We start from the raw sequence: 121,896 nt of genomic DNA on the forward strand, positions 1-121,896 counted from the left end.
ATGTTGTAAAACAGTTGATTAAAGCTTTGTTTAACGCTTAGACCAAGTGCCTAGTAGTTTTCTTACGTCAGTCAGAACAATCCCTGAACTGGTCACAGTTCTGGCCATGGCATCGATATGGGTTGTTATGGTTGTGAGCCAGAGGGCAAGGTATCTTATCCTGGGAGGCCTATTATAAGGACCGTGTATGGAAGACGTTGTATGGTGATTAAGACGGAGCAAGCAAAACTTAAAAACTGAAAAACCTCACAAATCTTATAAATCTGGTCCAACTATTTAGTCAAAGAAACGCAGGGAAAGACCTGGATGAGAAATGGCCACCAGAGATGGGATGTCTGGAGAGGGAACCAGGAATGGGCCTTTCCCCGGCTACTCCCAGGAGGGAAAGGAAAGGATTGGGGGAGTGGATTGGAATAGTTGCCACTGCTGGAACTGCAGTTTGGCACCGGATAAATAATGAATCCTTAAGATGAGGCCATGGGATAACAGTTAAAGGGGTTGTTGTTGGGAGTTAATTGACAGGGTGGAGACCTGATCCATGAACAGAACCAGGCACTTGTTTCCACAATGGAAACAGCAGGAAAGATGACACAATGATCAAGAAGGTCAATGAGATAATAACCAATATAAATCAGGAACACTGGGACCAAGGCCTTTCCAGGGTGATAACCTGCGGTATGTATGGAGGACTCATAGTGAATCAACTCCAAAATGGGTTGACTGATATTGAATTAACCAAATCCTGAATTTTATTATTGAAGATCTGGTTAGCGAGTGGTACAATGAGTTGGAAACCTCAAAGCAGGATCACTGCAGAGCATGCCGATACGGGTCAGTGTACAATGCCAGAAAGGGCTGTACTGACCAACAAGCGAAATGGGGAATGATCCCTGTAGTTGTGGCCCCTCCCCTGTTAAATAATCAGTCCATCAGCTGATAAGTATTTAAGGTCGAATCAATTGGTATCTTGGAAAAAGTACAAGGCAATAAGGTCCATACAGAATTTGTTAATTCTCCCAAGACCCCTGTGACGGGGCCTGAGTGGGGATGGAAAGCCCGGACACTTGTTGTTCAAAACGAAAGGGGGCTTGGATCTGTAGCCGTGACGTGCTGCAGAACCCCTCGCCCGCCTGTGGGTTTATCCTCAATGAGGACTCGCCAAACTCTACCATATGAGTTATGAAATGGGGATCCGTAAAAACAGCCTCAGCTTATCTGGAAAGGGGTAAATACTGTGTCACCACCACAGCCACTCATTCCTTGCACAGCCAGGCTGAATGCCTGGTCGTTGAACCCACTCAGGCCCCGATTTTAACTCCAGGTGGATTCCCTGCCCAAGCCTGAGTTAAAATTACAGTCGGGTCTCCATGATGTCATTGGGCCACAACATGCATGTGTAAAGAAGGACCCTGTTGGGTCCGGGCGTGTGTCCTTGCTGCCTGCTCAGGAGAGCAGGTTTCAATTGCAGATGTTGTGATCGTGGTGGCTTTCGAACAGGTAAGAGCCAGGGTGATTTTAACAGCCCACCCGCCAGGTTTCTGCTGAGTAGGGTTAAAATTGCCTTACCCCAACGGAAATGACAAAGGTGGGCGAAATCATCCTGAGCCCGACATACCTTTACAGGCCGAGACCTTAAGAGCAGTGGCCCAGTTTGGACACCCAATTCCCCCCCCCCCCGCCAAATTACCCTTAACCCAACATCTGTTGTTGACTGGACAATCACTTCTCAGATAAGACAGCAAAATGTTGAGATAGAGAGAGGAATACAAACGCTGGGAGATCATGAATGGTGGGAAGTCGCATACAATGTTGGGCCGCACCCATGGGTTAGGATTATGTCAATGTTGTTTGTGGTTATCCAGTTTATTATGATTGTCATTTTGATTATTTGACTTTGTGTAAAAGACGAACCTTTAGAGGGTACGTCAAAGACTGACGCACTCGGCCCCACTGAAAGCTGTTACGCAAGCAGGGCTTTGAATTTCTTTAAATTGTAAATATATGAGAAATGGTATGAAGAGTAGCCCAAGGCGATGGGTGTAAGCGATGCATAAAAGTGGACGTCCATTATAATCAGCACGCCCACTTGAGGGGCAACTGAAGGAATATGGACCTTTTTAATACCAGTTTTAAGGAAAGTAAAAAGAAACCCTGGATTGCTCAAAAGCAGAATTTGGCTAAAAGTATTAACACAAAGGCTTAGAACACAGAATTATTAACCTAACTGCTTAGAAGGGTAAATGAGACAATGTACTTTCACGGAGGTAAGGGATGAGGTTGAAGAAGCCAGCTGCCCAGCTAGACCTTGAGAAACTGTGGAACACAAGAAAACTGCTTTAATAAAAGCAGAAAATGCTGGAAATACTCAGCAAGTCAGGCAGCATCTGTGGAGAGAGAAACAGAGTTACCGTTTCAGGTCGATGACCCGTCGTCAGATTTGGAGATGTAACAGGTTTTTAAGTAAGGAAAGGGGGCAAGGAAAGGGGGGACGGGAGGAAAGAAAACAAAGGAAATGTCTGATAGGATGGAAGGCAGGAGAGATTAAGAGACAAAAGCAGATGATAATGAGACAAGTTAAGAAACAAAAGATGGCTCTAGATGAAGTGTAAATGGCAACGGCAGGATGATCAACAGCTGCCATGTGAGAGAGAGAAAAAATAAATGGAAAAAAAAGATAGGGGCAGAGGTTATGGTCTGAAATTGTTGAACTCTATTACGATAGCAAAATACTGCAGATGTTGGAAATCCAAAATAACAACAGAAAATGCTGGAAAAACTCAGCAGGTCAGGCTGAACTCTATGTTGAGTCCAGAAGGCTGTAAAGAAAACTGCTTTTGCATGAGAGAGAGGGAGGGAGGATGGAAAGTTACTGAGGAGTTTGGCTCACCAGCAGCCAGGGTATAAAGAAGGACTGCTTCACCCTCTAAGAGAAAAAGGCTGCAGTCGGCGGGGTAGGAATCCACTGTCCAGGAAGAAAGAACGTCAAACGTGTATCCTCAAACAAGGGGGTGATGAACCCTTAGTTTTGGCCATTATATAGACTCTCCTTTAAGACTGTATTATTGTTAACTGTTTATTGAATAATTGGTAGAAGTAATAAAGCATTGTTGATTTTACCAATACGTTGACTTATGTCTGTGACTCATCTTCCCATGGGTTTGAACTTAAAATCTATAGGCATTAGAATGAAATCCTACAAAGTGATTACATTTCTACACCAATACCACCAAAAAATAGATTAACTGGTCATTTAACTTATTTGTGGTTTTTAGGACCTTGCTGTGTGCAAATTGGTTGCTGCATTGGCAACGGAACAACAGTGACTGCTCTTCAATAAGAAATCAATTGCGTTTTGTAATATCCTGAGGATGTGCTACGGCACTAATAAAATGCAAATTTTACATTTAATGGTTTAGTTACACTGTTGTGACTCTCGGTATTTTTTGCTTCCACGTCTCCGACTACCCTTGTCGGTGAGCTCTATGTCCCAGAGAGAGTGTTTTAATCTGCCCAGATATCGAGATAAATTCATAGTGTGCCCCAGGTGCAAACATTTCAGCTACTGGTTTGAACCCAAGCATTCACATGACCCTCCTTGTTTTGGGAAGGTGGCAGGTTAGCACCACATTAGACTTTGATTTGGGCTTTAACTGTCACCAGATTTATTAAACAGTAAAATAACAAGTGAATACAACAATGATTTTCACAGTAGTTGTTAAGCTTCGCTCATTGTGAAGTAAAAAAGGAATAGTTTGCAACTGTTGTGTTAAACTGTGGTATTTTCCCACATTACAACAGTGACTACACTTCAAAAGTGTTTCATTGGCTGTAAAGCGCTTTGAGACATCCGGTGGTTGTGAAAGGCGCTATATAAATTCAAGTCTTTCTTTTATAAATAATTTTCTTATGTAACAGTTGCCTTCCTTTTCTCGCCATCTATGAAAGCAATCTAACATTATCATCTCACTTTGCAAACTACAGATTCCCCCATTTGAAAAAGACAGGCTAATAAATACCTTCAGAAAAGTGATCTGCACCAAATTTAAATAACTGTCTGTTAAACTCAAATAACTCTTATCTGATAAAAAAATATTGTATTTGAATTGAGTTGCCTGGCCTCTCCCTTTGACATCTGCCTCAGGGACAGATGCGATATTGGATTCTGAAGTTCTTTTGTGAAGTTTCTGTGATTCTCTCATCTACAGATGATGAACCCTCACTGGTGTTCAGACATTGCCAGCAGGGATTGTTGGTTAGCAGCCAGAAGTAAATGCTCTGTAAATTTCTCTTCCTTCTACTCCCTTCCTCTCCATTTCTAATAGAATACCCGAGTCCACCATTAGACATTTGCCAAAAACAGTTGTTAAAGTAAAATGGAAGAAGTCATGGCAGGTAGTGAGCGTAGTGTGAGCACAGGATTCAAGAGGGCACCTTCAGTTCAGGGGTAACTATGGGAACCACTCTTCAATGGCAGTGGGGATGGGACGGAGGCTATGCATTCTGAAATATATGGAACAATCTGGAGAGAAGATTCAAACTCAGCAGACATGTGACTCTGATGGTGTCATTCTAATGGAATCTGCTGGCAGTGTGGCAACTGCCTGCTTGGCTGCCAACTAGAATATGCCATGGCCAAACTCATAGGTCCCTCTGTTTAAGATCACTCCTTCTGATTTGGGTGAATTTTATCTTTAAATTAAGAAAAAAAAAAGAAGGGCCAAGGGCCAGGACGCCAGTGAGGATGGAAAAAATAAAACAGATAATGAGGTAATTTACCAGGAAGTGGAAATGCCAAGCCTGAGGTTTTGTGAGAGGAATTAATTAATTAGTTTGTCTTTAGCCAATTCAATTAAGTATTACAGATTGGGAAAATTAGCACAACTTGTGCACTGAGAGAGAGGAACTGGCTCTAGCAGGGTGTGAAGCTGACAATCTCTCGGCACTGCCTTCGCTGGCATGGATTCAGTCAGCTCCTGTTAATCAAATCAGGAGATTAAAGCGGAGAGTTTAAGATGCCGAAGGGGTTTAAAGTCAGGCGTCTCTGAGCTTTATAAGGGAGCACTTATTTCTTGATCTGTTTTTAATATTTATTTCAGCCGCGTTGTTGGGGCCAGCTGGTGTGACTCCTCCTATTGAATCGGATCGGCGTTTAACTCCTTATCTCAGGGATTTACACCATCTGTGACTGAAGCGATTACTATCAGTGGCGGTAGGTCCCCGCCGATTCATGGGAGATTGTGTTCGGGTCTCGGGTGAGCTGTGTGGTCGAAGCTGAGGGTGGGGAGTTGTGACCCAGCCAGAGCTGTAGAGGAATTGAAGGATTTGGGGTCCCTCCTGCCCACCTCCTTTGACATGCCTTGTTGGAAATTTTAGGTTCTGAAAACCTCTTCCTCCCATTGGTTTGGGAGACCCTCACTGCACATTCACCTGTCCTGGTGAGTTCTGAGCCATGGTTTCCAACAGCCCAGTTCTGTTTGCTCTATTTTGTTTTATACTAATTCCTCCAGGTCGCTGCATGCAAACCTTTTGAATTGGATAGGGTTTAGTTTCCAATTTGAAGCAGGTGAAGCCAGTGTAGTCTTTGTGTTTTACAGAACTTACATGGTCCCCATTGGAAAAAGGGAAATGTCTGAAAAAATTGAGTTACTGCAGAAAAGGGAATCCAAGTATATCCTAACACGTAAGTTTACCAGGGCAGTTTGTTAAAGGTTGCTGGTTGTGAGAGCTTGTGCACAGATTGGCTACATTTCAAAAGAAAGACTTGCATTTATATAGCGCCTTTCATGACCACCGGACGTCTCAAAAGTGTTTTACAGCCAATGAGGTACTTTTGAAGTGGAGTCCTGTTGTAATATGGGAAACGCAGCAGCCAATTTGTGCACAGCAAGATCCCACAAGCAGCAATCTGCTAATGACCAGATAATCTGTTTTTTGTTATGTTGGTTGAGAGATAAATATTGACTAGGACACCGGGGAGAACTCCCCTGCTCCTCTTCGAAATAGTGCCAAGGGATCTTTTACGTCCACCTGAAAGAACAGACGGGACCTCGGTTTAATGTCTCATCCGAAAGATGGCACCTCCGACAGTGCAGCACTCCCTCACCACTGCACTGAAGTGTCAGCCTAGCTTTATGTGCTCAAGTCCCTGGAGCGGGACTTCAACCCACAACCTTCTGACTCAGAGGCGAGTGTGCTATCCACTGAGCCACAGCTGAAAGTTGCTGTAAAGTGTTTTTGGATGCCCTGAGGTCGTGAATGGTGCTTTGCAAATGCAAGTCTTTCTTTCATTATCCTAGTGTTTTTTTCTGGTAAACTGGGGTAAGAGGAGATTTAATGGCGGCTGTTAAAGTTATGAAGGGTCCTCCTAGTTGAGTCCGTGACGAGAGCTCAGCAATTTAATATCCTCGCCAACAGGGAAAGGTTAGGAGATTGTTCTTTATGCAGAGAGTTATTGTAGTATGGAATACTTGCCACAGGTAGTAGTTGGAACATAAGAACGTAAGGCGTAGGAGCAGGAGGAGGTCATTTGGCCCCTCGAGCCTGCTCCGCCATTCAATAAGATCATGGCAGATCTGATCTTGGCCTCAACTCCACTTCCCTGCCCAGTGCCCAGAACCCTTGACTCCCAATCTGTCTATCTACACCTTTAAATATATTCAATGACCCAGCCTCCACAGCTCTCTAGGGAAGAGAATTCCAAAGATGTTGCAAGAGAAAAGTGGATAAACACTTGAAGCAGAGGAAGATACGGGTGTTTGGGGAGAGCAGGGCGGTGGGATTATTTTCAGATTGCCCCAGCAAAGCATTGGCACAAGCACAAAGGACTGAATGGCCTCCTCCTGTGCTGTAAAACATTTTATGGATTCCCTAGTGGTAAAGTTGGAGCACCTTGTATGTGAACAGGTTCTCATGTGTTTGTGTGTGTGTGTGTGTATGTGTAATTGATCCCTTCAGAACCACTGTATCAGGATTACTGGTTCCAATCCATGCAGAGAGCCCCAACAAAGCCTGAGAAAGACTCTTCTTTGGTGGATACAACACTGTCCCTTGCTGGCCTTGTCGCTTCCTCCATACTGAACTCTTCTTCCTCGCAGTTTTCTCCCAAAGACTCCAGCTTCATCTTCTGGTATGAGATCCCTGAAGTGAAGAAGAGTGGCCTGTTGGGTGTACTTACTGCTCAGGAGCACAAGCTGCAGGAGGTGAGTGTTCATGTAAAACCAAGTGAGTGAGAGTGGTCCAGCGGCTATGAATTTTAACATAAAAGGGAAGTACTGCGGACGCTGGCAATCTGAGATAAAAACAGGGAATGCTCAGCTGGTCAGGCAGCATCTGTGGAGAGAAACAGCGTTAACGTTTTAGGTTGATGACCTATCATCTGAACTGGGAAAAGTTTGAGATTTAACAGTTTATAAGCAAGTACAGAGCCGGGGAAAAGGTGGGTCAACAATATATATTAATGATCTAGACAAGGGAACTAGATGCTTTGCTGATCATCTTCCAGCATTTGATGGAATCTGGAACAGTACCCATGGATTGGAGGGTAGCTAATGTTACCCCACTATTCAAAAAAGGTGGTAGAGAGAAAACTGGGAATTACAGACCAGTAAGCCTGACATCGGTAGTGGGGAAAATGCTAGAGTCCATTATAAAAGATGTAATAGCAGAGCACTTGGGAAACAGTGACAGGATCGGACAAAGTCAACATGGATTTACAAAAGGTAAATCGTGCTTGACTAATCTACTGGAATTTTTTGAGGATGTAACTGGTAAAATAGATAAAGGAGAACCAGTGGATGTGGTGTATTTGGATTTTCAGAAGGCTTTTGATAAGGTCCCGCATAAGAGATTAGCGTGTAAAGTTAAGGCACATGGGATTGGGGGCAAGGTATTGACTTGGATAGAGAACTGGTTGGCAGACAGAAAGCAAAGAGTTGGAATAAACGGGTCTTTTTCCGAGTGGCAGGCAGTGACTAGTGGGGTACCGCAGGGATCGGTCCTTGGGCCCCAGCTATTCACAATGGCCCAGAAATTCGGGTCCCAACGCGTGAGGACGGACGGCGTACTCACGCGTGGACCCGATGGAAGTGCTGGAATCTTGCATGCGCGGGAAACCGGCACTTCCGATCCTCTGAACCAAGGGGTTCAGAGGTCGAACGCGTGCGCGTTGAACTTTTTTTTTCAGGTTTTAACGTGCGGGTAAGTGGCACGGTGGCATAGTGGTTAGCACTGTTGCCTCACAGCGCCAGGGACCCGGGTTCGAATCTGGCCTCGGGTGACTGTGTGGAGTTTGCACATTCTCCCCGTGTTTGCGTGGGTTTCCTCCCGGGTGCTCCGGTTTCCTCCCACAGTCCAAAGATGTGCGGGTTAGGTTGATTGGCTATGATAAATTGACCCTTAGTGTTAGGGGGATTAAATACGTGGGGTTACGGGGCTAGGGTGGGATATGTGTTGGTGTAGGGGTTACGGGGATCGGGTGGGATATGTGTCGGTGCAGGCTCGATGGGCTGAAATGGTCTCTATCTGCACTGTGGGGTTTCTGTGATTCTGTGATAAGTCTGTACATTTTAGAAATGTAAAAAGCAGCCGTAAGGACTTCATTTTCAAAGGTAAGTGGTCAATTATTTAAAATTAAAACATTTTTTCCACAGGTTTTTTACTTTTAAATACTTTGAAGCAAGGTAAGTTTATTTTTAGCCCCGTTTTTTTAATAATATTATTTTTTTCAAAAATTTAAATTTTTGTTTAAAAGTTATTTAATGTCATTTATAGTTTATTTACAAAGTGTGATTTAAAAAAAAAAAAAAAAAAAAAATTTTTGAAGGTAAAGTACAGTTTTACAGCCTCAGCATTTATACGTTTTGACAGGTCTATCTGTCAAAACTTATGAATGGAGCATTCCCTGCTCCGATTGGCTGCCTGTTGCTCACGTGATCCCAGGGGACGCTTCGCACTAACTACACCCCTAGGACACGCCAGCATAGCGCGACGGCCTCTGGGACAGGCCTCGGAGAGGAATTCCACGCAGGCCAAGAGGTCAACTGCCGGCGTGCTAGGTAAGTGTAGGTCGGGGGCTTGCACCCGCGGGAAGCCCCCGACCCGAATTTCTGGGCCAATATATATTAATGATGTAATATCTCCAAATTTGCAGATGAGACAAAGCTGGGTGTGTGTGTGTGCTGTGAGGAGGATGCCGAGAAACTCCAGGATGATTTGGACAGGTTGGGTAATTGGGCAAAAGCATGGCAGATGCAATATAACATGGATAAATGTGAGGTTATCCACTTTGGTGGCAAAAACAGGAAGGCAGATTATTATCTGAATGGCAATAGATTGGGAGAAGGGGAAGTGCAATGAGGCCTGGGTGTCTTTGTGCACCAGTCGCTGAAGGTAAGCATTGCAGGTGCAGCAGGCGGTTAAGAAGGCAAATGGCATGTTGGCCTTCGTAGCGAGAAGGTTTGAGCACAGGAACAAGGATGTCTTGCTGCAGTTATACAGGGCCTTGGTGAGACCACACCTTGAGTATTGTGTGCAGTTTTGGTCGCCTTATCTGAGGAAGGATGTTCTTGCCATGGAAGGAGTTCAGCGAAGATTCACCAGGCTGATACCTGGGATGGCAGGAATGACGTATGAGGAGCGATTGGGTTGATTGGGCTTGTACTCGCTGGAGTTTAGAAGAATGAGAGGGGATCTCATTGAAACTTATAAAATTCTAACAGGACTGGACAGACTAGATGCTGGAAGGATGTTCCCGATGGTCGGGGAGTCCAGAACCAGGGGTCACAGTCTAAGGATAAGGGGTAGGCCATTTAGGACAGAAATGAGGAGGAATTTCTTCACCCAGAGAGTGGTGAACCTGTGGAATTCTCTACCACAGAAGGCAGTAGAGGCCAATTCATTAAATATATTCAAGAAGGAGTTGGATATATTTCTTAAGGCTAAAGGGATCAAGGGGTATGGGGAGAAAGAAGGGACCGGGTACTGAATTTAGATGATCAGCTATGATCGCATTGAATGGCGGAGCAGGCTCGAGGGGCCGAATGGCCTACTCCTGCTCCTATCTTCTATGTTTCTAGGAGAGGAAAGAAAACAAAAGGGAAGGCTGGAGTGATTAAATGACACAAGGGATGATGGTGCAAGGCAAAAGTGGGTGGTAATGGGACAAGTGAAGAAACAAAAGCTGGGTCTGGAGCTGTAAATGGCAACAATAGAATCATTACCAACACCTGCTGTCTATATTTTAAAAAATGGGAGCAGTTGTTATGATCTAAAGTTATTGAAATCAATGAATTAACTGCTGGACAAATGGTCACCAGCCTGAAACTTTAACTCTGTTTCTCTCTTCACAGATGCTGCCTGACCTGCTGAGTGTTTCCAGCATTTTCTGTTAACTGCTGATTGTAGATGGTCCTTTCATCTATAGTCGCTAAGCAAATAGAGTTCCATTGTAAATTATGGTTTAGGACTGGGACCATTGTTCTGGGAAAAGACACCATTGTTGCTTTGATGCTTGAAATCATTATGCTGATGGGTTGATACCATCTTTGAGGCATTTACTTGAATTGCAAATGGGAAACATCCTTATAATCCAGCAAACTTTTTTTTATTCATCATGCTGTCACAGATGATTAAGATGAATAGAAATTTAGGAATAGACCTTGTATATGAGACTGTCTTTCTAAGACTTTTCCAAGGGAAATTGGCAGGATTAAGGAGTGAATGGCTGGCACAGCGGTGTCAGGGAGTTGGAGGCAGGGGTGGGACTTGAACTCGTGATCGAAATTACAGCTAACGGAGTCTCCCGGGTGCAGCAGGATTATTTCTCCCACAAAATGCAGTGAGTGGAGGATAGTTACATAATACAAATTATGCACGTAATTACGTAAAATCAATCCCAGTCACTGACAGCAGTGCGGGGTAATTGACCTGTTGGGGAATTACACAATCATCTCTCTTCTGGCTGGGACTTGTGTCACTATATGCAGCCTATTTTAAAACTTAGCTGAGTTTGTATGTAGTGTAAATTTGACTTTCATGCATTGTATCTTGTCTGTATCTTTGCTTCTAGATTTATTTACGAGTAAAATGAGACATAGAACAGGTGCTTAGCCTGAATCAAACACAACCACCACAACCATTTATTTAGTGCCTTTTAGCTGTTTTTAAAAAAAATCCCAAGGAACTTCACAGATGGGTGCACAGAAAAGGAAAGGTTGGGAGGAATGACTAAAAGCTGGCTCAAAGAATTGGGTTTTGAGGAAGTTTTTAAAGAGGTGAGAGCTATTTAGGGAGGGAATTCTAGAGAGTAGGACCGAGGCTGAAGGCCCTGCCACTAATGGTGGGTTGAAGGGAGGGAGGGATGGATGGGTGGGGATGGGGGGGGGGGGGGGTTGCAGGGAAGGGGAAGGTCAGAAGAACAGAGCATTCGGGGGAGAGGGGAATATAGAACTGGAAGCAATTGTAGAACTGGGGTGGGGCAAGGCCGTGGAGGGATTAAAAATGAGCATTTTAAATCTAGGGTGTTGTGGGGTGGGGAGCCAATGTAAATCAACGAGGGCAAGGGTGACGTGTGAGTGGGGCTTAGTGCTTGAAGTGTGGCTGAGTTTTGGCCAAGTTGAAGTTTATGAAGGGTATATTGCCACACTAATGGCTTGGTATTTTCTATCCAGATTGACGGGGGGGGGGGGCTGTGGTATTCCCCAGTTAACAATCTGCTGTGATTGAGGTCAATTATTAGACTTGGGCTACAATAACCCAAATGGAGACCAGAAGCAATTTCCTGGTCATGAGTAAAGGTTTTTTTGGTGGGATGGGGTGGGAAGTGAAGTGTAACAATTGGATTCATATGCATTCAGTTACCAGTCCAGATCCTCCCTGTAACAAGCTAAATCTGAGGGGGGGGGGGGGCGGTGGATTCTGATTTGTAATTCTGTTCTTGCAATGTGTAGCTGGGAATGGCAGTGGTGTAATTCAGCAAGGCTAGGGTCCACGAAGCTTTACTGAACATAGTGTTGTCTACGCTGTTTCCTCTCTTCAGGCAATGTTTGAAGTTATTACCTCCGAGGCGTCTTACCTGCGCAGTTTGACGGTGGCTGTCAATCATTTCAGCAAGTGCCCAGAGTTGTTGGACACGCTGACTCCCACAGACAGGCACACACTGTTCTCCAACCTGCTGGAGGTGAAGGACACCAGTGAAAGGTAGGTGTGTGCAGCATAGTTTACTAAATCCATAATTATCCCTCCGGAAACCAAATTTGAAAATGATTGTTCAATGAATGAGAATCAAAGGAAGAATGGAGAAAAACCAGTACGGGGGAGGCTGACTGGCCAGCCAGCCTATTTTGGTTGAGCAAATTCTTCACAAACCATTGTTACTGGGGCATTCTTGGGTTCCCTCATTCCTGCAGTGAATGTTATTGCTTGTAGTATGCCCCTTGGTGCATGTGCTGCATATTTATCTGCACACTTCGCCTGCTGATTAAACTTGCTGTAACTTGTGGTTGTTGGACAGGTTTCTGTTGGACCTGGAGGAACGCCTGGAGGAGAATATCTTTGTAAGAGACATCAGTGACCTTGTGCTGCAGCACTGCACCGCTTTTCGCAGAGTCTATATCCCGTATGTCACCAATCAGATGTATCAAGAGCAGATGATGCAGCAGCTCATGTGAGTGAAGCTCACTCGCAACATTCTCCTGAGATTTAACTTGATTTAACAGCGCCATGTGCACTGCAGGAGTCTAGTCTAAAGCTAAGTTGTGTCAGAGATCAGGAGATCAGACTTGCTCTTCTATTCCTGTGTTCAAAAATGCCCTGCGGCCCAGTCACTGCTGTACTGTCCATCCACATGCCTGACTACATACATGCAAACTCTTAAGTCACCAAAGTCTACACTCTGGCCCCCCCCCCCCCCAGTTGCACCACCCAATCTCTGGATTGCCTTCCTTCCCCTCCCCCACACATAGTCATCGTCCTCTCCACATCCTCACCTGTACTGCATGACTGACCGTTCAACAGACTGATACGAAAGCAAAATACTGCAGCTGCTGGAAATCTGAAATAAAAACCGAAAATGCTGGAAATACTCAGCAGGTCAGGCAGCATCTGTGGAGAGAGAAACCGAGTTAACGTTTCAGGTCGATGACCCTTCGTCAGAACTAGAAAGAGTTAGAGATGTAACAGATTTTAAGTAAGTGCAGAGGCAGGGAAAGGAGGAGGGGAGGAAAACAAAAGGGACGATCTGTGATAGGGTGGCAGGCAGGAGTGATTAAATGACAAAAGGGATGATGGTACAAAGTAAAAGGAGATGGTAATGAGACAAGTAAAGAAACAAGAGTCTAGAAGAGGTGTAAAATGGTGATGGTAGAAACTTCAACAGCTGCCATGTGGGGAAAAAATAGGGGCCGAGGTTATGGTCTGAAATTGTTGAATTCTATGTTGAGTCCAGAAGGCTGTAAAGTGCCTAATCGAAAGATGAGGTGCTGTTCCTCGAGCTTATGTTGAGCTTCGCTGGAACAGTGTAAGAGGCCGAGAGGTCAGAGTGGGAGAGGAGCGGAGAATTAAAGTGACTGGAGATATGAAGCTCGGGGTCACACTTACAGACTGAAGAGGTTTTCTGTAAAGTGGTCACCCATCCACATTTGGTCTCCCCAGTGTAGAGGAGACCGCATCGTGAGCAGTGAATACAGTATATTAAATTGCAAGAAGTAAAAGTAAATTGCAGTTTCACCTGGAAGGAATGTTTGGGGCCCTGGACAGTGGGAAGGGAGGAGGTAAAAGGGCAGGTGTTGCATCTCCTGCGCTTGCATGGGAAGGTGCCGTGAGGAGGGGAGGGGCTGTTGGTGATTGAGAAGTGGTCCAGGGTGTCGTGGAGGGAGTGATCCCTTTAGAATGATGGGAGGGGATGATGTGTTTGGTGGCGGGATCATGCTGGAGGTGGCTGAAATGACGAGGATGATCCGTTGAATGTGGAGGCTGGTGGGGTGAAAGGTGAGGACTTGGGGAACCCTATGATGGTTCAGGGAGGGAGGGGAAGGGGTGAGAGCAGAAGTGCAGGAAATGGAACGGACACGGTCAAGGGCCATGTCAACCACTGTAGAGGGAATCCTCGGTTGAGAAAAAAGGAAGACTTATCGGAAGCACTAACGGAAGGTGGCATCGTCTGAACAGATGCGACGGAGAAACTGGGAGAATGGAATAGAGTCCTTGCAGGAAGCAGGGTGGGAGGAGGTGTAGTCCAGGTAGCTGGGCAGTGAAGATCTGATAAAGCCACTGACCAAGTGGGCAGTGAATGCCAGATAGACCGACAAGTCAAGTCAAATCGAAGGGGGTAGAATTGCAATTTCACTATATGCTGCACTCTGATCTGGGGTGAGCAGCGGGTGAGAGTACATGTGTGTAATCCAGTGTGTTGTGTCCTTGCCTCTCTGCTTGGTTCCCTGGCAGGCTGAATGAGGAATTTGTGCAGGTCCTGAAGAAACTGGAGGAACAGCCGATATGCCAGCGGCAGCTGCTGAAGTCTTTCCTGATCCTGCCGTTCCAACGAATCACACGGCTGAAGATCATGCTTGAGGTAACGGCCAATGATTTCCAGTAGCTCTTTGTGCCTTTTAAAACTTTTCTTCCCCAAGCCAACTCTCTCCGCCCCCTCCAGAAAAGTTTGACCACCGTGAGGGCAAGTGATTCTGTCGGGGTGCAACACCCGATGATTTTCACCCTACAGTTTCTGTACTCGTCAACATTATAATCGGCTGTATGTTTTAAAATTCTTGGATTCTGCCTCTCTGAACCCACGAAGGAAGTTTCCAGCTGGATACTGTAAAGGCTGCTCGTTCTGTCTGCACATGGTCCACTTGCCTCAATCTATGGCAAACAACCAGTGCCGTGAGCAGTGTGTGTGTGTGTGGACTGTAGAGTAACCAGCTGGAAACTTCCTTCTATCTTGGGTGGGCTGAGAGACACACAATCCTGGCAGTTACTGTTGATGTAAAATTAACAGTACCCGTGAGGGAGAAAAAAACCCGACTTAGGATTGTGAGAAAAGTATCCCTTGTGACTTAAACTATTTTTTTAGTCCATTTCTCTTGGCAATGTTTTGATGTCCCGTGACTTGCCTTAACTATGCTTGCTTAATGAGCAGGTTGGGGTAGAGTTGGTTTCACTGCTTTTATGGTGGATTTCTCCTTTAAAACATTTCAAAATTCTTGAGGCATTTCCCCCCACCCCTTCCTAAAGAGTATTGGATTTGTATTGCATTCTGTGCCTTTACTCCATCAACATTTCAATGAATAGTTGCTGAGAAGCACTGTCATCCGAGGTGGAGACATTTCTCATTGTTTAATGAAAGGCAACTCTTTGCAGGGCAAGGGAATGGGTAGAGCCCCATCTGTATTGGCCTTCGACTAATCAATCAATTATTTTTGGTTTCTTCCAGAATATCTTAACATTGACTTCACCAGAGTGTCCGATGACCGAATCGGTCAGGAAAGCTGTGGAAGCGATCGGGCAGGTGAGCGGCATTGCTTTTTTTGGGGGAGATCCCACTGGCAGCAGGACAACCACTGTCTGGATAGCTGCTTTTACATTACAGCCTGGGCCTTGGGAGAACAACAACCTCAGTGGTGGGCAAATTGTTGGGAAAAATTCTGAGACGTGGTATTCATAGTCATTTGGAAAGGCATGGATTAATCAGGGACAGTCAGCATGGATTTGTTGAGGGAAGGTCCTGTCTGACTGACTTGATTGACTTTTTTGAGGAGGTAACAAGAAGGGTTGATTAGGTTAGTGCATTTGATGTAGTCTACTTGGATTTTAGCAAGGCTTTTGACAAGGTCCCACATGCCAGACTGGTCAGAAAAGTAAAAGCCCATTGGATCCAAAGGAAAGTGGCAAGTTGGATGCAAAATTGGCTCCCTGGCAGGAAGCAATGGGTAATGGTCGATGGATGTTTTTGTGACTGGAAGGCTGTTTCCAGTGGGGTTCTGCAGGGCTCAGTACTAGGTCCCCTGTTTTTTGTGGTATATATCAATGTAGGGGGCATGATTAAGAAGTTTGAAGATGATACAAAAATTGGCCATGTGGTTGATAGTGAGGAAGAAAGCTGTAAACTGCAGGAATATATCAATGGATAGGTGAGGTGGGCAGAAAAGTGGCAAATGGAATTCAATCTGGAGATGTGTGAGTTAATGCATTTGGGGAGGGCTAACCAGACAAGGGAATACACAGTAAATGGTAGGATACTGAGAAGTGTAGAGGAACAGAGGGACCTTGGAGTGCATGTCCACAGATCCTTGAAGGTAGCAGGACAGGTAGATAAGGTGGTTAAGAAGGCATACAGGATACTCTCCTTTTATTAGCTGAGGCATAGAATACAAGAGCAGGGAGGTTATGCTTGAACTGTATAAAACACTAGTTAGGCCTCAGCTAGAGTACTGCGTACAGTTCTGGTCACCACATTACAGGAAAGATGTGATTGCACTAGAGAGGGTATAGAGGAGATTTAAGAGATGTTGCCAGGACTGGAGAATTTTAGCTTTGAGGAAAGATTGGATAGGCTGGGGTTGTTTTCTTTGGAACAGAGGAGGCTGAGGGGAGACTTGATTGAGGTGTATAAAATTGAGGGGCCTCGATAGTGGATAGGAAGGACCTAATTCCCCTAGCAGAGTGGTCAATAACCAGGGGGCATAGATTTAAAGTAATTTGAGAAGGATTGGAGGGGAGTTGAGAACTTTTCACCCAGAGGGTGGTGGGTGTCTGGAACTCACTGTCTGAAAGGGTGGTAGAGGCAGAAACCCTCTTCACATTTAAAAGGTACTTGGATATGCACGTGAAGTGCCGTAACCTCCAAGGCTGCCGACCAAGAGCTGGAAAGTGGGATTAGGCTGGGTAGCTCTTTTTTCCGGCTGGCACAGACACGATGATGGGTTGCAGGGCCTCCTTCTGTGCTGTAAATTTCTATGATTCTATGACTGTCAGTGCACTGCTCTCCCACATTAACTTCCCAGTTCTGCAGCTGGCCTCTTGTGAACTGAGGATCAAATGTTGTTTTCAGTTTTTGTCGGTCGGTCCTGCTGCCCAAGGGACTGTCTGGAAGCAATGTTGTTCATGTCATGTGCAAAGGTCTCCGCAATGACTTGTGGTCATGCTGCCCAAAATCCTCCATGCATGCTACAGGGTTGTCTGCACACTGAAAACTCAATGGCCTGTATTTTCCAGTGCGTACGTGCCCATAAGGGCCCTGCAAGTTCTGGATTTTTGTGCGTGAAGCACAAATCTTCTTGACCGATCATGGCCATCCCCGGGAAATGCACATCCGCAGGCAGCGAGTTGGGTTATTTGCCCAACTACGGCCTAGAGAATGCCCGTGAAATTCTTGCGTCTGGTAAAAGCAGGCGCAAGTCCTGCTTTTATTAAATGAATATAATTTTTTTTCCAATTATTAAAACAACTGTAAAATAAATTAAGGTTATTTTTAGCCCCATTAAAACAATTAATTTGTTTTAAAAATTTTAATCGTATTCATTAATTTTAAATGTTTTTATTTAGTATGTAAATGTGTTTTTTGTGTGATCCTCCCCGATCCTGCTTATGGGGATTCTGTACATACAGAATCTCCGTAAGCATGAATGGGGACCTCCCTTTTTCATTAGTTGGGCCGGCCCACATGATCCCAGGAGCGCTTGCGAACCACCTGTGCCCTGGGGTACGTGGGCCTCTACACATGTCTACGCAGAGGCCCAGGAGCGCGCGTCTCCGTGGATCCAGGATCATCAAGTAGGTGCGTAGATTTTTTTGATGCTCGGAGGCATCTGCCGGCGGGAAGCCTCCGACCACAAATTCAGGCCCAATGTTACTACAACAACAAACTTGTCACTGTAGCATCCCTTTTCGTGAAGCCATTTAAAAATGGCCATCTTGTAAAATCTGTTTTTTTTTAAGTTTGATCTTGCCACAGGGTATGTGAGACCCGTGCACCAGGTGTTGGTGTTTCACAAGAGAGGGCGCAGTGTTGGAATACTGAACCAAAGCTACTTTGTTTGATCCTTCCCTGTAGCCAGATGTTGCTGTTTTCATTGGCAATAAACCTGTTAAGGTTCAGTCAGGAGGGTGACTGCCTCCATGAGCAAGGTAACCAGTGGGTAGCACGCTCGCCTCGGAGTCAGACGGTTGTGGGTTCAAGTCCCACTCCAGGGACTTGAGCACATAAAGCTAGGCTGAAACTCCCAGTGCAGTGGTGAGGGAGTGCTGCACTGTCGGAGGTGCTGTCTTTTGGATGAGACGTTCAACCGAGGCCCCGTCTGCTCTCAGGTGGATGTAAAAGATCCCATGGCACTATTTTGAAGAAGAGCAGGGGAGTTATCCCTGGTGTCCTGGCCAATATTTATACCTTAATGACCAGATAATGTTTTTTTTGTTATCACATGGCTGCTGCGTTTCCCACATTACAACAGTGACTACACTTCAAAAGTACTTCATTGGCTGTAAGTGCTTTGAGACATCCGGTGGTCGTGAAAGGTGCTATGTAAACACATGTCTTTCTTTCTTTTTATGGGTAGGCAGGACCGGTGGATGTAATGCTCCAACCATGAGAGGTGGTAATGTGGCTGGGGTTCCGGGTCGGAGGAAGGTAACATGCTTCTGTTGTTCCTCCTGCAGATAGTGCGTGAATGTAATGAAAATGTAAAGACGATGAGACAGATTGAGGAGCTGGTCTCTCTGGAGAAGCAGCTGGAATTTGCCAGTACCAAGGTGTGCATTAGTAGAGTGCAGTGTGATACTGAAATGAGTTGAGGGAGCTGCTTGGCTTTTCTGATTTATGCTTACAAAGCTTTGATATCCAAGTAACTGCAACCTGTAGCAGTAAACATGCACCAAGCTCATTAACATAATGCATTGATTCCTCTCCACCAGAGGCGGTGACTTTTTAAAATATTGTTGCAAAGGGTGGGGAATATTTGGTTTAAAAAATAAAAATAAAAATTTTTTATAAAAATTGTAGATGCTGGAAATCTGAAATGGAAAAGCTCAGCAAGTCGAGCACAGCATCTGAGGAGCGAAGCAGCAATTCAGGCAATAGCTAATCATTAGAGCCCATACTTGGTTCCTGACTTGCTGCAGTTTTTTTTTTAAAAGGCATCATTATTGTTGATCCACAGTGAGAGTGAGTTTGAATTGAAGCCACTCTCACTCCCGACTGCTGTGCATTCAACACTGGACAGAAGACATTTCAACCAGCTTAAATTTCCCAAACCACATTGTTCAAATTTGAGGCTCATCTAGATATGTATATTCTGTATCCCTTCCAATCTTCACAGCACGTGTCACACAACAGCCGTATTGGATCATAAGCTTTGGGGATTATGAAGGGTCAATCCCAAAGGTGACTCCATTTCAATTGGTTCATTCCTAACTAACTTGGAGGATGTGAACTGCCATTTGTGTACACTAAGGCACAGCAGTCCACATTTGAAGGGTGGTCAGCAGGGATGAAGGTAGGGTAGGGCTGTTTTCAGTGTTGAGCCCTGAGCTGCCTGGCTGTGGCAAGCCTAGAGTTTAGGTGGTGGGGACTGTGTAGAGAATTGAGCTGTTTCAATCTGATTCCATACAGTTACTGGTAATGAATAACTCTTCCTCGTCCTGCCCTGCAGTCTCTTCCTCTTATCTCCCGAACACGCTTCCTGGTCAAAGAAGGTGAACTTGATGAGAGATCTGGCCCTGAATCAGGAGACAAAACTGGAAATGCAACCAAATCTATTTATCTTCATCTATTTAATGATTTCTTGTTGCTATCTAGGAAAGAGTAAGTGTCTAAATACTTTTTATTTTACATTTGCTTCTTAGTGACTAAATTCTCCTTGTAGTGGGTTTCTGCATTTTGTCCAAACTAGAGTAGAAAATCTTGTGTTGGGAATATCACTGTTGTGATGTTTTGTGTCTGAATACAGGTTACAGCTTTTCAACCTAAGCTGAAAAGTAGTTCCTTGGAGATTTCTGAAAGTGTTTGTGGTCCAGAACTAATCTCCCCGATGCACCCACTGGCACTTGGCTCAACTTTTAAATAATTCATTCTCTGGATACAGATGTCACTGGCAGGGTCTGCATTTATTGTCCGATCCCTAGTTGCCCTTGAGAAGGTGGTAATGGTAGGCCGCCTTCTTGAACCACTGCAGCCCATATGGCGAAGGTACTCCCACAATACTGTTGAGAGTTCCAGGATTTGGAGCGGTTTACTAGAATGGTTCCAGGGATGAGGATTATAGTTTTGTGGATAGACTGGAGAAGCTGGTGGTGTTCTCCTTGGGGCAGTGAAGGAGATTTGATAGAGGGGTTTAAAATCATGACGGTTTTAGATAGAGTAACTAAAGAGAAACTGTTTCCAATGGCTGAAGGATCGATAACCAGAGGGCACAGATTTAAGGTGATTGGCAAAAGAACCAGAGGCGACATGAAGAAAAACTTGGTTACGCAACAAGTGGTTAGGATTTAGACACTGTCTGATAGGGTGGTGGAAATGGATTCAATAGTAGCTTTCAAAAGGGAATTGGATAAATACTTGAAGGAGAAAAAATTGCAGGGATATGGGGAAAGAGCCAGGGATTGGGACAAACTGGATTGTTCTTCGAAAGACCTGGCGCAGACTCGATGGGCCGAATGGCGGCCTCCTGTGCTATTCTATGATTTTTGGCCCATTGACAATGAAGGAACGATGATGTATGTCGGTCAGGATGGTGTGTGTGACTTGGAGGGGAACCTGTAGGTGATGGTGTTCCCATGTACCTACTACCCTAGTCCTTCCAGGTGGTTAGTGAGTTGGAAATTGTTAATGAGTTGTACAGACCAGGAGAGCCTCAAGATTGATTCCTGGTCTGTGCTGTTACTTGTTTTCAGCCAGGCATTAACAGGGAGGCGGGAGGAGAAAAAGCAATCCAGAACAGCACCACTGGCTGACTATCCAATGACTCCTGCTGGAAATGCGTGAGCATGAAGTTGTGCGAGGACAGAATAAGGCTTTGCAATTATACTTGGCATTGTTGAAAGCCTGCCAGCACGTTGAGGATTACACGTGAAGAATGGTCATTTGAAACTGTATCCCAGCATAAGTCAATACTTTCAGGAGGGGAGAAAGTTGGAGAAATATTAAGTGGTGGGGGGGAGAAGTATTCCCTGTTCAGGGGTAAGTTAGATGCAAAATAAACTCCCACTAATCTGCCCAATCATAATGGCACTCAACTGTACTAGTGATCTTCCCATTTCTCACCATTGTGGCATTGGAGTGGGACTGGCATTGAAGAGTCATTTTGTTTGTACTCCTGGTGTGGAGCCTTGCCTGCTGGAAATGTAAATGAGAAATTCAGGCACGTGCTCGCCATGATTTTCTATCTATTGGAAACGTGTAAATTTGCCACATTAGGAGCGCTTTTGTGCTGTAGGCCCACATTCATTTGCAACTAGGTTGAGGCTTCCAACAGGCAGTACGTTTGCTACAACAGCATCTTGCTTTCATCCGTCAGTTGGCGCTGGATTTGAGTCCAGTTTCTGGATATTGGGCAGCGAGCTAACCCACTTCCCAACCCCCCACCCCAACTGAAAAACTCTCCATTTTTCTCCCAGTTGGCCATTTGCTTTGATTCTAAACTTTTAGATGCAGGTATTGAAGCTGCTGGAAATTTTATTTTCAAAATAAAATTTCAATCAGTATCTGGGTGGTGGGGCAGGTGACTGAAGGCTACAATCTGTTAATCGCAAACCCACTATGGGTGAGGAGCCAGCCCCCTCCTTGCTACCAGTTCTGCATACAGCCAGTCTACTAGTGAAACCATTTGAAATCTTCCTGAACTTGGTGGGTTTCTGTAAAGCTTAGTTGGAGTTAAACCCATTATTGAGCTTTTTATTATTGAAGTGGAAATGATTATTGGATTTTAACCCTCCACCACCTCTTTCATTAACTCGGGATTTATGTTCTCCCCTTCTGCCAGTGATGGTAGATTTTCTGTACTGGACTATGCCAGGACCTCAAAGGTGAAAGCCGAGTGCTTCGAGTCACAGTCGCTGGCCTTTGTTCTCTATCTTTCCGAGAATCACAATGGAACCAACAGAAATTTTATCGTGGGAGCAGGAAATGAGTAAGTGTTTATGGATAAACAACATAGATACAGATCCCAGGATCAAAGTACTGGAAATGCACAGCAGATTAGCCAGTGTATGATGGGGCAGGTTGACATTTAAAGTGAGGAATGGTTTATCATTCAAATGTTGACTGACCCATCATGCATTTGCTTTCTTTCTCTCTCTCTCTCTCTCTCTCTCTCTCCCTCTTACACTCATTCTCTTACTCTTCCATCATCCTGTTGCAGGGTTTCTGTGCCCTCTTCAGGGAAAATTCAGGATCCAACTCTAGATCCTGATAGCAGACACTGATCAGAGCACCTTTGGTGTATTTGTTTTATTAATTCATTTTGTGTTTGTATACTTATGCAGCATGGTGGCATAGTGGTTAGCACTGTTGCCTCACAGCGCCAGGGACCCGGGTTCGAATCCGGCCTCGGGTGACTGTCTGTGTGGAGTTTGCACATTCTCCCCGTGTTTGCGTGGGTTTTCTCCCGGGTGCTCCGGTTTCCTCCCACAGTCCAAAGATGTGCGGGTTAGGATGTTTGGCTATGATAAATTGACCCTTGGTGTTAGGGGGATTAAATACGTGGGGTTACGGGGATAGGGTGGGATATGTGTTGGTGTAGGGGTTACGGGGATCGGGTGGGATATGTGTCGGTGCAGGCTCGATGGGCCGAAATGGCCTCTATCTGCAATGTGGGGTTTCTGTGATTTATGTGCCAATCTGAGTGAGATGAAATTGTGGCCTCACCCTTTTACTATATCTCCTCTGTGTTTGGACTGTGCAGGTGTGAAAGGCAGGAGTGGGTTGCAGCCATTTCTACTCTGCAAAGAGCTGGAAGTGAATCACCAAACAAGGGTGAGTAGACTTGCGGCACCATCTGGGAGAAATGGTCCGTTACTTCAAGCATGAAGTGAGGAAAGTCCAATCATTCATCAAACACACTCCTCCCACACACCATATCCAATCCACCTTATCATGGACTCTACCCCCACTCGTATTTAATTGCATTCAGGCACCGCTCCTACTCTCTCTGGCTCAGAATCTATTTCCTTACTCTTATTTGTGAATCACTTTGATGTTTCTTTGTGGTTAAAGGTGCTATGTAAGTGCATATTGTTGTTGCTGTATCATAGCCCATATAAATTCTACCCCATTGTGGACTCTACCACACCTATTTAATTTAAGGGAACGTTCTAAGTAAATATCCCTCATCTCCAGTGGTAATGCAGGAATACTGCAGAATATTCATCCATCTTTGCATTTCTACTGGCCTGCTGCTAGTCTCTACCTATCCCGATAATCTCCAATCCTGCTCTTGACCAAATATTATCCAGTTTGTTTTTGAAGGAGTGAAGTGGCTTGGCACCAATTGCTTTTGCTGGGGCTCTGAAGGGGTGAGCGAGTGGATCCCTTCCCTTTGTGAGGTTTCAATTTTAAAGTCCCAATATATATTTGTTCTTGGGATGTGGGTGTCACTGGCAAGGCTGCATTTATTGCCTATCCCTAGTTGCCCTGGGTCTGCAATGACTAGCCTCTGACCACCATCTTCCTTTGTGACTCCAGCCACCGGAGGGCTCCCTGTTGTGACCCATATCGACCTCTGATTACATCTACACTATCGCTGTCTTGTAGAATTGCAGAGATGATATTGTCTCCTTCAATCTTTTTCCTTTTTTTGCCTTGTAACTTTGCTCCACTCTGGGTTTTTTTTTCTTGGGTAATCCTGGGAAATTCAGAGCACTGACTTGTGTTGGTATCTGGAAGGAATGAAGTGGATTGAGAGAGAGAGATTGAGTCAATTAGGCTTATGTTCGCTAGAGTTTAGAAGAATGAGAGGGGATCTCATTGAAACTTATAAAATTCTAACAGGACTGGACAGACTAGATGCAGGAAGGATGTTCCCGATGGCGGGGGAGTCCAGAACCAGGGGTCACAGTCTAAGGATAAGGGGTAAGCCATTTAGGACTGAGATGAGGAGGAATTTCTTCACCCAGAAAGTGGTGAACCTGTGGAATTCTCTACCACAGAAGGCAGTTGAGGCCAATTCATTAAATATATTCAAGAAGGAGTTAGATATATTTCTTGAGGCTAAAGCGATCAAGGGATATGGGGAGAAGGCAGGGACAGGGTACTGAGTTCGGATGATCAGCCATGATCTCATTAAACAGTGGAACAGGCTCGAGGGGCCGAATGGCCTACTCCTATCTTCTATGACACAATGTTGGAGCTGTTGGTCTCCTCCGCCCCCCCCCCCCCCCCCCCCCCAACCACCACCCCGGACCACCCCTCCGTTATGGCGTTTGCTGTTGCAATGATCATGATACTGAGGAAGACCCATTGGGTTTGACAGCTCATAGCTTGTTGTCTTATTTTCTTCAATATTTTTGTGAAGACATGAGGCAAGGCTGAAATGGCCTCCTGGGATGGTCACTGTCTGCTCCTCTGAGCTGTTCTCCTCACTGAAGCTGTAACGCACCACAAACCAATCCCTTGTACATGAAGGTGAAGGAACAATAATGTTTAGAATTTGTACAGCAACTTGGTATGTAGAAATGAGCAAATCTGATCATTCCACAGTCTACAAATTTAGTGAAAACTAAAGAGCCGATTGGATGACCTCTTGGGTGCTTGAAGAGATTGCGATCAGAGATTAATGGATGGTCGTAATTTTAAACTGACGTCGAGGATTCTGGTGCAGCACTGAAGGATTCTGTGCAGTTCTTCTGTATTTTGATTTGGGATGAACTGCACCTTCTTAAAGATGCAGAATTGTCATGTGTTGAGTTACACAACCAAAGAAATCAATTTATAGCCTCCAGCATTCTATTCCTTATTTTCCCTGGACAATTCTAGCCCCAATATTTGGACTTGTGGGACATGGACTGAATGAGCCAGCAGATCTACACTGCTCCAGTGCCAACCTCTGTTTTCTCGCTGCAGCACCTCGCCAGTTTCAGACTGGAGCAGGGGTCATGTACTGTATGTTGAGTCTGTTGGAGCCTGTCCTTGTGGAACTCCTGGATACTCCTGAAAATGGACACTTGTTTTAGAAGATGTAAAAATTGGCAACAGCTACAAATAACTTTTGATGCTTGTGTATCTTTTCATTCTATGCATTGAGCTAATAAAGATTTTAGTGTTTACACTTGCCCTACATCCACTTCATTTTTTCCAAGTCTCTACCCTCCAGCTTAACTTGTTACTTTGAGTGTGGAACTTTATCGTAGAGTGTGAGCTGCTGCAGCCAGTAAGGAGCATTCTTTGCCTATTGCTGGCTCTCCATGCCTAGTGGGAGTGACGAAGGCTCGACTCTGCTCTTGATTTAGAGACAAGTCATGAACTAGAGAGGGATTGCGGAGCTTCTCAGCGGGGGCATCTGCATTAAAGTTGGCGCTTTGCTGTTGGATAATGGGAGATCATCCTGAAAGATGTGGTGGAGGAGGGAGTTTAGTGGCTTGCTACCGGAGTCATGGGAACGAGCTGGGGTAAGGGGCAGTTACTTGAAGTAACTGTCTTTAATAGAGGAGATGACTAGTTCAAGTCCAACAAATGATGTGTATAAAGGTGGACACCTTGACACTACACTTTACATTTGGTTTAAAAATAAACAGAACCCACATTCTACTGAAGTGCCCAGATTCTGCTGTAAAATACAACTGAATATCTAAGTTGTTTCACTGGATATGGATTTTCCCTTCCTCTCTCTCTCTCTCTCTCTCTCTCTTTCTTCCTCTCTTCCTATAGTTCCCTATTGCCAGCAGTGATTGGTGACATTCCTTTCCCTCTGTGTCCCAATAATATACCTGGAATCAGAAGTTCAGTGGGCAGATAGCCACCAATCAGTGCGGGTTGCACAGTCAGCTGTTTTTCAGACCTTGCTCTAACAGTAAATGTCTGGAATGCACGTGTGCAGTTTCCATCTATCTCCCTCTGCTACATTACGAATCTATCTGCCTTGATGTATCTCCAGTGCTTCAGCACAAGTCTGTTCTCACTCTGCTGGGTGGCAGCTTGTTCCATAACTGAAAGGAATAATGTCTTCACATTTAAGTTGTATTCAGTTTAAGGTTTCATCCTTCTGCACAATATCCCCCCTCCCCTTGACCACATTGCTGATTTTTCTTTAACACTTGGATCTTCTTTCCCCCCCCCCCCCCCCCCCATTCCCCCACATTTTACAATAACTGCCAGAACCTCTGTCCATAATGTTGTGCTCTAAAACTTGACCCATCTTTGTTCCTTGAATTTCTAAGCTGGGGGATCTAGTTACTGTAGATGCCCAGCAGTCTCTACATTTTGTGCATTGTCCGGTTACTGTTTTATTACCTGATTTTTATACTTCACATTGGTGCTGGCTTTAAGTCAAAGAATGGACCCAGTCCCTCACCCAAATAATTTTCTTCTTGAAATTCAAGGTTTTCAATAGATACAAGAAACAGCAGCTTAAACCTGCTTGAGCCTAAATAGTGAGTGTTGATGGCCTTTCCACGATAGGGGCATTGTAGCTGAGCACAATCCTGATCTCACCTGCTATCCACACACACACACCCCCTTTGCAGTAGGGCTCACTGGATAAGAATCAGGAAAGGGAATCCTGGCTGATACTTTTTGTAATGTATATACCTTTAAGGGGGGAACTACTTTTTACAGCTCATGTATACTGCAGTACTGGCAGTAACCACACCTGTATATAGCACTGAGTAGTAATCTGTACAGTTCAGTTCCAGAGTGAGCCACGTTGAGTAAACATCTGTTGTACCGTTCCCCTGCCGTCTTGTGTCTTATTACTCTTGGACACATTGGCGACGAGACAAATTCGATCCTACCTGCAACTCTGCATCACCTCCCAGGGATTCATTCCTGGAGACCAGTAGATTGGAGGTCAAGGCCAAAGACACGGGCGTCAACCACGGGCAACCGCCCAATCATCCAGCAGAGACTCGAGAATTGCGGGGGAGGCTGTTGAGAGCCAGGCTTGGCTTTCCAGTCGCAGTGGTCCAGCGAAATGGGCTGGCAACAGGTAGTGCGCAGACCCTTCCCGGACAGCGGCGGGCTAGAGCCCGACCGAGCGGCACAGCAAAGGGCCGAGCAGCGTCGACGGGGGGGGGGGGGGGGGGGGGAGGGCAGAGCGCACAGGGCGCAGCCGGTGTTCAGGGGCCGAGCAGCGTCGTGGAGAGGGGGGGAGAGAGACGCGCAGAAACCCGCGAGGCGCCACGAGGACCACTGAGAGCGGCGTTGGTAGCAGCGCAGGAGAAGCGCGTGAAACCTACAGGGCGCCGCCATTGCCACGAGGACCGCCGAGAGCAGCTTTGGCAGCAGCGGGGGAGACAAGCGCGGGAGAAGCCATTTTAAACCACACCCAAAATGCCGAAGAGTGGCAGTATCACCGCATTTGACAATTAAGTCAAAGATTGGACTACATATGTCGAACGAATAGAGGTATACTGCAAGGCAAATGAGGTGTCAGATGACAAGAAAGCGCCGGTATTGTTAAATTTAATGGGTGCAAAGACGTATGGCTTATTACGAAATCTAGTAACCCCAGCGAAGCCAGTGGAAAAGAGTTTTGGAGACATAGTGACGATACTACAGGAACATTTAAACCCCACACCGCTGCTGATAGCAGAAAGATTCAAGTTTCACAAACGGAACCAGCATAAGGATGAAAGCAATGCTGAATATTTAACAGAATTGCGCAAACTATCGAAACACTGCCAGTTTGGAATGGGACTGGCAGATACCTTAAGGGACAAGTTTGTGTGTGGGCTTCAAAGTGAAGGAACCCAGAAACGGCTTTTATCTGAAAAGGACCTTATGCTGGAAAAGGCTTTCAGCATTACGGTATCATATGAAGCAGCAGCACGGGGCGCTGCAGAGATACAACAGAGACCGCAAGAATATGGCACAAACGAAATGTCATATGGAACAGAGAAGTGCTATCGCTGCGGCAGAACAACACACGACCACAATGATTGCTGGTTCAAAGACGAAGTGTGCAGACAGTGTGGAAAAGTAGGACACATAGCACGAGTCTGCAGGTCGGGAAAGAAAACCAGCAATAAGAAACCTACCAAAGAAAAGTACAAGAAGGTACATAAGATGACGGAGAATAGTTCAGACGAACAAAGGAGTGATAACGACTCCGAAAACAGGGAGCTGAGCTGTCTGAAACTACATAATGTGATCAAAACGGAGGATCACCAAACCATTTGGGTCACTCTCAAGATAGCAGGAGTCCAGGTAAAAATGGAATTGGACACAGGATCAGCCCTAACGGTCATAAACCGACGGGACTACGAGCAGCTATTCTCACACATACCCTTGAGAGACACAAAAATTATTTTGAAGATGTACACGAGGCAAAAAGTCTACCCCAAAGGAAAAATAAGGGTGACCGTTATATATAACGGTAAGGAAACACCAAAACTAGACCTGTATGTATTGCAAGATGGAGGACCACCATTACTAGGACGTGAATGGATCCGGAAAATACAGCTGGATTGGCATTCCATACAAGCACTGACTGTGGCTGCCAAAAAGGATGACGACGTCACACCTGGGCGACTGTCAAAGATCCTAACCGCGCAAGAAGTGTTCCAGCAAGGACTCGGAACACTAAAAGGCATGACAGCAACAATTCAAATCGAAGAAAATGCAAGCCCAAAATTTTTTAAGTACCTTATGCGATCCGCCCAGCCGTCGAAGCAGAGCTGGGGAGTTTGGAACGTTCAGGAGTACTGTCCAAGGTAGACTGGAGCGAGTGGGCTACACCCATCGTCCCTCTGATGAAAGAGTCATTGAGCAGCACGCCTGGGGAACCAAGGAAGGTTCGCATCTGTGGGGACTTTAAGGTAACAGTGAACCCAGTCCTTCACACCGTACAATATCCACTTCTGCGGATTGAAGATATTTTCGCCTCGCTATCTGGAGGGAAACACTTCACTAAGATTGATCTGGCCCAGGCGTATCTGCAAATGGAGGTAGAAGAAGCATCAAAAAAATACCTCACAATCAACACCCATAAAGGTCTCTACCAATACAACCGGCTGGTATTCGGGGTAGCATCAGCTCCGGCTATTTGGCAAAGGGCAATGGAACAAGTCCTGCAAGGGATCCCAGGGACCCAGTGTTATTTGGACGACATCCTGGTTACGGGCGAAAATGACAGTGATCACCTCACCAACCTGGAGCAGGTGCTCACTAGATTGAAGGAATATGGGCTCCGAGCTAACCGCCCCAAATGTGAGTTTTTTAAAAAACAGATCTCGTATTGTGGCCACGTTATCAATAAAGAGGGGTTACATAAGTCCCCAGAAAAGATTGAGGCAGTAGTCAAGGCTCCAGCACCGGAAAACGTGTCACAACTGAGGTCGTTCCTCGGGCTGGTAAACTACTACCATAAGTTCTTGCCAAATTTGTCTACAATACTACACCTACTGAACACCCTACTGCAAACTGGGGTGCCATGGAAGTGGAGTGACGAATGTAAACGAGCTTTCTTGAAGAGCAAAACACTAATCACGTCGAAAGAGGTATTGGCCCATTTCAACCCAGCACTACCAATTCGGTTGGCGTGTGATGCGTCACCCTACGGTATTGGAGCGGTGCTGTCGCACAAATTCTCGGACGGCTCAGAGAGGCCAATAGCCTTTGCGTCACGATCACTAACCTCAGCCGAGCGTAACTACGCCCAGATTGACTGGGAGGCCCTCAGCCCAGTGTGGGGAGTGAAAAAGTTCAATCACTATCTGCACGGGCAGAAATTCACCTTGCTGACTGACCACCAGCCTCTTGTCTCCATTTTTAATCCGAAGAAGGGCGTTCCGGTGATGACTGCGCAACGACTATAAAGATGGTCACTCTTTCTAGTGGCGCACCACTGAGATTGAATATAAGGGCACGAAACAGCATGGAAATGCTGATGGGCTCTCACGCCTGCCACTGCCTACTGCGGAGGAAGCACCAGCAGTGGATCCTGTCGAAATATTCCATTCGACTATAGTTGAATACCTACCGGTAACTAACGCTCGTATAGAACAGGAGAACCGAAATGACCCGACACTGTCTCGGATACAGGTAGACTATCCTTTATCCGAACTTCCGAAAACCTCTAAAAACCGAAAGTTTTTTCGTTCAGCGTAAGTCGTGCGCACGACATGACCAGAGTGGCGCACGACTTACGCTCCCCCCGCCGACCCCAACCCCCACCCCGACCCCCCGCCGACCCCCACCCCCGACAAATTTCCCAGTCTTATAAAATACCTTCTGAAATCCGAAATTTTCCGAAAACCGAAACACGGCTGGTCCCGAGGTTTTCGGATAAAGGATAGTCTACCTGTATATGATTTGACGGTGAAGGGATGGCCAGCACATGGCGACTCACTGTTGCCAGCATTCTTGACAAGAAGAGAACAGCTGTCAATGTGCCTGGGGACCTTGATGTGTGGATCCCGAGTGGTAATTCCACCCAAGTTAAGGGATAGAGTGCTCAATGAGCTTCATGAGGGTCATCTGGGAGGGGTAAAAATGAAAAGCCTTGCCAGGGCTTGTGTGGTGGCCGGGAATCGATAAACAAATCGAGGACCTGACCAAGAGCTGCTCAGGATGCCAGAAAATCCAAAATGCACCACCACATGCCTCTCTACACCCATGGGAGTGGCCCTCATCTCCATGGCAACGGGTGCATATTGATTTTGCTGGTCCATTCATGGACTCAATGTTTTTAATAGCCGTGGATGTGCACTCGAAATGGCCTGAGGTCATCAAAATGTCCTCCACCACCACGGAGAAAACTATTGCAGTCCTATGGACCATTTTTGCCAGGAATGGCTTGCCAGAACAGATTTGCTCCGATAACGGACCACAGTTTGTGTCCGAAGAGTTCCGGAGGTTTATGAAGAAGAATGGGGTAAGGCATTACACATCCGCCCCGTATCATCCAGCCACAAATGGATTGGCTGAGAGGTTCGTACAAACCTTTAAGAAGGCAATAAAGGCTATGTACAATGACAACATTCCGCTGCAGCACAAGGTGGACAATTTCCTGTTCGCCTACCGGAATGCGACACATGCAGTCACCAACCAGGCGCCGGCCATGATGTTCTTTAACCGAAGGTTAAGATCTCGCCTGGATTTGCTCAGACCAAACGTACGAAGAGATGTTGAGAGTAAGCAATTCCAGCACATCCATGAGAAGCCAACAAGGAGCTTCAATGTAGGGCAACCAGTCTTGGCCTGTGACTACCGAACAGAAAAATGGCAGCCAGGAACGATATGCACACGGCAGGGCCCACTAATGTACACAGTGGACGTTGGGGAGAACATCGTGAGACGCCATGCTGACCAGATCCTAGAGTCACAGGAACAAGTCAACCCCATGCCTCGCCCACACATACCTGGTGAGGAACCCGATGTACAGGTCGCATCTACCCCAGAAACAGTAGCATCGGAAGCTGCTGACCCAACCGACGACAAGGTGCTAGAAGCCTCCCCAAAGACTGAATATAAAAATGGACTATTTTCAGCTAACGTATGTTAAAAGTGTTAATTGTAATTAGTTTGATATTTAATTGTTAAATGGGTGTTATGGTACTGTTAATCTAAAAGGGGAGGAATTGTAATGTATATACCTTTTAAGGGGGGAGCTACTTTTTACAGCTCGTGTATACTGCAGTACCGGCAGTAACCACACCTGTATATAGCACTGAGTAGTAATCTGTACAGTTCAGTTCCAGAGTGAGCCACGTTGAGTAAACACCTGTTGTACTGTTCCCCTGCTGTCTTGTGTCTTATTACTCTCGGACACAACACTTTTCCCAACCCGGGGACACTGAGGCCAATTGTAATCAACCCCTCTTTCCACCCCCTCGCTGACTAGATCCACTACTAGCACAGGTCACAGATTGAACTGGAGCCTTTCGGGTTTGTATCATTAAATCCCACACCATGTGCATCTACTTAACTGATCCATGGAGGCAGGGAGTCTGACTCCAGAATACACAATGTCATAACACTGGAACAATGCAGGCTCTTGGAGCATCATGAAGTGAAAGTCCCATTAACAGCAAAAAGACTCTGATCCCAAACTACTTCTTAGGCAGTCCCTTGGAACTGAGGATGACTTGCTTCCACATTAAAAATGAGTTTGCAGGTGACTGATGAGTCCAATGCGGGACCTACAGTCTCAGTCACAGGTGGGGCATACGGTGGTTGAAGGGGCGGGTGCGTGGGGTGCTTGGGTTGACGTGCACTCCTTGCACTGCCTGCGCTTGGCTTCCGCTTGCTCCCCGCGAAGAGACTCGAGGTGTTCGGCGCCTTCCCGGATGCTTCTCCTCCACTTTGTGCGGTCTTGGGCCAGGGATTCCCAGGTGTCTGTGGGGATGTTGCACTTTTTCAAGGAGGTTTTGAGGGTGTCCTTGAAGCGTTTCCTCTGCCCACCTGGGGCTCTCTTGCCGTGCCGGAGCTCCGAGTAGAGCGCTTGTTTTGGGAGTCTCGTGTTGGGTATGCGGACGATGTGGCCCATCCATCGGAGCTGATCGAGCGTGGTCAAAGCTTCGATGCTGGGGATGTTGGCCTGAGCAAGAACACTGACATTGGTGCGCCTATCCTGTCAATGGCCTTGTCGTGGATTTTGATAATCTGGGGGCAGTACTGTGTGGCGGGGGCAGGTTGGTAGAGGACCTTTGTCTTACGAATGTTTAGTGTAAAGCCTGTGATCTCGTACGCTTCGGTGAAGGTGTTGACGATGGTTTGGAGTTCGACCTCCGAGTGAGCGCAGACGCAAGCGTAGTCTGCATACTGTAATTCGACGACAGAGGATGGGACAACCCTGAAGGCGACAGAGGTTGAACAGTTTCCCTATTAGTGGCTGCACCATTGCACTCGTGCTGCACCATTTTATAATCCCCTTTTACTGGTTGGTGCAACTTGTGGATCAGTCTGAGCTGAGCGGCACTAAGCTCTGGAGTTCTGTCTCTCAGCTCTCCACCTAATAAGTTCGGTCGCCTGAGGAACAGAGTGTTTGAAGACCAGGACCTCAAACCTGGCACCAAGCTCATGGTCTACAGAGCAGCAGTGATACCCGCCCTACTGTACGCCTCAGAGACATGGACCATGTACAGCAGGCACCTCGAAGCACTGGAGAGGTACCACCAACGCTGCCTCCGCAAGATCCTGCAAATCCATTGGCAGGATAGGCGCACCAACATCAGTGTTCTCGCTCAGGCCAACATCCCCAGCATCGAAGCTTTGACCACCCTCCATCAGCTCCGATGGATGGGTCACATCGTCCACATGCCCAATGCCTTAAAACCTACCTCTTTCTTTGACCAAGCTTTTGGTCACCTGTCCTAATAACGCTTTAGGTGGCTTGGTTCCGATTTTTGTCTAATTACACTCCTGTGAAGTGCCTCGGGATGTTTAACTATGTTAAAGGCTAGATGCAAACGCAAGTTGTTGAATGTTCTTGGGTGTTTAATCCAGAAGCAAACTGGCTCATCCCTACTTCAGTGCTTGGTCCATTCCCAATTTGCAAACTGACCTCCGAACCTGAAACCAAACTCTGGGGAAAGTGAGGGAGGAACCACGAAAAGGATGGCGCACACTTGGCGAGATTGATTGGGTAAATTTCATGCCCACTGTAGTAGTTGAGCTGTTCCACCAAAAGACCCCAGGGTTGAGTGTGTGCGTGGAGTTGACTGATCTCGGCTGGCATCGGCCCCTGTAGGCTAAGGGGGTTAAAAATCAGCTGGGGTTCCTGCTCCTACATTGCTGTGTAGTGAAACATGCAGGAAAGTGTGTGTGGAAGTTGGGTAAGGAAAGTATCTGGCTTGCTTGTGTTGGCTGTCGTGATCATCTAGCCTGCCGCCACTCACTGTCCAGACTCATGTATGCAGGCAATAGGAAAAACTTGCATTTATATAGCGCCCATCGCAACGTCCCAAAGCACTTTACAGCCAATGAAGTACTTCTGAAGTGGAGTCACTGTTGTAATGTAGGCAACGCGGCAGTTAATTTGCGCACAGCAAGCTCCCACAAACAGCAAAGTGATAATGATCAGATAATCTGTTTTTTGGTGCTATTGATTGAGTGTTGAATATTGGCCAGGACACCAGGGATATCTCCCCTGCTCTTCTGTGAAATAGTTCCATGGGATCTTTTACATCCAAACAAGAGAGCAGACGGGGCCTCGGTTTAACGTCTCGTCCGAAAGACGGCACCTCCGACAGTGCAGCACTGGAGTGTCAGCCTAGATTTGTTCTGCTCAAGTCCCTGGAGTGGGATTTGAACCCACAACCTTCTGCCTCAGAGGCGAGAGTGCTACCCACTGAGCCATGGCTGACACCTAAATATAGTGAAGGGTGGCAGGTTCTTGTACACCTGTAGCCAATGGGAGTTAGAAGGATTGGGAAAGAGAGAATATTAGTCAAATAAATAATTATGCTCATCAGAACTGATCCCATGACGGCAATCATGGATATCTTTAATTATTACACCAAGATAGAACTGTTACAACAGTGTTTTGATGGTGTATAATCATTAAACATCAGACGATATCTGGAAATTGTCACATTATTCCAATGTATAAATCAACTGTCAATAACTGTATAATTGATCCAAGCATCAAATCTTTGTGCTCAGAAATTCTCTGATGATGCTGAGTACACCAAATGTGCATAGCAGCTCAGCTATTTCCTGTGTACGTACAAAGTGCCTGTACAAGCGCTCCCCCAGTGGGAGCACTGGTTTAAGATGGCAGTGGTGAAATTATATATAAAATGACTTAACTGAGAAACCTTTGCAATAATGCTGTGAATTTCAGTCAACAGAGGCGGTGAGTCACGAGCAACACGTTGGGTTTACAGGTTGTAGTGATGCTGGAGGCGAAGGGCACCCAACACCTTTTGTTCAACATGCAAGTGATGGCCTCAGAGGCTTCTATAGCTGGACCAGGGTCAAGTGTGGAGGAATGGCTCTCCCAGCACCTCCCCCCACTCAGTACAACTTCTCAGTCTGCACCAGGCAGACCGGTTGTGTCTCATGGCCTTTTTCTCTGCGAAATATTCAAACATGAATACCAACATTCTAAAACAACACCTGCAGCCCTCCAGGGCTCATTCAAACCTGGATCCCAAAGGTGAAAGGTCAGTGATTCATCACCAATTAATGTAAACTTGCATTCTCCTGGTAAAATGTACAGAGCAGGAGTGATTCCATATCAAAATTATAACAAGAGTATTTATATAATGAACAGCTTCCAAAGCTGAAAATTTCAGAACAATAACTTAGCACATCAGCAGAAATGGCAGAGTAACCATGGTTACTAGCACTAGGTGCATGCACCTCATGCCTGTCTTGCAGGCATCACTTGGTCATGATTAACACTCAGTCTATGAGTATACAGAACGGTAGTGACACAGTGAGCAGGTTCAGGGGCTGTTGTAATGTTACAGTGAGCAGGTTCAGGGGCTGGAATGTTACAGTGAGCAGGTTCAGGGGTTGTTGTAATGTTACAGTGAGCAGGTTCAGGGGCTGTTGTAATGATACAGTGAGCAGGTTCAGGGGCTGGAATGTTACAGTGAGCAGGTTCAGGGGCTGTTGTAATGATACAGTGAGCAGGTTCAGGGGCTGTTGTAATGATACAGTGAGCAGGTTCAGGGGCTGTAATGATACAGTGAGCAGGTTCAGGGGCTGTTGTAATGATACAGTGAGCAGGTTCAGGGGCTGGAATGTTACAGTGAGCAGGTTCAGGGGCTGGAATGTTACAGTGAGCAGGTTTAGGGGCTGTAATGATACAGTGAGCAGGTTCAGGGGCTGTTGTAATGATACAGTGAGCAGGTTCAGGGGCTGGAATGTTACAGTAAGCAGGTTCAGGGGCTGTAATGATACAGTGAGCAGGTTCAGGGGCTGTAATGATACAGTGAGCAGGTTCAGGGGCTGGAATGTTACAGTGAGCAGGTTCAGGGGCTGTAATGATACAGTGAGCAGGTTCAGGGGCTGGAATGATACAGTGAGCAGGTTCAGGGGCTGGAATGTTACAGTGAGCAGGTTCAGGGGCTGGAATGTTACAGTGAGCAGGTTTAGGGGCTGTAATGATACAGTGAGCAGGTTCAGGGGCTGTTGTAATGATACAGTGAGCAGGTTCAGGGGCTGGAATGTTACAGTAAGCAGGTTCAGGGGCTGGAATGTTACAGTAAGCAGGTTCAGGGGCTGTAATGATAGTGAGCAGGTTCAGGGGCTGGAATGTTACAGTGAGCAGGTTCAGGGGCTGGAATGATACAGTGAGCAGGTTCAGGGACTGTTGGAATGACAGTGAGCAGGTTCAGGGGCTGGAATGTTACAGTGAGCAGGTTCAGGGGCTGTAATATTACAGTGAGCAGGTTCAGGGGCTGTAATGTTACAGTGAGCAGGTTCAGGGGCTGGAATGATAGTGAGCAGGCACTCACTTTGTAGGCTCACCTTTTTTGTTGTTGCTGCGATGTGGACAATCTCGGCCTATTTACTGACCATCACTAGTTGTCCTCGGAAGGTGGTGGATGACTGGTTGGCCATTTCAGAGGGCACTGGGTCAAGCACAGTATGTAGGCCAGACTAGGTAACAGTGGCAATTTTCTTTCCCTGAAAAACGTTAACAAACCATTTGGGATTTTAACAGGTCTTTGTGCCATTTTTTCCCAGTGCCAGATTTATTGAATTCTATCTGACGTCTTGACATGGTGGGATTTGAGGTCACGACCTCTGGCTTGCCGGAGCAGTGCCGTAACCGCGATGCCACTGTACCCCGGGCTACGGCTACTTGGGCGAGGTGCCAGTGGGCGGTTGGTGTCGGTACGAGGGCAGAAGAGGAGGGGAGAGAACTGTCCAAAACAAAATAGATTTTTGGATTCATGGGGAATCAAGGGATATGGGGATCGGGCGGGAAAGTGGAGTTCAGGTCGAGGATCAGCCCTGATCTTATTGCATGGCGGAGCAGGCTCGAGGGGCCGTATGGCCGACTCCTGCTCCTATTTCTTACGTTCTTATGTTCTTAAAATCTGGAATTCAGGCAGACGCTTCCACAATGTCACTGCCGTCACACTGGCACAATGAATGATCAAACGATCGAGTCCTGCACTCTCCTCCTCAGGCACTGCTGGTGGTTTTTGTTTCTCCCGCAGTTTATGTCAGTCCCAGGCTGCGGTTCCCTGAGCTCCCTCGGAATTCTGGAAGGTTCCGTCGTGAAACGAGGCGGTTGGATCGAGCGACTGTAACCGATTGCTGTCCCACCGCAAACCCACCTTAAAACGGTTTTCCCCTCTCGGTCTGGCAGTGGCCGAAGGGACCTGCCTTCGTTACAGAGGGAACTGGTGACTGAAGCAGCGGCTGCTTTTTCCACGCTTGAGCCTGGGTCAAAGAGTTGGACTGCTGTGCCAGGGAGGCTGGGAAGGCTCAGGAACAGGGGGAGGTCATTGGCTGCAGGGAACCATAGAAACACATGGCTGCTTGCCCCAAGTCTGGTCTATCGTGGCCATTTGATCTGCTGCTCAGTAACTGTGACTACGAGCACATGGCCCCACTGACTTCAGAACTGCTGCCCAGTGGCGCAGAGGACTCTCTGCCTGGCTGAACATTGGATATCTAAAGACTTGTTGTTTAACAGGTGTTAAGGGTTGTGGCGCTGGACCGCACTAAAGCCCTGCTGCCACCAGGAATGAGCGATAATGAAAGCTTTCCGACTGTGAATGACTTCTCCCCTTTGCCTAGCAGAATGAACAGAACCCCAACAACTTGGTGCAGTTTCCCCACCCTCAAGTCCTGAGTGCCAGAGAGAATAGACTCACCAATTCTCGGGGGAGACGCATCACGATCCGGCCACGAAGACACTCTGAGGACAGTCATTTTAAGGTTAATTTTGAGTTGTTGCCAATAAACTATGGCTGCAGTGTGTCCCATCTACAAGATGCACTGCAGCAACTCGCCAAGGCTTCTTCGGCAGCACCTCCCGAACCCACGACCTCTTCCAACTAGAAGGACAAGGGCAGCAGGTGCCTGGGAACACCATCACCCCCAGTTCCCCTCCAAGTCACACACCATCCTGACTGGGAAATATATCGGCCGTTCCTTCATCGTCGTTGAGTCAAAATCCTGGAACTTCCTCCCTAACAGCACTGTGGGAGCACCTTCACCACACGGACTGCAGCGGTTCAAGAAAGCGGCTCACCACCACCTTCTCAAGGACAATTAGGGATGGGCAATAAATGCTGGCCTTGCCAACGACGCCCACGTCCCAGGAACGAATATTAAAAAAAATAGGGAAAGGGCCAGTGTTGGGACTGTCCTGTACAAACAGAGCCAGGATGAAAATGAGGGCTTCTCTGCTTAACTGCATCAGAAATCGTTTCCCCCTCCTCACCTCGATTTCCACTGCATGCTGCTTCCACCCCCCCACCCCCACCCAATCCCGGGCTACAAGCCTCATGAATCAGATACGAAGCGAGTCGGCCCTTTGCCACTCCGAGCTGCCATCGCAGCAGCACACTGGGACACAGCCCCTGTAGCCTTTTAATTCCAACCCCCCCCTCCCACTGCAGAACTATCTGGACCCCAGTCTGTGTCTTCTTGAAAGCTGTGGAGTAAGGGGAATCCAACCTGTGACACACCAGAGCATTCCTGCTTCAATACAACGCCCGCAGGCAGCAGAAATCGAACTCGCTCACCAGGGAACATGGTCAGCGCTAGTCACTCAGGGACTCCGCACTTGGTGCCTAGGCCTGTATTGTTTACCCCTAAAACCTGGGATGTGTCCATTGTCCACGCTCCGCATATTGTCTCAAACACAGCACTGCCACTCGCTACTGACATTCTTCCTGGAGTTTCCGGGTTGCGTGCTTAATCCGGTTCTTTTCCCATAGATTTCGTATCCTGGCGTGCCGGTTTGTTATCTCCTCCACATGACACACTGGAAACCATCCTCTCTCGCCATCCGACAATCGGATCCCCTCGATCCAGCCTGGAATGAGATTCAGAAAGCAGTGCCAGTGAGAAGAACGGAACAGCACTGGCTCAGCCACAGGTCACACTCAGCCTGATCACATCCAACCTTTCACACAAACTCCCTAAAACCTCAGGAGCTTTTATGCATTTCAGTTCCTCTACTCTTTGAGGCACCCCTGCTCCCCGGAGCCCTTCGTTACTGAATGATACCGGAACTTAGAAGGTTAATACATTCCCTTGTATATAGGAGATTGAGGGATGATCTGATCGAGGTGTTTAAAATGTTAACAGGATTGGATAGGGTAGATACAGAGAAACTATTTCTTCTGGTGGGGGAATCCAGAACAAGGGGACATAATAAATTAGAGCTCGGCCATTGTGGAGCGAAATCAGGAAGCACTTTTTCACACAAAGGGTATGACGTAATAAAGACTCACTACGCACTTGGTTGTACATAAAGCAAGGCCTTAATCGACTTGTAACAAAACATGGAGGTCTAGTTAGTAGTCACTAGCTTCCTGTTTCCAGACTGTCTCTGGCCAAGCTGGGCCCACGCCCGAGTATTTATACTCCTTGGACGGCGCCCTCAGCTGGCCGTTCAGTAGCACTTCCTGAGTTACTTCTTGTAGAAGTTGCGATTTATGACAGGGTAGTAGAAATTTGGAACTCTTTCCCCCAAAAAGGCTGTAGATGCTGGGGGTCAATTGGAGCTTTCAAGACTGAGATAGATAGATTTTTGGTGGGTAAGGGGGATATGGAGCAAAGGTGAGAAAATGGAGTTGCGGTGCAGATCAGCCATGATCTAATTGAATGGAGGAGCAGGCCCGAGGGGCTGAATGTTCCTGTGTTCTGATGCTCAAGTTTTCTGTATTCCCCAGGCACCCTTTGATGCCCATTTGTGCAAGCAATGTTTCTCTCACCGTCTTTAGTTCTTGTCTTTACTGCAAGGACATCGGCCTTCTCCAGCGCCAGTTCATCAGCTTCCTGGGGCTTGTAGGTCTTGACGCACTGAACCTGTGGAAAGTCTGGTTGGAAAGTAAAACATCAGCTACTGGTCAGGTGGTTCATGGTTTGCAAACAGATTTTTCTACTTTAACTTAAGAATATGCCTTGTTTGACATCTGTAGAACCTGAGCTCTGTAGAGCAGTTCCCATCCCCTAGTCTGTGCCGAATTGGCATATCTCAGCCAGTGCAGCGGCTGGAACACTGTATTAGGGCACAGTGTACCTGGGTTAGTGAGGGAGAAAATCAGCCATGGTCACTACTCCTCATCAGTGACCCACGCTGGAAGAAAGAAAGAACTTGCATTTCTATAGCACCTTTCACGACCTCAGGGTAGAGTCCGCGCCTTAATAATACACGGACTGCGGGAGAACAATAAAACAGGTATTTACTGAACAGAGCATAAACGTCAGACTGAAGTACAGAAGCCTGCTAGGGCTTTTTATACAGGTGTGGTCACTGCTGGTACTGCAGTATAAAATCAGTTCTTCTCTTAAAAGGTACATACACAACAATTCCTCCCCTTTTAGATAAACAGTACATAACATTCATTTAACAACTAAATAATAACTAATTACAATTACAATTTTCTCGGTACTATATATATCAACTGAAATAATCATTTATAAGTTCAGTCTTTGAGGAGGCTTCCTGATCCTGACTGGATAGCGCCTTTCTCGAGTATCCTGTTCTTGCGGTGGAGTCGATTCTGGCTCATTGTCATTGGTTGGTTCGTCAGCTTCCAATACCACTGCTTCTGAGGTAGACGCAATCTGTACTTCGGGTTCATTACCAGGTGCACATGCTCGTGGCATAGGTTTGGCTTGTTCCTGTGACTCTAGAATCTGGTCAGCATGGCGTCTCACGATGCTCTCTCCAACATCCACTGTGTACATTAGTGGTCCCTGCTGTGTGCATATCGTTCCTGGCTGCCATTTTTCTGTTCGGTAGTCGCAGGCCAAGACTGGTTGTCCTATCTTGAAGCTCCTGGTTGGCTTCTCGTTGATGTGCTGGAATTGCTTATCCTCAACATCTCGTCTTATGTTTGGTTTGAGCAAATCCAGGCGACATCTTAGCCTTCGGTTGAAGAACATTATGGCTGGAGCTTGGTTGGTGACTGCATGTGTCGCATTCTGGTAAGCAAACAAGAAATTATCTACCTTGTGTTGTAGTGGTATGTCGTCGTTATACATCGCCTTTATTGCCTTTTTAAAGGTCTGAACAAACCTCTCAGCCAATCCATTTGTGGCTGGATGATATGGGGCAGATGTGTAATGTTTCACCCCATTATTCCTCAGAAACCTCCGGAAATCCTCGGACACAAACTGTGGCCCATTGTCGGAGCAAATCTGTTCTGGCAAGCCATTCCTGGCGAAGATGGTCTGTAGGACTGCAATAGTTTTCTCCGTGGTGGTGGAGGACATTTTGATGACCTCTGGCCATTTCGAATGGGCATCCACGGCGATTAGAAACATTGAGTCCATAAATGGACCAGCAAAATCAATGTGTACCCATTGCCATGGAGATGAGGGCCACTCCCATGGGTGTAGAGGGGCCTGTGGTGGTGCATTTTGGACTTTCTGGCATCCTGAGCAGCTCTTGGTCAGGTCCTCGATTTGTTTATCGATTCCCGGCCACCACACATAAGCCCTGGCTAGGCTTTTCATTTTTACCCCTCCCAGATGACCCTCATGAAGCTCATTGAGCACTCTGTCTCTCAACTTGGGTGGAATTACCACTCGGGATCCACACATCAAGGTCCCCCGGCACACTGACAGCTGTTCTCTCCTTGGCGAGAATGCTGGCAACAGTGAGTCGCCATGTGCTGGCCATCCCTTCACCGTCAAATCATAGACCCGAGAGAGTGTCGGGTCATTTCGGGTTTCCTTCTCTATACTTGAGTTTGTAACAGGCAGACATTCGACTATGGTCGCATGGAATATCTCAACAGGGTCCACTGCAGGTGCTTCCTCTACCGTAGGCAACGGTAGACGCGACAGCCCATCAGCGTTTCCATGCTGCTTCGTACTCTTGTACTCTATGTCGTACTGATGTGCCCCTAGAAAAAGTGACCATCTTTACAGCCGTTGCGCCGTCATCACCGGAACGCCCTTCTTTGGGTTAAAAATGGAGACCAGGGGCTGATGATCAGTCAGTAGGGTGAATTTCTGCCCATGCAGATAGTGATTGAACTTCTTCACCCCCCACACCAGGCTGAGGGCCTCCCTGTCAATCTGGGCGTAGTTACGCTCGGCTGAGGTTAACGAGCGCGACGCAAAGGCTATCGGCCCCTCTGAACCGTCAAGGAATTTGTGTGACAGCACCGCTCCAATGCCGTAGGAAGACGCATCACATGCCAACCGAATCGGTAGTGTTGGGTTGTAGTGGGCCAATACTTCTTTTGAAGTGATTAGGCATTTACATTTCTGAAAGGCATGCTTACACTCATCACTCCATTTCCATGTTACTCCAGTTTGCAGCAGGGCATTCAGTGGGTGCAGAATTGTAGATAAGTTCGGCAAGAACTTATGGTAGTAGTTCACCAGCCCGAGAAACGACCTCAGTTGCGACACATTTTCCGGTGCTGGAGCCTTGACTACAGCCTCAATCTTGTCTGGCGACTTATGCAACCCTTCCTCATCAATCATGTGGCCACAATACGAGATTTGTCTCCTGAAGAACTCGCATTTGGGGCGGTTGACTCGTAGCCCATATTCCTGCAATCCAGTGAGCACCTGCTCCAGGTTGGCAAGGTGTTCACTGTCATTTTCGCCCGTAACCAGGATGTCGTCCAAATAACACTGGGTCCCTGGGATCCCTTGCAGGACTTGTTCCATCGCCCTCTGCCAAATAGCCGGGGCTGATGCTACCCCGAATACCAGTCGATTGTACTGGTAAAGGCCTTTGTGAGTGTTTATCGTGAGGTATTTCCTAGATGCTTCTTCCACCTCCATTTGTAGATACGCTTGGGCCAGATCAATCTTCGTAAAGCGTTTCCCTCCAGATAGTGAGGCGAAAATATCTTCTATCCGTGGAAGTGGATATTGTACTGTGTGCAGGACTGGGTTCACAGTTACCTTGAAGTCCCCACAGATGCGAACCTTCTTCGGCTCCCCAGGCGTGCTGCTCAATGATTTCTTCATTACAGGAATGATGGGTGTGGCCCACTCGCTCCAGTCCACCTTGGACAGCACACCCGAACGCTCCAGACTCTCCAGTTCTGCTTCAACGGCTGGGCGGATCGCGTACGGCACCGGTCTGGCCTTAAAAAATTTTGGGTTTGCGTTATCTTCGATTTTTATCATTGCCTTTACTCCTTTTAGAGTCCCAAGTACTTGTTGGAACACCTCTTTCGCGTCAGTTAGAATTTGTGACAGTCGTCCAGGTGTGACGTCATCATCCTTTTTGTCAGTCACAGTTAGCGCCTGAATGGAATGCCAATCCAATTGTATTTTTCGGATCCATTCACGTCCCAATAATGGTGGTCCTCCATCTTGTAGTATATATAGATACAGTTTCTGCGTTTCCTTGCCGTTGTATTTAACTGGCACCCTTATTTTTCCTCTGGGGTAGACTTTTTGCCCCGTGTATGTCTTCAATACAATGGACGTGTCCTTTAAGGGTATGTGTGAGAATAGCCGCTCATAGTCTCGTCGATTCATGACAGTTAGGGTTGATCCTGTATCCAATTCCATCTTTACTTGGGACCCTGCTATCATGAGGGTGACCCAAATGGTTCGGTGATCCTCCTTTGCGATCACGTTGTGTAACTTTAGACAACTTAGTCTCCTGCTCCCGGAGTCATTATCACTCTCCTGATCTTCCGAACTACTGTCTGTCACTTTCTTGTACTTTTCCTTAATAGTTCTTGTAGTGTTGGTTTTCTTTCCCGACCTGCAGACTCTTGCTATATGTCCCATTTTCCCGCATTGCCTGCATACTTTGTCCTTAAACCAGCAGTCCTTCTGATCATGGGTTGTTCTGCCGCAGCGATAGCACTTTTCTGCTCCATACGCCATTTCGTTAACGCTGTATTCTTGTGGTTTCTGTTGTATTTCCGCAGCTCCCCGTGCTGCTGCTTCATAGGATACTGCCACGCTGAAAGCCTGTTCTAGCGTCAGGTCCTTTTCCGAAAGTAGTCGTTTCTGGGTTCCTTCACTCTGGAGCCCGCAGACAAACTTATCCCGTAAGGTGTCTGCCAGTCCTGCTCCGAACTGGCAATGCTTCGATAACTTGCGTAGTTCCGTAAGATAGTCAGCATTGTTCTCATCTCTGTGCTGGTTTCTTTTATGGAACTTGAATCTTTCTGCTATCCGCAGCGGTGTAGGGTTTAGGTGTTCCTGTAAAATATTAACAATCTCTTCAAAACTTTTCTCCATTGGTTTAGCTGGGGTAATTAAATTCCGCAATTAAATTTAATAATACCGACACCTTCTTTCCATTGGCCACCTCATTGGCATTGCAGTACACTTCAATTCTTTCCACATACGTGGTCCAGTCTTCTACCTCGTTGTCGAAAGCAGTGATACTGCCACTCTTCGGCATCTTGGGTGATTTAAAATGGCACCTCCCGCGCTTTTTCTTCTTCCCCAATGGAATAAAATGGCGCCTCCCGCGCTTTTCCTTCTTCCCCAATGGAATAAAATGGCGCCTCCCGCGCTTTTCCTTCTTCCCCTTGCTGCCACGCTGCTCCTAGCGTTCTACAGGGTAATGGCGGCGACCCGCGGCTTCGGCGCGTCTCACTTTTCCTTCCCCTCGTTTATTTTCTCTCCGCTGCCCGGTTCTTGAGCACCGACCGCGCCCTGTGCGCTCCACCCTCTCTCTCGCTCTTTCCTCCCGGCGACGCTGCGCGGCCCCTTTTGCAGAGCCACTCGATCGAGCTCGAGCCCGCCGCAGTCCGGAAGGGTCAGCGCACTACCTGCTACCAGCACGATTTGCTGGAACACCTTGACTGGGGAGCCAAGCCCAGCTCTCCACAGCCTCTCCCGCAATTCTCCGAACACCGATGGATCCTTGGGCGGTTGCCCGCGGTCAATGCCCGTTGCTCTGACTTCGACCTCCAAGAAACTTTTTCTCAGGGAAAGATCCCCGTGAGGTGATGCAGTATTGCAGGTGAGTTCGAACCTGCTCGTCGCCACTGTAGAGTCCGCGCCTTAATAATACACGGACTGCGGGAGAACAATAAAACAGGTATTTACTGAACAGAGAGTAAACGTCAGACTGAAGTACAGAAGCCTGCTAGGGCTTTATATACAGGTGTGGTCACTGCCGGTACTGCAGTATAAAATCAGTTCTTCTCTTAAAGGTACATACACAACACTCAGGACGTCCAAAGCACTTTACAGCCAATGAAGTACTTTTGAAGTGTAGTCACTGCAGTAATGTAGGAAACATGGCAACCAATCTGCACACAGCAAGATCCCACGAATAGCAATTAGAAAATAACCAGATAATCTGTTTTTTGCCACGTTGGTTAAATAACCAGATAAATATTGGCCAGGACACCGGGAGAACTTCCTTGCTCTTCTTCGAAATAATGCCATGGGATCTTTTACACCCACCTAAGAGGGAAGACATCGGTTTAACGTCTCATCTGAAAGACGGAGGTGCACCTCCGACAGTGCAGCACTCCCTCAGCACTGCACTGGAGTGTCAGCCTGGAGTTTGTGCTCAAGTCTCTGGAGCGGGACTTGAACCCACAACCTTCTGACTCAGAGGTGAGAGTGAAACCTCTGAGCCACGGCGGACACCTAGTGTATATATCTGTGTGGATGTTGAGTGAGGACAGGATTGGGCCCAGATCCGATATCCTCTGCGGTTGTATATCCCGCCAACACTCACCATGGAGCCTCTCGCACAAATGGCCACTTGGCTGAGGTACCTGGAACTGTACCTGAGCCAGGCTCGGAAATGGAGTGAACCGTTCCAGGAACAATCAAAAAATAAATTAACGGAGCACGAAGTGCCGATGTTATTTTACAGACAGTGTGACAAGCACGAAGGCTGAACACAAAAGGGAAAATGTTTCATAGGCTCAGTTTCTGTTTAAAGCAGTTCGCAGTGTCTGTAATCACTTACGTTAATCCCATCATATCCCATGCTCATCCGTTACGTTTTCCACAATTTCTGTACAAGCTAATCATTGGGATGTTGCCCAGTACCTCAGACAGATGTGCAGTCACTCCCCACAGTGAAGATCTTTGCCCCCCGTGCTGAGCTCCTCACCCCACAACCTCTCCAATATAAAGACCGCCTGCTACTATCTTCGTCACAACTCCCGCCTCCACCTGTACCTCAGCCCAGCTGATGCTGAAGCCCTCACACACATCAATGTCTCCACAATCGGTTGCTCCAGTGCCTCCCACCCTCCACCTCATCCAAAACTCTGCTGCTGACATCCTACCCTGCGCCCCTGCCCTCATTGACCTACATTGGCTCCCAGCCCCCCAGTGCCTACACTTTAAGGTTCTTGTACTCGTGTTTAGTTCCCTGCATGGCCTCACCCTCCCCTTACTCCATGTAACCTTCCAGCCCTATAACCCTCCCCTTACTCCATGTAACCATCCAGCCCTATAACCCTCCCCTTACTCCATGTAACCATCCAGCCCTATAACCCTCCCCTTACTCCATGTAACCATCCAGCCCTATAACCCTCCCCTTACTCCATGTAACCATCCAGCCCTATAACCCTCCCCTTACTCCATGTAACCATCCAGCCCTATAACCCTCCCCTTACTCCATGTAACCATCCAGCCCTATAACCCTCCCCTTACTCTCTGTAACCTCTTCCAGCCCTATAACCCTCCCCTTACTCCGTGTAACCTCTTCCAGCCCTATAACCGTCCCCCTACTCTCTGTAACCTCTTCCAGCCCTATAACCCTTCCCTTACCCTCTGTAACCTCTTCCTGCCCTATAAGAACATAAGAATTAGGAGCAGGAGTTGGCCATACGGCCCCTCAAGCCTGCTCCGCCATTCAATAAGATCATGGGTGATCTTCGACCTCAACTCTACTTTCCCACCAGATCTCCATATCCCTTGATTCCCTGAGAGTCCAAAAATCTATCTATCTCAGCCTTGAATATACTCAATGACTCAGCGTCCACAGCCCTCTGGGGAGAGAATTCCAAAGATTCACAACCCTCAGTGAAGAAATTCCTCCTCATTTCAGTCTTAAATGACCTACCCCTTATCCTGAGACTATGCCCCCTAGTTCTAGACTCTCCAGCCAGGGGAAACAACCTCTCAGCATCTACCCTGTCAATCCCCCTCAGAATCTTATGTTTCAATGAGATCACCTCTCATTCTTCTAAACTCCAGAGAGTATAGGCCTAGTCTACTCAATCTCTCCTCATAGGACAATCCTCTCATCCTAGGGATCATAACACTCCTCTTACTCTCAGTAACCTCTACCAGCCCTATAACCTTCCCCTTACTCTCCATTCATCTGACTCCAGTCTCTTGTGCATCCCCTCTCCCTTTGCCCCACCATTGGCAGCTGTGCCTTTAGCCGCCTATTCCACTATCTGGAATCTCTTCCTAATCCCCTTCACCTTCCTTCAGGCTCTCCTTAAAATCCACCTCTGTAACGTCAGTTTTCCTCACACATCTGGAGCGCCTTGAGATATTTTTCTACATTAAAATGTGCTCTTTAAATGCAAGTTTACTTGTTGTTTACCTCGTGTGGTTCCATGGACTGAACCTGTGCCCAGACTGCCCAAAAGAATGAGGCAGCCTCATGGCTCAATTAAAACACCTGGTTTAAGGCTGAACGCTGCTGTGAAGCGCCTTGGGTCATTTTACTATGTTAAAGGCACTATATAAATGCAAGTTGTTGTTGTTAAAGTCGAGCTGCCAGCGGGGAACCTCATCGATGTACGAGGAGCCTCGGCCACCAGCAGTCAGTCTCACCTACCAGCTGCACGTATCGAGAAATGACCGTGCACAACCCACAACTTTCCTTTCATTAATCGTAGGCAGCGTGCCAGTGATGTCCTGATATGCAGGGAGAGCCAGCACGGCTTCCTGCCATTAGCGCAAACTCAGAAAAAGACCCTGCGCGCGTTGTGTGAGAATCTCACCGTCCTTCTCCAGCTCCATCTGTTCTGTGTCTATCTCTTGGTCCGCGAGGAGCATGGCCGTTATCCAACGCTGTTTCTCACTCCTGGGGAAAGAGGTGAAAAAAACCACAATGGATTCTGTACGTGAGCTAACGGGAGGCGCAAAGCAACCGAATTTTTCCCCCATGGGCTCTATACATGAGCAACAGTGGGTTCATGGGTTCTGTATGTGAGCAGCATTGGGTTCATGGGCTCTGTATGTGAGCAGCATTGGATGTGTCTCTACAGATACTGACTGACCGCTGTCTTTCCCATGTTTTCTGTCCGCCGCCCCCAGTTCCGGCTGCCCTTCCCCGGCCACAATGGATGCAACACCTCTCCATTGACCTCTTCCCACACAATTGTCCAGAGCCCCAAACACTGCTTCTGTGTGAAAGAGCAATTTGGATGCCCGTCCTCCAATCTAGCATACTCTATACACTGCTCACCGTACCATCTCGTCCTCAGCGGGGAGACCAAATGCAGATTAGGTAACCTTGCTACTGAGTTGCTCCGTTCGGGTCTCCCTGAACCCTGCCATTTGATCCCTTCCATCCCCACTCTGGCCTCCTACATGCTTCTCGACAGGTTCAACTCAAAGTTCAGCCAGCTTACTTTCTCTTGGGCACCCTGCAGCCTTCCCAGTCTGACTTTAAACTTAAGACCTAAGTTGCATCCTTCATATTGTTGTGCTGGTGATGTGGGGCGGGTCTATTGGTTTCCAAGGGGAGGGGAGGTTGATTGACATGTTGGGTTTCATGCTGGTGGGAGGGAGGGGGGCTGCACTGACGATATTGTTCGCTTTTTCTCTTTGTGGTGTTAGGGTGAAAATTATATAACTTAAAGCAGCAACATAAAGAGTTAAAGAATGTATTGTAAGAAGTGAACTTGTAAATAAGAAACAATGGCACAAGACAAAACAAACTCAGCTTAAGACGGGGCAGGAATTAACTGTTTGTGTCTGCTCCCATTAAAACCATTGTGCTTGACATTATTGTTGAACAGTTATTGAATGTGGGAAACACTAAATATTTCACAATTATTCAGTGGTGCAGCCTTCTACAAACTATTTGCTGGAAGCCCTTTGGATGTATTAACGTAATTCTACTATTCTATAATGCAAAGTAGATGAATCAAAATTGTGTGTATTGATGAGTTACAGTAATTGGTAGCTGCAAAACTGCCCATTTTGTAATTAACTATTAAAAAACCGCCCAAAGTTCTAGAAGGTTCCATAGCATTCCTGTGAGGACAGGGGAGTTGTTGCTGGGGGAGCGTGATTGGTTGAAGACACCTGTGTGTAATATTTTGCTATAATGTATAAAAGAAGTTTCAATACCTTGTTGCTGGGGGAACGTGATTGGATGAGGACAAGAGAATTGTTGCTGGGGGAACATAATTGGATGAACACATTTGTGTAAAGTTTCAATACCTTGTTGCTGGGGGAACATGATTGGGTGAACACATTTGTGTGTAGTGTTTTGCCTGTATAAAAGAAGTTTCAATATCACTGTAACAGTGAGAAGGTGACCACTAGACCGCGGGGTCTATGGTTCTTCTCCCAGAACGTTCTGTTAATAAACTGTGTACTTTTACTTTAAGACAGACTCGAGTGAATCTATTTTTCACCAACAGTGGGACCGACAGACCCATTAATTCCCTCCCCCCCCCCCCCTCCCCAGCATTTTCTGCTTCCATTTCAGACCTACTGTATTTGCATCTTTTCTCTTCACTTTACCCCATTTTCTCCTCTACTTCTTTGTGTGGGCCTCATCCACAGCTTTTCACCCACTTAACTATTGACACAATTTTTTTTTTACTATCTTTCCTTTGCCTCGGTAAGATCATTTTTGATAGCATCGTAACAGTTTTCTATTGCGCAGGTTGCAGGTTATTCAACCCCTTAAAGTCCCTCTCTGTGATTGGAGGATCTGTTGCTCCCCTGTTTAGTTTGAACAAAGGGCGACGCCCAAAACGTTAATTGGCCTTTTTTCTTTACAGCTCTTTGGAGTTTGGTGCCAGCTGCTGGTTCACTGGGTATGTGCACTGCCTGGAGAGATGGTGACCCACCTTGATGGCCACAGGTTCAATCCCTATTTTGTGTCAATTTAGCTTTTCTCAGCCAGCAGAGCAGCTGGGTGACGACAGCGGGTCACAGGGGAAACATCTGTCCAAGTTCCTGATCGCTGTCCGGTGACTCCTGCTGGAAAACTGCGTGAAAAAAGCGGGTGCGAACAGGATGGGAGCTCGGTTTGATGCTCCATAGTCAGCTCGCCTGCTGAGACTTGCTGCCCACGCGCACACACGAAGAACTGCCAATTGGGGGAAGATACTGGAGGGCACTCGTATCCGTAGAACTGTACCCCAGCCCTGAGCTTCTGCCTCCAGGTGTCTACCCTCGAATGTCTGTCTCTAGGAGTTTGCTCCGGACTGGCTGCACCGGAGCTTTTGCCACCGGGTGTCTATCCCTGAGCATCTGCCCATGAACACCTGTTGCTGAGTATCTATCCCGTGTGTCTGTCCCCAGGTGTCTACGTGGATTCACTCTCCAAAGCTCCCGAAGATCAGTTTCTCTGTTTTTCACTGTCCCTCTAATGAGAACCTAACGAGAGCCCTTGTCACTTACTAAGAGTGATGTGGCCTCGTGGATAATTGTGAGAATTGTGAATTCAGAGAGGACAGACTTGCAACAAGAACACTGACACAGGGTGTTTTAAATTAGCTACAATTATTTAACAAAAGAAAAGGAATCATCACAAGCGGCTACCTAAGGAAGGATATACTTGCCATAGAGGGAGTGCAACAAAGGTTCACCAGACTGGTTCCTGGGATAGGGGGAATTGTCCTATGAGGAGAGATTGAATAGACTAGGCCTATATTCTCTAGAGTTTAGAAGAATGAGAGGTGATCTCATTGAAACATACAAAATTCTTACAGGGCTTTACAGGGTAGATGCTGGGATGATGCTTCCCCTGGCTGGGTAGTCTAGAACCAGAGGTCACAGTCTCAGAATATGGGGTCGGCCATTTAGGACTGAGATGAGGAGAAATTTCTTCACTCAGAGGGTGGTGAATCTTTGGAATTCTCTACCCCAGAGGGCTGTGGAGGCTCAGTCATTGAGTATATTCAAGACAGAGATTGATAGATTTTTGAATATTATTAAGGGAACCAAGGGATATGGGGATAGTGCAGGAAAATGGAGATGAGGTCGAAGATCAGCCATGATCTTATTGAATGGCGGAACAGGCTCGAAGGGCCAAATGGTCTACTCCTGCTCCTATTTCTTATGTTCTTTGGGTCCCACTGGACTTGTCAGATCCTATAATAAATTATCACTGATTGATTACTGATCACAAGCAAACTCATCAATTGGATCCATGGTGGTTCACATCAGTTAGTTTGCCTTTTACGAATAAATGATCTGTCCAATAATGGAATGGATTAAAAGACCATGTTTATTGGGAGTCTGTGCTCCCAGGACCACACTAGCACCAGACGTTGCTCTGTGCTGAAATGATGCTTCCTGTTACAATCGCACGGCAATCGCAGTGCCCGATTATTGCTCAGCTGTGCCGGTGCCAGCTCACTCACTCAGTGCGGGCTCGCAAGAGGATCTGCTGCTTCACGTGATGTTTCTCGAGGAGCTGCAGGTGGAAGACATGTCCTGGGATCCCGTGCACCTTCATGTTCAGGTCCTTCGCTCTCAGCTCCTGGGCCTTGGCGTGGACGAACACAGCGAACTTCCCTGTACTGAGAGAGAGAGAGAGAAAGGATTTCAGTCAGTGGCCGCATTGTAACCAACCCATTCACATCACTTTAATCTGCCGAGAACATGAAAACATCCTTCTCATTCCTTACTCATAGGGTTGTTGGACCTTGGAATACCTTGCCCCAGGGAGCGGTTCAGATGGAGACCCTTGTATCTTTTAAGGAAATTTGAATAAATATTTGAAACAGAGGGAAATACAGGTCTTTGGGAAGAGAGCAGAGTTTTGGATTGCTCGAGCAAAGAGCTAGCACAGGCACAATAGGCCGAATGGTCTCCTTTTATGCTGTAAAGTTATTTGATTCACCTTGACCTTGGTTGAAAGGTTGGAATTCAGGCCAGTGCCTGGACCAGGAATGCAATTTTCTGTTAATTCAGTAAGAAAAGAAAGATTTGCATTTATATAGCACCTTTCACAACCTTAAGACGTCCCAAAGAGCTTTACAGCCAATGAAGTACTTTTGAAGTGTAGTCACTGTTGTAATGTAGCAAACACAGCTGCTAATTTGCACACAGCAAAGTCCCACAAACAGCAACGTGATAATGACCAGATAATCTGTTTTAGTGATGTTGATTCCCCACATTACAACAGTGGCTCCACTTCAAAAGTACTTCATTGACTGTAAAGTGCTTTGAGATGTCCGGTGGTCTTGAAAGGCGCTATATAAATGCAAGTCTTTCTTTCTTGGTTGAGCGATAAATATTGGCCAGGACACCAGGGATAACTCCCCAGCTCTTCTTCAAAATAGTGCCATGGGATCTTTTACGTCTATCCGAGAGAGCAGACAGGGACTTTACTTTGTCCAGAGATATACCCAGTTATCTCTTGACCGCATTTATACTGCCAACTTTCATTGTCCTTTTCTGGTAAAACTTTTAATGAAAAAGTTCCATTTGATCTCCCTTCTTACTCCTTGCTTGACCACTTGCGTCCCCTGGGATTTGAACCCTGCATTACTATAAACAATTTTCCCAGATTAACTTTGTCAGTTCCTGGAAATTCTGGAAATTTCAATTAGGCGACCTTGCAGTCTCCCCTTTCCCACAGTAAATAAACTCAACCTCCTTAACCTTTCCTTATAATTTCAATTTCTGATACTCAGTTGCTGAATGTGGTGGGTCTGTGTAGTTCTCAGGGAATTGGTTTCAATCCAGCTCTCAGAGTCTATTTTTAATCCGCTTTGGCAGCCCCTGTTTTAGTTTAGTTACTTTTACTCCCTCCGGTTTTCACTGCTAGGAAACAGGTTCCCTGTGGTGCCTCATTCAAATGACCCTGCTCAATCCGTAGATGCAGAGAGTGAGTGTATGTGATCAGGGATGGTACCAGTGGGCTCCCTGGACTGTATGATATGCTCCTGTATCAACTGAACCAGGAGCTGTGTCCTTTTTTAATTATATTAAACATCTAGGGGAGGGGAATGCAGTGGATATTTTAAAAAGGCTTGCATTTCTATAGCATCTTTAACAACCTTAGGTCGTCCCAAAGTGCTTTACAGCCAATTAAGTATTTTTGAAGTGTAGTCACTGTTGTAATGTAGGAAACGTGGCAGCCAATTTGTGCACAGCAAGCTCCCACAAACAGCAATGTGGTAATGATCAGATAATCTGATTTTGATGTTGATTGAAGGATAAGTATTGGCCAGGACACCAGGGATAACTCCCCAGCTCTTCTTTGAAATAGCGGCCATGGGATCTTTTACGTCCACTTGAGAGAGCAAATGGGCCTCGATTTAATGGCCCAGAAATTCGGGTCTCCATGGGTGAGTACGCACGCGGTACTCACCCGTAGGCCGAATGGAAGTGCCGGTTTTCTGCATGCACTGCGCATGCGCGGGAAACCGGCACTTCCGATCCTCTGAATGAAGGGGTTCAGAGGTCGAACGCGCGTGCAGGGGAGGCTGCGCGTGCGCTTTGAAATTAGTTTTTTTTTTTTTTTAACAGGTTTTCCCGGGAGGGTAAGCCTGCAGGATTTACACATTTAAAAAGCAGCCGGAAGGCCTGCTTTTTGCAAGGTAAGTGGTCAATTAATTAAAATTAAAACATTTTTTCCACAGGTTTATTATTTTTAAATACTTTAAAGCAAGGTAAGTTTATTTTTAGCCCTGTTATAATATTTTTTTAAAAATTTCAAAAATTTAAATTATTGTTTAAAATAGTTATTTAATGTAATTTATAGTTTATTTAAAAAGTGTGATGTTTTTTAAAAATTTATTTGAAGGTTTACTGCTATTTTGGGGCCCGTAGTATTTATAAGTTTTGACAGGTCTTCCTGTCAATCTTATGAATGGGCTTTTCCCTCCTCCGATTGGCTGCCCATGGCTCATGTGATCCCAGGGGACGCATCGCACTAACTACGCCCCTGGGACACGCAAGCACAGCGCGCCGGCAGCTGGGCCAGGCCCCGGAGCGGAATTCCACAGGGCCCTACAGCTCAACTGCCAGCGCGCAAGGTAAGTGCAGGTCGGGGGCTTACACCCGCGGGAAGCCCCCGACCCGAATTTCTGGGCCAATGTCTCATTCGAAAGACGGCACCTGACTGGGAGGTGTCTTCTTCTCAGGCAGTCCCTCGGAACCGAGGATGACTTGCTTCCACATTAAAAATGAGTTCTCAGGTGACTGATGAGTCCAATGCGGGACCTACAGTCTCTGTCACAGGTGGGGCAGACGGTGGGTGGGGTGCTTGGGTTGATGTGCGCTCCTTGCACTGCCTGCGCTTGGCTTCCGCTTGCTCCTGGCGAGGAGACTTGAGGTGTTCGGCGCCTTTCCGGGTGCTTCTCCTCCACTTTGTGCGGTCTTGGGCCAGGGATTCACAGGTGTCGGTGGGGATGTTGCACTTTTTCCAAAGAGGCTTTGAGGGTGTCCTTGAAGCGTTTCCTCTGCCCACCTGGGGCTCTCTTGCCGTGTCGGAGCTCCGAGTAGAGCGCTTGTTTTGGGAGTCTCGTATCGGGCATGCAGACAATGTGACCCGTCCATCGGAGCTGATCGAACGTGGTCAAAGCTTCGATGCTGGGGATGTTGGCCTGAGCAAGAACACTTGATGTTGGTGGGCCAATCCTGCCAATGGATTTGCAGGATCTTGCAGAGGCAGCGTTGGTGGTACCTCTCCAGTGCTTTGAGGTGCCTGCTGTACATGGGAGGTGTAGGTGTGAGGACGCCGGGTGTGTAGGTGTGAGGACGCCGGGTGTGTAGATGTGAGGACGCCGGGTGTGCAGGTGTGAGGACGCCGGGTGTGCAGGTGTGAGGACGCCGGGTGTGCAGGTGTGAGGACGCCGGGTGTGTAGGTGTGAGGACGCCGGGTGTGTAGGTGTGAGGACGTTGATGAAAGCTGTAATCCTGCATGAGTTTCTGTGCCTATGAAACTGGACCTCGGCAGGATTCAGCGGCTTCGGGAGGGGGGGTGGGGTGGGGAAAGCTGAATTAAATATTTAGATTTGCGGTAAAATCTTTCCGCTTCCTGCGGTCTAAACCCATCTCAACCTTTTAAACAGGACCTGGTGCTGCCACAGTGCCATCTAGTGGCACAGATTAAGAATACAGCCATTCCCCAGACTGGTTCAGATGAGCCAGTTCCATCAGTGAATTGCAGCAAAGAGGCTTAAGAAGCAAAGAAAAAGAAAAATAGATATAACGACAGAAGTGGCAGCAGTGATTAGTAGCAAGTGATACAATGCAGTAACCAAGCGCGCACTTACTCCTTCTTTCGGGAGAGCAGGAGGCAATCGTTGAAGAGATGCAGGTATATCGGCCGCGTGGAAAGCTTGAACTTTGACCCTGCCGTATTGTTGATCTGAGAGTCCACCTCAGTCAGCTCACCGTGCTTCACCAGCCAGCGGGACTGCGAGATCAGCGGGAAAATCTGGGGAGAGGCCACCAAACTCAGAAATCCGTGACTCGACTTTGAGAACCCCAAATATAATTCTGATCGGCTTCCTGTCACTGGGCGCAGGATCTTGACTCGTCCACGTTTCTTCCCACTCACTGGGATAAGGAGTGGAAGTGAGGCCACCCTGCACTCTCTATCCCGGAGCGTGAGTGAGAATTCTGGGAATGAGAAATTGTCCACGAACGGTGCAGTGGATCGGACATTTTCCTTTCACATCTGGGAACCGAGTTTGAATCCAGCCCAGACTGAGGGGGTGAATTCTCCTCCATTTGTTGGCTGTAAGGGTTCTCTGTGTAATCAGCCGGGCAGTTTCAATCCAGTTCCACGTGGCCATGGTCCCACAGCAACTAAAACCACCCCCTAATTCACCACTAAATTGGCAACCCATTACCATCACCTTTTGCCTTGCACCATCATCCCTTTTGTCATTTAATCTCGCCTGCTTTCCACCCTAACACAGGCCGTCCCTTTTGTTCTTTCCTCCCCTCCCCCTTTTCCTGCCCTTGCACCTGCTTAAAACCTGTTACATCTCTAACTTTTTCCAGTTCTGACGAAAGGCCATCGACCTGAAAAGTTAACTCTGTTCTTCTCTCTCCGCAGGTGCTGCCTGACCTGCTGAGTGTTTCCAGCATTGTCTGTTTCTACTTCAGAAAGGCCGGGAGGGTGGCTGGTGTTGGAATTAGAAAGGTGGTCACAGTGGTGTAGTGGAGGGCCATCTTCTGAGGTTGGGGCTGAGGTGCATTGTTGAAGCGAGTTTTATTCTGCGTCAAACCAGCACAATACCCAACCTGGGTGTGCTTAATGCTGACAGGCTCGTCACTCGCTCTTTCTCACACAACCCAGCCAACAAGCTTTGTCTCAGCTTGTATCTCGCTGGTGGCAGTCACAGGCAAATGTGCTTGAACACTCTTGTCTTGTGGTTTCCCTCAGATCCAGCCCCTGGTGGCCCTTTTAACAAAGCTTTGCGCGCACCTCTCCCACTGTCACCACCATACAATGGGAGCTACCTGAGGGTGGGCCTGGATTAGTCCCTCCTGCCTCTTCCCTCCCTCCCTGTGAGAACCCTTCCAAGCCTCTTCCCACAGCAGCACGGCCAAAATGAGGATCCGGATTTGTGGAAGAATCACAATACTTCATACACTGTATCTTACCTTACTTTCAAAATGGATTTTTTTGTTCAGGTGAATGAGTTCCTCTGTCCTCTTCATTGACTGTACACTGGAATTACACTCGTGTGTGAGCTGCGAGAGAGAGACAAGTGAGTCACTACACCTCCAGCATTCTCTTAGGTTGGGTCGATCTGTGATTATGTTAAAGCTCCCAGATTAAAAATACCTATTGAATTCTTCCTCACCCAATCCGCGCCAGAACCCCAAAACCTGTCTGAACTTCAAAGCCCCGCCTAAAACCACCACCCAGCCCGAGCCCCCCCAAAATTCTCCGAATCCTGCTCGAACCCACCCGCCTGGCCTGGACCTCACCCAAGCTTCACCTGCACTCTCGAACCCTCTACTGCCTGTCCTGTGCCTCCTTTAAGTAGGCGAGAAATTCCGAGCCTGTCACCTTCTTGAGTTTGTCGAAAGCCTTTGTCGCTGTCTCTTCATCCTGGGAGCCCTGCCTGGTGCGCTTCAGTATATTCTGTAATACAGATGGTTTATCCTGTTACTGGGCGTTTACAGGAGCAGCTCATGTGCTGCAAACTGTTCGCTACTTAATCCTTTACTTCATAAAATTACGATTTTATTCAATGCTTTGTGTGAAAACAGAAAATGTTGGAAATATGCAGCAGGGTTGGCATCATCTGAAAGAGAAAAGACAGGTTAACGTTTTGGGACGACCTATTGTCAGAATCGGTCGTCAGGTAGTGGAAGCCCCTTAAATAGGACTGAACAATAAAATGGTTAGAACAAAAGGGAAAGGTAACGAGTTGAAATATACTGATTATTATTACAGGGTAGCAGCCAAGGGGTTTAACGAAGATTTTAATTGGACTTCAGTTAGGTCGCAAGACTAGAGAAGCTGGGTGTGTTCTCCTTAGAGCAGAGAATGTTAAGGGGCGATTTAATAGAGGTGCTCAAAATTATGAAGGGTTTTGAGGGGAGATGAGGAGAAATTGTTTTACGCAGCGAGTTGTTGTGATTTGGAAGGTGGTGGAAGCAGATTCAATAATAATTTTCAAAAGGGAGTTGGATATACGCTTGAAAAGGAAAAATTTGCAGGACTATGGGGATAGAGTGGGTGAGTGGGACTAATTGGATAGCTCTTTCAAGGAGGCAGTACAGGTGCAATGGGCCGAATGGCCTCCTGTGCTGTAAAATTCTATGATTTGTAGGTTTGTGTTTTGTGGATTTCATGATTTGCAGGTTTTGTGATTTGCAGGCTATAGAATTTGCAGATTAATGATTTGCAGGTTTTGTGATTTGCAGAGTTGTGATGTGCAGGTTTTACCTCCACCAGCATCTTCAGCCGCATTATCCTCTGGAACGGCAGGATGAGAAACGAGGCGAGGGGCAGCCGCTGGCAAACCTGATCCTCCTCCAGCCTGGCCAAGATACCGGGAAACCTGGGATTCTCCTGTCTGGAAAGGTGATCCAAAGAATAACTCGGTCATCAAATGTCTTTACAGCATAAAAAAAAAATAACCAACTCCAGAACACACATCCACTTTCCAGGTCTACTCACTGGATAGTGTTCAGGACCAGGAACCCCAGCTGATTTCCCGCCCCTTCTCCCTCTCCCTCTTCCTAACCTGGGGCACTAATGCCAACTGCTTCTGCCCTGTCTGAGACCAGCTAACTCAGCACAGGCAGGAGATCGAACCTGGGATTTCCTGGTCTCTATATTCAGCATCACACCAGGTGGTGCATTTAGCCACTGGGCCATCCAGATCTCCCATTTCTTTGTACAAGTAGATGTTGTAAAAGTGATGATTGAGGTGCTCTCTCACTGCTGCCAGTGGGGAATCTCGCTCTAACTCGGCAAAAAGTGTTCACACGTACATTAGCCGCTGGTAGGTCTGTTCCTGGTAGGCCTGGTTGGTGACATAAGGCAGGTAGACTCTCCTGAAGGCAGGGCAGTGAGCCAGCACAATGTCACACACATCAAAGTTCAAGATATCCTTCTCCAGCCTCTCCTCCAGCTGGTGCAGGAACCTGAGAATGACAGATTAGAAAAGAAGCAATGAGGAACGTAACAGCCAACATTTAGCAAACTGGTCACAACTATATAATTATAAAGAAAGCGGGAACCAACCAGTATATGGACCATAAATGTCTGGGAACCTACCATTAGGCCCAACAAGCATGGATGAATCCCATCTCTTATTACATCCTCTAATCCCACATATCCACCTTCTCAACATATCCCTTCTTCTCACTAGATTCTTATATCTCTCAACCCCATCTATCTACCTTCAAGTCACATCCCCCAATCCCACATTCCCACCTTCTTGGCATTACCCTCATCCTTTCTTTCTCCAGAAACAGATATTATTGTCTCTTGCCTCTACTTAAACTGCTTACATCAATGTTCTTCCCTGGTAACTTAATCCACAACTCAATTATCCTTTAGGTGAGATAGTTCCTCCTCACTTCCCTTCTTTGTGTTGGTTTAACCAATATTAGCAATGGTCTGCAGTCTGTAGTGTGGACAAACAGAAATTCGATAACTCCTCCAGATGCGTCTGAGCCAGGTAGGTAGGCTCTGCAAGCCTTGGTTCTCCCGGTGTACAGCCACCTCAGTGATGGTTCCAACCCAAAGCCACACATCTGTTGAACCACAAACAGATGTGCTATGCCCTCCACTGAGATGGCAGAAAGCAGTGTCCTCGTGTTTGGCACATCACCCAGTGGCACTGTGCCACCCATCTGCCTCAGTTGTGTCAGCCGTGGCTCAGTGGGTAGCACCCTCGCCTCTGAGTCAGAAGGTTGTGGGTTCAAGTCCCGCTCCAGAGACTTGAGCACAAAAATCTAGGCTGACACTCCAGTGCTGTGCTGAGGGAGTGCTGCACTGTCGGAGGTGCCGTCTTTTGGATGAGATGTTAAACTGAGGCCCCGTCTGCTTTCTCAGTTGGATGTAAAAGATCCCATGGCACTATTTCGAAGAAGAGCAGGGGAGTTCTCCCTGGTGTCCTGGCCAATATTTATCAATATCACTAAAACAGATTATCTGGTCATGATCACATTGCTGTTTGTGGGAGCTTGCTGTGCGCAAATTGGTTGCCGCGTTTCCTACATTACAACAGTGACTACACTTCAAAAGTACTTCATTGGCTGTAAAGTGCTTTGGGACGTCCGGTGGTCATGAAAGGCGCTACAGAAATGCAAGTCTTTTTTTCCGTATTGGGAAACTTGGTGTATCTGCTCCCCCCACCACCCACTCCAGCACTGATAGTACACAGGGGCACAGTTTACACTACTAACTGTTTGCTCACCACAGAGGATCTCATCGGGTAGAAACAATAAATACACCAACTGGGGCCCGTCACATAAAGTAAACAAAACACTTACTTAAAGTACTGTAGAGCTCTCATTGCAATGTGCAGTCAGTATAATTTGTCGAAAGTATATTTCTACGGGCAATGTGGCACAGCAGCCTCGCACTGTAAACAGAGAGCAGCAGCAGGCAGGTTGAATGTGGATCATTGCCAGCTGGGTTATTTTAATCAGGCCCATCTCTTATTGGTCCGAAGTCAGGCTGCACCAATACTGTACAGTTGTGTTTAACTAACTGCAGGAAACTACGGCCAAAGCAGGGTGACTGCCCAAACAACCATCTACCCATAAGCAGGGAACAGGTGGTAAATTCAGGACAATTCCAGCAGCAATTTATAAAGTTACAGAAAAGGTGCTGTCGTTCCTGGAAAATCATTTGCTTTCAAAGCCTTTAGTTAGGCCACAATTAAAGCACCTGATCCTTGAACCCAACATCGCCTGACCCCGAAACAATCTGTGAAGGTAAGGGGTGTGTGGAGAACTTCACACAGAAAAGCAAACCAAGGCAATGTTTCCACCTTGAATTATCCCCCTTCCTTTTCTCAAGGTGCTGTATTGTACCTGGGTATGGGTTTCACAGGCAATGCCATGTACCTGGGTATGGGTTTCACAGGCAGTGCCATGTGCCTCGGTATGGGTTTCACAGGCACTGCCATGTACCTGGGTATGGGTTTCACAGGCAGTGCCATGTACCTGGGTATGGGTTTCACAGGCAGTGCCATGTACCTGGGTATGGGTTTCACAGGCAGTGCCATGTACCTGGGTATGGGTTTCACAGGTACTGCCATGTACCTGGGTATGGGTTTCACAGGCACTGCCATGTGCCTGGGTATGGGTTTCACAGGCACTGCCATGTACCTGGGTATGGGTTTCACAGGCAGTGCCATGTACCCTGCTATGCGGTCCTTGGTACAGCTTCCCCTGTGGTAACTCGCTTAATTATACATTCTGAAATCTAGCTATTGAGCATCAGCAGCCTATTTGCCCATGGAGAGCAGCACAGCCAATCCCAATCCTGTCCCTGCCCAATGTCCACAGACATACACACACATATTTTCCACCAGGAGCCACTAGTTAGTATTTAGCCGTGGGGAGTGCTGGCTGATTTTTTTTCTGTCCCTTACCCAGGTACTCTGAGGTCAGTTGTAGCGCCCCTACCTGGTCTGTATGGCTCAGTTCCACACAGAGTAAAGACTATATCAACTGAACCATTCGGGGAACGGACTGTTCCTAATCTTAACAGCCCAATCCCAAGTGTTAGCTGTGGCTCAGTTGGTAGCACCCTTGGCTCTGAGTCCGAAGGTTGTGGGTTCAAGTCCCACTCCAGAGACTTGAGCGTGAAAATCTGGGCTGACACTCCAGTGCAGTACTGAGGGAGTACTGCACTGTTGGAGGTGCCGTCTTTCGGATGAGACACTTAACTGTCTGCTCTCTCAAGTGGATGTAAAATTTCCCGTGGCACTATTTTGAAGAAGAGCAGGGGAATTCTCCCCGGTGTCCTGGCCAATATTTATCCCTCAATCAACATCACTAAAACAGGTTATCTGGTCATTATCACATTGCTGTTTGTGGGAGCTTGCTGTGCACAACTTGGCTGCCACGTTTCCTACATTACAACAGTGACTACACTTCAAAAAGTACTTCGTTGACTGTAAAGCACTTTGGGACGTCCGGTGCTGGTGAAAGGCGCTATATGAATGCAAGTCTTTCTTTCTTTGTCTATGGACTGTCTATTGTCAGATTACTCTAGTTCTTTCCTCTGATTGCTGCAAGACTTACTTTTCACTGACTTCCTTGACGTCAGGCAGTTTTGAGAACAGCCACTGCTTTTCCTGAGTGTTGAGACATTCCTGGAGCTCCCTGGAGTTCTGGAAATGTTCCACTGTGATGGTGAGACTCCGAAGGTAGGATCCTTCCGAAGTGACCAGTTCAAACTTGGCCTAATGGATACAGAGATTGCAGCTAAGGTGGAGCTTCAACGGAGCGGGAATTCAATCCAGGAGCACAACTTCTCAGGAAAAAGGCAGAAAAGTGCCACAGAAAACATGCAAAGGAGTTGGACAGTAAACATTGCACAGTTCATCCTTTACCAGGAATCGGTTGGGGGGCTGTGTCAGCAAGGTGAAGGTCAGCAGAGTAACACAGACTGAGCCTGAAAGGAGGGCTGGCCTGGGGACTTGGCAGCAGTACTAATGGGGCCCATACATAGAAATGATAACCATTAAGATGCTCACAATGCTTCTAATGCTTCTAAATATATTTAGCGTCAGCTGTGGCTCAGTTGGTAGCACCCTCGCCTCTGGGTCAGAAGGTTGTGGGTTCAAGTCCCACTCCAGGGACTTGAGCACATAAAGCAGGCTGACACTCCCAGTGCAGCACTGAGGGAGTGCTGAACTGTCGGAGGTGCTGTCTTTCAGATGAGACATTAAACCGAGGCCCCGTCTGATCTCTCAGGTGGATGTAAAAGATCCCATGGCACTATTTCGAAGAAGAGCAGGGGAGTTCTCCCCGGTGTCCTGGCCAATATTTATCCCTCAATCAACATCACTAAAACAGGTTATCTGGTCATTGTCACATTGCTGTTTGCTATGTGCAAAATTGGCTGCCGCGTTTCCCACATTACAACAATGACTACACTTCAAAAAAGTACTTCATTGGCTGTAAAGTGCTTTGGGACGTCCGGTGGTCATGAAAGACGCTATATAAATGCAAGTCTCTCTTTTTGAAATGCTCCTGCTTCGACCTCTGATGAGGGAATCTAGTGGGCGAGTCCAATCTCTCAAACACTAGTAGAGACTATTCTTGGACCACTGAAGATATGCCCTTCCTGTGCTGCACTGTTGGAGATTAGACTCTCCATCAGTCTCCCAGTGATTGGATGTACCAATAGCTCACAGGTTGGTGACCACAACAGCAGTACAAATAATTCTCAACCTCAGCTATGCAATCTGGAAAGTCCCAGGGAGAGGCCATGCATTTTGTGGAAAGAATGAAGCCTAGTGTCTCTGGACTGGGCCTCCACAGCTTCTGGCAACTTGTTCAGGTGCCTTGGGCTAAGCTATTTCACAAGCAGGGAGTGACACAGTTACAGGAATAGAGGGGCAATAAATTGAAATATGAAATGAAACAGAAAAGGTAATAAAAAAAATGGACTCAAGCTTTCCTGAATGGTTGGCTTTTATCTGTGCCATGTGATCACTGCCAACCTCGTCACTACTGGGGCGATCCGCACTGTCGCTGCGCGAGGTTGCAACAGCCCAGCAACGTTTAGCATGCAGGGCACACTCACTTCCTGCAGCTTCCGTTGCTCGCTGCCTATTCTGTCCAGTAACCCACTGCTCCGCACGTCGGGGATGTCCTGCCAAAGAGCAAACGCATTCCCTCGGACTGACCGCTGTGACCAGAATGAGTTCTGCGGTAACGTGCTGTACTTGCTGGCTAGGATGACGTCGTCGTCCTCGATGACCGTGTCCGCCCGTTTCTGCCTTTGGATTTCGCGGTCACTCGCCACGTTGCTGTACTCCTGATACAGGATCGCTGTGAAAACGGAACCAGTAGAGGAGTTAATACTAGGGGTGGGCATTGGAGGTTGCACCAGGAAGCAAGGCTAATCAGGCAAACTTCTACCGGAGAACAACTGGCTAGTGTGCATCTCCCAAGGGCCTGGTCCTGCCCAGTATCATCTCCTCTAGAACGTCCTTTGAATTGGACCATACCGCGACTTGTTCGCACCGCGTCATTTGCAATTGTCCACTTTGCGGTTAATCTCTGAATGATTGTGCAAATATCCCCTGATGGAGCAGTGAGCCGTGCTGTCCACAGTCGTGCTGAGGTGTACAGACCAGAAGGGTCAAGAAAAGCAGTGGTCTTAGTACTGACCCCTGGGGAACACCACTGTATACCTTCCTCCAGTCCGATAAACAACCGTTCACCACTACTCTCTGTTTCCTGTCACTTAGACAATTCCGTATCCATGCTGCCACTGTCCCTTGTATTCCACGGGCTTCAACTTTGCTGGCGAGCCTATTATGTAGCACTTTGTCGAACGCCTTTTGGAAACCCATGTACACCACATCAACCGCATTACCCTCATCAACCCTCTCTGTTACCCCATCAAAAAATTTGATCGAGGTGGCAGGGCAGGTTGAGAAAACAATTAAAAAGGCTTACGGGATTCTGGGCTTCATGAATAGAGGTATAGAGTACAAAAGTGTGGAAATAATGATGAACCTGTATAAAACATTGGTTCGGCCCCAACTGGAGTACTGTATCCAATTCTGGGCACCACACTTTAGGAAGGATGTGAAGGCCTTAGAGAATGTGCAGAAAAGATTTATGAGAATGATTCCAGGAATGAGAGACTTCAGTTATGTTGATAGACTGGAGAAGCTGGGGTTGTTCTCCTTGGAGCAGAGAAGATTGAGAGGAGGTTTGATAGAGGTGTTCAAAATCATGAAGGGTCTGGACAGAATAGATAGAGGGAAACTGTTCCTATTGGCAGAAGGGTCGAGAACCAGAGGTGATTGGCAAAAGAACCAAAGGCGATATGAGAAAAAAAAAAATGCAGCACGTGGTTAAGATCTGGAATGCACTGCCTGAAAGGGTGGTGGAGGCAGACTCAATCTTATCTTTCAAAAGGGAGTTGGATAAGTATCTGAAGGAAAAAAAATTGCAGGGCTACGGGGGAAGGGCGGGGGAGTGGGACTAACTGAGAGTTGGCACGGGCTCGATGGGCCAAATGGCCTTCTTCCGTGCTGTAACCATTCCATGATTCTATGATGGGTCCCCTGTTTGATCGCGGGCCAGTGCTGAGTTAGCTGATCTCAGTCGGGTTGACAGTAGAGCACAAGAACTGGCCTCATTGCCCCTGAGTTCGGTAGGGCTGAATGCTGCTGCTGGGAAGTGTGTATGTGGACACTGGGTGAGGACACAATTGGGCTTGGTTCTTCTCCATTCCATGGTGAATAGTCTACCAACACTCATTGTCTTAGCTTACACATGAAGAATGGTGAGTTAATCGATGGCGGGGGCACCAGCGGAACCATATAACAGCAAGAGTCAGCGTCTTTTGAAGAGGAAGGAAACAATAGGGTGAGACACTGAACATCTGTTGGTGCCCATGGAACCGTAACACAGCATGAGTCAGAGCTTTCAGGTGAGGCAGGAGGAGCAGTGAATTTATTGTTACTCACAGTTCAGTAGAAACCTGGAGTGTCGCTTTTCTCTCAGTTGTTTTGCACTTATTTCCTCTTCTGATCCCACTCTCCTGAACAACAGAAGTAGAAATGGATCCAGGTCACATTTAGCTTTATCCCTTCTCTAATACACACAGTGTTACTTTGTTTTATTTACTGTTTGGGATTTTACAGAGCTTCCAGTGAATCTGTATAATTGACATTTCCATTGCTGATATTCATGTCGGAGTGCATGCGACTTACTGCATGTGTGACCGTGCATGAGTGCAAGTGTGTGTGACTGCAAGAGTGTGTATGTGGTGAATGTATGTGTGTGTGTGAATGTGAATGTGTGAGAATATGTATGACAGAGTACTGTTTATATGTAAGGAAGTCATTCTGTGTGAGCGTGTATGTGTGTGTTTAGCACAGAGTGATACCTCCATGTCCCAGTCCCAAGTGTAAGTGTATAACCCAGTCCCAGGAGTTGGTGTATGTGCCAGTCCCAGATGCTGGTGTATAAACCACTCCCGGGCGTTGGGTAAAGTGTTACCTTTGAAGGGTGCTTGATTTCCACGAGTTGGGTGGAGGACTGTCAAAGATGAGACCACCCCCCTGTGGCTTTTGAGACACATTGCTGTTGATTGCGATCAGAGATTTACTCTTTTGCTTTGCGTTCCGTCTACCTGAGAACAAAATGTAAGAAGCGAAACAATGAGATACCCAGAATATCAAGAAGCCCTGCCATGCCCAGGGAGAGGGCTGGCATTACACACACACACAAAGCCCAGGGGTTACCAAGCAGAGACAGATCATGTAGGTGCCAAACTATGCCTGTGCAAATATCAGACGCTGCCATGCCCTTCAACACTAGGTTTAAGGGATGGTTGAATGGTATTCCAGGGACAGTGTGGCCAGCCTATGTGTGAGGATGTGGCTGGGCCAGCACTTGAGTGCAGTTGTGAGGGAGTGCTGCATTGCCAGAGGTACTGTTCTTTCTATCCTTGACAGCCCCATCTGTCTGTTCTGATCTTTCAGGTGGATGTTAAAGATCCCATGGCACTATTCAGAGCCGTCTTGGCCAACATTCCTGTTCAATATCACCAAAAGAAAGATTAGTTGCGCATTCATCTCATTTACAGTTTGTGGAACCTTGCTGTGTGCAAAATGGCTGACATTTTCCCACATAACTGCATTTCAAAAAGTTAATCATTGAATTTGGGATGTTTTAAGAGTAGTGATAGGGTGCCATAGAAATGCAAGTTATTTCTTTCTATCCCATCTTCTAGTCCAGAAAGGAGCAGACCTTCTTCCCGGTCCACAATTAAACCTTACCTTCGGGGGAGAAGGTGGTTGTCAACTTCTCTCTAGAGCTAGACCTTCCCGACAGGGACTTGCTGAGTTTCAGAGCTTGTGCTACTTTCTTCTGAGAGAGATGCAGTCTGTTTATCAGTTCTGATGCTGAGAACCTCCGCTTCTCCTGCTCCATGCAGCTGGCGATGCTTGGCATCTGTCTCAAGCTGCCTGTGGCAGGTAAGTCACTTTTTATCTCTGGATCAGGCTCCAGCCCAGGCAGTGAATCCAGTGGGAGCTCAACAGAGGCAGAGTCGAAAGGTATCATTTCATCCTCCAATGAGAAGCTGTTCTTTAGGAAATCATTGTCTTTCAAGTCATCGTCGAACAGGGTCCCTGTAAACATGGACTCACAGTCCAGGCTCCCACTGCTGAAGGACTCATCACTTGGACTATCTGTAGAGTACACTCTCATTTTTCTCCCTGGAAAAATAACAAGACTTTGTCAACAAAAACACAATATGCAACTTTCAACCTGATGCCAAATGTACTTGAGGAATTTTAAACCAGTCACCAGGGGTGTTATAACTTCCCCATCTGGGGAGGTTCTATTACTTCACCTCATACTCTTGGACATGGTAGAAGGAAAAGCTTGTCTCTCACATTTAGCCTCCAACCTCTCTCTTTCTCATCACATCCTTTCATGTCTGTCACCATTTTACCTGCCCTGCTCTGGGCAGTGACCTTTTCTCCCTTGTTCCTTCAGCTTTAAGCCTGCCACCTACACACTCTTCCTCTTCTCTACATCCTCACTGTGTTTAAATCAAGAGACATCTCACAGTCTCCTACTCATTCACCCTTTCCCCAGACCACAAAATCTGTGGACACCCTCACCTCTTAGTCTCCCTTTCCCCCTGCAAAATACAAGCTTTTGTAACCCAAGCTTGGTCTTACCTAATCACTACTTCTGGATTTACCTTGTCTTGCCTTCTACGGTTTCAACCTAGCCGGTGAAGATTTCTCAATTTTTAAAAAGCTGTCTGTTCAGCCATCTACAACTCAACTCCAGGGTCACTAAACAACTCTTTATTTTAGGAAAATAAACGACAATAATGTGTGCGACTTGTAGAGGGCCCAGCTCAGATCAGCTCATGATGGGGAAAACTCCACTGCAGCCTGTTTACAAAAAGTCAGTAACATCATTACATTTAGCCAATTTACATGTGGTCAATGTTCTGCCAACCATGTTACCACATAAGTATTTTCTATTTTTCTCTCCTCCCCTCTGATCCTCACCATCGCAGTGATGCACCGTCCAAGGGAAGCACCAGCTGACTGCTGCATTGACCACTGAATGCACTATCCAAGTGGTGCACCATCTGAGGGATGCACTGTCCAAGTGGTGCACCATCTGAGGGATGCACTGTCCAAGCGGTGCACCATCTGAGGGATGCACTGTCCAAGTGGTGCACCATCTGAGGGATGCACTGTCCAAGGGATGCACCACCTGAGGGATGCAGTGTCCAAGGGGTGCACCATCTGAGGGATGCACTGTCCAAGGGGTGCACCATCTGAGGGATGCACTGTCCAAGGGATGCACCATCTGAGGGTTGCACTGTCCAAGGGGTGCACCATCTGAGGGTTGCACTGTCCAAGGGGTGCACCATCTGAGGGATGCACTGTCCAAGGGGTGCACCATCTGAGGGATGCACTGTCCAAGGGGTGCACCATCTGAGGGTTGCACTGTCCAAGGGGTGCACCATCTGAGGGATGCACTGTCCAAGGGGTGCACCATCTGAGGGATGCACTGTCCAAGGGGTGCACCATCTGAGGGATGCACTGTCCAAGGGGTGCACCATCTGAGGGATGCACTGTCCAAGGGGTGCACCATCTGAGGGATGCACTGTCCAAGGGGTGCACCATCTGAGGGCTGCACTGTCCAAGAGGTGCACCATCTGAGGGATGCACTGTTCAAGGGGTGCACCATCTGAGGGATGCACTGTTCAAGGGGTGCACCATCTGAGGGATGCACTGTCCATGGGGTGCACCATCTGAGGGATGCACTGTCCAAGAGGTGCACGATCTGAGGGATGCACTGTCCAAGGGGTGCAGCATCTGAGGAATTCACTCTCCAGTCTGCATGGATCATTTTGTTGTGATTACAATCGATAGGAAAATGTAGACGAGCCCGTACCAATCCAGCCTGAGGTTAGGTGTCCCAGTGTCTCACTAACCTTTTGATGGGGGCCACAATCCCAATCATTGTGCTGCTCAAGGATCACAGGAATAACAGGACAGAGGTCAGTGTCTGTAGCTCACTGACACAGTGTGTTCCTGACTTAAGTGTGCAGTCACCAAGTGAAGGCCGGGCAGTCACCAAGTGAAGGCCGGGCACTTTTACACAGGAGGAGAGAAAACCTGCCAGCCCAATAGTTCTATTGAATAGTTCTACTTTATTCAGGTGCTTTCACTTGCTATATGGAAGCTGGGATAACTCTGTCTCCTAATAACATTACCTTGCTTTTCTAGAGGCATGGGGGAGCTGGCCTGTATTAAAGTTTCTTAACATAAGTTCACATCACTCATTGACAAACTTCTTCACTCAGAGGGTGGTGAATCTTTGGCATTCTCTACCCCAGAGGGCTGTGGAGGCTCAGTCGTTGAGTATATTCGATCGCTAAGGGAATCAAGGGATATGGGGATAGTGCAGGAAAGTGGAGACGAGGTAGGAGATCAGCCATGATCTTACTGAATGGCGGAGCAGGCTCGATGAGCCGAATGACCTGCTACTGCCCTTATTTCTTATGTTCTTATTGTCAGGTTCACCCTTGATGGAAACCCGTCTCTGGCTCACAGATAGCCATCTGACCTCTGAGTGAGGGGAGCTGGATGGTTTAACAAGTACGAGAGGTCAATCCCATCATGCATAGCAAGGTCTCAGAGTAATGTGAAGAAAGCATAGGTGGGCAATGTCCTGTTACTATGGCAACAGTCAGGTTGCCAAATAATCTGTTATCTTATAAAATGTTCAAAATGTAAATAAATACAGGCGGGTTCCTCCAAAAATTGTTCTGTTCCTACAGCAACAGTCAGCAGGTCATGTCTGGCGTCTGGTGGAACAGCATAAAGGGCCAAAAATAGTAGCTGCTGAATATCACCAAAAATAGAGATACACACACGCACCTCATAACTCACACCCACGCCTCCTCGTATACACACACTCGCACTCTTGCACATAAAGTCACAACCTCAGGCCTTATTCACACAGCAACAATCACACCCTCAAGCTTTGCACACTAATGCACCCTCACACTATTTCTCACACATACACTCACCCCCTTGTGCACTCAGTCAAAACCTCATTTCCACTCACATATACACACTCACACATTCTCAGTCACTATCACTTTTTCACACTTCCACATATAAACTTGCACACACGTATGTGCACACACATACCTTCACTCATGCACAAATAATTTTGTGCACGCAGTCATGCACACACAGAGTTACTCACATACAAACTTTGCACTACACACTGGCATACACATACACTAGTGCTCAACACACTGATGCAAGTTGTGCAAACATATGCTGGTTTGCACATACACTGAAGCACACGTGCACTGGTGCACACATACACTCACACAAACATACACTGGTGCACACATACACTGGTGCACACATACACTCACACAAACATACACTGGTGCACACATACGCTCACACAAACATACACTGGTGCACACATACACTGGTGCACACGTGCACTGGTGCACACATACACTCACACAAACATACACTGGTGCACACATACACTGGTGCACACATACACTCACACAAACATACACTGGTGCACACATACACTCACACAAACATACACTCGTGCACATACACACACCCACACATTACAACAGTGACTACACTCAAAAAGTACTTCATTGGCTGTAAAGCACTTTGAGATGTCCGGTGGTCGTGAAAGGCGCTATAGAAATGTAAGTCTGTGGCAGAGCCATCAAGAGACATTGAATAAACTGTAATAATTCCTTTAGACACCCAGTGGTGCAGTTGTGAACTGCGCCTTTAAGCTGTGTGCAGCTTCTGGTATTTTCACGTGATGACGTCATGGCGCCGATCACGTGACCCCCCAGTTGCACGGAAAACGTGATGACGTCATGACGTCAGTTGGCAGTTGGAAAAGAGCTTGCTGAGAAAGGCTGTGAGGAGACACAGACTTGCTGACCTCTGTTCCTGTAAGTTAAAAGTTAAAGTATTGAGTTCATTAAAGTTTGATTAATTCTTTTCACTGCGTTGGACTTCGTTTTTTGGATAGGAACTCTCATTCCTACAAGTCTTTCTTTTCTTTTATACACTCACAGAATCATGTACTTATGGACATGTACATGTGTGCAGATACAAACTTGCACTGCACACTGGTGCACACATTCACTGGTGCACACATTCGCACAGACAGAACACTGGTGGAGTCATACACTTGTGTACATACACACTGGTAAACGCACAATCATGCATAATGCACTTGCACACATATACACTCAGGCACACATACACCTGTGGAAACATATATATTGCATACATACACTTGCATGCGCGTACATGTATCCCTGCTTGCATACGCTGGTGCATTCATACATGGGTGCATTCATACATGTGTGCGCACAGTCACTTTCAGAGACATAGTGGTACACGCAAACACCTGGGCACACATATACTCACATACATATAATCATGTCTGCATACGGTCACCCATGTACACACATGCATTCGTTCACACATGCACACACTCAAGTACACATGCGTACACACTCAATCTCTCTCTCCTGATCACGTTATACAAGATAATTCACTAGAGCAGGAGCAGGTGCACATGGCTTTATTCCAGTCGATGGTTTTAAATCTACTTGCCAGTATAAACATTGTACCATTGTAGCAGCACGGGGCGGAGACTGTTGTGATCCTCGTTACGCAGATACCAACAACAGTAGGGAGGTTATGCTTCAGTTATACAGGGCATTGGTGAGACCACATCTGGAGTACTGTGTACAGTATTGGTCTCCTTATTTAAGGAAGGATGTAAATGCTTTGGAAGCAGTTCAGAGAAGGTTTACTAGACTAATACCTGGAATTGGCGGGTTTTCTTATGAGGAAAGGTTGGACAGGCTAGGCTTATATCCGCTGGAGTTTAGAAGAGTAAGAGGTGACTTGATTGAAACATAAGATCCTGAGGGGTCTGGACAGGGTGGATGTGGAGAGGATGTTTCCTCTTGTGGGAGAATCTAGAACTAGGGGTCACTGTTTAAAAATAAGGGGTCGCCCATTTAAGACAGAGATGAGGAGAAATTTTTTCTCTCAGAGTGTCGTGAGTCTTTGGAACTCTTCCTCAGAGGGCGGTGGAAGCAGAGTCTTTGAATATTTTTATGGCAGAGGTAAATAGATTCTTGATAAGCAAGTTGGGTGAAAGGTTATCGGGGGTAGGCAGCAATGTGGAGTAATCAGATCAGTCATGATCTTATTGAATGGCGGAGCAGGCTCGAAGGGCCCGAGTGGCCTACTCCTGCTCCTAATTCGTATGTTCGTATGTAATTAGAGTCTATGATATGTTTGTGGGAGGAGATTAAATAGTTCAGATAGAGTCCATGGCCTATGAGAGGAGTGGGTTTGATTAGCCTGTTCTCACTCTGTACTTAGTTCTTCACAGATGGCAGGTGTCTGCTGGTACCTTGCCCAAGTGGACATTTTTCATATGTGAGCCTTGACAATGAGTGTTGGGGGTATCACAGATAAATCCAATCCCGTCCTCACCCGATACCCACACACGTAACACACTTTCCATCAGAGTGATCAGGAGCAGCTCCCTGGCTCCTAATGAAGAGGTCCTGAAGCCAACTGTAGTGGCCCAACCATCTCCCCGAGATCAATTAACAGTAAGTCACTGGATAAACTCACACAGCCATCGGGAGAAGCCCTGTAGTTCTTAAAAGTCCTAACAGTTTAATGAACTTAAATAAAGGCAATTATAAAGGTATGAAGACAGAGTTGGCTAAAGTGGACTGGGAAAATAGATTAAAGGGTAAGACGGTAGATAAGCAGTGGCAGACATTTAAAGAGATATTCCAGTGAGAAAGAAAGACCCTAAGAGAAGAATGAACCATCCGTGGTTAACTAAGGAAGTTAAGGATGGTATCAAATTGAAAACAAAGGCATACTATGATGCGAAGATTAGTGGTTGGCCAGAGGATTGGGAAATTTTTAGAAACCCGCAAAGGACGACTAAAAAAATAATATAGAGTGAGAAGATAGATTATGAGAGTAAACTAGCAAGAAATATAAAAACAGACAGTAAGAGCTTCTACAGGTATATAAAAAGGAAGAGAGTAACTAAAGTAAACGTTGGTCCCTTAGAGGATGAGACTGGGGAATTAATAATGGGAAACAGGGAAATGGCAGAGACTTTGAACAGATATTTTGTATCAGTCTTCACGGTAGAAGACACTAAAAGCATCCCAATAATAATTGATAATCAAGGGGCTATAGGAAGGGGGTAACTTAAAACAATCACTATCACTAGAGAAGAAGTACTATGTAAAATAATGGGACTAAAGGTGGACAAGTCCCCTGGACCTGATGGCCTGCATCCTAGGGTCTTAAAAGAAGTGACTGCAGAGATAGTGGATGCATTGGTTGTAATCTACCAAAATTCCCTGGATTCTGGAGAGGTCCCAGCGGATTGGAAAACTGCAAATGTAACACCTCTATTCAAGAAAGGAGGGAGACAGAAAGCAGGAAACTATAGGCCAGTTAGCCTAACATTTGTCATTGGGAAAATGCTGGAGTCCATTATTAAGGAAGTAGTAGCAGGACATTTAGAAAATCATAATACAATCAAGCAGAGTCAGCATGGTTTTATGAAAGGGAAATCATGTTTGACAAATTTGCTAGAGTTCTTTGAGGATGCAATGAGCAGGGTGGATAAAGGGGAACCAGTAGATGTTGTGTATTTGGATTTCCAGAAGGCATCGATAAGATGCCACATAAAAGGTTACTGCACAAGATAAGAGCTCACGGGGTTGGGGGTAATATATTAGCATGGATAGAGGATTGGCTAACTAACAGAAACAGAAGGTCGGGATAAATGGGTCATTTTTGGGTTGGCAAACTGTAACTAGTGGGGTGCCACAGGGATCAGTGCTGGGGCCTCAGCTGTTTACAATCTATATTAATGACTTGGATGAAGGGACCGAATGTAATGTAGCCAAATTTGCTGACGATACAAAGATAGGTGGGAAAGCAAAGGGATATAGATAGGTTAAGTGACTGGGCAAAAATTTGGCAGTTGGAGTATAATGTGGGAAAATGTGAGGTTATCCACTTTGGTAGGAAAAATAAAATAGCAAATTATTATTTAAATGGAGAGAGATTACAAAATGCTGCGGTACAGAGGGATCAGGGGGTCCTTGTACATGAAATACAAAAAGTTAGCATGCAGGTACAGCAAGTAATTAGGAAGGCAAATGGAATGTTGGCCTTTATTGCAAAGGGGGATGGAGTATAAAAGTAAGGAAGTCTTGCTACAACTGTACAGGGCATTGGTGAGACCACACCTGAAGTACTGCGAACAGTTTTGGTCTCCTTAATTAAGGAAGGATATACTTGCATTGGAGGCAGTTCAGAGAAGGTTCACATGGTTGATTCCTGGGATGAAGGGGTTGTCTTATGAGGAAAGGTTGAGCAGGTTGGGCCTATACTCATTGGAGTTTAGAAGAATGAGAGGTGATTTTATTGAAATGTATAAGATTCTGAGGGGGCTTGACAGGGTAGATGCAAGAAGGATGTTTCCCCTGGTGGGGGAATCTAGAACTAGGGGGCATAGTTTCAGAATAAGGGGTCGCCCATTTAGAACGGAAATGAGGAGGAATTTCTTCTCTCAGTGGGTCGTGAATCTTTGGAATTCTCTTCCCCAGAGAGCTGTGGAGGCTGGGTCATTGAATATATTTAAGGTGGAGATAGACAGATTTTTGAATGAAAAGGGAGTCAAGGGTTATGGGGAGCGGGCAGGGAAGTGGAGTTGAGGCCAAGATCAGATCAACCATGATCTTATTGAATGGCGGAGCGGACTCAAGGGGCCGAATGACCTACTCCTGCTCCTATTTCTTATGTTCTTATGTAACAGGGTGCAGCACCCTGCTCCATGGTTTAACAGCACTGAGCTCCAGAATTCTTTCAACTGGGCTCCAGATTGAGGAACAGGAATGAAAGGCCTGGAGCAGCAGAGCGCTCCCACACGATACGCACAGACAGGCAGGAACAGCTGAATAAGGAACACGCAGTGCTCCCGCTGTTAGTTGGAGTATTGCTTTGGTATTGCAGCTTCTCTTCAGGGAAGGCAGGGTTGGAGATCCCTGTTTACCAAACCTTTTCCAACAGTGGATGTATGTCAGTGGGCACTCAATGCACCCCTCCCATGGTGGGGATGGTTGCGATCAGCAGCTTTCTGCTTGGGGAATTGTCTTGGTGCTCCTGTTCTTGGGATTATGGGGGATGGAGAGACTGAATACAAAACCAAATATCCACTTGTTCTAGTCCCAGTGAATGAGGCACAGTGACTGTTTGCTTTGAGATATTCCAAGGTATAATAGAGGGTCAGTGGGTGCTCTCGGGATAACTTAAAAACATAATAAGTGGGAGATGCACTTGAAATGTCATAACCTGCAAGGCTACGGACCAAGAGCTAGAAAGTGGGATGAGGCTAGCTAGCTCTTTTTTGACTGGCACAGACACGATGGGCCGAATGGCCTCCTTTGTGCCGTAAACTTCTATAAATCTATGAGATGTTTATAAAGGTAAACAGCTTGGAGGGGGTTGAAAATAAATAAACAAGTGCAGTAACATTGTGGGGGGAGAATTGCTTTGGCTGTTTTGTGTAGTGACATTGCGTTAGTGAAGATTTCCTCCACTAAGTATTTTATGTTCCACATTTATGAACTTGTTACAGACAGAGGTCAGAGCAAAATATATTTACTGCCCCAGGTCAAAGATCAAATCTTGCCAGTGACTGGAGACTGAGGCCTAGAAATCCATCTGTAGCGGTGGCACAAAACGGCGCTATCGGATCGGTCACAGTCAATGGAACCGAGTATCGGGCGCTGCGTAGAGCGGGCAGCCGACGCGATAGCGCCCATTTAGCGCCACCACCCCAGATGAATTTCTAGGCCGGGTGAATCAAAAAGTGCCTTCACCCTCTTTGTAACCGTTCACATGACCTTCTTTAATTCGATAGCTGGAATAACAGGACAGAGCAAATAATGACATTTACTTGCTGTTTTCTCCTGGTCCGAGCCTTGCGAGGCACGCCTCTGCAGGCCGCTCGACTCGCCCCTCTCAGACTCCGCCAGCAGCGTGTTGAGGGAAAAGTCACTCTTTGAAGCAGTTGTGAAGTTGCTCTCGGTGGCCAGGCTCTGGTGCGGCCAACTATCTGCCTTCCCCACCACCTGCCGGCCCGTCGGGGGGCAGATCCCCGCAGTCCCTCTGGCAGGTCCACTGTCCTCATCGGCATCATGTGGCGACAAGCTCTCCGCCGAGCCTCGCACCGCAGTGGGTTCCAACTGCGAAGCTTTGAACCGGAGCTGAGTGTCCCTTTCGGCGTTGCAGTCACTGAGCGGCAAGGCAAGCTGCCTCTTAAGGTCCGCTTTGGGTCTCAAACTTTGCTGCCTGCAAAGACTGCCACCTGAGTTCCTCTGTGCGGCTGGGTCCTCCTGCTCAGCCTTTGGTTTCCCTCCCTCACCGTTTGACGTCTCTGCCCCATCAGGACTGAGGGAAGTGCTGATCCTCCTCTTAACATTCAGCATAAAGTCTGGCAATACATTAAAGGAGACGCTCTCCTCTTTGCAAATGGCAATGTGGTTTTTCAAGCAGTGGCTGTCCTTCAGGCTGTCCTTGAGGGGTTCCATCTCCTCGCCATTGGAAATATGCATCTCTGCGGGACATCAAGGGGAAAATCTATTCAGAACCAACAGAAAGTCAGGTACAGAACACCAACCAACAACAGTGTGAGAGCTGAGAGAGAGAGAAAAAGGCACTGAAGCTGTCTAGTATTATTATGATCACAACACTCATTAAACTGCCCCAGTACCTCAGTTGGGGCATTACAACTGATCTCAGCACCTTGGGGTTAGGGATGGGTAAACAGAGACAGGGATCTCCCTCCTGATTACTGACCAGGGACCCTGTTGGAAAGTGCGTATGTGTGGACGTTAGGTGAGGACACAGCGCAGTCGAATAGCCTGCTGGACTCGCTGCCTAGGGTTCATCCATCAAGAATGACCACTTGGACAAGGACACAATGGCAACATGGCATCAATGGAACCATGCTCTAGCACCTCCAGGAGAAGAGGAGAAAAACAAGAATTAAACCAGTTAACGTGACAACTGTAATCAGCAGAATGGGACAAACCTCCAGTCAGGTGTCACTGGTGCCAGTGTGCTGGTTGTTGTAGAAAGCAGTATTGTAGAAATGGGCCGTGCATGTGCTGAAGGAATGCAGAACAATTTTATCCCTTTAGCTGCTTAAAGCCAAAGGAACATTTCTTTCTACAGTAAATAAATCAGCAACTCCCACGTCAGCTACAATATACAAATCTCCAGGGCCAGTAGGAAAATAAATCGTTCTCCCAGTGAGATTAAATTAAACCATGTCTGCTTCAAGAAAAACAGTCTCTGCTCGCCTCCACCCAATCGCAGTAATAGCAGCTTGCATTTATAGAGCGCCTTTAACGTAGTAAAATGTCCCCAGGCGTTACACAGGAGCGTTATCAAACAAAATTTGACACCAAGCCACATAAGGCGATATTAGGATAGGTGACTTGGTCACAGAGGTAGGTTTTAAGGAGCGTCTTAAAGGAGGAGAGAGGTAGAGAGACAGAGGGGATTATGGAGGGAATTCCAAAGCTTAGGGTCTAGGCAGCTGAAGGCACGGCCACCAATGTTAAAGAAAATCGAGGATACCCAAGAGAGCAGAATAAGAGGAGCGCAGGGATCTGGGAGGGTTGTAGGGCTGGAGGAGGTTACGGAGGTAGGGAGGAGCGAGGTCATGGAGGGATTTGAAAAGAAGGATGAGAATTTTAAAATCAAAGCATGGCCGGACAGGGTACCAATGTAGGACAGCGAGCACAGGGGAGATGGATGATCGGGACTTGGTGCGAGTTAGGATAGGGGCAGCTGATTTCTGGATGAGCTGAAGTTTATGAAGGGTGCAAGGTCGGTGACCAGCCAGGAGAGTGTTGGAACAGTGTTTCCTTCTGCGGCTCCAGAGGTCCTGTGCAGCCGGCGAGCCAGCAAGCCGGCTTTCAAATTGATAAAATCGTGCACGCGCGGACTTTTGAATGGGCCGCGCAGCCCATTAAAGGTCCAGGAAAAAATTACGGGGAACATTGCATTGGAATAGTCGAGTCTATGGATGAGGACTTCATGAGTCTATGCTTGAGTTGGGCTATGTTATGGAGGCAGAAGTAGGCGTTTTTTGCAACAGAGAGGATATGGGGTCGGAAGCTCAGCTCAGGGTCAAAAACAACGCCATGGTTGCGAAGAAGTCTGGTTCAGCCTCAGATAGTGGCCAGGGATGGGATGGAGTCGGTGGCTGGGGAACAGTTTGTGGTGGGGACAAAAGACAATGGGCTGGATTTTCCAAGCCCCGTGGAGGCGGGAGTGGTGGGAAAATTGCAGAATCGGGGGGCACGAACCCAACCTGCCTCCATGCCAATGTCCCAGGAGGCAGGTATCCGACCTGTGCTGGGAGCCACCTCCCCGAGGCGGGAAGGGGATTAGTGCCAATTAACTACCTGTTAACAGGCAGTTTTTTGCCTAATCCCTATTTTTAGCCCTGAAGAGTGGGCTTCCCAACGGCTCCGAACCACGCCAAGTTACCAAGGCGGACCGTCAGTCTGAAGGGGTTGGAGGGGTCGAGATGTCCGTTGTGCAGGTGAGTGATGGGTGCATGTGTGCAGAGGTAAGTGTAAAGTGTTTTAATAAGTTTTACTTAACTTTACTTTCTCCTGCAGGCTTCCTCCCTTCAGTTCTCGGGAGTCCCTCAGTTCACCGGCACAGAAAGCAGAATGGCCGCTGAAATGTCAAAATCTGCAGCATTCTGCTTTCTGGTCTGGAGTGATCTCTAACTGAGTCTGAGTAGAAGGACTCAAGTTAGAAGACAGATTGTCAGTGTTTGACAGCTTCACAGAGCTGTCAAACGCTGATTTTTCATCTGTCAAAAGCTCTTGACAGATGAAATGTCAATCACTGACGTCACCAGTAACCAGGTGTCCCTTAATTGGCCTGCTGAGCCCGCTGGGCGGGCTTAACAAGGTCAATCAAGGGAAAATAGCGTGGGTTGGCCACAAGTTGATGGAGGCGGGACTACAACCCAAAAAGTGGGAGTCCCGCCTCCATCGCATCCCCATTGACAAAATCCAGCCCAATGGCTTTGGTCTTCCCAATATTTAATTGGAGGAAATTTCTGTTCATCCAATACTGGATTTCAGACAAGCAGCGAAACAAATCAGAGGCTGTGGAGGAGTTGAGAGAGGTGGTGGTGAGGTAGAGCTGGGTGTCATCAGCGTACATGTGGAACCTGACATGTTTTTGGATGATGGCACTGAGGGGCAGGACATAAATGAAAATAGGAAGGGACCAATGATAGAACCTTGAGGGACTCCAAAGGTAGTGGTGCGGGAGCGGGAAGCCAATTCAGGAGATTTTCTGGCTACGACTGGATAGATAGGAATGGAAGCAGCGAGGGGAGTCCCACCCAGCTGGACAATGGAGGACAAACGTTGGAGGAGAATGGTGCGGTCAACCGTGTCAAAGGCTGCAAACAGTTGAAGAAGGATGAAGAAGGATAGCTCACCACTGTCACACAGTCACATAGGATGACATTTGTGCCTTTTCAATGATATGGCAGGGGCGGAAACCTGATTGGAGGGGTTTAAACTTGGTGCTGCAGGAAAGATGGGTTGAGATTTAAGATGCGACGACACGTTCAAGGACTTTGCAGGGGAAAGTTAGGTTGGAGATGGGGCGGTAGTTTGCAAGGACAGAGGGTTTAAGGGTGGGTTTTTTTGAGGAGGGGGACAGTACCTGAGGAGGGAACCGTAAACAACACCAGCTAACAGTGAAGAAAAGCCGGGGGATATCTTTGCATTAGAGGATGATCCTGGTGTAGTGAGCAGTTTTTGCAGAGGAGAGCAGGACCCTATAGTGCTTTCTGTGCTCCAGCCAGATCTGCCAATGAAGGGCTAAACCAGTTGTCTGCCAGAAAGGTTCAAGTATGCGTCATATCAAATCAATCTTTTGCCCCATAGCAGTGAAAAGAAAATGGAACAAAATGCTTCACATTGACTGTTGCTTTTCAGTCTCTATTCCCCCAGTTCCCTCCCTTCCTGTCCTGAGAGTTCTATCCATAGTGGATATAGTTCTACAGCATTCTGCAGCTTTTGCTACCTCCCCTAACTGGCCATTCTTCATGCCCAAGTGTGATTCTCAGGCCGCCTACTTCCACCTCCGTAACATTGCCTGACTCCGCCCCTGCCTCAGCTCATCTGCTGTTGAAACTCTCATCCATGCCTTTGTTACCTCTAGACTTGACTATTCCAATGCTCTCCTGGCCGGCCTCCTATCTTCCACCCTACATAAACTTGAGCTCATCCAAAACTCTGCTGCCCGTATCCTAACTCACACCAAGTCCCATTCACCCATTACCCCTGTGTTCACTGACCTACACTGGCTCCTGGTTCACCAACACCTCAATTTTAAAATTCTCATCCTTGTTTTCAAATCCCTTCATGGCCTCACCCCTCCCTATCTCGGTAATCTCCTCCAGCCCTACAACCCTTCATAAGAACATGATAACATAAGAAATAGGTGCAGGAGTCGGCCATTTGGCCCTTCGAGCCTGCTCTGCCATTCAATGAGATCATGGCTGATCTTCTGCCTCAACTCCATTCACCGGCCCTGTCGCCATATTCCTTGATGCTCTTACTAGTCAGAAATCTATCGACTTCTGTTTTGAATATACCCAATGACTGAGCCTCCACAGCCCTCTGGAGTAGAGAATACCAAAGATTCACCACCCTCTGTGTGAAGAAATTTCTTCTAATTTCAGTCCTGAATGGCCTACCCTTTATCTTGAGGCTGTGGCCCCTGGTTCTAGACTCCCCAGCTAAGGGAAACATTCTCCCAGCATCCATCCTATCAAGCCCTGTAATAATTTTGTATGCTTCAATGAGATCCCCTCTCATTCTTCTGAATGAAAGAGAATACAGGCCTTGTTTACTCAATCTCTTCTCATATGACAGTCCCGCCATCCCAGGAATCAATCTCGTGAACCTTCATTGCACTCCCTCTATGGCAAGTATATCCTTCCTTAGGTAAGGAGACCAAAATTGTACACAGTACTCCAGGTGTGGTCTCACCAAGGCCCTTTATAATTGGAGTAAAACTTCTTTACTCCTGTACTCAAATCCTCTTGTAATGAAGGCCAGCATACTATTTGCCTTCCTAATGGCTTGCTGCATCTGCACATTCACTTTCAGTGACTCATGTATAAGGACACCCAGGTCCCTTTGAGCATCTGCATTCCCCAATCTTTCACCATTTAGGAGATACTCTGCCTTTCTGTTTTTTCTACCAAAGTAGATAGCTTCACATTTATCCACATTATATCCCATCTGCCATGTTCTTGCCCAGTCACTGAGCCTGTCGAGATCCCCTTGAAGCCTCTTCACATCCTCTTTGCACTGACACTGCCACCTAGCTTTGTATCATCAGCAAATTTGGAAATGTTACATTTAATCCCCTCATCCAAATCATTGATATAGATTGTGAATAGCTGGGGCCCAAGCACCGATCCTTGCGGCACCCCACTAGTCACAGCCTGCCATCCTGAAAAAGACCCGTTTATCCCTACCCTTTGTTTTCTGTCTGTTAACCAATTCTCAATCTATGCTAGTATATTACCCCCAATTCCATGTGCCCTAATCCTGTTCACCAACCTCTTGTGTGGGACCTTATCGAAGGCCCACTGAAAATCCAGATACACCACATCTACCGGTTCCCCCGTCTACTCCACTAGTTACATCCTCAGAGAACTCCAATAGGTTTGTCAAACAGGATTTCCCTTTCATAAATCCATGTTGACTCTGCCCAATCTTACTATTAGTTTCCAAGTGCCCAGTTATTGCATCCTTTATAATAGATTCCAGCATTTTCCCAACTACTGATGTGAGGCTAAAAGGTCTGTAGTTCCCCGTTTTCTCTCTCCCTCCTTTCTTAAATAGCGGGGTTACATTTGCTATCCTCCAAACTGCAGGAACCGTTCCAGAATCTATAGAATTTTGGAAGGTGACAACCAATGCGTCCACTATTCCAATAGCCACCTCTTTCAAAACCTTAGGATGTAGGTCATCCGGTCCTTGGGATTTATCGACTTTTAGTCCCATTAATTTTGCTAGTACTGTTTTCAAGATCTCTGCGCTCCTCCAATTCTGAGCTCATGCACATCCCCGATTTTAATCTCTCCACCATTGGTGGCCGTGCCTTCAGCTGCCTAGCCCCTAAATTCTGGAATTTCCTACCTAATCCTCTCCACCTTTAAGACGCTCCTTAAAACTTATCTCTGTGACCAATCTTTTGGTCATCTATCCTAATATCTCCTTATGTGGCTCAGTGTCAAATTTTGTTTGATAACGCTCTTGTAAAGCCTTGGGATGTTTTACTACGTTAAAGGCGCTATATAAATGCAAGTTGTTGTGTTATCTGACCTCAGTTGGAGTGACACTAAGGAGTGTTACAACTGGCATCTGTGCCCCTGGGTTGGGGGTGGGGGTGTGGGGTGAGCGAATCAGACAAGATTCATGCTCCTGATCGTAATGATGGGATTCCTGCTGGAAAGAGCATGTGTGTGGATGTTGGGAAAGGACAGGACCAGGCTTGGCGGCGATACCTCCCAATGTCTAATCTCCTGCCAAAACCCATTGCCTAAGTTCACACGTGAAGAATGGCCAATTGGGTGAGGTTCTACAGGCCACCTGGCAACAAGGACCCTGAACCCCAGCGAGGAGTCAGCACTTTCAGATTAATCGAGGAAAGAACTGGAGAAGGAGAGAAAAAGTTAAGTATTCCTTTAGACCAAATGTAAATGGGTTCTGTGGAGAAGCTGGATCCAACTAGTGGGAAGGTTAAAAAGGCGAGTCTGAAAATTACACTTTTCACCATCACCGTGCACTTGAGAGCTTTAGTTCAACTCATACTCTGTTGGCACCGAGCTGCTGGACCCAGAACCATTCCCAACATTCGAGGAATTTGTAACATAAGAACATAAGAAATAAGAGGAGTCGGCCATACGGCCCCTCAAGCCTGCTCTACCATTCAATAAGATCATGGCTGATCATCGACTTCAACTCCACTTTCCCGCCCAATCTCCATATCCCTTGATTCCCCTAGAGTCCAAAAATCTATCGATCTCAGCCCTGAACATACTCAAAGCCTCAGCATCCACAGTCCTCTGGGGCAGAGAATTCCAAAGATTCACAACCCTTTGAGTGAGGTAATTCCTCCTCATCTCGGTCTTAAACCTGTCACCTCTTGGTCATCTGCAGAGAGACTTTGGTTTATAAAGGTTATAGGCTGCAAATCGAGGAAGTGGGGAATGTAGAACGTACACACCTGGGGAAAAATCAAACTAAAAAAAATAGGCAGAGTTCTACCAAAAAAACACAACCTGTTTTAATTCATCTCATTCAGAATAGTAAGCGTCCCTTTATAAGTTCAGACAGGTTTGTGATCTGTCTGACTCCTACCCTAAAGTTTGTCTGCTGCTGCTGGCTCTCTGAGAGTGTGATACGCAGCTTTCTCGTTTTACAAGTGTCAGCTATGGCTCAGTGGGTAGCACACTCACTTCTGAGTCAGAAGGTTGACACTCCAGTGCAGTGCTGAGGGAGTGCTGCACTGACGGAGGTGCCGTCTTTTGGATGAGACGTTAAACCGAGGCCCCGTCTGCTCTGTCAGGTGGACGTAAAAGATCCCCTGGCACTATTTTGAAGACGAGCAGGGGAGTTATTCCCAGTGTCCTGGCCAACACTGATCCCTCAACCAACATAACAAAATCAGATTATCTGGTCATTATCATGTGGGCAAATTGGCTGCCGCGTTTCCCACATTACAAGTGTGACTACACTTCAAGAAGTACTTCATTGACTGTAAAGCGCTTTGAGACGTCCGGTGGTCGTGAAAGGCGCTATATAAATGCAAGTCTTTCTTTTGCTCTTTTCCAGAGACTCTTCCCCGGTGTGGGTTCCTGTGCAGCATCTGTTCAGCGCGGGCTTGTTGGTGCGGGTCACAGAGCAGCTTGCTGTGACTTGACGGGGTGTGGTGATGTTCTCCAGGCAAATGGCATTGATCCACAGAATCCTTTTCTTTTTTCACGCTGTGATATATCTTTATTTACTGTGCTTTTGGCCCAGCTCTCAGCTGCATCGTTGCTGTTTTAGGAAGAAAAATCATGGCTCTGTCCATCCGCGCGCAAAACACAAACTCCCAAAGAGAAAAACGAGTGCCTGGGGTGAGACCGACTCTGTCTGACAGGGAAAGGAGCTGGGGGAGGCTCTCAGAGTGTTAGAGGTAGAAAAGGAACGTGTCTAATCTCATCTAAACATCCTAAAGAACTTCACACATGAATTGTTTTTTGGAGAGTAGGGTTGACAGTTAAGTGGACACATTTCAGCTCTTGCTGATTTGCATGTAACCTCTACTCCATTTCTTGTAAGTGTGATAGGAAATTGTGTAAAATTAGTTTTGATATTAGCTTCCACCCGCCCACACATGCCTGAAGCACATGATCAGCATAAGGTACACAGGATCTGGCGTCTCACCCATGCTGCAGGGAGATGCAAAGAAAATCTGCACCTTTGCTGGGAAATCACGCGATCTCTGCACCCAAACAGTGGTGAGGTCAGGGCTCCCTGCAATTGGCTGCTGTGTGGAGTGACATCATGAATGCTTTGACCGAAGATTTTCTCTGGTAGATTTTTCATGCTTATGTTTAGGATTTCACTAGAAACACGTACAGAGGATGTCCCTGCACATAACGGCCTCGACAATTCATTGGGCCGCAACACACACAGCGATCCACCGCCCCTCAGTTGTAGTGATCTATCGCCCCACGACCTCGGTGATCTGTCGATCCATCCCCCGGGGTTCACAGCGACCCTTCCTCTATTATTATTTTCAAGATTGAACCACAGATCACGAAAAGAAAGGTTCAACTATTATTCACAAATGTGTAAGATCAGTGTGACCCGTGTACGTCATACTAAATTCAAACTATACCCTGCACAACCCATTAAACCAGCAGTGTCCCAAGATTTCTGTTTTCATGAGTTGCTTAGGTGTGTATCATAGCGACTCACAAGCCATATATAAAATTTACATGCATGTTCCCATTAATTTGCATGTATCTTAAACCGTTGATAATAACTGACCAAGGTATTCTGATTTTGGATTTAATCCTCAATGAGGCAGCAGGTCCAAGAAAAGCCCTTTCCAAACTTCCAGACTCACGAAATTCAAGCAGGCCAAGCCAGCGAGTAAGAAATGTACGCACAGATACAAACGGAATTTTCTGGGCTTTGTCGACCGGATTGCCAAGGTTTAAGAACATAAGAAATAGGAGCAGGAGTCGGCCATTCGGTGCTTCGAGCCTGCTCCGCCATTCAATAGGATCATGGCTGATCTTGTACTTCAACTCCACCTTCCTGCACTATCCCTTGGTTCCCTTAGTAACCAAAAATCTATCGCTCTCTGTCTTGAATATACTCAACAACTGAGCCTCCACAGCCCTCTGGGAGAGAATTCCAAAGATTCACCCTCTGAGTGAAGAAATTTCTCCTCATCTCAGTCCTAAATGGCCGACCCCTTATTCTGTGACCCCTAGTTTTAGACTCCCCAGCCAGGGGAAATATCCTCCAAGCATCTACCCTGTCAAGCCCTGTAAGAATTTTGTATGTTTCAATGAGATCACCTCTCATTCTTCTAAACTCTAGCGAATATAGGCCTAGTCTACTAAATCTTTCCTCATAGGACAATCCCAGGATTGTTGCACTCCCTCTAAGGCAAGTATATCCTTCCTTAGGTAAGGAGGCCAAATCTGTACACAGTACTCCAGGTGCGGTCTCACCAAGACCCTATATAATTGTAGTAAGACTTCTTTACTTTTATACTCCAATTCCTTTGTAATAAAGGCCAACATTTGCTTTTCAATTGCTTGCTGTACCTGCATGTTAACTTTCTGTGATTCGTGTACAAGGACACCCAGGTCCCTCTGAACACCAACATTTCATAGTGTCTCATCCTTTAAAAATGTTCTGCTTTTCTATTTTTCCTACCAAAGTGGATAACTTCACATCTCTCCACATTATATTCCATTTGCCATGTTCTTGCCCACTCACTTAATCTGTCTATATCCCTTTGAAGTTACTTTCCCGTCAACTTTGTATCATCAGCAAACTTGGATACATTACACTCGGTTCCCTTATCTAAGTCATTGATATGGATTGCAAATAGCTGAGGCCCAAGCACTGGTCCTTGCGGCACTCCACACAGTTCGCCAACCTGAAAATGACCTATTTATTCCTACTCTCGCTTTTCTGTCCGTTAACCAATCCTCAATCTATGCTAATATATTACCCCCAATCCCATAAGCTCAAATTTTGTGTAATAACATCTTGTGTGGCACTTTATTGAATTCTTTCTGAAAATTCAAATAGCTACCCCTTGCTAGTTACAACCTCAAAAAACAGATTTGTCAAACACGATTTCTCTTTCATAAATCCGTGTTGACTCTGCCCAATCATATTATGATTTTCTAAGTGTCCTGTTACCACGTCCCTAATAATAGATTCGAGCATTTTCCCCACTATTGATGTCAGGATGGATTTAAGGCTAGATTTTCAGGATTTGGGGACAATAACCAGTCCACAGGCTGCACTAAACAAAAGCATTAGAAACAGCAAAAACACAAACCAGTGCCTATATACTAATACAATAGCAAAATATTGCAGATGCTGGAAATCCGAAATAACAACAGAAAACGCTGGAAAAACTCAGCAGGCCAGGGCAGCATCCATGGAGAGAGAAACAGAGTCAACTTTTCAGGTCAATGACCTTTCGTCAGAACTGAAAAAAAGCAGGAAAAGGAATAGATTGTGAAACATTATATACTAATGCTGGGACATCAGTAGAGCGGTGCTTTTTACATTCACCAGTGCGTTATCTGTCCTTGTTAGAGGGCCAGTAGATAAGAACACTTTTGTTTCTACGACTCTGGCAGGTGTTCATGACGAAACTAGGACTAGGTATCTGTAGCAGCAGCACACATTACCAACATAAAATGCTTTCACTGTGTGGAGGCAGCACTTGGTTGCGTTCAATAGGGTGTGGGGCCCTAGAATTTAAAAACAGTAAAATATTTGGGAACAGGAACAGGCCATTATGTCCAATAATCCTGTCCCTTTCTCATAGCTCCACCCTGTCACCATATTCCTCAACCCCACTACCCATCTCCTCTATCCCTTTTCTCTCTAGAAACACATTGGGCTGGATTTTGATTGAGGAGGCGTGTAGGAAGCGGGACTACAACTTTCGAGGTTGTAGTCCCGCCTCCATCGAGTTGTGGCCAACCCACGCGATTTTCACTTGATTGACCTTGTTGAGCCCGCCCAGCGGGCTCAGCAGGCCAATTAAGGGCCACCCGGTAACAAGTGACATCACAGATTGACATTTCATCTGTCAAAAGCTTTTGACAGATGAAATATCAGCATTTGACAGCTGTTTGAAGCTGTCAAACACTGACAATCTGTACTCCAAGTTAATTCCTTCCTCTCAGGCTGATTTAGAGATCTCTCTAGAACAGAAAGCTGAATGCTGAAACTTTTGACAGCTTGCAGCCATTCTGCTTTCTGTGCCGGCGAGATGAGGGACTCCCGAGACCTGAAGGAAGGAAGGCTGTAAAGGTAAGTAAATGTAAGTAAAACTTCTTTAAACACTTTACACACACCAAACACACTTACCTCTGAACTCATGCACCCATCACTCACCTGAACACTGGACATCTCGAACCCTCCAAGCCCTTCAGCCCGACAGTCCGCCTCACTAACTTGGCGTGGTTTGGAGCCGTCGGTAATCCCACACTTCAGCAATAAAAATAGGGATTAGGCTAAAAACTGCCTATTAACTACCTGTTAACAGGCAGTTAATTGGCACTAATCCCCTTCCCGCCTCGGGGAGGCGGCTCCCAGCACAGGTCGGGTATCCGCCTCCTTTGAAACTGGCATGGAGGCAGGTTGGGGGCGGGATGGGTTAGTGCCCTCCGATTTCGAGATTTTAACACCCCACACACCTCCAATCCTGCCTCCACGGCACAATGAAAATCCTGCCCATTAAGTGGAAAGCAAACATAAAACAACATTATCAGGATCTGAAAGTATTATTGTCTCATTCACTCAAACTGTAAAGCAGCCCGGTGCTAAAGTAGGGCATGATGTTTGTAGGTTTAGGTGAGTTTCAATCAGTTTCGCAGCATGTTCTCAAGCCCATTACCTCCAATTGCAATGAAGCATCGAGGCCTTATCTATCTGACTCCTGTGGTCCTTGCAACCTTTCCCACGACATCTGAAAGCCCTGCCCAGGTGTTATTCCTCATGCTATTCCCATTTAAGTGAAAAAGTTTCACCTCTGACTTATCATCTTATCCCTAACTTCCTCATTTTAACTTCTATATCCGGTACTTGAATCCCTCACCATAGAGGAGATCAATTTTGTCCAGCTCCCTTGGTAATCCTGAAAACTTCAATTAAACTACCTCAAACTCACCTCAACAATGAATTAATAGTGAAATCTAGAGTGTTGATTTCTGAAACTGCAAACTACGGTTGGATCTATTTTGAAAGCTCAGTGTAGGACTAGCACATAAACACAATGTTAAGTTAAAATTGCATGTCACAGTCATCAGACTACAGCTCTGCACCTGGATTGTTATAACCAACTTAACTTAGGACAAGATTTAGGAACAGATTTAGGAGGTGCTGCCTTTATTGTTGTCACAGAGGCAGCGACATAGTACATAAGAACATAAGAAATAGGAGCAGGAGGAGGCCATTTGGCCCTTCGAAGCCTGCTCCACCATTCAATATGATCATAGCTGATCTTCTACCTCAAATCCACCTTCCCGCACTATCCCCATATCCCTTGATACCCTTAATATTCAAAAATCTATCGACCTCTGTCTTGAATATACTCAACGACTGAGCCTCCACTGCCCTCTGGGGTAGAGAATTCCAAAGATTCACACTCCTTTGAGTGAATGGCATCAACTTACACTGAACAAGTCCAAGGTTTATATATAGTTAAATCAAGGCTCCCTGAATTTGGGGGACAGAATATCTAACCATGACAGTCACTGGGTTGATAGTATGAAGCATGTATATAATCAAGGGATGCCCACTATTGAAGATGAAGAAGATTTGACTGCGACTATTGAACATTCATTGAAAGTGTCCTGGTCATTCAACAAGGCCACTCATCTACTGAGGACAATACAATTTAGGCTTTTTCCCCAACACTATTCTGATGTTGCTGCCTATATGAAAGTTTAATAAATGGACGAGTCTCTTATGAAGCAAGATCTGTACTTTTATTTTCTGCCATGTGTGGGTTATCATAGTCCAGATCTAATATTTAACTCCAAATCACAGTAAATCGCTGACTAGACAATATGTGGGCTGCCTCAGTGGACAGACTGTTCAAACATCTCATCCAGGTAATTTGTACAGATGAACTTATAGACAAAAGGAGAAAGATTAACGAGATACTAATGTAGTACAACAAAAATCAAACTTATACTAAACATAACTCTTTGAAACAAAACAAACACAGTCTAAAATTCTTACAGTACCTCTCAGCAAGTTCTTGGGAGCACAACCTTTGAATGGGAAATTATGAGATGATTCCTCGCAGAATTCCTATTCGGGAGAACAGGTAACTGATGACCATGAAAGGATCTTTACTGTTTTACTGGGCGGGGCGGTTGGAGGTAGAAGGTCATGTGATGAAACCTCCAAGAATACATCCAACCACAGCTGCTAACCCTATGCTAGGCCCAAAGCTGGAAATGTAGGCGCCCCCAGGACTGGATGGGAGCAGCAAGCTTTGGTTGTGCTGCTTTAGTTTAGTACAGAAGAAAATTGCACCTCATAACTCTTAGTTGCTTTCTTTGGAGAACAAGAGGTTGAGGGTGCACATGATCCACGTTTTTAAAATGCTATTGTAATGTGCTGTTTCGCCATAGTGTGTTCTCCTGGCCAACATTCCTCCCCCAACCAACAAGACAAAAGACAGACTAACTGGTCATTCAGCTCATTGCTCAATGTTGTATCTAGTTATGTACAAAATGGCTACGGCGTGCCCTATCTAACAACAGCCTTGACATTCAAAACCATTCACTGTATGAAATGGTTTGAGATATTTCTGATAGATGTGATAACGTGCTACATAATTGCAAATCTTCCTTTTACTTTCTATAACTGCGCTCCTCCAATTCTGGCCTCTTGCGCATCCCCGAAATTAATCGCACCACCATTAGCGGCTGTGCCTTCAGCTGCCTAGGCTCTGGAATTTCCTCCCTAAACCTCTCCGCCTCTCTACCTTTCAGGGATATTTTACTATGTTAAAGGCTCTATATAAATGCAAATTCTTGTTGACTACTGTACTCTATAACTGCATTGTACTATATAACTACTATATTCTACAACTGTACACTACTATGTACACTAATACTGTAATGTATTCTATAACTGCACACCTTTACTCTACTATACTTTATAACTGTGCTATATGACTGCACTGTATTCTTGACTGTACTCTACAAATGTATACTACTGTACTCTATAAATGTACATTATTTTACTGTATTCTGTAGCTGTAGACTTAGTCTATTATTATATTCTATAATTGTGAAATTCCTATTTGAAAAGTAGACCTTTTGAAGTAGTTTTGTTTGGTTTAGAAAGCTCATATTCAACACCCACCCTTCCTCCCAGCTCCCCCCCCACCAAAAAAAGTCCTGCCTTCATCACTGCTATTAGTGTACCATATTATACAACTATATACTGTTACTGAACCATACTCTATAACTATGTACTGTTACTGTACCACTCATTACTGTATTCTTTTACTGTACTGTGCTCCGTAAGAACTCAAGAAAATACTGAATGATAAGAGCATTTAGCCCTGTCACCTTCCAATGGCCCATGCGCCATTTGTTTTGTCACAGATTCTTAATTCCTATAATGGATTCAACCTGCTAAGCAAGACAATTAACTTCAGGTGAAACGTTCAAAAAAAAAGCTGCAGAATTCCTAGCTTTCCCGCAAAACCAATCCAGCGAGAAATCCAGGACACGAGTCTAACATCACTCGACCATGGTCACTCCGGGACTATCAAACATAGCCAGATACTTGTCCAGCTCCTTTTTAAAGGGGTAATTCGCTGGCAGTTTCCTCATCCCGCTCTGCTGGTGTAACTTTGCCGAAAGTTCAGCAGAAGCCCTGTTTATGGGCCTAAAGTTACAGCAGCAGAGTGGAAGATACCCCGAGAGAATTCCTGGCAATTGTCTTGTAGCTAGTTCAGCAGCTCACCAGATATGCTGCAAGAGGCATCTCTATCATGTTCTCTATGAGTTACGATGCCAAACCCTAACAAGGGCTGCAGGAACACTTTTTAATGTTTCTTGGGACATGAGCACCACTGGCTGCCCTAGCTGCCCTGAGGGCATTAAGAGTCAATCAAATAGCAGCATGTAGGCCGGACTGGGTAAGGGTGACAGGTTCCCTTCCCTGAAGGACATTAGTGAACCAGCTGGGTTTTTGCAACAATTCAGCAACACCCGTGGTAATTTTTTTCTGGTGCCAGCCCAAAATTTCCAGATTTATTGACTTCAATTTCATAACTTGACATGGTGAGATTTAAACATAGCCACAAGACTACTATATCCCGAATGTTGAAGATACCACTCTGTCTTTAGGCCAGACATCAAGAATATCACAGCAGCTGTTGGTAATGATTCTGCTATTCCCAATTACACCTCCTCTAGACTCATATTTTCTTTCTTTACTTGTTCCATTACCATCTCCTTTGTCATTTAATCTCTCCCGCCTTCCATCCATCACAGACCTTCCCTTTTGTTCTTTCCTCCCCTCTCCCTGCCTCTCTACTTGCTCAACTCTGTTTCTCTCTCCACAAATGCTGCCTGACCTGCTGAGTGTTTCCAGTATTTTCTGTTTTTATTTCAGATTCCCAGCATTTTGCTTTTGTATCAAGAATATCGCTCCATTTCTGGAAGGATTTGTTCTGAAGGCAAACTGGTGAGACCAGAGAGCAGGAGCTGTGACTGAGATAGACTAACGGCTTTGTGCTCATTGCGGTTTCCATGAGTTTGACTGATTGGCTGTTCTGATACTGGTCTATAGTTAGCAGAGGGGGACTTTGACTCCTTGTGGATAGGCATGTTTCTTAGCTGCTTTCAGCGCAAATGGAGCAGGGACAAAGGGTACAGTTATAGCTCATCAACAAGAAGTGTTATGTTATGCTGGGCTAGGCTACAACGTTCCTGGGCTAGGTCCTACATCCTGGTGTTATAGTGGGTTCTGCTGGGTTGGGATGTGTTATGTTATGGTGCTCACTGAATTATGCTCAGCTCCGAACTTCACAGAGAAACCATGTTGAAGTCTTTATTTATTCATTTACAAAATTATGAAAGATTTTCTATGGGCAAACAGCGAAAGATTGTTTCCATCGTAGGCAAATTAGCAACATGGAGACTTAGACTTGGGATTATCACTGCAAGAACAAAGGAGGAGGTTAGAAGAAATATTTCACACAGAAGGTTATTAGAACATTATTTATTACAAGTGGCTAGTGAGCCAGGTACTATAACATTGTTTAAAAATAAACTGGGAAAGTATTTAAAAAGAAAGAATATAAAAGGGTTACATGGAAAGGGCAGGATAATGGGATTAGAGTAGATACTGCCAAAAAAAGACAGAACGACTTGCATTTATATAGCATCTTTCATGACCTCAGGACGTCCCAAAGCACTTTACAGCCAATGAAGTACTTTTTGGAGTGTAGTCGCTGTTGTAATGTAGGAAATGCAGCAGCCAATTTGCACACAAACAGCAATGTGATAATGACCAGATAAACTGTTGGTTGAAGGATAAATATTGACCAGGACAATGGGGATAACTCCCCTGCTCTTCTTCGAAATAGTGTCATGGGATCTTTTACGTCCACCTGAGAGAACAGACGGGGCCTCGGTTTAATGTCTCATCTGAAAGACGGCACCTCTGACAGTGCAGCACTCCCTCAGTACTGCACTGGAGTGTCAGCCTAGATTTTGTGCTCAAGTCTCGGAGTGGGACTTGAACCCACAACCTTCTGACTTCAGTTGAAGACCTAGTGCTGACACCAGCATGCTGGGTCGGAATGGCCCCCTTTTGGTGTAAGTTCAATGCAGCCAAAATTCCTGGGTTTCGGGAGGGTGGGAAAGGTGAATTCTGACCAAGAAGAGAGGAACCGGAGTCCACCAGGTTTTACCCGTTTTCTCTCCATCCCAGTCGTAGGGGCACTTTAATTGGCCTCATCGCCACTCGGGAGGACTAAATGATTCAGAGGTCCCTGCCCTTGATCGCTGGCTAATAACTCCTGCTGGAAGCACGTGTATGAACATCAGGTAAGGAGGGGAGGATGGGCAAGTCTTTCTTTTTTTTTTAATTCATTCTGGGATGTGGGCGGCGCTGGCAAGGCCAGCATTTATTGCCCATCCCTAATTGCCCTGGAGATGGTGGTGGTGAGCCACCTTCTTGAACCGCTGCAGTCCGTGTGGTGAAGGTACTCCCACAGTGCTGTTAGGGAGGGAGTTCCAGGATTTTGACCCAGCAACGACGAATGAACGGCAATACATTTCCAAGTCAGGATGGTGTGTGACTTGGAGGTGGTGGTGTTCCCATGCGCCTGCTGCCCTTGTCCTTCTAGGTGGTAGAGGTCACGGGTTTGGGAGTTGCTGCAGTGCATCTTTCACCTGCCCCCCTTGAATATGCTAATTTGATCCCTTCGGATGTAGAAGGAAATGTCCTCACCTTATTTCTTCGACTCTTCCTGGGCCTCAGGGTCTCCATCAAAGAGACAAAACGGAGCGGGTGCTTCTGATGCATCTGTACAGGTATGGGCCACGCACCTGCCCCAGTTGTTTAAATGACCCCCATCTCCACCTAGCCCAGGAACATTGCGGCCTAGCCCAGCATAATGTAGCATGTTTTATCTGAGCCACTGTCTATTCTTGCTAATGTGAGTCAGGACTGACCCTCTTGCTTCTGCTACATCTGTGCAAGGGTTATGGAATCCTGCTGTACTTTCAGCGGTGGAGCAGGGACCCTGGAACTTCAGGGCCTATGGGTCTATCATTTTACCAATGTTGAAAGAATATCTGTATCTTCCTTTAGTGCAGACTGGCAGAACATATCAAACTATCAATAGCAAGCCAAGGGCCCTGGTGAGACCACACCTGGAGTATTATGTACAGTTTTGGTCTCCTTACCTAAGGAAGGATATACTTGCCATAGAGGATGTGCAACAAAGGTTCACCAGACTGGTTCCTGGGATGGGGGGGGGGGGGGATTGTCCTATGAGGAGAAATTGAATAGACTAGGCCTATATTCAGAATACTCGGTTGGTTCCGGAGATGAGGGGGTTGACGTATGAGGAAAGGTTGAGTAGGTTGGGACTCTACTCATTGGAGTTCAGAAGAATGAGAGGCGATCTTATCGAAACATATAGGATTGTGAGGGGGCTTGATCGGGTGGATGCGGTGAGGATGTTTCCACTGATGGGTGAGACTAGAACTAGGGGGCATAATCTAAGAATAAGGGGCTGCCCTTTCAAAACTGAGATGAGGAGAAACTTCTTCATTCGGAGGGTAGTAAATCTATGGAATTTGCTACCCCAGAGAGCTGTGGAAACTGCAACATTAAATAAATTTAAAATGGAGATAGACATTTTCCTAGCAGATAAGGGAATTAGGGGTTACGGGGAAAGGGCAGGGAAGTGGACGTGAGTCTAGATTCAGATCAACCATGATCTTACTGAATGGCGGAGCAGGCTCGAAGGGCCAAATGGCCGACTCCCGCTCCTAGTTCTTATGTTCTAAGTTCAAGAGTTTGTATCCATACAAAAAAAAAGCAGCACTCAGGGGTTGGGCCTGACACACAGGCAGGGCTTATTTTTCAGTGATACATGGTGATATGTAGGTGCATGTGATTCATTTCTGGTTTCCGAGAGAAAAAACAGATTGCATTTTGCCGTGATCTTTGGCAAAGATAATCATCCCACATCATCCTGATGCTCGTTATCCTGAATCATTTAGCTCTCAAAGTATAAGCCGTAACCTGAAGCTGCTCGACTCTGATGTCAGAGTCAGCGCAAAAAGCGGAATACCCTCAGACTCAAACAGTGTTACACCAGCACTGAGGTGGGCGAGACTAATGCCTTGATGAGGTAAGTAAAGAAACTCCCTAACATGAGGTACACAATCCTGACCTGTAACCTGCATTACCACACATTACTGTTACTGTCAATTGAGAGAGAGCCAAACTGGGTAGTTTTTCAGCAGAGCACAGCAGGCGAATGTTTCCGTGATTCAAAGAAATATTTTTTTATTATTGGAATTTTCTACATTTTTATTGTGAGCAAAACAACCAGTGAGGGCATCAACAACAACTTAACAAAGGAAGGGCTTGACCAAAGGTATAGTCAGAAAGATAGGTTTTTGAAGGAGGGGAGCAAGGCAGAAAGGGTTTAGGGCACAAAAAAACACTGCGGTACAAAGAGTAGAACGAGGAACATTGCCCTAATCAGGCTGAACCAGACTGTTCACAACCTCGGCCTCCTATTTGACCCTGAGCTGAGCTTCCGACCCCATAGCCTCTACATCACCAAGACTGCCTACTTCCACCTCTGTAATATCGTTCGACTCCGCCCCTGCCTCAGGCCATCTGCTGTTGAAACCCTCGTCCATGCTTCTGTTACCTCCCAACTTGACTATTCCAATGCCCTCCTGGCTGGGCATTCATCATCCACCCTCCGTAAACTTGACCTTATCCAAAACTCTGCTGCCTATATCCTAATCGCACCACCCGCTCACCCATCGCCCCTGTGCTCGCTGATCTACATTGGCTCCCAGTCCACCAGCGCCACAAATTAAAAATTCTCATCCCGGTTTTCAAATCCCTCCATGGCCTCGCCCCTCCCTATCTCTGTAACTTCCTCCAGCCCTACGAGAACTCTGCGTTCCTCCAATTCTGGCCTCTTGTGCATCCCTGACTTCCTTCGCTACAACATTGGGAGCTGTGCCTTCAGCTGTTTAGGCCCCAAGCTCTGGAATTCCCTCTAAACCTATTCACCTCTACTTTCAAGATGCTCCTATAAACCTACCTCTTTGACCAAGCTTTGGCTCACCTAAGTCTCCTTTGACTTGGTGACAATTTTTGTTTGATTAGGCTCCTGTGAAGCACCGTGGGACGTTTTACTATGTTAAAGATAATAGTGTGGCGGAGCCACCATTGGGCTATGGACATTGTATATAATTCCTTTTTACAGCTCTGTTATATAGTCTGACGATGTACCTTTAAATGTATCGGTTACTGCACTCAGGCTTCATTCCTGTACTCTGCGTGATGACGTCATAGCTCAGAACCCTCTAGCAGTTCCAGACAGTTGGGGAGGGGGTCATAGCTCGGAACCTTCTAGCAGTTCCAGGCAGTTGGAGAAAGGTTTCCAAGCAGACCAGACACGTTTCCAGTTCATCCTGTAGTTGTTAATTTGCTTTGTTTGTTCATTAAAGTTTATTGTTTTGACTTCGTGAGTCGAACTCCATCTTTTGGTAAGGAACAGAGGTTCCTACAATAGGCAGGTTACTACAGGCAGGAGAGAGAGCAAGGAAGAGGTTCAGATAATGCAGAGGAGCCTGAAAGGGTGGCATCACTGCTGATCCCACACCTGTCCTCACCATAAGTCCACGTGCTGCCAGCAGGAATTATTAGATAGTGGTCAGGAACGTGAGCTCTGAATCATTTATCCCTCCCTAGCCCAATGGTAATAAGGCTAATTGTTGTGCCCAGACTACTGCCACCCCAACTGAGATCCAATAACTCCGTACTGACTGAGGTTTCACCCAGAGACCTTCAAGTCTGTATGACTCAGTACCATATCGAGTGGTTCATTTCCCATTGAGCCATCAGCAGAGCGTAACATTTCAGACTGGGAACCTCCGATATTTATGTCTGGACCCTCATTGGCCCTGACCTATTCTGTGTGACTCACTATTGTACTGCTTCATCAAAGCCAGTTCTCAGCCCGCTGTCACAACTTGCACGCAATTCAAACAGCTTTCATTCTGTTTTTCTAAAAGCTTCCCAGCTGCTGACAAATAACGTGCTCAGCGCAACAATCTGGCCAGACAGGGGGGGGGGGGGGGTTGGGGAGGAAAATCATACATGCATTATGGAGCCCAGTCCACTTGAGATCAGCCCCTCACCACCGAGTGCCAGCAGCTAATGGGTGTGAACCATCCCCTGTATACTGCAGGTGGGAATTTTCGCGAGAACAGGAATTTCCACTCACATTGTGCAACAGTCAGAATGATTTCCATTAGCAGCAGCAGGGGGAGAAGGGGAGAGAAAATAATAGAGAAAGGGAAGTGAGAAATGGATGGCAATTAAGGGATAAGATAAGGGGGAAGTAACAAGAAAGGAAAGGGGGGGGCTGAAGTTGTACTTTGAGGGGAAGAAGGGAGAAGCCTCGAGTGGTGCTTGGGCATGGGAGAGGAAGGAGAGCACCTGGGTTAACGGGGGGGTGGAGGGGAGAGAAGAGTTGCCAGCGTGAACTGGGAGGGGGTGGAAAAAGCTTGAAGTGATGTAGCTGGAGGGGGAAATCATGCCAACTTAAACTGGGGATGGGGAAGAAGAGCGTCAGGTAGAATGGGGTGGTGCAATAAAGTTTCAGCTTGAAGTGGGATAAAGGGATTATCGGGTTGAGTTAAGTTGCGTTGGCGGGAGGGTGGGGCAGGGGGAGGGGGTTGAGGTATGAACTGGAAAGGTTGGAGGAAGAGAGTCTCTGTGAAAGGGTAGCGAGTTGGATGGGATCCAGAATCTCTGTGCACTAGGTCAGACAGCCTCTGAAAACAGGGATTAAGAAATTGGATGTGGGAAAGTGTTTGTTGAAGTACTTTTTGGGGAGTGATGGTCTGTTTGATCTACTGAAAAAACAGTTGGCGTGTTGTTTTTCTCTTTTTTAGATGAAAAAACTTCAAATTCTGAAATATGAAATCGCTTAAAATTAGCCACAATGCATATTGTTTAATGTAAAAACCTTTGAGCGGGGCATTATCCCAGACCCCACCAAATGCACCACCAATTTTGTCCCTTCAGTGTTTGGATTTTCCTCTTCCAAGGTTCAGGTGTTTATATTTTATCCCCTCCAATATGAGCGAAGGGATGCTGAGTATACCTACAGTTTAAGTTCTAAACGCTGTGGAACTGCTGGTTTCACTTGTGATGGGCTTATAATTAAGGCCGCTCTTGAATCATCAGCTTTTTGGCGGTTGCGTCAGCCTTTTTCAAGCACTTGGTCAGCTATCTCTAATTTTCTAGGTTGGCATGTTTGGAAGATACTGTGAGCTGCATCACCTCCACTGTCCCAGCTATCGAGTTACACCTAGTCACCAGTGCCTTGGCACCGTAGATCTGTTAATCATACTGTCTGTGCCCTGATTGAATATCTCAAGCAAATGTCCAGTAACATGTTACACCCAGACTCAAAGCGTTAACCAGGGAATTGAACACTTGCCATTTCCGGCACTCACTGTCAGCTCAAGGACTCCCAGGTCACGTACAGCATGGGTTAGATATATAGAGATTTGAATGTTGTTGCCTCCCAGGTGCCAGAGTATGGGATGTAATGGAGCAGGTAACAAAAGATTTTGCAGAGGGAAGGGGAACAGCCAGAAGTCATGGTTCACATTGGAACCAATGACATAGGAAGGAACTGAATTGAGGTCCTGAAAGAGAGTCTTAGCAATTAGGAGATAGATTAAAAGGCAGGATTTCAAGATGCCATGCATTAGTCAGTAAAGGAGTAAGGGATGGTGTAGAAGAGAATGACTCAGATTCTTGGAACATTGAGACCAGTTCTAGAAAAGGAGAATCACCTGGGCAGGGCTGGAACCAAAGCCCACACTGCAGCAAGAACTAGTGTTGTGAGGGAAGGTTTAAACTGTAACAGCAGGATACGAGGGAGGTGGGGGGAGCGACAAGATGAGGAAAGGGAGAGAAAAGCAAAAGGGGCAAGGGGTTTAGGTTAAAAAAAGAGAAAAACCAGGAAGGTAATAAAGAACAGATCAAAAAGAGGGATTAAAATGGATAGAGGCAGGTTTGAGTTCTGTCTGTGTAAATATGCAAAATGTTCTGAATAAAATTGGTGAGCTACAGGTAGAAATTATTATGGGGGGTATAACATAGTAACATCAACAGAGACATGGCTAGGGCAGGACTGGGACGTACACATTCCTGGTCACAAAATATTCTGGAGAGTTTGAGCATGCAAAAAAAGGAGTAACAATATTAATCAAAGATTCTATTAGAGTGCTGGAATGTAAAACTGATATAGGGGACGATGGAAAGGCTGAACCGATTTGGTTGGAGTAAAGGAATAAGAAGGGAACTGCTACTTTATTGGAAATATATTATAGACCACCATACAGTGGAAATTAGATCGAGGGAGTGGTTTGTAACAAATCAGAGAAATATGCAGGAAAAAGAGTTATAATAATGGGTGACTTTAATTATCCAGAGATAGACTGCAGTAAAAGTAATGCAAGGACTAAGAAGGGGAAGAGTTTCCACAATGTGTCCAGGACTGTTTTCTAGATCACTATGTTTTTAGTCCAATAAGGGCAGAGGCAGTGCTGGATCCAGGTGTAGAAAACAAAGTGAGGCAAGTAGATAATTCACACCTAATCTAGAGCCATCTTCTGTCTCCACTAGTCCTATCACCATCTCGTCTCGTTTTAAATATCTCATGTCTCTTCACTTCTCTTTGGTTCTCTCCCAGCCTGGCCTTTTAATCTATTTCATTTCCTGTGCTTTTCCAGTCTTGACAAAGGGTTTGACCCGAAACATTGACTCTTTGACTCTTTTTTCTCTCCACGGATGTTGCCTGGCCTGCTGAGTTTTTCCAGCATTTTCTGTTGTTATTTTAAATATAAGGGTTGGGGTACATCTAGGTAACAGCAACAAGAATATAATTAGGTTCCATATAAAAATTGAAAAGAAACTAAAGATACTGGACTAAAGAAAAAGCTAATTTCAGCAAGATAAAAAGGGAACTAGCCCAGATAAATTGGAAAGAAAAATGAGCAGATAGGAGAGTGGGCAAACAATGGGAAACCTTCAAACAGAAGATGATTGGAATACAAGTTAGACATATTCGTATAAGTGGATGCAGCAAAAGCTAAAGTTTCTTAGTTGAGTAGACAAATTAACATCAAAATGAGACACAACACGTCTGTGGCTGATAATACAAAAGATAGTCAAAAGATAATTAAGTAGAGTGTGGAAAATATAGAAAAGTAAAAAAAAGAAAAAGACTTGCATTTATTTTGCGCCTATCACGACCTCAGGACGTCCCAAAGCACTTTACAGCCAATGAAGTACTTTTTGAAGTGTCATCACTGTTGTAATGTAGGAAACGCAGCAGCCAATTTGCACACAGCAAGCTCCCACAAACAGCAGTGTAATAATGACCAGATAATCTGTTTTTTTTAGTAATGTTGATTGAGGGATAAATATTGGCCAGGACACTCGGGAGAACTCCCCTGCTCTTCTTCGAAAAAGTGCCATGGGATCTTTTACATCGATCTGAGAGGGCAGACGCGGCCTCAGCTTAACGTTTGAAAGACAGTGCTGCATTCCCTCAGTACTACAGTATTCTGGAGTGGGACTTGAACCCACAACCTTCTGACTCAGAGGCGAGAGTGCTACCAACTGAGCCACAACTGACACAAAAGATTAGAAAGGCTAAAGGGAAGTATGAAGAGAGAGTGGTCAGAAAAAATAAAAGGCAATAATAAAAGTTTTTATAAACACATCAAAAGTTAAAGAATAGGACTAATTAGAGACAAAACAGATAGATCATGGAGGATGAAAGAATGGCAGATATTGAATGAATACTTTGCTTCAGTTTTCACAGAAGAGTGTGCTAGTGGGAATGAAAGGGTACAAGAGGAGGAGGTGGAAAAATTTAATAGGATAACTATCAATAAGGAAATAGTTCTAAAAATGTTGGTGGAACTCAAAGTGGAAAAGGCACCAGTTCTGATGGCTTGCATCCTAGAAGGCTGAGGAACAGAGAAGAAATAGCAGGGACTCTAACCACAATCTTTAAAACCTCCTTCAGAGGAAGAATGAGATTGGCAATGCTTCAATCATCTGGCATAACCTATGTAACATCTCTGTTCAAAAAGGGATAAACCAGGTAACTATAGGCTAGTCAGCCTAACATTACTAAGCTTCCAAAAACCATAATATGGGATAAAATTAATACTTACCTCAAAAATGGCATGGGTTAAGAACAACCAGCATGTATTTGTAAAAGACAAGTCATGCCTGACAAATTTAATATAGTTCTTTGAAGAAATAATGGAGGATATTGATAAAGGAAATGCAATAGACCTTGTTGACCTACATTGGCTCCCGGTCCAGCAACGCCTCGATTTTAAAATTCTCATCCTTGTTTTCAAATCCCTCCATGGCCTCGCCCCTCTCTATCTCTGTAACCTCCTCCAGCCCTACAACCCTCCGAGGTCTCTGCGCTCCTCCAATGCTAGCCTCTTGCGCATCCTCGATTTTCATCGCTCCACCATTAGCAGCCATGCCTTCAGCTGCCTAGGTCCTGGGATTCACTCCCAAAACCTCTCTCTCATCCTTTAAGACGCTCCTTAAAACCTGCCTCTTTGACCAAGCTTTTGGTCACCTGTCCTAATTTCTCCTCACGTGGCTCAGCGTCAAATTTTGTTTGATAGATATCGCTCCTGTGAAGCGCCTTGGGACGTTTTACTATATTAAAAGGTGCTATATAAATGCACGCTGTTGCTGCTGCGTTCATTGATTTTAAAAAGGTACTAGATAAAGTGCTGCATAGGAGGCTTGTTGACAAAATTAAAATACAAGGGGGGGGGGGGGGGAGAAATTTGGTTGCTTTGCGCCTCCCGTTAGCGCCCTAAGAGGAGGCGCAAACGCCTCCCGCGAAATTCAGCAGGTGGTTAGCGGCGGTGGTAACCGTTAGCACCCCGCGGCGCTGGTGATGACATAATCGCCATGCGCAGCACCCAGCTCGTGCCCTGGCCGCGATCTTCAGTAGCGACCCCTGACATACCGCTGGACGCTATGCCCGACGGGGTCAGGGGGGCTTTTCTGCAGCTGGGGCGGCGCTAATTAAAGGAGAGATGCCGGGCGGCCATTTTTGTTGCTGCACCTGCCTCCGTTGCCATCCCTGGCCTCCTGAGCATCCCCCCCCACCCAGCCCCCTGCGGAGTGCCGGCTGCGCTCCATGAGCCCGGCACTTCTCGAGTGCCGGGTTCTTTTGCCGGCACTCCGATCCCGGTGGCCCAGCTGGGCCCCGGTTGGCACTGTGCAAGGCCCCTCCACTTTAAGAAGGGGCGGAAGGCCTGCAATACCATGGCACGGCGCGCTGCGGCACATGGGCACTGCAAGGGAATATCGCGCGCTAAGAGGGAGGCGGGGCGCTTCCAGTAGTGCCCCACTTCCCTCTTGGGGCGCTACCAATGAATTTCGGCCGTGGGTGCGCTAATTTTTTCGGGGTGCTAAAAGTAGCGTCCTGGCGAAGTTAGCGCCCCAAAAGGGGCGCGACTCAATTTTTCCCCCAAGGCCTTATCAGGAGGGTGGCAGCTTGGATACGAGTTGGCTAAAGGACAGAAAACAGTGAGCAGTGGGTAATTGATGTTTTTCATACTGGAGGAATGCAAACAATTAGGAGTTAGTTTTAGGTCTATTGCTATTTTCAATACATATTTAGGTTTGGGGGCACAATAGGGAAAATGGCTAACATTAGAAGACTATAAGCGACTTGAAGAGGACATAGACAGGTACGTAGATTGGGCAGATAGATGATAGATTAAAATTAATTCGAAGAAATAAGAGATGATACATATTGAGAGGAAAAATAATGAGTAAATATACACAATGGCAAAACTAGGCGTGGAAAGCCAGAGAAACTTTGCGGTTCAGATAAACAAAGCTGTTTAAAAGGAAAGTGCAGCAGATCCAAGGTTTTATGAATAGGAGCTAAAGCAAAGAGGTGATGTTAAACCTGTACAAGTCTTTGGTTAGGCTACCGTTAAAATATTATGTACAATTTTGGGTGTCCTACTTTAGGAATGATATCAAAGCCATGAAGAGAATACGGAATAGATTTATCACGATGATACCAAGGACGAGACAAGAGAATCGGGGGGGGGGGGGGGGGGGGGAGGAGAAATTCGGTGGGTTGGCGCCTCCCATAAGCACCCCCAGGGGGGCAATAACGGGGTGCTAACGACTTACCACCCGGGTGCGGCGAGATGAATGATTCCCACTAACTTGGCCGGGAGGTTTGCAGCGGCAGTAACACTTTGCGCCTCGATCTCCTGCATCCGGAGATCGTGACGTCATTGCCGTGTGCATCGCCCCGGTCCCGAACTTCGGTTCCACCCCCTGCAGCATCATCGGGCGAAAACACTGACAGCTGCAGGAGGCGTTGTTCGGGAGGCCGGGCGCTTCGGGGGCGGAAGTTAAAGGGGAGGTTGCCGAGGGAAGTAGGAAAATTTCAAAAATGCTTTTTTTCAATTCTCCTGCGACGCGATCTATCAGCCCGGCCCTCTGCTGGAGTGCATGGGGCTGATCAGGCCGGATCACGGCTGCCTGGCGCTAAGTTTCCCAGCTTTCAAAAGGTACCAGTGGTGATACCGAATTTCTGCCCCTGGGTCTCTTTTCACTAGAACAGAGATGTGTAGCGTCCGTGTATAATAAGACACAGACTGCGGAGAACGGTACAACAGGTGTTTACTCAACGTGGCTCACAGTGGAACTGATCTGTACAGATTACTACTCAGGGCTATATACAGGTGTGGTCACTGTTATGTCCGTGTATCTTAATGTTGTGTCCTTCAATAATCAGACAACAGACTGCAGGGAACGATTCAACAGGTGTTTACTGAATGAGGGTTACTCTAGAACTAACTGTACAGATCACTACTCAGGGTTTATATACAAGCGTGGTCACTGCCGGTACTACAGTATACAGGAGCTGTAAAAAGTAGTTCTCTCCCTTAAGGTATATATACATTACATACATTACAATTCCTCCCCTTTTAGATTACAATTCCTCCCCTTTTAGATTAACAGTACCATAATACTCATATAACATTGTATATTAAAAATGTTAGTTGTTAAATGAAAATAGTCCATTCATCTATTCAGTCTCTGGGGAGGCTTCCTGATTCTTTCTGGATAACGCCTTTCCCGAGTGTCTCGCTCTTGGCTCGGAGGCGATTCTAGCACCCTGTCGTCAGTTGAGTCATCAGCTTCCAATGCTATTGTTTCTGAGGTAGATGCGACCTGTACGTCGGGTTCCTCACCAGGTACGTATGGGCGAGGCATGGGGTTGACTTGTTCCTGTGACTCTAGGATCTGGTCAGCATGGCGTCTCACGATGCTCTCCTCAACGTCCACTGTGTACATTAGTGGGCCCCTGCCGTGTGCATATCGTTCCTGGCTGCCATTTTTCTGTTCGGTAGTCGCAGGCCAAGACTGGTTGCCCTACATTGAAGCTCCTTGTTGGCTTCTCATGGATGTGCTGGAATTGCTTACTCTCAACATCTCTTCGTACGTTTGGTCTGAGCAAATCCAGGCGAGATCTTAACCTTCGGTTAAAGCACATCATGGCTGGGGCCTGGTTGGTGACTGCATGTGTCGCATTCCGGTAGGCGAACAGGAAATTGTCCACCTTGTGCTGCAGCGGAATGTTGTCATTGTACATAGCCTTTATTGCCTTCTTAAAGGTTTGTACGAACCTCTCAGCCAATCCATTTGTGGCTGGATGATACGGGGCGGATGTGTAATGCCTTACCCCATTCTTTTTCAAGAACCTCCGGAACTCTTCGGACACAAACTGTGGTCCGTTGTCGGAGCAAATCTGTTCTGGCAAGCCATTCCTGGCAAAAATGGTCCGTAGGACTGCAATAGTTTTCTCCGTGGTGGTGGAGGACATTTTGATCACCTCAGGCCATTTCGAGTGCGCATCCACGGCTATTAAAAACATCGAGTCCATGAATGGACCAGCAAAATCAATATGCACCCATTGCCATGGAGATGAGAGCCACTCCCATGGGTGTAGAGGGGCCTGTGGTGGTGCATTTTTGACTTTCTGGCATCCTGAGCAGCTCTTGGTGAGGTCCTCAATTTGTTTATCGATTCCCGGCCACCACACATAAGCCCTGGCTAGGCTTTTCATTTTTACTCCTCCCAGATGACCCTCATGAAGCTCATTGAGCACTCTATCCCTTAACTTGGGTGGAATTACCACTCGGGATCCACACATCAAGGTCCCCCGGCACACTGACAGCTGTTCTCTCCTTGTCGAGAATGCTGGCAACAGTGAGTCGCCATGTGCTGGCCATCCCTTCACCGTCAAATCATATACCCGAGACAGTGTCGGGTCATTTTGGGTTTCCTTTTCGATACAAGCGTTAGTTACTGGTAGGTATTCAACTATAGTCGAATGGAATATTTCGACAGGATCCACTGCTGGTGCCTCCTCCGCAGTAGACAGTGGCAGGCGTGATAGCCCATCAGCATTTCCATGCTGTTTCGTGCCCTTATATTCAATCTCATAGTGGTGTGCCCCTAGAAAAAGTGACCATCTTTGTAGTCATTGCGCAGTCATCACCGGAACGCCCTTCTTCGGATTAAAAATGGAGACAAGAGGCTGGTGATCCATCAGCAAGGTGAATTTCTGCCTGTGCAGATAGTGATTGAACGTTTTCACTCCCCACACTAGGCTGAGGGCCTCCCTGTCAATCTGGGCATAGTTACACTCGGCTGAGGTTAGTGATCGTGACGCAAAGGCTATTGGCCTCTCTGAGCCATCCGAGAATTTGTGCGACAACACCGCTCCAATGCCGTAGGGTGACGCATCACATGCCAACCGAATTGGTAATGCTGGGTTGTAATGGGCCAATACTTCTTTCGATGTGATTAGTGTTTTGCTCTTCTGGAAAGCTCGTCTACATTCGTCACTCCACTTCCATGGCACCCCAGTTTGCAGTAGGGTGTTCAGTGGGTGTAGTATTGTAGACAAATTTGCCAAGAACTTATGGTAGTAGTTTACCAGCCTGAGGAACGACCTCAGTTGTGACACGTTTTCCGGTGCTGGAGCCTTGACTACTGCCTCAATCTTCTCTGGGGACTTATGTAACCCCTCTTTATCGATAACGTGGCCACAATACGAGATCTGTTTTCTAAAAAACTCGCATTTGGGGCGGTTAGCTCGGAGCCCATATTCCTGCAATCTAGTGAGCACCTGCTCCAGGTTGGCAAGGTGATCAGTCATTTTCGCCCGTGACCAGGATGTCGTCCAAATAACACTGGGTCCCTGGGATCCCTTGCAGGACTTGTTCCATTGCCCTCTGTCAAATAGCCGGAGCTGATGCTACCCCGAATACCAGCCGGTTGTATTGGTAGAGACGCTACCCCGAATACCAGCCGGTTGTATTGGTAGAGGCCTTTATGGGTGTTGATTGTGAGGTATTTTTTTGATGCTTCTTCTACCTCCATTTGCAGGTACGCCTGAGCCAGATCAATCTTAGTGAAGCGTTTCCCTCCAGATAGCGAGGCGAAAATATCTTCAATCCGCGGAAGTGGATATTGTACGGTGTGAAGGACCGGGTTCACTGTTACCTTAAAGTCCACACAGATGCGAACCTTCTTTGGTTCCCCAGGCATGCTGCTCAACGACTTTTTCATCAGAGGGACGATGGGTGTAGCCCACTCGCTCCAGTCTACCTTGGACAGTACACCTGAAAGTTCCAGACCGTCCAGCTCTGCTTCGACGGCTAGGCGGATTGCATAAGGTAGCGGTCTGGCCTTAAAAAATTTTGGGCTTGCGTTTTCTTCAATTTTAATCGTCGCTGTCATGCCTTTTAGTGTTCCGAGTCCTTGCTGGAACACTTCTTTCGCGTCAGTTAGGATCTTTGACAGTCGCCCAGGTGTGACGTCGTCATCCTTTTTGTCAGCCACAGTCAGGGCCTGTATGGAATGCCAATCCAGTTGTACTTTCCGGATCCATTCACGTCCCAGTAATGGTGGTCCTCCATCTTGTAATACATACAGGTCTAGTTTTGGTGTTTCCTTACCGTTATATATAACGGTCACCCTTATTTTTCCTTTGGGGTAGACTTTTTGCCCCGTGTACGTCTTCAAAATAATTTTTGTGTCTCTCAAGGGTATGTGTGAGAATAGCCGCTCGTAGTCCCGTCGGTTTATGACTGTTAGGACTGATCCTGTGTCCAATTCCATCTTTACCTGGACTCCTGCTATCTTGAGAGTGACCCAAATGGTTCGGCGATCCTCCGTTGTGATCACATTATGTAGTTTAAGACAACTCAGTTCCCTGCTTTCGGAGTCGTTATCACTCTTTTGTTCGTCTGAACTATTCTCCGTCATCTTATGTACCTTCTTGTACTTTTCTTTGGTAGGTTTCTTATTGCTGGTTTTCTTTCCCGACCTGCAGACTCGTGCTATGTGTCCTACTTTTCCACACTGTCTGCACACTTTGTCTTTGAACCAGCAATCATTCTGGTCGTGTGTTGTTCTGCCGCAGCGATAGCACTTCTCTGTTCCATGAGACATTTCGTTTGTGCCATATTCTTGCGGTCTCTGTTGTATCTCTGCAGCGCCCCGTGCTGCTGCTTCATATGATACCGCAATGCTGAAAGCCTTTTCCAGCGTAAGGTCCTTTTCAGGTAAAAGCCGTTTCTGGGTTACTTCACTTTGAAGCCCACGCACAAACTTGTCCCTTAAGGTATCTGCCAGTCCCGCTCCAAACTGGCAGTGTTTCGATAGTTTGCGCAGTTCTGTTAAATAATCAGCATTGCTTTCATCCTTATGCTGGTTCAGTTTGTGAAACTTGAATCTTTCTGCTATCAGCAGCGGTGTGGGGTTTAAATGTTCCTTTAGTATCGTTACTATGTCTTCAAAACTCTTTTCCATTGGCTTCGTTGGGGTTACTAGATTTTGTAATAAACCATACGTCTTTGCACCCATTAAATTTAACAATACCAACGCTTTCTTGTCATCTGACACCTCATTTGCCTTGCAGTACACCTCTATTCGTTCGACATATGTAGTCCAATTTTCGAGTTCATTGTCAAATGCGGTGATACTGCCACTCTTCGGCATTTTGGGTGTGGTTTAAAATGGCGTCTCCCGCGCTTTCCTTCCTCCCCCGCTGCTGCCAACGCCGCTCCCGGCAGTTCTCGTGGCAATGGCGGCGCCCTGTAGGTTTCACGCGCTTCTCCTGCCAACACCGCTCTCGGCGGTCCTCGTGGCAATGGCGGCGCCTCGCGGGTTTCTGAGCTTCTCTCTCTCCCTCTCCCCGACGCTGCTCGGCCCCTGAACACCGGCTGCGCCCTGTGCACTCTGCCCTCTCTCTCTCTCCCCCGTCGATGCTGCTCGGCCCTTTGCTGTGCCACTCAGTCGGGCTCTAGCCTGCCGCTGTCCGGGCAGTGTCTGCGCACTACCTGTTGCCAGCCCGTTTCGCTGGACCACCTCGACTGGAAAGCCAAGCCTGGCTCTCGACAGCCTCCCCCGCAATTCTCGAGTCTCTGCTGGATGACTGGGTGGTTGCCCATGGTCGACGCCCGAGTCTCTGGCCTTGACCTCCAATCCACTGATCTCCAGGAACGAATCCCCGGGAGGTGATGCAGAGTTGCAGGTAGGTTCGAACCTGCCTTGTCGCCAATGTAGCGTCCGTGTATAATAAGACACAGACTGCGGAGAACGGTACAACAGGTGTTTACTCAACGTGGCTCACAGTGGAACTGATCTGTACAGATTACTACTCAGGGCTATATACAGGTGTGGTCACTGCCGGTACTGCAGTATACATGAGGTGTAAAAGATAGTTCCCCACTTAAAGGTATATACATTACAAGATGTTTAAGAGGAGGTATGATAGAGGTGTTCAAACTTATAATGGGTTTTGAGAGAACAAATAGTGGGCATAAATTTAAGGTCATCACCAAGAGAATAAAGGGAGAGATTGAGATTTTTTTAAAAAAAATTTTAACACACGCAATTGGTTGTTAGGACATGGAATGCCCTAACAGAAAGTGGTGGAAGCAAGTTCATAATAGCTTTTAAAAGGGAGGTGGATAAATATTTGAAAAATAAAATAAAGGGTTGTGGAAAGGGCTTGAGATGGCACAAGCTTGGTGCGTTAAATCTATGATTTGTAGACTGTCCCATCAGCATTCCTAAATGCAGCATGCGTTAGATACAAAGTAAATCTCCCTCTACACTGTCCCATCAAGGGCTCCCAGGTCCAGCTTGTTTTAGATACAAGTAAATCTTCCTGTACACTGTTCTATTAAGGACTCCAAAGTCAGGCACAGCATGGGCGAGATGCAGAGTAAAGCTTCCTTTACACCAGGAATATCCAAGCTTTGACTTTGTCGGCTGCACAGGTGCGTGCCACAGGGTCTCAGGTGCCGTTTAGAAAGTTTTAAATTATATTTTCATTAATTTGTATATATCCCAACTCGCTGCTACCAACAGATCTTGATATTCTGATTGAGGATTTATCCACCAATAAGGCAACAATGTTAAAGATGACTTGGGCAAAGTTGGAAATGAGGAGAGCTCTCGAACAGGAAATGCTGGAGGACGTTTAGCCTACGGTGTGATTGGAATCTAAAGAACGAAATGAATATATCTGTAGGGTGGGGTGGGGTGGAGAATTGACATGGTAAGCCCTTTCCAAACCTCCAGGCCTACAAAATTCAAACAGAACAAACCAGCAAATAACAAATATAAGCACAAATAGGACTGAATTGTCTGGGCTTCAAGGGCCAGATTGCCAGGGTTGAGGGCTGCTTGTGGCTTTAATGTGGGACACCCCTACTCCATTGGCCTATCAATACTCCCAGGTTGGCTAGAGAGTAAATCTCCAAATACTCTGCCCCATCAAGGACTCCCAGGTTAGGCTCAGCATGGGTTAGATACAGAGTGAAGCTCCCTCTTCACTGCCCCATCAAGTACTCCGAAGTACAATATAGAATAAATATCTTTCTCCACTACCCCATCAAGGAGTCACAGCACAGACTAGGTACAGACTATAGTTCCCTCTGTACAGCCCTATCAAATGTTGTGCTCTCTGCCCATATCCACTATGAACTGAGTTAAAACTGTCTGAAATTATTGTACAGATAAAACCAATTATACATGTTGGAAATCTGAAATAAAAATGGAAAATACTGGAAATAAGGAGCTTGACCTGCTGCACATTGAGTTTTTAATTCAAAAATAGTTTGGTTATAATTGACAAGCTGACAAAGTGAGGAGTCGTATACCCACTGGGTCCTAGAAGTGAATGGGCAATGTGTAATCCACTTCACCAGCTGGTCTCCTGGTGCTGAATGATTTAATTGTGTTGGCAATGCAGGATTGGCATCCAAGGTAGGGATGGAAGGCAGCCACTTCTGAGCATGATGGCAGCTGCCTGAAGACTGATCTTCCACATATGTCACCATAAGGAGTCTCTTCCAGTCTGGAGACCCAACCTGGCAGCCTTCCAGTAGCCTGTTGTCATCTAGAAAATTGAATATTTGCCATCTGCTGGTGGATAGTCTACACTTACTTTGTTCCAATGTTTGTGAGAGGAACGCAATAATATGAAATGATTTTGACAGATGTCAACTTACAGATGCAAGAGCCTCAACATTGTATTGCACCATAACATCATTTCAAACACCAGGTCATAGTCTCCATGAGGCGTAATTAACCTTATGGTTGAAAACTAGCAATGTTAGATGCACTTCCACACAATGGGATGAAACTTGGGTCACTGTAGGCGTAGAAGGGATGGATCTCAATTCCAGATCTATGTGCGATCAATGAGTACCTAAGAATAATAGAAATATAGGAACAGGAGTAGGCCATTCAACCTCTCGAGCCTATTCCGCCATTTAATTAGATCATGATCGCAGTACTTCAGATGCTGTCTAATTAGAGCTTTATAAAACTGTAGCATAACTTCCATCTCTTTGCATTCCAGCCACCTTGAGATGGCTAACATTCCATTAGCCTATTAAATTATTTTTTGTACCTGTCCACTAGGTTTTAGTGATTTCTGTACACAAACCCCTAAATCTCTCTGCTCCTTCAGTTCTTTGCTTCTCACTATTTAGAAAATACTTTGATCTATCTTTCTTAGGTCCAAAGTGGATGACCTCACACTTCGCCACCTTGAACTCCATCTGCCACAGTTTTGCCTATGCACTTAATCTATAAATGGCCCCTTGCAAATTTCTGCTCCCATCTGCACGGATTTGTTAAAGGCAAATCGTGTTTAACTAACTTGAGCGAGTTTTTTGATGAGGTAACAGAGGGAGTTGATGAGGGCAATGCGGTTGATGTGGTATATATGGACTTCCAAAAGGCGTTTGATAAAGTGCCACATAATAGGCTTACCAGCAAAGTTGAAGCCCATGGAATAAAAGAGACAGTGGCAGCATGGATACAAAATTGGCTAAGTGACAGGGAACAGAGTAGTGGTGAATGGTTGTTTTTTGGACTGGATGAAGGTATACAATGGTGTTCCCCAGGGGTCGGTTCTAGGACCACTGCTTTTCTTGATGTATATTAATGACTTCGACTTGGGAGTACAGGGCACAATTTCAAAATTTGCAGATGACACTAAACTTGGAAGTATAGTGAACAGTGAGGAGGATAGTGATAGACTTCAGGAGTACATAGACAGACTGGTGAAATGGGCAGACATGTGGCCAGATGAAATTTAACACAGAAAAGTGCGAAGTGACACATTTTGGTAGGAAGAATGAGGAGAGACAATATAAACTAAAGGATACAATCCTAAAGGGGGTGCATGAACAGAGACCTGGGGGTATATGTGCACAAATCATTGAAGGTGGCAGGGCAGGTTGAGAAAGCAGTTAAAAAAGCATACGGGATACTGGACTTCATAAATAGAGGCATAGAGTACAAAAGCAAGGAAGTTATGATGAACCTTTATAAAACACTGGTTCGGCCTCAACTGGAGTATTGTGTCCAATTCTGGGCACCGCACTTTAGGAAGGATGTGAAGGCCTTAGAGAGGGTGCAGAAAAGATTTACGAGAATGATTCCAGGGATGAGGGACTTCAGTTACGTGGATAGACTGGAGAAGCTGGGTTGTTCTCCTTAGAGCAGAGAAGGTTGAGAGGAGATTTGATAGAGGTATTCAAAATCATGAGGGGTCTAGACAGAGTAGATAGAGAGAAACTTCCCATTGGCAGAAGGGTCGAGAACCAGAGGACACAGATTCTAGGTGATTGGCAAACGAACCAAAGGCGACATGAGGAAAAATCTTTTTATGCTGAGAGTGGTTAGGATCTGGAATGCACTGCCTGAGGGTGGTGGAGGCAGACTCAATCATGGCTTTCAAAAGGGAATTGGATAAGTACCTGAAGGAAAAAAATTTGCAGGGCTACGTGGAAAGTGCGGAGGGGTGTGGGACTAGCTGAGGTGCTCTTGCAGAGAGCCGGCACGGGCTCGATGTGCCGAATGGCTTCCTTCTGTGCTGTAACCATTCTATGATTCTATCTACACTTACTTTGCCACCTTAGTGTCGTCAGCAATCTTGGATATACGACACTCTATTCCTTCATCCAAGTCATATATAAATACAGTGAAAAGCTGAGGCCCTAGTACAGATCCCTAGGGGAAGCCACTAGTCACATCCTGCCAATTGGAGTACATACAAATTATGTATCACTTACCAATTCCCTACCCAGGTCAATAGATTGGCTCTAATTCTATGTTCTTCCATTTTTCTAACAGTCCCTTGTGTGAAACCTTCTCAAATGCCTTCTGGAAGTCCATATAAATAATATCCATAGACACTCCCTTATCTACCACGTTAGTGACCGCCTCAAAAAATTAAGCTAGGTTAGTTAGACATGACTTAACCTTTACAGATCCATGCTGGCTCTCACTGATCAGTTCATATTTGTCCAAGTGTTCAGTCACTCTGTCCCTAATAACAAATTCTAATAACTTCCCCACAACAGTCGTTAAACTAATAGGTCTGTAATTTCCTAGTTTATCTCTCCCACCCTTCTTAAATAATGAGAATGACATTGGCAATTTTCCAATCCAATGGGACAATTTCTGAATTAAGAGTGTTTTAGAAGATCATGACTGAAGCATCTACAATTTCCTCACCTACTTCTTTTAATATCCTGGGGTGAAAATCATTAGGTCCTAGAGATTTGTCTATCTTCAGTCTCATTATTTTCTCCATGACCATTTTTGTATTTATATCTAGTAAGTTCCTCCCCTTGATTTATTTTTAGTTTTCCTCGTATTTCTGGTACTTTATCCTCTTCCGCTACTGTGAAGACTGATAAAGTAATTATTTACTAAGTTTGCCATTTCCTTATTTTCAATTACAATATCACCTGCATCTATCTTTAAGGGGCCCACATTACCCTTAGCCACCCTCATTCTCTTAATAAACCTGATATACCTATCAATTCATCCAATGAAAAGCGACGAGTTAAGAAAGTAACTATAGGTTTTTATTGGCTAAATAACAGAGCCCACCCTCGTGGGTGATCGGATCCAACAAGGAGGAATACCAGCCAGTCGACCACCTTTATACCTGGGCAAGTAGGCGGAGCTATGGGCGGAGTCAGCAGTGGTCAGCCCAGGTATAACAGCGTGGCAAGAGGCGACCTCGTGTAGTGATACAACAGTGTAAACAGTGATAACCATAGTGTAATGATATAACAGTGATAACCATAGTGTAACGGTAGTGAACGATAAAAGTGGTTTACCACAAAACCTTTAGTGTTGTCCTTGATTTCCCTCGCAAGTTTTTTCTTGTATTCCCTTTTTGCAGCTCTTACAACTTTCTTTGTATCACTCTACTGTTTTTTATATGTCTCCCAGTCCACGGGATCTCCGCTATTCTTTGCATTTTGATAAGCCCTTTCTTTTAGTTTTATACTATCTCTCACCTCTTTTGTTGACCAAGGTTGTTTAATTACACAAGTAGAGCTTTTGCCCTTTTGAACACCTCCTACTGTTCACAGTATTACAGGAAACTCTCGTTTAAACGGCACCTAAATATCCGGAATTCTCTATTAACCGGCAAAATTCTCACTCCGAAAACAACACCTCAATAACCGTCAATGTTGCCGAGTCCGAGTCTCCTGCGGTGGCCGAGTTAGTCAGTGGGGGTAGTTCTCCAAACTGCCACTACTTGGCTTCTTGGTGCTGTCGGAAGTCAGAACACCTCAATACCCCTGCAACAGGAGTCTGACTCTCCCGCGCTGCCGGTAGTCTCTTCTGATCTGCCATTTTACAGGGGTACTGTGTGTCTCCCACGCTGCTGGTAGTCATTGCATTGCATTACCCTCAACTGGCAGTACTGTACTTAATCAAGCATCTTCCACCATCCATTTAACACAACATTCTGTAGGTGAGTACCCAATTACTGTATACTGCACATTTCTTGATTTTTAAATTTTTCTTTGTTAAAAATAGCCTCGGTAGATAACCTTCTCCGTCATCCGGAATTTTTGATCAATCGGCAACATGCTGGTTCCGTCGGTGCCGGCTACCAAAGAGTTTCCTGTACATAGTATTTACAGCACAGAAACAGGCCATTCGGTCCAACTGGTCCAAGCTGGTGTTTATGCTACACACGAGCCTCCTCGCACCCTTCTTAATTTAACCCCATCAACATATCCTTCTATTCCTTTCTCCCTCATGTGTTTATCTAGCTTCCCCTTAAATGCATCAATGCTAGTCGCCTCAACCACTCCCTGTGGTAGCGGGTTCCACACTCTCTGGGCAAAGAAGTTTCTCCTGAATTCCCTTTGGATTTATTAGTGAGTATGTTGTATTTAAGGCCCCTAGTTCTGGTCTCCCCTGCCAGTGGAAACATCTTCTCTGCGTCTACCCTATCAAAACCTCTCATAATCTTGAAGACCTCTATTAAGTCAACCCTCAGCCTTCTCTTTTCTACAGAAAATAGCCCCAGCCTGTTCAATCTTTCCTGATAGGTATAACCTTTCAGTTCTGGTATCATTCTAGTAAATCTTTTTTGCATGGTCTCCAGTTCTCCATATCCTTTTTATAAAGGAGACCAGAACTGTTCACAGTACTCCAAGTGTGGTCTAACCAAGGTTCATTACAAGTTTTACCAGTCTACTGTGGTCAATTTCTGCCACATCCCTTCAAATTCAGCCTTACCTAAATGTGAAACTTTGGATTGTGACTCACTTTTCTCCCTCCCAAACCTAATATCAAATTCAATCATGTTATGGTCACTGTTATCTCGGTGTTCTCTTACCGTTAGGTTGTTGACATGTCTGGCTCATTACTCATCACTAAATCTAGTGTGGCCTGTCCTCTTGTTGGTTCAAGAACATATTGCCTCAAATACACAAGAAATTTGCTGCCTTTGGGGAGTCGAGCTATTCTGCTTCTCTCAGTCTACATAAAAATTGAAGTCTCCCATTATAACCAATCTGTTTTTGCAACAAACTTCTCTGATCTCCGTAGTTATGTATCCCGCTACTTTATCACTGCTATCAGGAAGTCTGTGGACAACTCCCACCAAGGCCTTGCATCTTTTTCTATTTCTCAATTCTACCCAGTGCATTTCTACTGCCTGCTCATCCCCTCTTTAGAATGCTGTAATACTGTCCTTTATCAATATTGCTATTCCTCCTCCTTTTCCAATTTCCCTCTCCTTTGTAAAGACCTTATAACCTGGAATATTTATCTCCCAGTCATGCCCAGCTTGTAACCAGGTCTCGGTGATGGCCACGATATCATACTCTTTAAACTGGATTTGCACTTCCAATTCACTTGTTTTATTCCTTATGCTACATGCATTTGTGTATTTGGGCAACAGAGCCTACTCTGCCCTTTCGCTCTGATGCTGTTTTTCCTCACACTTTTTAAAGCTTATCACACTTCTTGTTTTTCATCACTCCTGTTGCATTTTTATCAGTTATTTCCTATTTTTTTTTCTATACCTGAAGTATTTATATTACCTTTAATGCTATTTATGATCTGGACTTTGCTCTCATCCCATTTTCTTATCTTTAGGCTATTTTCACTTGTATTATTATTCCTGCCTGAGCCCTTACCCCCACCTCCCCCCACCACACACAGCCGTATTTATCATTTCAGCTTGGACCTTGGTCCCAGACGGTTCAGGTGCAGCCCATCCCAATGGTACAGCTACTTCCTGTCCCAATACTGGTGCCAGTGTCCCATGAAATGGAACTGCTCGTTTCCACACCAATCCTTCATCCACGTATTTACTTTCCCGTTTGTCCCTATGCCAAATTCCACGTGACTCAGGTAATAATATCAAGATTATTATCCTCAAGGGCCGGCTTTTTAATATAGCTCCTAGCTCCTGATTCTTTCTTGACTGGGCCTCCTCACTGTTCTTTTCTATGTCGTTGGTCCTGACATGGACCACGACAAGTGGTTCTTCATCCTCCTTTTCCAGCCACTCCGAGATATCCTTTATCCTGGCACCAGGTATGCAACACACCCTTTGGGACTCTCGATCATTACTGCAGAGGATGCTATCTATCCCCCTGATCATTGAATAAAGGCCAAAGAAACAGAGGAATACCTGTGTGTTAAGTTTGGAGAAACTGCTCACACTTGGTTGAAGCTGTTGAATTGACTAATATGGTATTACTTGAGAATTTATTGTGGAAGCAGCATGTGTTATAAGAATCCAAGATAGCATTAATGACAAAGAATGCTGGACTTCACCAGCTTTCAGAGGCCTCTTGATCCTTCAGTTAGATGACGGTAATGTAGGGTTTAGGGCAGTTCCATATCAGGGAGAAGCAGGATAGAAGAGAGTATTGCTAAATGGAGAGTGAGAGGACTTGGCTAGAACATGGTCCATGTGACGGTTCTGATCAGCTGGAAGGCAGGTGGTATCAGATCACCACTTGTTGAAGTAGTTGGGCCAAGAGACTGTGGAGTCTGATTCTACTCTTACTGGAATGTGAGTCAGGTCACTTAGCCCACTGTATGGTTACAAAGAATCTTGCTGTTTAGGTATATGGTGGTAAAACAAGTGGCAGAGCAGATGATGACGACATGCAATGTGTGCATATTGGTGGGAATATGTCAGTTCGAGTTCAAACCATTTAGATCGGAGAAATGTGCTAGGAAACTAGTGATATTCCTAAAATGGATGGAGGCCTGGAAAGTATGCAAGCTCAGGGCTTTAGGAATAATGTGAAGATCGAGGCAAATAATCAAGACCAGTAAGGTTCAAGGTCCCTGGTCTACCTTGACTTTGAGTTACACCTTAAAACCATTTTTTGGGGTTTGGGGGTCATAAACAATCACATTTGCATTACCAGGTATGGCTTTTACCAGTAAGGTTAAGGGGGAAACAAGCTGGCTAAACCAAATCTAGGGTGACAATATACTTCTCCAGGGAGCTAACTATAGAAAGAACGACGAACGAACTTCCATTTATAGAGCATCTTTCGTGACCTCGGAATGTACTTTTGAGGTGTAGTCACTGTGGTAATGTAGGAAAGGATAGGTGGAAGGGGAACCAAGAAGAAAACCTTGAAATATTTCACCTAGTTTCACAAAACATTTGATTCACAAGACTGCTCTGGATGCAACTTGGAGAGAGCTTAGAATAAGCAAATGGAATAGGGCAAGAACCAAAGGAAGGTGCAGCTGGAAGCTCCAGCAACAGATGTCAACTGCTGCCAACCCAGCTGGGGCATGGCAAAGACAAAATGGGTATTTCGGAATATCCATCTTTCCTGTTTTTAAAGGGCCAGGCACATCCGATGGGAAATTGGCTTGAATGGAATTAAAATTCAGATCTGTACGAACAAACATTAAAAAGCTCACTTTGTGGCTTTGTGTTTGATACCGGATTTTTTCGTCCTTTGACCCTAGTACCTAAAATTACGTTTCTTGCTGATGGGTAGGTAAAGTTAAAAGGTCACCCTGGATAAGCCAATCATGGATAGATCTGAACTTGGCCAACCCAGCCACAGATAGGGACCACAATAGAGCCACAGTAATCCTAGTCAGTTTTGAAGGGATACCTCAGACAAGGCAAGCAATTTAATTAATACATTGATTAAATACATTGAGGAATGAGTCAGTTTCTGAGTCAATTTCTCCAAAGGGAGGAGCTTAGTCAGGGAGGATTAAAGAAAACTCAATCACAGTGATCAAAATCCTCAAAAACAGCTCCTCATTGAGGTCATGCAACAGTTCACATTCTGACCTGGTCCTTAGTCAGGTTAGGAAGGTTTCAGTTCAAACCCTGGACTGTGCTGAGTTAGTTCATCTCAGCCAAGGGGAGCTTTAGAGCCCCTGGGTTAGGAAGACAAAAAAAGCAGCCAGGGTTCCTGCTTCTGATCACTACCCTGAGATGTGTGTGCATGAGAATGTGGGATGAGGACAGATCTGAGTTTTGCCGTGATGTAACACAGGGTAGAACAGTGTGCTGACACTCAAGGGTGGATTTGAACTCCCAGGGGGAGCTGATGGCCTTCCTGCCATTGAGAGGCCTTGGCCGATTTTTATTTATTTATTTATTTTTAAAAACAGCCAGGCTTCATTTACATCCCAGCAGCTCGCCCCAGTCGGGCAGCAAGAGGCAGCTGGCTCGCTTCGGGCAGGTCAAACTTGCGGGGCCCGGAGGTTGCCCACCGGCACCAAGCTAAGTTGCGGGGTCGGGAAGTGGGGGTAGCCTAGGCCAGCAGAGTCCCAGAGCAGTCCTGCTCCTCCTGGTCCCACTAAGGAGTTTTTGACGTACCTCAGGGGGAGCTCCTCTTGTTCCTCCACCAGGTTTTACTGAGCAGAGACCGCGCCACGGCTGCCCCATTCAGTAGGCCGTTAAAATGCCATTGAGTTGCTATGGACCTCATAGGACCCCAACTGGCATATATTAAAGAGGATCCCACCCGAGGCAGGCGAGCACTTCAGGTACCTAAAACAAAGGAGCCAGTTAAGATGGTGGCGGGACTGGAGCAGGAACTGGGCAGACGTCTTTGAGAACCCACTCCCATTAGTGCCAGGCAGGGTTAGTTAAAATGCCCCTTCATTGTCTACGCTTACACGTGAAAAACGACAGCTTAGTTGAGATATGAGCGTGCTGCTGGTACTCAGTATCGCATCTCATTGAGGCAATACTGACATCAACCCCAGGAGTCCTGCTACAGCACAGCTCACAGGAAGCAGTTACTATATGATCCCGGCCATATAACACACGTGCTGTTTATGCAGGGAGGGGTTCCATGTCAGATCCTGGTTGTATAACACAAACTCTCTTTATATACAGGGGTGAGGTTACCTGTCAGACCCTCTTTGACCAAACATTTGGTCTTCTGCCCGAATATCTCATGTGGCTCAGTGTCAAATGTTGTTTTATAACGCTCCTGTGGAGCGCCATGGGACGTTTTATTATGTTAAAGGCACCATATAAATCCAAGTTGTTGTTGTTCTTGTATAACACATGATCTGTCTATACAGGGGTAAGGTTACCTGTCAGACCCTGGCTGTATAACACAAGTTCTATTTACACAGGGGAGGGGCTACCGGTCAGACCTTGCCCCTGTGGTGTACACACTCATCTTCTCAAATCTCAGCCTTTACCAGCTCACTTCAAATTTGGCTAGTTTATTTTTTGGTGAGTGAGTGAATTGGCACTTGAGCTGGGCGAGTCATAAATTAAGGCAATTGTCTACATCCCAAACAAAGTTTCCTGCATCCATCCACGTTGAATCTCCCATTGCCCCTGTCTGCAGGATGGAGATGAGAATTAGCTGAGCGAGTCCTACATACCGAGCTTCCTCGTCAGCAGGGCAGACGTTCATGAGTCCTAATTTCTTCTCTGACTTTTTATTAGCTGAGGCTGAAATAAGGCCATATTTTACACGGACCCAAACTCAGTACAGCTCCCCAGACAACTGTTGCAGCACAGGCTACAAGGCGGGCAGCTGGATCGTGGAGTGTGGCTGTCACAAAGGTAACGACAGGGCCAATAACACGGCTAATGTCAATTAATTACAGACAAACAATGATCTACTTAGTCTTGCCTAGTTCGGAACACTGACTACTCCCGGGTGGAAATGGTTAGTCTGTCTGACAGGACCCATTATTTCTGTTTAAAGGAATGTACATCCCTTCCTCAACAGGGTAGACAGAAATTAATAAAATTCAGTGATTGCTCACCTCTTAGACGCTGTCGTTTCCTGCCTTGCCTGATCCTCCTGTGCCCCAAGTCCATTTCATATCCTGTGCCTGGGGTTTGTTGCGTTGATAACTCAAGTAGTTGTCTGTGTGATCCCTAAAAGTCCCCATACACGCTGTTGCTTTAGCACTCTCCCGGCAAACAGTGAGCCTGAAGCCCAAAACAAATAGCCTGACCGCCTCTCAACAGACACTCTGACATTCCTTATCTACAGACTCACAAGATCTGTGTTCCCAGCACCTGCTGCCTGACTGCAAGAGGAGGTTCTCTCTGCCTAAGGCGGTCCCCGAGCTCTGTTTAAGGAGCCGTTTCTCACTCTCTGGGTTCCGCACAAGTGAAGAGCTTTGGTCAGAGAGCTGTACTAACATGCCTGGTAACCTCCCACTGAAGCGTTCCAAACAGGTTCTACTGGTGTGGAGCAGCACAGAAAGAGAGAGAGAGAGAGAGAGAGAGAGGTCGTGTTAATACATAATCTGTAAGTAACATTCAGTGCCAATTAAAAGCAAATCCCCGCACGGCACTATGTAAATAATGTAAATGAACTTGTCCAAATAAACACACACAAAAACTTGACTCTACTTCTGATCAATATAACTGTGGAATAATAACATACTCCATCATGGCTGACAAATCAGTTCATTGAATAATTTACGAGTGAAACATGACTTCACTTCACGCCCACTCCTGATTCTATTTGGCTGCCATTTGGAATTCTCCAGAAAAGAGTTTATACTATGAAGCTGTGGCTTTTATAAAACCATAGAGATTACAGCACACAAGGGGGGCCATTCGGCCCATCGAGCCTGTGTGGCACTAGCCCTTCTACTGGAGCTGTCTATTCTAATTCTACTTCCCGGCGACCTCTTACAAACAGAATTTTTAGTATCAACAACTGTTGCCTCTTTTCAAGCAGTGCTCAGACCCAGCTTCAATCTGAGCGAGTGCCCAATCTGATCCGAGATCAGAGCACGAGTCACCAGAGCTGGGAATTGGTTGAATTGGGAAATGCCAGAAATTTGCATACGAGTTGAGAAAGTGTCCCATTCTGTGATTAAAAGGAATGATTTGCATTTATATAGCATCATTTAACATCTCTCAAAGCATTTCACATACAATGAATAACTTTAAAGTGCAGTTATTGTTACGCGCACAAACACAGCTGGCATTTTTCGCACAGCAACATCCCACAATTAGCAATGAGGTGAATGACCGATTAATCTGTTTTTGATGGTGCCAGTTAAGTGAGGACACCAGAACTCGCTGCTCGTCTTCAAATACTGCCATGGGATCTTTTACATCCATATGAGCAGGCAGCCAGGGCCTCGG

General features: G+C 46.3%; 2 protein-coding genes across 8 annotated transcripts; one reads left to right on the forward strand and one right to left on the reverse strand.

Moving 5' to 3' along the window:
• The first annotated feature begins 4,870 nt into the window (after positions 1-4,870).
• On the forward strand, positions 4,871-25,253 carry LOC147100595 (rho guanine nucleotide exchange factor 19). 7 transcript variants are annotated; one of them, XM_085967013.1, is made up of 12 exons: positions 4,872-5,435; positions 5,595-5,680; positions 6,955-7,199; positions 12,035-12,195; positions 12,509-12,661; positions 14,440-14,566; positions 15,428-15,502; positions 18,649-18,741; positions 19,641-19,792; positions 21,969-22,115; positions 22,890-22,960; positions 24,683-25,253. In XM_085967013.1, exons 2-12 carry the CDS (start codon positions 5,602-5,604, stop codon positions 24,703-24,705), a joined length of 1,326 nt encoding a protein of 441 aa, XP_085823139.1. In that variant the 5' UTR covers positions 4,872-5,435; positions 5,595-5,601; the 3' UTR covers positions 24,706-25,253. The 7 variants fall into 7 exon arrangements, with proteins under 7 accessions (XP_085823141.1, XP_085823139.1, XP_085823140.1 ...); XM_085967014.1 differs by having other exon boundaries at positions 4,872-5,209; XM_085967015.1 differs by lacking the exon at positions 12,509-12,661 and having other exon boundaries at positions 4,871-5,435.
• Positions 25,254-38,562: 13,309 nt separating this feature from the next.
• arhgef19 (Rho guanine nucleotide exchange factor (GEF) 19) lies at positions 38,563-121,340 on the reverse strand. The gene is made up of 16 exons (XM_085967021.1): positions 120,552-121,340; positions 76,121-76,780; positions 66,829-67,269; positions 66,047-66,179; positions 65,512-65,585; positions 63,609-63,856; positions 62,099-62,259; positions 58,826-58,978; positions 58,275-58,404; positions 57,390-57,464; positions 56,978-57,067; positions 55,636-55,799; positions 51,769-51,927; positions 48,160-48,242; positions 39,997-40,101; positions 38,563-39,092 (listed from the first exon to the last, which is right to left on the reverse strand). Exons 1-16 carry the CDS (start codon positions 120,604-120,606, stop codon positions 38,935-38,937), a joined length of 2,889 nt encoding a protein of 962 aa, XP_085823147.1. The 5' UTR covers positions 120,607-121,340; the 3' UTR covers positions 38,563-38,934.
• Between the last annotated feature and the right edge of the window lie 556 nt (positions 121,341-121,896).

Source organism: Somniosus microcephalus, chromosome 25 (assembly GCF_052327205.1).
Source record: "Somniosus microcephalus isolate GS21.2 chromosome 25, FLI_Smic_1.0, whole genome shotgun sequence".
In the NCBI taxonomy this organism is placed as follows: Eukaryota; Metazoa; Chordata; class Chondrichthyes; order Squaliformes; family Somniosidae; genus Somniosus; species Somniosus microcephalus.

Coding starts and splice junctions, on each gene's coding strand:
- LOC147100595 (XM_085967013.1), top strand. CDS start 5,602: ATGGTCCCCATTGGAAAAAGGGAAATGTCTGAAAAAATTGAGTTACTG. Junction 5,681..6,954: donor ATCCAAGTATATCCTAACAC/GTAAGTTTACCA, acceptor TGATCCCTTCAG/AACCACTGTATCAGGATTAC. Junction 18,742..19,640: donor TGGAATTTGCCAGTACCAAG/GTGTGCATTAGT, acceptor CCTGCCCTGCAG/TCTCTTCCTCTTATCTCCCG.
- arhgef19 (XM_085967021.1), bottom strand. CDS start 120,606: ATGGACTTGGGGCACAGGAGGATCAGGCAAGGCAGGAAACGACAGCGT. Junction 67,270..76,120: donor GGACCAGGAGAAAACAGCAA/GTAAATGTCATT, acceptor TTATTTTTCCAG/GGAGAAAAATGAGAGTGTAC. Junction 48,243..51,768: donor CTCTTGCGAGCCCGCACTGA/GTGAGTGAGCTG, acceptor CTCTTTCCCCAG/GAGTGAGAAACAGCGTTGGA.